Source organism: Centropristis striata, chromosome 23 (genome assembly GCF_030273125.1).
Source record: "Centropristis striata isolate RG_2023a ecotype Rhode Island chromosome 23, C.striata_1.0, whole genome shotgun sequence".
In the NCBI taxonomy this organism is placed as follows: domain Eukaryota; kingdom Metazoa; phylum Chordata; class Actinopteri; order Perciformes; family Serranidae; genus Centropristis; species Centropristis striata.
This window is the reverse complement of record NC_081539.1, coordinates 23,397,863-23,542,041: the sequence shown is the minus strand read 5'-3', so window position 1 is coordinate 23,542,041 and position 144,179 is coordinate 23,397,863. Positions and strand designations below refer to the sequence as shown.

Genomic DNA, 144,179 nt, shown 5'->3' with positions numbered 1-144,179 from the left:
AAATACGGCGTAATTTTAAAAATTGTATATCACCGTAGTAGACACTTTTAATTACTGTAAATAAAATAGCACAAAACTTTTACTTTTTTCTGTCATTAACTGGAAGAAATGCACAGTTCTGCTGTAAAAAAATATAACATGTTCATGCAAAATTAATAGAGAAATACCATGATGTGTGAATGAATGACACAATTACCCTAAAAATAACGGGAATATTCAGTCTAAATTACAGTTTTTGCTGATATTTACATTTAAATTTAGAATAGGAAACCCACTCACTGTAATTTTTAAAGTGAAGTTCTGGCAACCACAGTTGCCGGTATTTTACTGTAAATTAAACAGATTATTTTTTGCAGTGTATTTACATTTCTTTACCCAAATGATTCAAATTAGCACTTATGAAAAAATCAGCCGATATCTGGTCACCATCTTTCAGACACATGTTTTGGAGATGTGAGAATCTATTAGCAGGAAGCAGATGCTATTTGCAGGCTGTCTCCTACCCTCAGGCATTACTGATCCCTAATCATAGGGTGTGAGAAGGTTGGCCTGTCAGTGGCAAGTCAGCATCCTCAGAGCCTCAGAAAACAGACGAGGAGCAGAAAACCATCTGTTATCAATGTACTGTAACTCTTAAAAACCCAACCATGATTCCTCATGACATCTTCAACTCAACAGTTTTGGGGGAGGGGGGATTATAGTAGGACTATATAACAGTGAGCATGTTGACTTTCATTTTTCATTGTTGTTATAAGACATAGAAGTCTCAGACTATGGGTCAATGTCTTTAAGAAACATCATTAGTTCTACAAGTAGCAAAGGTTTTAAATAATGAAATAAGTTAAATCATCTGCAGTACATCACAGGGACAACTTCATTCAAGGGTAAAGGACATAATTACGAGCACAGAGTTAAATTAACAAAGTAATTATTGGAAAGAAATATATTTCAAATGAATCCTGACTACACAGTAAGTTAAAGTCAAACACATGAGCGCCCTGTGACGGAGCCTGATTTCACATTTAAATAGTTCCCATGTCTTTCAGCCTCACTTTGTCAGTCTGCACTGAATGACCCCATTTCATGGTCCAAGCAACAACTAATCATACCGCAACATGTTCTGTGACCAGAAAAAATGTCTGGGCAGGAAATTACTCTGCACAGATAAACCAGTAACTTTACATATTCATCAGTAAAATCTCTATGCTGGCAATCAAAACCAGATGATCTGAATTTATGACTTATTTGCAGAAGCAGAGTTGAAGATGAAATGTATTTAGTCTACCCATGAGCTCACAGATTAGTGCTTTGGGAGGATCTTGTAGTTGAGGCATTTTTTAAGCACCAACCTGCAATCTTCTAAATAATTACAAAAAACAGCACCTTTGTTTATTTTTTTGTTTATTACCTATATTTATTTAAACTAAATGCATTTACAGTAAATACACAAAGGCAGGGGAATGCCAGCAATAATTTAGTTTCTATGATAAAAATAAGATAACTGGATTATTTGAATGAATTTGCCTAAGGGGAGAAGAAGAAGTTGCATGTCCAGAGATTTTTGACTGGAGTGGCCCAAGTGTGGAAATGACTTATGCAAGGTTTGCATGAAATATGTGCATGTATGTGCACATACGAGAATAACATTAATTACATTCCTATGTATATTTTATGTGTATTTTGAGCATATTATGCAATATAATTGACCTAGCAATCAGTGGTACCAAACAAATGTACTAAAAGACTTAAAAAAGCTATTCTTCATCTCATCTTCTTCTTTCAAAAATGTGCAAAATACAAAAGAAAATAATGATTAAAAATTACAGTCACAGTATAAAGCAGTTAGTTCCCGCCTCTAACCAAGCAGACAGTCAGTAATTTAGGATTTAGGATAATGGGGTGGCACCTGGGGTGACCAATGAGGCCACTCACTGGACACGCCCCTGAGAAGAAGCAGATGTACCTGATGCCCTGACTAGGGCTGCACAATTAATCAAATTTTAATTGTGATCACAATTTTGGCTGCCACGATTAAATTAACCGGATCGTCGGCGATATTTCCATTTTAAAATGCGGCTCTCCTGCATATCTAATCCAGCACTTTCTACACTAGTAGTCAACCAACCACCAGGGGGCGAACGCATAGTTCAGGTTTCATGTAGCTGCCTAAGTAAATAACAAGCAATCGCTAAACAGGATGTGATGTAGTACTCGACGCCACAATAACGCGCCATTTGTAAAAGCAGATGAAGCAGTGTTGCCAACTTAGCGACTTTGTTGCTATATTAAGCGACTTTTCAGACCCCCTTAGAGACTATATTTCTAAAAAAGCGACTGGCGACAAATCCAGTGACTTTTTCTGGTGTTATTGGAGACTTTTGGAGACTCGTTCTCACTCTTATTAATGCGGCCACAGGGGCCGGAGGCTCATTAAGAAGAACGAGTCCAGTCGGCACAGTCCTCCTGCAGCAGTTTTTCCCAGCTGCAGAGCCGGAGGGGATGTTTACTTTCCCTTAGCGTCCAGTCTGCAAATTGCTAATAGGCTAACAGTTAGCTCTGTAGCAGTAGCTACAGTCTGTATGTGCTGCTGCTGCAGGAGGTGTTCACTTAGCGATCTCTGTTCACAACAAGCACCAGACACTCTGTGTACACACTAAAAACTGTTCCTATTGTTTGTTTAAAAGTAGTGCAATAAAAATACAGATGTTTTCCTAACATGATGAATAATCGTGATTAATAATCGTGATTACAATATTGATTAAAATAATCATGATTATCATTTTGGCCATAATTGTGCAGCCCTAGCCCTGACATTTGTTTTCTTCTTGCTAAATTAGGTAAGTATAAAACCAACAGACGATCACATCATCAGTCAAACAACATGAAATCACTACAATTATCAATCTGTCAGAGCATGATTGCAGATTGCAATCATGCTCTGACAGATTGATAGCAGATTGTTGTGAGATATCAGCATTTCTGGTGGAGTCATCCTTGCAAAGTAGTGCAAGGATGTAATTCCTTTGTGTTTGATGTGTCTCTCCTGAGGTGTCCATCAGACCAACAACAAACCATTCATCATGCTGTTGCTCCTCTGGGTTCCTGTCAATTTAAATCAAAGGTATCTCAGTCAACATGACAAGACTGAGTCATCTCTGAAATATTTTTGTCATGAAAATCTTGGTAGCCTTGGGCTGTAATCACATAACTGTCCTTGCTGAAGAGCAATGAAGAACTGGTTCACCTACTCAAAAGGCCATGCACAATGATGCAACAACCAAGGTCAAATAGTGATGGTCTGTGTTACAGTGATAACAAACAGGACAAATAGTCTCAGCAAACCACAAGTAGTTGTGTGCATGACAAGAGAATGACCAGATTTCTGCCATAAATCTTGTAGCATAAATCACTCAGTATGTTTACATGACACTTAAAAAAAGTAAGAGTCAGAGTTCTCCAACTCCGATTAGGACACCCAGATAATGTTATTGGAATAGGATTTTTGCCGGCAAGTATGATAAAACAACGCATGTGCACATGCTCCACATGCTCCACCCCCACGCTGGCGTATGACCCCGGAACAAAAACATCCAAAAAAGCCGATCGCAGTAGCCAGTAAAATTATCTGCATTAGCCTACCATTAGCTTTTCACATTAGCCGCTCACATTAGCAGGTCGCATTGGCCGGTCGCATTAGTAGGTGTCGTTAGCCAGTCACATTAGCCGGTCACGTTAGGCGCTCACATTAGCAGGTCGCATTGGCCGGTTGCATTAGCAGGTCATATTAGCCGGTCGCATTAGCCGGTCACATTAGCTGGTCAGTAGCGACAGCACAAAGTGTGGAACTGAGGTCAACAGAAAGGGCACCATATTAACCTGCTGAAACGACGCATTTCACCACCCAGTGTTGAGGAGGACGACACGTTCCCGTCGGTTATTTGATTTTCTCAGTTGCATGTAAACTGGTACAAGAAGTCAAAGACGCCAAAATCGATTTTTAAGCATAGCTCGATTAAACTGTGCATGTAAACGCACTGAGTGTATCAAGGATTTTCAGTTGAGGATCCAAAGTGACAACAATCAACATGAATACTTAATGGGACTGCTGAATGGGAACACACCAGAAACAGCCCATTATGAGCCTCAACTCATAGTAATGACAATACCAATCCGAAATATCATTCATCAGTTAAGTTACACTGAACTCCTGACTACTTAAGTGTATTTCCACAACAGAAACTCTTGAATCAGTGCCCTGAGAACAGACAAGAGTGGAATCCCAGCAAGGGAAGTCCTAACTTTGATTTTAAATACTTTAAGCTCCAGAGCACAAAACTTGCCAAAGCCTTTTGCCTTGCGTTCATTAACTTCACAAAGAGAGGAATCCACTTTGGCATAATAGAAAACTGTCCCTATCACTCTGTTTATACTGCACTGCATTATTCAAAATAAATCTGTCCAAATGACTGCAATATCCCCCAGTCCCGTCAACGTCTAAGCCCATCTAACAACATCATGGGTTTATTTCCTCCTGTAGCCCTGAGCATGCCATTTCCATTTCACAGCTCTGTCTGAATGTTTGAGAGGATATCTAGGTGGGCAGATGTTTGGAAAACCCCCAGAACGGATTTATACATGCCAGTCATCTCAGCAGTGACACATGAAATATTTTTCGATGCATAACGTACATACATTTTCAGTATCACAGGTGAGTAACTGTGGCAATGTGATATCATATTTCAGACACTGAAGGTTCTTTTCAGGAAAAAAAAGCTGTTTGTTTGCAGATGTGTTTGCAGCATATGCAAAACAATGGTAAGTAAATGAAGATCTTCTTATATATCACAGGGAGGAAAGATTATTCAGTTATTTAGCAAAGGAAATGAAAGGGTGCCCTCAGCTTAACGGAATAACAAGAATTTAACATCACAGACATAATAGATACCAGACCTGTAGGGAACGGTTTATGAGGACAATTATGGCAGATCAATACTTGTGGGGTTAGAAAAAGACACACCTCTTTTTTGCACAAGGCTTTTTTAGAGTATCAGTAAGTTAATCAGGTTAAACTGCATCCAGGGAACTGCTGTGTCAACAGCATGAAAAATTAAGCTCATGCTGATAATGAATAATGGATGTTAAAAAGTCCTCAAGCTAAACCCAGTTTAAAGTTAAAACTAGAGTTAAAAACATCTTGGAATTAGATACTTGAATTCATTTACATAGGTTTTTGAGTCGCAACACATTTACATCTTCACTATAAAGGCATTAGGTCAGGTCACTGATACACACACATCACTATTAATATTTTAGTGCTATTATTATGCTAGTATACTAGAAGTCTGTAAAGTAACATACTTATATACTTATATTGACACTCAATTACCAATAGCTGATTAGGTTTAACATCATTCAAGCTCCTCTACTAATACCAGATCAAAATGTAGGTTGAACAGTGTTTGACAAAAGCTTAGTGAGGCTATACAAGACCATGTTTATTTACTTTATCCATTGAAAGACATTGTGTGTGTGTGTGTGTGTGTGTGTGTGTGTGTGTGTTGTGCTCGAGGGTTGAAAGACCCAGAGTGCATTAGTGGGATCAAAAGCCAATGACAGACAAAGCCACAGAGCCACTTTGATGTTGTATATGAATCTTACATGGCACAAGATAGGGCACAATAAAGTCATTCCTATCTTTCCAAACAAATAATAAAACATATAAATCAATTAGCATAGCATAACAATATTATGAGGCAAGACTATTTGCCTGTCCACGCATCTATTAGTTGTTTTTCACGAAAAACATGACCTGTCATAGAAGGGAGGTAGAAGTGTAAAGGTAAAAAACGCAAATATCGGCCCAATATATCGGGCTGATATTTGCGTTTTTTACTTGTATTGGCATCGGCCAACATAAAATATGTGGACTCATCTGAGGCGCCACAACCTCGAGGCCTATAAAACATTACACATTGTTTGCTATCCAACTGTTAATATGTTTTGTTTGTTTTGTTAATAAATGTTTCTTTTTTTTTTTGGTTTAAATTGAGACTTGTGTAACATTTGTTATCATTGTGTCATTTTTATCATGTAAATGGAGGGAGAAAAGGCAATATTGGCTTCAAGAATCGGCCCAAAAATAATCGGCAGCAAATATCGGGGATCGGTTAAGACTGATGTCAAAATGATCGGCATCGGCCTTAAAAAACCCGTATCGGTCGACCAATAACGCACAGGTGTAATTAATTGCCTAAAACCGTTAAGGGTTGCATTCAATTTAGGTGTACTAGTCCCATGGGTTCGTTATTGTGAATGCTGGCTAACTGTCATGACTTATGATGCACATAAATGGAACAGACCCCTCAATAAAGCATCAATGGTATTAATGGTATTTCAGCTTTAGCTTTTGGACTGAGGAAAATTTCAGATTTGTTATTATCTTTTCAGATTTTTAAACCTTTCTCATCTTTAATTTTTAGGTAAAGATAAAAAATAGTGGGGTTTTTTTCATCTACTTTTTTTATATATGTGATGTATCCTTTTTAGGGTGTTACAGTTCTTTGGACAGATAAAGCAACCGCATATATAAGCAATAATGTTTTAAAATAGTCTGTAACTACAACATAACATAAATGCATTCCTGTCAGTGCCATAAACCAAATATCTTTGCTTTATAACAGGAAAGGGTCTTCGTGGAACATCTCCTCCTCCATACATGATGTGCAAATAACCTTACATGAGAAATTAATCAGCTGTTCCCTCTAAAGCTGTTCCCGCTAAAAGACAATTATTCAGAGGTCTTGTTCTTAATTCTTCGACAAACACCCTGAGCTTGTGCTTCAGTAACTGAGCACTTTGTAACTGCAATCATGGCCACAGAAATAAGCTGTTGACAAAACAGTGGATCACACCCAAGAGGGCCCGGCGTGGCCTGCATGTCGAAACACCGCAAACCACATAGTTGGCCTTTGCTACAACTTGCTCACAGTTGGATCCAGCTGAAAGCAGGGATTGTCATCTCCCTGAGACGTGGGGTGAGAAAAACAAGAGGAACAACTGGAAGCACTTCAGAAGGCTACTGTCCTCAAAACAAAAAGCAATTGCGCTTTGAATTGGTCTCATCTAAATAATTGCATTGCACTAATACATATATTTCCCTTGCCAATAAACACTAGCCCCAACTATGTCATCATATGGATCAATACAGATTTTATGGAACAGTTAAGCAAATGTATAAGGATCTCTAAACCACACAGTAGCTGCTGGGTTGATAATGGACACCACTCCACTTCTTTGACTCTGTGGTCAACCAGCCAGTCAAGCATGTCATATGAACCATCAAACATTGTCCTACAGCTCTGAAACAAGAGTCGATTGGAGTTTTTCAAACAGCGAGCTGCTCTGGAGGCAGAAATAATCTCTGTGATTGAGTTAGATGTTGATGTGCAAATAAAAAAAAAAAATAAGTAATAGTAAAAAAATAAATAATAGTAAAAAAATACAGTTTTTTTTCTGTCTTGTAAGCGTTGATTCCCATTTATAGGTAATAGAGCAAGGACTTAAAAATACTGATGATGATCAATGTAATCAAATGCCATAACTGGCCTTCAATAGAAATTTTCTATATGTTTAGCTTTCCGGTCTATAAAGCAGGGTTTCCTTGGCTGCTCTCATTGAAGTTTAAGCGAACCAATTCGATTATTTCTGCCTCCAGAGCAGAGCTGCTTCTGACAAATGACTGGAATCTATAAAAGCTGGGGAAAAGCTCCTCTTCACATAACCACATCTGGGAGCTTCTCTTGAATAAAAAGTGGAGCTACAGCAGGCTATACCATCACTGAATGGAAAAGTAATGCCTGTGTGTATTTTAAGAGCAGAAACAAAGGGGGGGCTCTGTTAAGACGTGCAAAGTGTAGACAGTAGAAGCTGTCAAAACAGCCTTTAATAATGTGTCGGGGAGGTTGGAAGTGCTTTTCCATCTCAGCAGTATTAGCAAACATAATGTTGGCCCTTCCTGCACAAAATACATTTAGTTCAACAGCTTGTCACTTAGTCAAATTTTCCATTTAAAAAAATCTACAAAAACAAATATGGGCTCTTTCGATCCATCCAATGGCAACAGCAGCTGAACAACATGTTAATCTTTTCTTTTATGATGGCATATTGGCACTGCATACACATCAGAATATAGAAAGGGTGGTTTGACAGCACAAGGTGAAGTAGATTTATAATATCTCATCTCTCCACCAGCAGTCCTGCAGCAACTTGCCTGGCAAACGATGGAAAAGCCAAAACGATCTTCTTGAATGCAGCAGAGAAGAAGACAGAGTGAAACAATATAAAGCGGGGTAAAGGGAACAATAACCCCTCTAATGAGCAGCTTCTCTTAAACCATAAGCAGCAGGAGGGTTTTGTATAACAAAAAGATTACCACTTATTCTGCCATGTTATACTGTGTCTCCGTTGGCTGTGGTGAAACTAATTCCTCTAAACGTGGCCGGTCGGCTACCAGCCAGGTCACTAGAATTACATGAAAGGAGCTTAATGCTAACCTTTCCCGAAGCAAACCCATTATCTCCTGGTGACTAACCTGTGATAACAAGCAGAAGTGTTAGAGGTGAATAAGAATGGAGGGAGAGGAGTAAGCAGGAGTAATAACAAAGAGCAATGGGAAACACAACATTAGAGCTGTAACTAGGACATTGTGGCGTAATGGTAGTGTGTTGGACTCCAGATCAGAAGGTTCCATGTTCAAATCATCATTACCGTTAGATGAGTCGTCTCCCCATACAGCTACTGAATACGTTTTGTGGCAGATTCTATCATGGAGTAGCCCAGTGCTGTTTCCACTGGTCAAAACAGTCTTACTAAGTATATAAGTCATACTAACACAGTGTTGAACATTAGTGTAGCATTATAACATTGCTGTGAGCATTAGCCTGGTGGCTGGCATGAACCACTTGTCATAGTAGTACATAGTAGCTGGGTGGATAATAGGGCTGGGCGATATATCGATATAAAAAATATATATATATATCATTCTAAATGTGATATGGAGTTAGACCATATCGCATATATCGATATAGTTCAAATTTGCACTGTGATCCAGGCAAGCTGCTTTATATGTAAATGCTGCCCTTACTAGGGTTTGTCATATTTAGTTATTTTGTAATGTTCGTTATTCTTCTCTCATATTCATATATTTATTTCAGAAAAAAGATTGGCCTATTTTATTTCATAGGCTATTTTTATTCAAGATATTTTTTATTTAAATGTGCACTTTATGGAGCTTTGATTTTTTTTTTAAAAGTACTCCTGTTGTTATACAGTATTTATGTTCACTTAAATAAACAATTTTTTTTTAAAAACTACTTGTGACATGTCATATTTGACTGAACATTTGCTCTCACTTTGCGATAAAAATATCAGGATATATATCGTATATCGATATTCAGCCTAAATATATCAGGATATGACTTTTGGTCCATATCGCCCAGCCCAAGTTGATAATGAAATATTATATCAATAAATAAGGTCTCTACTGGATTACTGTGTTGCAAAATGGCACCAATTAATGAAAATATGCTGTGTGGCATAGTTAGCAACTGTAACTCTTGAAGGGGATATGAAGCCATTGACAGGCAACCAAATGAAATGCACTACCTTTAATAAAATGACAGATTTCTCTGGGCTTGAACATTGTTGGAAATATTTTGGGAAATGCAATGAGAAAACTCAACAAATCATATCATAGGTCTAGCTGTTTTAATTTTTTTATTTATCTATTTATTTTATTGCTGATATGTTACATATTATACCTGGAAAAATTGTATTCATCATGGTCTTCTATTAATAGAAACGTCAAGGCATATCTCACTGCTATCTCTGAGGTCTAACATTCCTGAAGCTATAAAGAGAAGCATTACACCACAAGCACATAACTAAGTTATGCAAAATCAAGTGCAGTGCATTGCTGCTATTGTGTTACTTTTAACGGGTCAGACTAATGATTAACTGGATTATCTGAACCAGTGGGTAAAGATAACAAAGCGGAGTCCCCACCATCACCAGGCAGTGGCTGGGATAAGAAACACAAGCTAGCAGCTATCAAGAGCTCATGTTTGATATGTCAGCGTGGTCAAACCAAGCAATGTCTCAATGGAGCAATGTTTTCTCTGAAAGATAAAAATCATTTAAGAACATGCATAGAAACCAACATAGAAAACATGTCCATTGATGCAAAAAATGTGTGTCTAAAAGCAAGATAAAAACACTAAATCTGAGGGAAATTATCTTGCTGCATGGACAGATAATCCCAGAGTGAGAACCTACAACTATAAGGGGTCCTTAAAATAATGGGGTTGAAGGGCCAGATTAACCTGCAAGTTACCAAGTCCCACACGTTACCCCACACTGTAAAAAAAGGTGTGTCTGAAAACAAGATAAAAACACTAAATCTGAGGGAAATGATATTGCTGCATGGGCAGATAATTTCACTTGACAAGATTCCTTAAATTAAGATTGTTAAATCTAGAAATAAGCATGTTGAACGCTTAAAATAAGAAATTAACTCTTAAAACAAGATAAATTATCTAACACTTCTAAATCTAAAGCTTTTTTTATCTTGGTTGAAAAAAAATAATCTGCAGTGCACTCTGCTCGGGCCAGTTCATCGCTGCTTGCAGCTTTAATTTATCTTTTTCTAAGAGTTAATTTCTTATTTTAAGCATACAACATGCTTATTTCTAGATTGAATAATCTTAATTTAAGAAATCTTGTCAAGTGAAATGATCTGTCCGTGCAGCAAAATCATTTCCCTCTGATTGAATGTTTTATCTTGTTTTTAGACACACCATTTTTGCAGTGTGCACATCTATGAACTCATCGTGTGCTCCACACTGTCCTGCTAAATCTGTAAATGATTTGACAAAAAAAGGAATTTCAGTTATTTATTTCCAACGAGAGTGGAGAAACACAGCAAACCAAAAAGGAAACAGAAATAAAATCAACTACCAAAACCACATCAGCAGTAACAACAGAAAGTGACCCTGAATGCCCCAACACAGGATATATGTAGCCGGAAAACCAGTCACGCAATGGCTTGGCATGACTATGGCATACTCTGACTTTGGCAGTTACCATTATGGCATGTGGCCTATTTGCACTGCTGTGTTTAGCAGCTCCAGCCAGAAACTCTCCCAGCTGCATCTGTGAGACTCAAGCTCAATGCTCTAAATTCAGCATCCAGTAGATGATATTCCACTCTCTGCAGACACAAGTATTTGGATGCATGCTTCACTGTAAAAAAAAAAACAGTAAAAATACAGTAAAAAACCAGCAGCTGTGGTTGCCAGAACTTTACCGTAATAAATACGATGCAACTTTTTTTTATATATTATGTTAAAATGATATTAACACTGTGGATTTCACATTTAGATTCCCTTTTTATTCAATTTTTTACCGTATAGATAAAAAAAAAAGTTGCATCAAAAGAAACGCTGTTTTGCCATATAATTGACAAGAAAATACTTAATAAATGCTGCATAAATTAAAGATTTTACCATTAAATATTACAGTATATTTTTGTTAGAGACATGGTGTTTAGCACATTTATTTTTACAAAAAATAAATGCAAAAATTACAGTGATGGCTTGTATATACATTACAGTATATTTTTGTTACAAACATGGTGCCAGTGTATTTTACAGTGTAGTAATTAATTTTTTTAATAACTGTAAAAAAAAAAAATACTGTTTTGGCTACATTTACGGTGTTTCATTGTTACTGAAACTGAATTAACACATTTATCATTTTACAGACTTTTACTGTCATGGTTTAGCAGTTTTTCACCGTAAAATCTACAGACATTTTTTACAGTGTTGCATGCATGTGAAAACCACATATCAGCACCTGTGTGTACACCTGAGATGCATGCTGGCCAGTGGGGAACCCCGAAAGTCACGCAAGCCTGACCCTGAAAGAGGCACTGTTAGGGAAAGATAAGAGACTGTGATGTCATTGTCCTTGGTGCCATCCATGTGATTAGGAAAGCTCGCCAGACAGTTGTTTAGCCAGTCAGCCAGACAGGTTGTAGAGAAGTGCTCTCAATTTCTCCTCGACACTGACCCACATAAAAAGCCACACAAATGTAGACCAAAGTCTGTAGCACCTTCAGCACAGACCTTGTGTATACAGACACTACAGTAGGAAATGTAGACCTTTTAGCATACAGTGCCCCAAATCTAAATTGGATGGATTATGTAACATACACTTGAAACAAATCATATTGAATATTTGGTTACAAAACCATTACAGTCCGAGACATATCAGAGGTTTCCAACCCACAGATATCAGATATCTCCCCTGCTGATGCTGTCTGGCCTGCACTACAGCCAGCAACACTTCTTGCTAAATTTGGGGTCAAGTGACTGACTGTGAAAGTCAGGAAGATTGCATTATTTGGTCATGAAAAACACCTTGGGTGTTTTTTTTGTATGTTCAGGATCATTGTGTTTCACTATGTACCAGCCCTGCAAAATTAATCCAATATACTTTTTCGAGCTTTGAAGCCTGACTGATACTTAGGCTACATTTACATGATGACGGTCTGAACAGAAGACTCAAAAGTGGCGTCGTGTCTTTAGACAATCGTTTTCAGGAGGAAATCTGCTGCATATGGTGATGCAAAAGTGTGTGAACTGGATTGGGTATGCATACCAGGCGGCTTCACTTAAAGAGATAAGAGCATCTTTGGGCATGTGGAAGTTTTCACGCCACGCATTTTTTACATTACATTACATTACATGTCATTTAGCAGACGCTTTTGTCCAAAGCGACTTACAATAAGTGCATTCAACCTGAAGGTACTAGACATAGACCACAGGAATCAAGTAAGTACATAAGTTTAAGAGCTAACTGTCATTGCTACAGGAGTGCTATATGTTAAAGAAGAAAAGAAGAGAAAAGAATAAGAATTTTTTTTTTTTTTTTTTTTTTTAAATTAAATATATATCTGTTAGGTGACCATGACTTAACCGAGGTATTGTTGGAAGAGATAGGTCTTCAGCCTGCGGCGGAAGATGTACAGGCTGTCTGAGGTCCTGATGTCGGTGGGGAGCTCGTTCCACCATTTGGGAGCCAAGACAGAGAAGAGTCTGGAAGTGGTTTTGAGGCGAGTTGACCCACGCAGGGTGGGAGTCGCCAGCTGTTTGGCTGATGCAGAGCGGAGAGGACGGGCAGGAGTGTAGAGTTTGACAAGGTCTTGGATGTAAGTAGGACCTGAACCGTTAGCAGCAGAGTACGCCAGAGCTAGAGTCTTGAAACGTATCCGCGCAGCCACTGGTAGCCAGTGGAGGGAGCTGAGGAGGGGTGTTGTGTGTGAAAATTTGGGAAGATTGAAGACCAATCGAGCAGCTGCATTCTGGATGAGTTGTAGAGGTCGGATGGCTTTGGCAGGCAGACCTGCCATGAGGGAGTTGCAGTAGTCCAGGCGTGAGATGCATTTTCATCAGCTACTCCTTCCACAAAGTTCTCCACCATCCACTAGATCTCCCAGGTCTCGTCCAAAGCCGCCTGGCTTGCCTCCGACCAATTGGTGCATCCAAAATGTGATAGAGGTAATTACAGATCCTTCTCTGTTCACTAATACTATCTGTACATATCCTGTACATTTGGTGGAAAGACTCCTGTAAGTTTATTAGAGCTGCCAGAGCAGCTTGAAGGTCCGACGCATGGAAATAATCCCACATGTTTGTTTATTTCCCTGTACTGGCACATGTTTGTGAACGTAAACACGTACGTGACGTGAGCAGATCTGAGCAGAGTTTTGTGTCTTGGCAGTGTAGACGGACACGCTACGGTGGAGCGGATTACAGTTTTACACACTGGAGGGTGGTTTCAGATTTTTGCATTTTTAAGCCCCGAAAATGCCATCACCGTCTAAACGAAAGGCCCGCAAGCGTCCTTACAATGGGGCCTTACTCACCATAGTTCAATATTGGCTGGGGTTGGGGGACAAAGACAGGTTCTGTTAGTCACCAGAGTTGATTTCGGCCTATGTGGCCTACTAACTTACTGATGGAAGACAATTATCAAGGAAAAATTACCAAATCAACAAAATTTGCCTGTTTGAAACATTCTTGGTAAGGTAGAAAGCCATGTAGAGGATGGAACAAAATCAGGTCACAACTGTGCCACAGTCCACATCTACACTCCACCAAGCAGACCGGGACAGGTTTGGACCTGTCTTTTAAAAATTCCTCCACTCTTAAAAAAACAAAGGAAAAAAAAGAAACAAAGCATTCAAATACTGATTTGGACTACAAAAGAGTTAACGCTTAAATACATCTTCAAGTTCTAACTTTAACCTCACAGTCACTTTGTCGTTTCACTTCCATATGTGCTTGAGTTGAGCACCAAAATAATTTGAAAAAGACATATCATTGTCCAGCTACTTATACACTGTATTGTATGTTTTTGAACTGCTGAACTATACTTACATTAAAGTAGTTTCAATTTGAAGTAGAACTTTAAGATCTTTTTTTAGACTAGTATTTAACTACAAGTCTGCTCCTCCATTGACTGTCACCACTATACTACCATAAACATGCTGTTACCAGCCTCCATGCAAAATTACAGGCTATTTTGCACCATGTAATCTGTTTTCTGCAAACACTGCTGCATGTTCTATCATTGTTGCACATTGTTACTTTGCATATTCCACCTGAAGTGCTTTACAGATTCATCATGCTAGTTTTCAAAGTAGTAAACCATTGTCTCAAATCTCACTGGACACACAGTGAAGGGGTGCAGAGCAGCAGAGGGGTACTGAACATCTTTTCTGGATGCTTGAGCAAACTGCAACTCGTGATTTTGGAGCTGCGGGTGTGCAATGTTTTAGTCAAAGACTGGCAGGCAACAATTCCCCTGGAAGGAGAAACAAGGACACTGCTCAATCGGCTGGAAGGAGAAGAAGAAAGAAAAGAGATGAAGATACAAGAAGAGAGGAAAAGCCAAGTCAGAGGAGAATACAACAAGAGAGAGGTTATTGAGTCCACAATTCTTTCCCTACTTTGTTCCCTGCTGTGGTGGAGATGAACTCTAAAAAAATCTCTGCTGCTTGACCACAGATGAACCGACCTACTCTTACTCCGTTACCATCAATCACATCGCATCCCATCATCCTTTAGGGCCTATACGGCTCCGCCTTGTACAGTCCACTCACATAATAATAATCCCCCAATTACCTTCCACTACTGCAATATTCCTGCTCACATACAGCAGCTCCTCTCCATTACATAAGCAGTGAACCGCTGAGTGTAGTGAGCTAATGAGCACTGACAACTCTTCCACCACCACTTCCCACTTTCTCTTTGCGTTGTGGTTCAGTGCAGCTGCATTGGCTGTTAGCTCCTTACCTGAGAATAGATCAGGATTGAAAACTATAGTTGGACTTTTAGTGAAGCCGAATGATTCCCAGAGGAGTGTTCACTGCAAAAAAGGTGTGTCTAAAAACAAGATAAAAACACTAAATCTGGGGGAAATGATCTTGCTGCATGGACAGATAATTTCACTTGACAAGATTTCTGAAATTAAGATTATTAAATCTAGAAATAAGCATGTTGAACACTGAAAATAAGAAATTAACTCTTAAAACAAGATCAATTAAGCGATGAACTGGACCGAGCAGAGTGCACTTTGAATTATTTGTTTCTTACTCTAGATTTTTTTTTTAAATTGGATTTAGAAGTGTTAGATGATTTATCTTGTTTTAAGAGTTAATATCTTATTTTAAGCGTTCAACATGCTTATTTCTAGATTAAATAATCTAAATTTAAGAAATCTTGTCAATTGAAATAATCTGTCCATGCAGCAAGATCATTTCCCTCAGATTAAGTGTTTTATCTTGTTTTTAGACACACCTTTTTTGCAGTGTTGCATTTTAGATGGTGAAAACGTTCTACTTTTCATCAGTTTGGTGCTTCAAACCTGACTTGTCTAACTTTACCCTGCAGCAGAAAAGTGTCCATCATTACTTCCAAGACATTCCTAGAGGGATCAGCTTTCCAATACTGTATTTGTTTCTCATCAGGTAGAGCTAAATGTTACTCAACAGTCAACTTGTTTTGAACTGATAAGGAGCCAGGTAGGCTGGCAGCCTGAGGACAGGGGTCAGCACTAGGCAGCCTGCTAGGTGTGAAGTCAGTGTGTTCATAATGTGGTTCCAGGAAGCTGTACAGAAAATTTACAGCTCAGCCTTCAGCCAATATATCTGCCCTGCCACTGTGCATGATGCTGCCATCTGATTCTTTGAAGTGCAATAAACATGCCACTTTATCCAGGACATAAAATAAAATATTCCCTACCCCATTTCTATGTTTTATTGTTTTGCAACCTTGAATAAAAGTAGATGTTTTGCAGTTTTTGACACTTATTGACAGAAAGGATCTTAAAATTAAAGAAACAGAATCAGTTGTCAATGCAGGCCAAGGGTAGACTCAAGTGGTGGAAGTTAAATATAATTTCAAAGTGATCTTTTATTTTTCAGGACTCCAGTCATTTTAAAAGAGATAATTTGACATTTTCCAAATACTCCAATTTACTTTTATTCCCAAGAGTTAGATGAGAAAGTTCATACCATTTCCATGTCCATACGCTAAATATGAAGCTACAGCGAGCAGCCAATTAGCTTATTTTAGCATAAAGACTGGAAACAGAAGTACAGCTAGCCTGGATCCAAATGTATCTCCAGTGTTACCTTGCTTTAGTTGGTGAACACAGTTACATAAAATGCAGATTTAAATAAAAAATATCTTAAATAAAAATATCCTATGAAATTAATTAGGCCAATCTTTTTCTGAAATAAATATATTTATATGAGAAAAGAATAACGAACATTACTAAAGAACTAAATATGACAAACACCAGTAAGGGCAGCAGTTATATACAAGGAAAGAAAAAAATGAAATATATCGATATAAGTGGTATGGTCTAATTCCATATCACATTTAAAAATATATCAATATATATTTTATATCGATATATCGCCCAGCCCTAGCTTAGCTTAGTTAGCTAAACCAGCTTCTTGTGAAAAAATCTGGTTGTAGATGTCCATTTCTCCTTCTCAAGTTGCTAATCTGACTGTAAACAATGATCGGCACATTTAAGAGGAAGTCTTTGCCATGATAAATATTATCCAGATATCTGCTGGCTACACTGGAACCACAGAAATCTTTACCCTAGTCCCCAGAAGCTAAAGTGTTGTCAGACTTATGGGTTCCGAGGTTTGCTTTTGAGTCAACCGCTGGCCTTTTACCATTTTGTGATTGATGTCACATGCATCAGTATGTGCTATAAAGATAGGTTCATCATTACATCATAGACTTGTCTTCAGACATCCTGGAACCACAGGGCACATGCTCATCATATGTTGCTGATAAAGCATACAATGAAAGAAGAGGTATTGTGAAAATATGGGACTTTGTTTCATTAACTGTGTCCCCTGAGGATATTCTGCATTGGTGTATTTCACCAACTTGCAGTAGCATGTCTGCAAGCCTGAATTTGTGGAATTTTGAGAGGAAAAAGGCCAATTATGTGCTTTCAGACCTAAGCTTCCATTTAGGCTGAGTAACTGTGGGAAAGTAGGAGACAAATAGGATCTAGAGATGCAGCACTTCAAAGACTTAGAGCCACAAATTATGCATCCAGTGAATGAATGTTTGAGTATTCTTGAGTTTTATGTCTCTCATGGTGTACCAGATATAAAAGCAGACTGGAAGAGGATGACTAAAGATCTGAACCTCCCAGCCACGTCCATGAGTATGCCAAAAGGAAAGCCCACTAAAACCCATCTTCATATTGCTCTTGCTTACATGATTAAAACAGTCAGTTATTACTTGGCTACCCAAGTGCTGAGAACAACAGCCTTGAGAACAAAAAGACAGGATGAGAAGCTTGAAAAGCCATTTAGCATTAATCCTTCATGACTGTGCATACTGTAGCCCAGATTGACTCTGAAGTTAATGGTGCTTGAGTGGTTGATTGATGCATACTTCCTGGTCCCACTCAGACTGTGACGAAGGCCTCAAGAGTCCCCAGAGTAGATCAGGTACACCGGCACAGCTGGGGACATTGTCTGATTCTCAGCTAATTCACAGAGCAGAATAAGTCTCATTTCACAGATCACTGATATTATAGGTAACAGTAAGAGGCTGCTTAATTAAAAGCATCACAGAATTGCCACAGTAATACACGTGACAGATAACTTTGCAACTCAAGATGGTTCATGCATAATGAAGAGGTAGATAAAGACATTAGAGTCAGGCAGAATGTAGGTGGAGATCAGCTTTAAGTATAGAGGAGGATGGTAGTGAAAAGGCGGATGTGATGTAGTTGTTGAAGAGTTTTCAGCTCAAGCATGAAGTGTGGGGGTACTTCTCATTAGTGGTCGATTGATACGGGTTTTTTCAAGGCAAAGTCGATTTTTTTGGGCCGATTCTTAAAGCCGATATTGCTCTTTCTTCCTCCATTTACATCATAAAAATGACACAATGATAACAAATGTTACACAAGTCTCATTTCAAACAAAAAAAGAAACATTAATTAACAAAATAAACAAAACACATTTACAGTTGGATAGCAAACAATGTGTATGTTGTTCTAGGCCTCGAGGTGGTGGCGCCTCAGATGATCCACATATTTGATGTGTTTTTCTTTTTTCCGGTATCAGCAGCAGCTCACCAGAGAATGCTGGTGTAGACATGAAAAAACATAAGTCTACCAAAACTGCTGTCAGTCCATCTCCTTCTCATTCCCAACCTGTCACATGTGGACGCTTGCTCAGGACCACTTGTCATCACTTTTTAACGCACTGGTTATGTGGATGGATCAAATTTTGATGCTCCATATGTTTAGGCAACAAAATTACTTGGTAAATTTTAGGAAAAACATCCTGGTTTGTATGTTTGTTATGTAGATGAAGTTACATAGCCTATTGAAGTTAAGAAGACAACAAACATAACTCAGTGTTGACTTTTGACTTCACATGCGACACAAACAGTGGTTTCCTGAGTGAAAGCCCTGTGTTTGTTTGGCCCATCCAACCGCCCCAATCTCCCCCCTATGGGGACTTTGTAGTAGTCACCAGTTTCAGAGCACTTGCTCTGAGCGTCTAATAATGCCGCCAATGGGTTTGCTTTCGAGTAAGCTAAAAGCCTGATGTGTCTTATAGAGACACTGAAGGATGCCTTGTGCATCAGTATGGGACATGATGACAAAGTTCAGCTGTTTGATGACCAGGGATTGAGAATGAACCAGACAAGAACTAAAAGACAACAATATCTTTTTTCCCTTGGGCCTATAAAGCAAACTTAAAGTGCACATTATGCTGCACTCAGCACAGCCTTTGGATCTTCATTGAAACGTACCTTATTTTGCATGCCACCCATATCGCACACAAATAAGAACCATCAGAAACACTCCTCAGTTGCAGAATGTGCCAATGCAATCTGAGACTTCTGAAAAATGACGGATGGCTTTTTCTCTCTCTTTTGTTGGAAGCTGGATGACTCGAGCCGACTACTGTCTTGGATGAATTATGTATCATTTGTGCTGTTTTTTATTGCAAAACTAAGCACTCAAATACATATTGCATGCTACAGTATCTGCATACCATTGGATGTAAAAGCAGAGATAAAAAATAACTTTTACAATTTGAGGCTAAGCTTTAAAGAAATACAAAGTTGCTCTCAGCTGCAGGAATATTATACAACTCAAGTGACCTATGTGTGATTACATCTTCCTGTAGTCCAAAGGTCCTGGCTGGCCTGTGTTACAGTAGTTAGTGTTGACCCGGAGCCAAGTGTTCTCCGGAGGGGAAGCCTACACTTCTACATTTACAGTGCAACAGCATGGATCAATGGACCAGTCGCCTCCATTCTGCTGAAGCATGGAAAACCAACAAGCACTGGTAAACAGAGGAGAGTGTTGTGTGTTGGATTGCCAGTGTGTCTGTAAGGAGGAAGTGCTCTTCTCAAGAATGAGTGTTAATGTTGACCTACTTCGTCACTGTTTACCTTGAGTGGTAAACTCTACTACTGCGGCACAGTGAATATTAATATTTTCCAGGAAGTCAAAGGTATTTCATCTGTCACTATGAAAGTGAACGTACAGATGTGAAGTGAAGTATCTTTTAGAGTGTACTGGAGGAAAAGCATTTATTTAGTTGAATCAAACCCACATCTGCTACCACTATACTATTTCTGCAACCTGTTACACAAAGTCCTTCTCCTAAAACAGAGGTTTTCCAAGGCTAAAACACAGAAAAGAAAAAACTTGGCAAATCCAGCATGGATTCACCGAAGCATTCCAAGGCCTTGAAAAGAAGCTGCAGCATTAACGTGACTCCAATGATAATACCACCCACTGGCAAAGAGGAGAGAGTGCTGTCTCTAACCATGGAAACAGTACCAAACTTTAATTCATTCATTAGTCATTTAATGGGCTTTAAAGCGCAGCCACTAGAAACCCACAAAGGGAAAAGCAATCAGTGTCCTAGTCGGGCCTCATTCGAATTTGGCACAGGGGTTTCACACAGCCATGCACTGCTGTCATTTAACAGATGGAACTTGGATGAACTTTAAAAAAAAATTGGTCAGCATGTTATTGCAAAGAGCAATGAGTCCAAAGCAGAGTCCCTCCATTATAAAACAGGGTAGTTATTAGCATGTTTTAACATGAATATACACACAGATTTAAAATGTCTTTAGTGTCTGATAGTGAATCTACTTTATTTAACTCAGGAATAAGTAGTCCTACTGGGGCTGTATAGTAGCCAGTTTACTATGTTTTTATTATGTTTAACATTATTTTATTTTGGCCTGGATTAGGGCTGGGCGATATATCGATATAAAAGATATATCGATATATTTTTAAATGTGATATGGAATAAGACCATATCGCATATATTGATATAGTTCAAATTTGCACTGTGATCCTTGCAGGCAAGCTGCGGCTTTCATTTAAGATTTTTTTATTATTATTAAATGTGCACTTTATGGAGCTTTGGTATTAAAAAAAAGCTCCTTCTGTTGTTGTACAGTATTTATGTTCACTTAAATAAACAGTTTCAATAAAACTACTTGTGACATGTCATATCTGGCTTTGACTGAACATTTGCTTTCACTTAGCGATAAAAATATCTGGATATATATTGTATATTGATATTCAGCCTAAGTATATTGGGATATGACTTTTGGTCTATATCGCCCAGCCCTAGTCTGGATTCATACAACTTTTTTTCAGTGACATTTTAAACTTCAGTACTGGCACACTTAACACACACCCACACAAACAGTGCGGGTTATTTTGTTCCCATGTCATCCTCATTGCTCCATACACACTCATGGATGAACTCTGTGCACTTTTCTGCCAGTACAAGTATTGAATGGGAACAATTCTAGTGTTTCCGGAACTAAATGACAACCCAGAGAGTGGAACAAGAGTCCTGCTTTTTGTAGATCCCTTCTGTAAAAGACTGCCATGATGACAATAATTACTACTCTTACTCATCACATTGAAATAGCAATAAAAAGTTATCCTTCCATCAGGGTCCCCTGGGGGTCACCTACTGGCTCCGGTTCTAGGGGGCAGCCACTGGCTCCCTCTGCCCGCTCTCTCCCTCTCCCCTCCGGCCGTGAGGAGCGCCATGTTGAGGCTCCAGTGTGGATGCAGCGTGCTGCTCCTTTGGGCGCAGCGTTACAAACAGCGGTTACACAGCGGAGCAGGGGGCTTACCTTAGCGATCGCCTTCTTATACCTCATGGCCGCTTGTTCGATCAGGTTGGAGACTTGTATATTCCCATCTCCACACGGAACGACCACCCGGGTCCTCCCGAAACACACCGTCACTTTCATTTCACCTCCGCCGCGTTAATTCCAAAGAGGGAAAGATCCGCGTCAAAACGACAATAACCATCCCCGGTGTGCCAAGGTGAAAAAACAAATAAATCCCAGCTGTTTGGAAGAAGTGAAGTAGTGTTTGTGTCCCGAGGAGAGAAGCCCAGCAGTGATCCAGCGGCGGGGCTGGGTGGCGTCCTCCCTGTGTGCCGTGTTGACTCACTTTACACAAAGTTCCCAACAGAAAGCTCTCCAGTGAGAGCGCACCGCTCACTGACACGGAGCGCGCCCACATGTCACAGCAGGCTCCAAGAATGTTTCCCACAGCGACCAGTGCTGCAGGTTGGAGCTACAGGAAACAACCACAGTCACTTCACATGCCTTTGCTTCCTTATATCATATAACGTTGTTATAACATTTTTTCGTGTAGAGAGTCGCGATCTAAGTAGCTTACGTTATGACATAATGGAAATATTATAAAATAAAGTGCTTTTCAACAGATTGTTGTTGATTTCACATTGTCATGGGCTTTGACTGTAATGATCATGGGCGGATTGTGAGGCAATGAGCCTCTGGGCACAGACTGGGCCCTACCACCTCCTCTACAAACTTTGTAGGGGTTGAAAAGGTGTTGCTAAAGTGCCCTCTAGAGTGGTGAACACGAGAGGAAGTGCCTTATGCCCCCCGGACCCCCTAGATGGTTTGGTTCACTGGTTTTATTGTCAGTAGTACCATATGATTAATTACTTTGATCTGGATCTCCTTTAACTTAACCCTTTGGAGTTTGGGGCTATTTTGTTGGTTTCTGACTCCTTTTCATTCTGCCTGTACAAACGACTTAAAAAGTGTTCACCCTGCCATGTTGGTATTGTTTTCAGCACAACCTCACCTATATGACCTGATTTTTATTTTTTTCATTTTGACTTACTGGATCAACATTTTCAACACACACAAAATATAAAAATATATAAAACCCCACTTAAAACACACTGAAAAAACATACATTTTCTTCACAAAAAACACCCCAAAAAATACAAAAAACATACATAAAACACACATAAAAATTGACAAAAATCACACAAAAAAAACATTAAAGACGAAATATTGCATTAAAAACGTTGAATGCAAACTGCAAAATTTGAAAAACCTATGCAAAAACGTACACATGGTCGAGGTGGGGTTTTTTTAACGTTTGCTGAAAAAGGGTTGATGCACTAAATTGGACATGGAAACTTATGAAAAAGCTGACAGCAGGGCTCCATGCTGCTTCGTTTTTACGTTGCAACGTCATGAAGAAGTCTTGCTCCGGTGCTTTTGTGGACTCCAGAGGCTTAATGGCAATCGTAATCAAGGATGAGGACTATTTCATCATAATTGATGCAATAAAAAACGCTTGTTGCATGCTGGTGGGGTCCCATGTTGTGCAGATTGTGCCCTTTTTTTTCACCCCTGCCCTTCAAACAGTCTGAGTCCGCCACTGCCCCCTTTTGTTGTTTAGTGTCTCTTTGTAGTCATTAAACATATCTCTGTCGATTTGAGTCCCATTGTGGTTGTTTTGTGTCTCTATGTGTTCTTTTTTAGCTCTCGATGGTTATTTGGTGTCTTCTTGTGGTTGTTTTGTGCCTCTTTCTAGTTTTTTTTCTCTTTATAGTTGTTTTGTGTCTCTTTGTGGTTGAGTTGTCTCTTTATGTAGTTATTTTGTCTCTCCTTGCTGTTGCTTTGTGTCTCTTTGTTTAGTCTTTTTGTTTCTTCCTGGACCTGTGCCTGGTAGGCCCGTATAGTAATCCATCAATGGTCATTGGGACATCAGTAATATACTTGGTTTGGTTTTAATCTAAATCCCAGAGTGAGAACCTACAACTATAAGGGGTCCTTAAAATAATGGGGCTGAAGGGCCAGATTAACCTGCAAGTTACCAAGTCTCACACGTTACCCCACACTGTAAAAAAAAGGTGTGTCTGAAAACAAGATAAAAACACTAGATCTGAGGGAAATGATATTGCTGCATGGGCAGATAATTTCACTTGACAAGATTTCTTAAATTAAGATTGTTAAATCTAGAAATAAGCATGTTGAACACTTAAAATAAGAAATAACTCTTAAAACAAGATAAATTATCCTTAACACTTCTAAATCTAAAGTTTTTTTGTCTTGGTAAGAAACAAATAATTTGCAGGTCACTCTGCTCTGGCCAGTTCATCACTGCTTGCAGCTTAAATTTATCTTGTTTTAAGAGTTTTAACAGTATACTCCTACTCTGGAGTGTTGCTTTTCCTCAGGTTAGCTGTATGGCTGTTTGAAATTATTTGTTTAAGCACATTTATGTATTTGCAAAACAGACAACCTAGCGCCCCTGAGGGTCCCCAGTGCAGATGCCCATTCTGCCTAGTTGATAATCCAGTGTTATGGGGCAGGTGTAATGGTTTGAAAAACACTGTCCTCACTAGAGGTTAACACAGTAACAGAACAGTTTTAACTGCACATAAAGCAGTCAAGACAGCTTGTGTCCTGATCAACCAGTTAAACTAACAGTCATATGGGTTTCTCTGGAGTCTCAGCAGATGCAGATCTGTGAGAATGGGAGTCATTAATGTCAGGTAACCCTGGGGGCTCAAGGCTAGTTGCAGATCTATTGCGACAGGCATGTTACCACACTGTGATCTGATGTATGTGTGACTGCCTGGATTACTCAACACATGGAACATAATGTATTAACAGATGTTGCATTCCAATTTAAATACATGAGACGGACTGAATGAATTGAACTTATACATAAATTCTCAGATGGAGCTGCTGAGAGCTGCACTTACCCCTGATGGCAAAGCATATATTAATGTTACGTATATGACTAAATTATTGAACTGCAGTGCAAAAATGAGAGACGGGCCTGAGGCTGGATCTACAATATGACCCAATTTAATGATAAAAGCTGCAACCTTTCTGTGGAGCTTCATTCCCTGTGGCTCTTATTCTTTATGATGGAATGGAGTCCAAGTGAGTGAACATGAACACAAGTGGCAAGATGGACAACCCCCTTTTCCAAACTATACAATACACTTTTTTTCTTAACACTCTCAGTAGGGTTTGTTTCATACTCTTGAGCAAACAACAGTATAACCCAAATGATTCAACTCTTCCTGCCTTAAGATATCATTCAGCATTCAATTCAATGTATATATTTACTGTTTAATGCCATTTTGGATTTGTCCTGACCTTGTGGCGCAATGGTAGAGCGTCTGACTCCAGATCAGAAGGCTGCGTGTTCAAAGCACGTCAGGGTCAAGCTGTTGGCACATACCAATATGCTGACAAATACTGAAAATAAGAAATATTTCTAGTCTGAAGAAAAACTGGGCTGGTTTTGAACTCTTTCAACTGGTTATGCTGTGTGAGGGACTCTACTTTGACAGCTGCACCTCTATTTTGCATAAATAATACTCCCCCTAGTGGCAAAAAAAGAACACTCCTTCAAAGAGCAAACTAAGGAGAGTTGGATGATATTTTTTCCCCTTTGCATTCCTAGTTTAACCCTCTGTTACCAAAAGCTCCAAATCATGACTTCTCCATCACATCCAGACTAGAAAACAAAGCAGCGTGGAGCCCTACTGTAAATATACCTCTAAAGTTCTGGCTGTAAACTCCATGAGACCAGTTTCAGTTTGATGATGATATACCAAGTAAAACTGGAGACAAGGTCAAATGTATTTTGTATAAAATGATAGAACTGGATGGAATTCTCTTATATGTTATATTTGCAACCTTTGTTCACATTTACAACATTTAAAATTGTTTATTGAGCATGATAGCGTTTTGAAAGTAAAAAAAAGATTCAAAATCACATTTTATGTTGGACTAAATGACTAAAAAAGACACAAAATGACCAAAAACACACGAAATTACCAAAAAAAGACACAAAGGGACTAAAAAAAGACACTAAATGACCCCAAAAGACACAAAATGACCAAGAAAGACATAAAATGAGAAGTCAAAATGACCCAAAATGAGAAGACAAAATTACCAAAAAAAAGGACACAAAATGACTAAAAAAGACACAGAATGACCAAAAAAGACACAAAATGACCTACAAAGACAGAAAATTAATAAAAAATACATAAAATGACCAAAATTGTTACGCTAAACATACAAGACATAGAGTCCCACTAGAATAAAAACCAGAGTTGATGACAGGATCACACACAATCACAAGATCACATTTATGTTGGTTTTTCTTTGTTTCTTTTTGGTTCAAAATGTTGATCCAGTGAGTCAAAGAAAAAAACAATTATTATTAGGTCATATAGGTAAGGTTGTGCTGAAAAAACAATACCAACATGGCATTTAAACATGTTTTAAGTGGTGTATACAGGCAGGATGAAAAGGATTCAAAAATGGACAAAATAGCCCAAAACTCCATAGAGTTAACATCTAATTCTCACTTATTTCCATGTTTATGAGCTAAATGTGAATGTTTTTTCATTCATTTTCCATTTTGTCTGTCCACTGAGGTGTTCTTTTAATTTAGCACGGATCAAATAGTCAGACATGAGTATAATTTCTCTATGAATCCAGCTGAGAGTTTGTTACAGAGGACACCAATGAGCTCATCACACTTCTCAGGGAACAATTCTGTAATTTACCCCAATAATCTCCTGCAGTAAGACCAGTCCCGGGCCTGTGTTGTAGTATGTCCACTGCACATCAGGAATGCAGGGAGGAGGAGACAGCGGTGGAATAAAAGACAGAGCAGCCAGCACGACTTCACTGGGGCCCCTGACCTGAGAGGGCCAGTGTTCCCGCTGTCAAGATTGGACCCTGTGTCTCATATACACAGCACTGCAGGATGTCAAAGAATCTAACTGTTGTTTTGATGTTAAAATGTGGCTTTTGTCATTTAAAGGGCGCTGCCTGATGCCTGTGTTTGCATGGTACACAACATTTCAGTAGAAAAGCAATTACATTTTATGTAAAAAGGAAAAACAGCTCTCTACTGGGACCAATGAGGTCTCCTACATGGGTATATGACAACAGTGCCTTGACAAGTGTCCATGACAAACAGTTGATGACTTATGGAAGAGGATGTGGCTTATAAGCCGAAGGGCCGAGCCACACCAACGAGAGAGGAACTCTCTAATAGGGCTGGGCGATATGTACCAAAAGTCATATCATGATATATTTAGGCTGAATATCGATATACGATTTATATCCCGATATTTTTATCACAAAGTGAGAGCAAATGTTCAGTCAAGGTCAAATATGACATGTCACGAGTAATTTTATTGAAACCGTTTATTTAAGTGATCATAAATACTGTATAACAACAGGAGAAGCTTTTTTTAAAAAAAAAAATCAAAGCTCCATAAAGTCACATTTAAATAAAAAAAATATATTAAACTAAAAAAAACCTATGAATTAAATAGGTCAATCTTTTTTCTGAAATAAATGTATTTATATGAGAATATAATAGAATAACAACCATTACAAATGAACTAAATATGACAAACCCTAGTAAGGGCAGCATTTATAAACAAAGAAAAAAATTAACTATATTGATATATGTGATATGGTCTAATTCCATATCACATTTAAAAATATATCCATATATTTTTATATCAATATATCACCCAGCCCAACTCTAATAATAATAATAATAATAATAATAATAATAATAATAATAATAATGATAATACATTTTATTTGTAAAGCACTTCTCAAAGTGCTACAGGAACCAGAAACAAAATAAACAAAAGACTAAGAGAAAAATCAGACAATTTAAAATCAGCAGTGGATAAAAAGACACAGGTAATAAAGTACATTAAAGAAGACAGCTAAGGGAGGAAATTAATAATAAAAACATCTAGGGACAACCAAGCCCTTTTTAAAAAGTGTCCACAGACTGTCTAATGGGTGTAATGGTGACAAACGCTTCATGAGTTTGGCCATTTAGAAGCTATGTGCCTTTTTGTTCTATGCCACTCCCCCCACCACACCCCCTTGTTGTTGTTTGGACAGTAAATCAGCTGTCCTTGGCTCATGACCAACCTTTCCTCAAAATCTTGGTTGCAAATCTGTGCATCCATGTGGAAGTTGTGCACCTATTTGTGCGCCCACTGCCACGTCCCATTTTAGCCAATTGGCATGGAAACATACAGAAGATCCTGTAAGTTAATATAATGAGAAACTTCCTCAAAATAACGAGGAACTTTCACAAAATAATCTCTTACTTTTCTTAAAATAATGACTAAATCTGAAAATAATGACTACTATCTAAACATAATGCAAAACTTTTGCAAAGTAATTACTTACTTGGAATGGACTTCCATATAACAGGACCATTTGTCCAGATCTAAAGAAATTTGACATACAGTATGATTTCTGTACAGTAGTGTAGGGATGGGCGAAATATATATATATTCTTTATATATAAATGCTACCCTAACTAAGGTTTGTCATATTTAGTTCTTTTGTAATGTTCTTTTCTCATATAAATATATTTTATTTCATAGCAAATTTTTATTTAAGATATTTTTTTTATTTAAATGTGCATTTTATGGAGCTTGGTTTCTTGTTTTTGTAGTATTTATGTTCGTTTAGATAAACATTTTCAATAAAACTGCTTGGGACATGTCATATTTGGCTTTGACTTTGACTGAACATTTGCTCTCACTTTGCGATAAAAATATCGGGATATATATCGTATATCGATATTCAGCCTAAATATAACGGGATATGACTTTTGTTCCATATCGCCCAGCCCTACAGTAGCGCCTCTGTTTTCTCCATATGTCATATTACTTATGTATAGTTGATAAACAATTCTACATAGCAAATAAAAATGGATAATCTAAATCTGAGGAATTGTACACAAAAAAAACCCACATAAAAACCCACAAAGGAATTACAAAAAAACACACAAAAAATAGTAAATACAAAAGATTGCATTAAAATATGCTGAATGCACACTGCAAAATTAGAAAAATCTCTGCAAAATAAGTAAAATGATGTTACTACACTTGGTCGAAGTGTTTTTTTTTACCTTACCTGCTGAAAAAGGGTTAATGCACTAAATTGGACATGCAACTTCTGGAAAAGCCAAAACTTTAGAGAAAAGCTGACAGCAGGGCTCCTTGCTGCTTCGTTTCTACGTTGTGACGCCATGAAGAAGTCGTGCTCCGGCGCTTTCGTGGACTACAGAGGGTTAACTGTGAAACAGGACTTTGTTCTCTTTGTTTGAAGAACAAGTGACTTGATAATGTTTTGCAATGATTCAGTAGCATTTCTGATGCCAGATCAGAAGATTGCATCTTCAAATCTCACCAGTGTCAAACCAAAAAAAAAAGAAAAACAAGCCCTGCTTCATATTCAAGCTATAGACCAAACATTTTTTGCGGTTTTGAGAAAAAAATGTTCAATAAATCAGGTTATGAATGAATAACACTCTCATAAAAAATATTCTGAAAATAGATAGAAATGAAGCTGATTTGTGAGTGAGAAAAAAAAACTTGAAAAATATGTACAATCACACACTGCAAAAAAGGTGTGTCTAAAAACAAGATAAAAACACTAAATCTGAGGGAAATTATCTTGTTGCATGGACAGATAATTTCACTTGAAAATCCATCCATTCCATTTTCCTCCACTTATCCGGGGCCGGGTCGCGGGGGCAGCAGGCTAAGCAGGGCATTCCAGACGTCCCTCTCCCCAGCCTCCCCAACGTCCAGCTCCTCCTGGGGGACCCCGAGGCGTTCCCAGGTCAGGAGAGAGATGTTATCCCTCCACCGTGTTCTGGGTCTTCCCCGGGGCCTCCAACCAGTTGGACGTGTCCGGAACACCTCTAACGGGAGGCGCCCGGGAGGCATCCTTACCAGATGCCCTAACCACCTCCGCTGACTCCTTTCGATGCGAAGGAGCAGCGGCTCTACTCCGAGCTCCCTCCGGATGTCTGAGCTCCTCACCCTATCTCTAAGGCTGAGCCCAGCCACCCTATGGAGGAAACTCATTTCAGCCGCTTGTATCCGCGACCTTGCTCTTTCGGTCACTACCCAAAGTTCATGACCATAGGTGAGGGTTGGAATATAGATGGACCGGTAAATCGAGAGCTTTGCCTTCCGGCTCAGCTCCTTCTTCACCACGACGGTCCGGTACAACGCCCGCATCACTGCCAACGCCGCACCAAACCGCCTGTCCATCTCACGCTCCGTTCTACCCTCACTCGTGAACAAGACCCCGAGATACTTGAACTCCTTCGCTTGAGGCAGTACCTCTCTCCCCACCCAGAGGGCGCAGTCCACCGTTTTCCGGCAGAGAACCATGGCCTCAGACTTGGAGGTGCTGACTCTCATCCCAACCGCTTCGCACTCGGCTGCAAACCGATCCAACGAGTGCTGGAGGTCCCGGCTTGATGAAGCCAAAAGAACCACATCATCTGCAAAAAGCAGAGATGCAATTCTCAGGTCACTAAACCGAATCCCTTTCTCCCCCCGGCTGCGCCTTGAGATCCTGTCCATGAAAACCACAAACAGAATCGGAGACAAGGGGCAACCCTGGCGGAGGCCAACACCCTATGGGAACATGTTTGACGTTGTGCAGAGTATGCGGACACAGCTCTCACTTTGGTTATATAGGCACCATATAGCTCGTAGCAATGAGCCTGGTACCCCATACTCCCGCAGTACCCCCCACAAGACTCCCCGAGGGACACGGTCGTAGGCCTTCTCAAAGTCCACAAAACACATGTAGACTGGATGAGCAAACTCCCATGACCCCTCCAGAAGTCTCGCAAGGGTAAAGAGCTGGTCCGTTGTTCCATGGCCAGGACAGAAGCCACATTGTTCCTCCTGAATCTGAGGTTCGACAATCAGCCGGAGCCTCCTTTCCAGCACCCTGGAGTAGACTTTTCCGGGGAGCCTGAGAAGTGTGATTCCACAGTAATTGGAACACACCCTCCGGTCCCCCTTTTTAAAAATGGTCAACCATGACAGCCCAACAGTGTCCAGAGCCTTCAGCATCTCAGGGCGAATCTCATCCAACCCTGGCGCCTTGCCGCCGGGTAGCTTTTTGACTACCTCGGCGACCTCTGCTAGGGATATTGATGAGTCTTCCCCTGAGCCTCCTCCACAGAGGATGTGTTGGCTGGATTAAGGAGTTCCTCAAAGTGCTCTTTCCACTGTCTGATGACATCCATAGGTCGGGTCAGCAGGTCTCCGCCCCCGCTGAGCACAGCTTGGGTCAAGCCCTGCTTTCCCTTTGTGAGTCGCCCAACGGTTTTCCAGAACCTCTTTGAGGCCGACCGAAAGTCCTCCTCCATGGCCTCCCTGAATTCCTCCCATGCCCGAGTTTTTGATTGAGGCTTTGAACATGGCCCATTTGGACTCCATGTCCCCAGCCTCACCCGGGATGTTGGAGAAATTCTTCCGGAGGTGTGAGTTGAAGACCCTGCAGACAGGGGCCTCCGCTAGACGTTCCCAATTCACCCTCACTACACGTTTGGGTTTGCCACGTCTGTCCACCAGCCTCCCCCGCCACCTGATCCAACTCACCACCAGGTGGTGATCAGTTGACAGTTCTGCTCCTCTCTTCACCCGAGTGTCCAGAACATGCGGCCGCAGATCTGATGATACGATAATGAAATCGATCATCGATCTTTGGCCTAGAGTGCTCTGGTACCAGGTACACTTATGAGCAACTCTATGTTCGAACATGGTGTTCGTTATGGACAATCCGTGACTAGCACAGAAGTCCAATAACAAAACACCACTCGGGTTCAGATCGGGCAGGCCGTTCCTCCCAATCACGCCCCTCCAGGTATAATCATCGTTACCCACGTGAGCGTTGAAGTCTCCCAGAAGAACTATAGAGTCTCCAGGCGGTACCCCTTCCAGGACTCCACCCAGAGACTCCAAGAAGGCCAGGTACTCCGAACTGCTGTTCGGAGCATAGGCACAGACAACAGTTTGCAGCCGCAAGGAGGCGACCCCCTCGTTCCTCGGGGAGAACTCCAACACAGCGCCGCTCAGCCGGGGACTTGTGAGTATCCCCACAACCGCCCGGCGCCTCTCACCCTGGGCAACTCCGGAAAAGAAGAGAGTCCAGCCTCTCTCCAGGAGTTTGGTTCCAGCTTGAGCCCAGGCCCAAGCTTGGGCTCCTTCCCCGCCAGCGAGGTGATGTTCCACGTCCCCAGAGCCAGCCGCTGGAGCTGGGGTTCAGCACGCCCAGGTACCCGCCTTCGCCTGCTGCCCGACTCACACTGCACCCGACCCCTATGCCCTACTCTGCGGGGGGTGGAAATTAAAAATTAAGATTGTTTAATCTAGAAATAAGCCCGGGCAGCTTGCAGTGCAAATTATTTGTTTCTTACCAAGATATAAAAAAACTTTTGATTTAGAAGTGTTAGAAAATGAAAGTGAAATTATCTGTCCATGCAGCAAGATCATTTCCCTCAGATTTAGTGTTTTTATCTTGTTTTAGACAACCTTTTTTGCAGTGCAGATAATAGATATTTACTATGAAAATTCCCCACTTGCTAGCTTACATTAAGAGAGAATAAAATGTGATACAAGTTTTTTTTTTTAATGTTATTTGTGAATATGCAAATTAGGATTTATTTTATGTTAACTTTTAGTGAATATAGGAGAAATCTACAGGTGCAAATAGACAAAGTGAAGTCAAATAAACACATTAATGTAAAGTTAAGATTTTTTCTTTCCTCTAGTCTGGAATATGACTGAAAATTTCAAAACTGGCCAGTACACACAAAAAAAGTTTCGTATTTGTCGTGTCTCACCTTAAAGTTGTTGACTCACCTTGCAGATTTTGAGCTTTTAGAAAAGTCTAGCCTCAGTGTTTTGTAACTTGTTTTCTGTGTACTCACCATTATTTCATCATCTCTCTCCAGACGGCTCCAGGTGAGTCTCAACATGAACACACATCATCGTCATTTATTAAATGTTGGCTCAGTTCATGTCAATAGACGCAGAAGAGATATAATCTGATACAGTGCAGTTGTGTGGTTTGAACACATTAAATAATGTCTGACATTGTACTTTAATCAGACTTCTGCCATCATAACCACAGATGCAAGCTAAGGCATGTGCTTTTCCCCAACAGTAGGGTTAATTAAAGTTTCTCTAATGACACCCATTAGCTGCTCTTACTACAGCACCTTGACTTTATAATAAATCATGGGCAGCTCAGGGCAATATGAGAATATCTTTGATTAATGCAGCACAGCAAGAAAATATAAGACTTTAAACTGCTAAAGCTCAAAAAACATAAGGATCTGTTCATGGCTGTCATTGTGTCGTGCTGTAACTAGTGGATCCCAGAGCTAATGATAAACTACTTTTGCTCTGCCTTTTATATACACGTATAATGTATGTGCCCTACAACCTGTAGAGTTAACCCTCTAGAGTCCACAAAAGAGCCGGAGCATGACACCTCATGATGTTGTGACGTAAAAACGAAGCAGCATGGATCCTGCTGTCAGTTTCCATGTCCAATTTAGCCCATCAACTCTTTTTCAGCAAAGGTAAAAACCACCTCAACCTAGTGTAACATGGTATTACTGAAGTTTTTGCAGAGATTTTATTGAATTTTGCAGTGTGCATTCAACATTTTTAATGCAATCTTTTTTGTTTAATGTTTTTTGTTTAATTGTTTGTGTTTTTATGTGTTTTTGTGTTTTTTATGTTTCTATGTGTTTTTAATGTATGTTTTTTTCCTGTGTTTATTTGTATCTTTTGTATGTTTTGTGTATTTTTGTGTTTTTCAGATTTTTTTGTCATTTTTTGTGTTTTTATGTGTTTTTTATGTATGTTTTTTGGCATTATTTTGTGTGTTTTATGTTTTTTTGTGTGTGCTTTTTGTGTTCAAAATGTTGATCCAGTAACTCAAAGTGATAAAATAATAATCAGGTGAGGCTGTGATGAAAAAAAAGACACCAGCATGGAATGATAAACATTTTTCTAAGTAGTTTATACAGGCAGAATGAAAAATAGTCAAAACCCATCAAAATAGCCCCAAACTCCAAAGGGTTACCATGTAAGCCTTGTTTTAATCAGCTCTGCAATAAAAGAGGACGAGCCACAGCAGAGTAAACACCTTCCAGTTCAACATTAAGACCTTAATGAGTTACAGTTTTTCTCAATTGCTAAAACACAATTTCTGAAACCTTGCTACATTTTCTGAAAACATTAAACACAAAGCTCAGCTTCAAGCACTATTCACAAAACCTCTGACTTCTCGTGCAAAATGAAACTTTTGCCTCAAAAGAGTTTTACCTGTGTTCAAAACCAAACACTGCTCTCAAATCATAAACAAAGCGATCAAAATGATATACAGTCAGTAAACAATACTCCAAAAAATACAAAACACGTTCTTCACAACATATAGTTCTCAGGGAGAAGTACATTTTTATTTTCAAAACAAATTACATATTTTTCCATCATTGTCTTTTCATGAAAATAAACATGTTATATCATAGTAGCTCAAAATTGATCCGAAATTATACTCTGCTTTGCTCTTTGCAATTTTTTTGTTCTTCCTCCTTTTGTACCCCTATTTTTTTAGTTCTGTACCCTGAATCTCACAAACGTGTCCTTTGACTCTGTGATACTGTAATTCTTGTTCTTTGTCGACGTGAACCTGCAACCAGTCAGAATCTATTGACCAGACAGTACTGTAAACAAATGGAAAGCACAATGTTCAGGGCCAGACAATTTGTTTTTTGTACAGTATAAAGCCACAATCGTCACATTGTTTCTTCTATCCATTGTTAGACTTTCTCCGTCCCACCTTCAACAACCTGTTGCTCTCGGAACTGGCTCAGATTTGTTGTGTCACATGACTTGAAACAAGTGAAATCAGTTTTGACTGGTTGTGTCAATGACATGTGTTCTCTTTGTATTTGATTGTTGCCACCTGTGTTCACCAGTATTGATGACATGTGCATTAGAGTTCTGCTGAAAAGTCTAAGTGAGATCTGCAGATTATGTTTACTATGTGAAATGGTTTAAGGTATTGACAACAGACTGCACAATTAGCTACATGAGTTCAGGCAACTGCCAACTTTATTCAGTCTATGGTTTTTAGTGTTTTAGCAATTGAGAAAAACTGTAAAATGAGCCTCACTGGTGAGCCACACAGGATTTGTGAAAGCTGAAGGCCTCCATCTGCTGGCTCTTAGAAGTATTACATCATGTCTTCTCTCCAGGAATCTTCTTTGCTTGGATTAAGTTTTGAGCCTGTAATTGCTGTGTTTGTGAGGATTTGGCTCAGTGTACAGGCTGAACATAGAGAACAGTGTTAGCACTCTGCTTTCATGGATTAACGATGCTGCCAGCTGATCGTTTGCATATACTCTCTGTACTTTCTATAATGCATTTAAAATGAACACTTCCTGTTGTGCATATTTACCATGACTATGACCATTTACTCAATGATTTTATTCAAAGCTTTCAACTAACGTTGTCAGTACTGATTTTCATCGTAACTTTTGCTGATGATATGACAGCATAGCTGAATATTATTGTAGCAGACTTATTGATTAGCCACAGGCTTCATTTTTATGACGTATAATGTCTTCACACAGTGGAGTGAAACAGTCCTGAAAAGCTTTGACCCTGACATGATTTGAACATGCAACCTTCTGATCTGGAGTCAGACGCGCTACCGTTGCGCCACAAGGTCCTACACATGACCTTCACCTCTAACCTAAATTGACATGACATTGTTTACGGCAAAATGACCTACTAGCGCCACCTAGAATTGAGCCCCTAAAACAGGTTTGTCGTAGAGACACCATATTTGGTACATACATGCATCATGGCAAGACGCACCAAAAAGTCTCAAGAAGCCATACCCAAAAACAAACAGGAAGTCGGCCATCTTGGATCAAAAATGGCATTTAGAGGTTTTTAGCCATTTCCACTCACAATGAGATTGGAATAGGATTTTCACCAGCATGTATGACAAGACAACGCATGTGTGCATGCTCCACCCCCGCACTGGTGTACGACACCGGAACAAAAACATCCAAGAAAGCCAGTTGCACATTAGCCGGTCGTGCATTAGCCGTAGCTGAATGTTATTGTAGCAGACTAACTGATTAGCCACAGGCTTCATTTTTATGACGTTTGACATATGTCTTCACACAGTAGAGTGAAAAAAGTCCTCAAAATCCTTGACGCTGACGTGATTTGAACACACAACCTTGTGATCTGGAGTCAGACGCACTACCGTTGCGCCACAAGGTCCTACACATGACCTTCACCTCTAACCTGAATTGACATGACATTGTTTACCTTCAAGAAATAGAAGTTTTTGCAGTTCCCTGCCTTTCCTCCTGCTGCTCCTTTAATATTTGTACAGCTCAGGTCGATGCTGTTAAACTGCTATATAAGACCATTAAATTGATTCAGAGTGTAATTTAAAAATGAAAAATAAATGTACTGTGTATTTCATATTTATATTACTTGCCCGTTCCTATGCCTATTCTCAATCAAATCAATGAAATCAAAATTACTTAATGGAACGGAGAGAGAGGAGCCGTCCACTGCCGTTTTTTTGGTCCATAAAGGTTTTGTGTAGAAGATGATCTGGGTATTTCAGGATGGCCTGGAACATGTTGACAGGTCATCTCTCCACCACCTCCTCCAGTGTGTCCAACCTGGCTCCAACCACAGAACCAGCTCTTTAGACCAGTCTGTCCAACCGCCTTCATCTCTGTGTCTGATGCTGCCTCCCCAGCAGACTGCAGCATAAAACAACACACTACCACCACACACTGATAAAACATCTGCAGCATCTTACTACAGATGTCCAGAGATCTGAGCTTCCTGCCCCTTTTTGTAGAGAGCGTCTGTGTTTAGGGAGCAGTCCAACTTATTATCCAGGTATACTCCTAGATACTTATAATTTGGTACTACCTCCATGTCCACCCCACAGGTATTCACTGGCTGAAGAGGCGGCTTGAACCTCCAGAAATCTCTGAACATTTCCTTAGTCTTAGAGGTGTTCAGTAGGAAATAGTTCTTGTGACTCCAGTCACTGAAGGATTTTATCAGATCCCTATATTCAGATTCCTGTCCATTCCTGATACACGCCACAATAGCAGTGTCGTCTGAGTACTTCTGGATGTGGCAGGACTCAGAGTTGTATTTGGAGTCCGCTGTGTACAGTGTGAACAGGAATGGAGCCAGAACAGTACCTTGTGGAGCCCCGGTGCTGCCCATTAATGTTCTGACACAGGTCCCTAACCTGACATAATGTGGCCTTCCTGTCAGGTAATCTGATTTTTTTTATGCTGATTTTTACAGCAATGAACCAGCATCTTTAAAACTTTTATGTGACTATTGTATACATTCATTTTGTACTTGAATTGAATTGTACATTAAATCAACATTGACTGTAAAAAGTGTCATTATTCATTATAAATACATCACTGAAATTATTGTCAACCAATTGATCATACATGGTAAATTCCACATACACTAGCAATTTTACTAGATTTTTATGTGAGTTTTAAAAATACATTAAAAGTCACAACTTAAAAAAAGTGACTGAACTGTCAAACTATAACACACACACACACACACACACAGACATAGACAACGATGGACTACTATGTAAGGATGTGCAGCTTTGTCGTATTGCTGCAATAAACTCTGCTCCTCAACTGGAACATCTGCCTCTGTCTTTTGAGTCAATTTTATACCTTTTGCACCCACATCTGACACTGCAATCCCAGCTATTTTCTTCTTTTCATTATTATCATTATTTCTATTTTTATTTTTTTTTAGTAACATCATCACAGATCTTTTTTCTCTCTTTATCATTATGTTGAGTGCATGTTGGAAATGTTAGCACGATTAAATGTTCTTTCATTAAAGAAAAAAAAGTGTCGTAGTGGATAGTACAATATCTGCCCATGCTGACCTTTGTCTCCTCTGATTTGAATCTTTGTTTAGTTCAGGCTGCTCTCCATTGAGTCCATCATCTCAACAATCTCTGAAAAATATCATGAAGAAAAAATACACCTCAGGTCAGGGTGTATGCATACAGGAGTGGACTGTACTTTACTGTAGCGTCAGCTCCTGCCTAGTAAAGGTCTAATTGATAGGTCAAAGGATGAGACAAGTCCCCATCCCTCTAAGTTTATTACAACAATCAGTACGTTTACATGACACTTGAAAAAAAACAAATTATTGCCTTAATCTGACTATAACTGGACAACTGAAGTGCATTACGTGTTAGTCTGACTAATGTCGGAGTTCTCCAACTCTGATTAGGACACCCAGATAATGTGATTGGAATAGGATTTTTGCCAGCATATATGACAAGACAACACATTTGCCATGCTCCGCATCCTCCACCCCCCACACTGGCGTTTGACCCTGGAACAAAAACATCCAAGAAAGCTGGTGACATTAGCTGGTCGCACGTTAGCCGGTTGCATTAGCCGGTCACGCATTAGCTGGTCGCATTTGCCGGTTGCATTAGCCAGTCACGCTTTAGCCAGTATCACGTTAGCCGGTTGCATTAGCCGGGTGCATATTAGCCGGTCACACATTAGCTGGTCACATTAGCCGGTCGCACATTAGCCGGTTGCATTACCCGGTCGCGCATTAGCAGGTCGCATTAGCCGGTTGTGTTAGCCGGTCGCACATTAGCCGGTTGCGTTAGCCGGTCGCACATTAGCCGGTCACGCAGTAGCCAGTTGGATTAGCCAGTCGCACATTAGCCGGTCGCATTTGTCGGTCGCACATTAGCCGATTGCATTAGCCGGTTGCGCAATAACCAGTCCCACATTAGCCAGTTGCATAAGCTGGTCCCACATTAGCCGGCTGCATTTGCCAGTCGCACATTAGCCAGTCGCACATTAGCCAGTCGTGCATGAGCCGGTTGCATTAGCTGGTTGCATTAGCTGGTCACACATTAGCCAGTCGTGCATTAACCGGTTGCATCAGCTGGTCACACATTAGCTGGTCGCACATGAGCCGGTTGCATTAGCCCGTCGCACATTAGCCCATCGCACATTAGCCGGTCGCGCATTAGCCGGTTGCATTAGCGGGTTGCATTAGCGGGTTACATAGCTGCCCATAGCAAAGCAAAATTGAAGATGAGATCTCTTTTATGTCACATTTACATCTCCTAGACATAAATGAGCACTAATCAAGACCAAACTGGTTTTCTCATTCTTCTCAAATGTCTCTCCTGAGAGATAAGTCTCAAGGTGAGCAATGTGCGAGTTCTCTAAATTCTCTCACAGTTGTCTCTTTTCTTGATCTCACTTAAGAGACAAATGAGACATATTGTGCCACTTTCAAATATGTCTCAATTTGATATCCTTACCTGGAAACACTATCTCAGTAATGTCTCAGTGAGAAATATACATGGTTCTGTCTCTCACTGCTCACTATTTGAGTTCTCTGATTCTCTTACAGCATCTTACAGCAACATTATACCTCAATCATATCTCAGTTTATCTCGTGCCAAAATTTGAGAAAATAAGTAATCAATACAGGCAAATAATTTTTTGAGATATATGGTTTATTTACATTATGTTCAACTTACAACTTACTTATTTCTTACACAAGTCATATAATTCCTTAATTACAATTTCGAGTTCCAAAACTTGACCCATTAACACAAACAGCCATGATGGGCTAAAAAGAGACGTTAACATTGTGCTGTCAATTTAATTAACTTGTTTTCTGACAGCACACTCTCAGAAATAGGGCTACAGTAAGAGTCCTTTTTTGTCCCCCGAGGTACAATCTACACTAATGTAGCCCCTAGGGCCAGTTATTGGACCTTAAGGTACATATTTGTACCTTTTTGAGGGCCCAAAAGGTACAAATATGTACCCAAGTGGTAAAAGGTACATATATGTACCTTTTCTTCTACATGTTGGGGTTGGGGTACACTAGTCTGTGTTAAGCTCTACAAATGGCAGTAGCCTAAATATTAATTATTGTTTAAATAATTATTAAGTATTTTTTCAGCAGTAGCCTAGTTATACTTTTTAAATGTGAAGGTTTCACTGTTTGCTTAAGTCTTCAATAAAGAATTGAACTTCTAACCATTTGAGTAGCCTTGATATAAAATGTTTTTTTGTTAGCAGATTTGCAGGTATGAAAAATTACTAATCATCCAGTCAATATTGTATATTATGATATTCACACACACGGTCAACCATGCACAGTAAAATCAGCTACCTACAGCCTGGCAGACAAAGCGCAGGAAAGACTAAACGTTAATTTCAAATTAGCCCCGTGACTACCTGACAGACCATGCGCAGGTCAAACGCGCACAGTGACAGGGGCCGGCCAGCATTGATGCTGTGGATATATCTACATGGATGTCTCTCCTGAGTTTTTGACAGCTGACAGCTTTACTCTCAGGTAAGTCTGCTTTTACTCCGCTTGTCATTAACATTTTTTTTCTGTTAAATTAATCGGGACAAAGTCAGCTTGTTTAACGTGCTTGTCTCAAATTCAAAGTTAAAACGCATGACGTCAGGCGCGGCGCCAACTCGCAAACGCTAACATGCTAGAGCTCTTTGCCTGTTGCTGGGGTACTTTAGCCAGCTCGGCTTTTGATTGGTGCATTTCAAATGTAGCGCAAACGTGATTGGTTGTTGTACTGACACTTGACAAAACCGACCGTTTCCAGAAATTTCTCCTCTGGTCCCAGCAGGACATTATTCGGCCGACAACCAGGACCTGCTAATGAAGTTAGGTGAGGCAGGTGTAATGGTGACTGAAGTCGAAGCCCAGAGATTCAGAGGTAACAGCAGGTAACGTTTTTCACGTTAGCCGCTAGCTAATTCAAAACGGTTACATAGCCCGCCTGCTAACGCAGCTAATGCTTATACAACTTAGTAACTTAAATAACTATGGTCGAATAATATAAAAGGTACATATATTTATAAAAGGAGGCCTTTCCTCCAAAAATGTTCCTTGTCTCACTCGGGTGAAATCAGCATTATACACAACTGCGGTCCGTTGGTTAAATGTAAAATGGCGCCTTGGGGTAACTTCTTTTCTTAGCTAAAGAAAAACGTTAGCTCACAGGCTAGCCCTACTTTCAAATTCAGTATCAAATGTTATATTCACATATAACAACAACCATAAGTCTGACAGCTTCAGCAGATGAATGAAAGGAGAAATTTTCCTACATTTCTATGTATAAATCATTTATGTAGAGTGGCATTTGTGGCCTCGGGAGCAGTTTACAAATGTATTTTTCAATAGTTTTTTCTCTATTCTCTATATGACTATATTCGTGCTTGTTTAACTACCCTGAGATGTTTTTCATGTATAGGGGGCGATGTTGCCCACGGCTCTCGGGCTTAAGCCAACAAATTAATGAAAATGAATAAAATTAAACGTGTAGTTGTCTTTAAAACACGCTCCAAAACCAACGCATTGTTTGAAATCAGCCTCCCAAAACTTTTAATGTTATCTGCTGCCTCTCTTCCACATTGACATGATTTATTGCTCACCTCAATAGTAAACAATTAACTGAAAGGGGTAATAGTAGTGGTAATGTACTTTACATATGTATTTGGGGTGTGGTTTCTGAAATTGCTGTGCTAAATATATCAACAGGAAATGCTAACTGTTGTAGAATTTTAATTTTGCATGTCTAAGGTATTGTATTGTATTGTATCAAATGTTCTCAATCTGGCTTGAGGGGAATCCCTACTGTCTAAACTCTACCTGGAAGCAAGGCAAGAGGCTCTTACAGAGGGTCTACCAGGTACTGTTTTTAAATAATAAAAATAATGCTGCCTAATCTTAAGGACATTTGAATGTGCCTTGTATTTACTTAAGATAAATCTGGTTAAATAATTGAGCATATTCTAATTGCAGTGGACCAAATGCATAGTTTACAGAGTTACAGCTGACCTGTACCTCTCCTTTTGAATCAGAAAAAATGTTGGAAATAGAATAAATGCTGTTTTTTTTAAGTACCGTAATCAAGTTATCAAGTATGTCCAAATGCAAAGTACCTCATCCAGTTGGCTGGGAAGCCCTCTTTATTTGAAATATTGCTAACGCCGTATAATTTATTGCAGGAACAATGGGAGATTGACATGGTTATGGACATATATTTGAATAATATTAATGATAATTTAACTAAAAATCATATTTTAACTGTCTATGATTTTTTTTTACCTTATATGGTAAAATTCTTATCGACTGCAGGGTTCTTGCTTTTGCAGACGCCAGAAGGTATGCACTTAAAGGAACACTCCACCGTTTTTTCATATTAAAACATGTTATTCGGTCAAGTAAGACGAGTTGATACAGACCTCTTGCGTCTCAATGCGTGCACTCAATCGCCCTGGCGCGCGGCGCCACTTGGCTAGCACTTAGCTTAGCCCAGTTCATTCATTAGGATCCAAACAGATGGACAGTTAGAAGCGACCAAACTCCTCCACGTTTTCCCTATTTAAATACAGCTACACGAGTAGTTAAACGGCCAAGTATGGCGACACAAAATAAAACGTGGCGCTTTTCGAAGCGGATAAAAAGGAGAACTATAATGTATGGCGGAATAGCACTTGGGAGCGTTTAAACGTGGAGGAGTTTGGTCGCTTCTAACTGTCCATCTGTTTGGATCCTAATGAATGAACTGGGCTAAGCTAAGTGCTAGCCAAGTGGCGCCGCGTGCCAGGGCGATTGAGTGCACGCATTGAGACGCAAGAGGTCTGTATCAACTCGTCTTACTTGACCGAATAACATGTTTTAATATGAAAAAACGGTGGAGTGTTCCTTTAATTTTTTGTTGTCTAAACTGTTGTGTAATGAGATGATTATTACTGAATTTTGACATTTGACATTATTCATGTTTTTTGATAATTCAATGTAATATTTGTGTGTGAAGCAGCTGATTATGTGTCTGGCATGTTTGCTAATGTACGGTTTTGTATATTTTTAACAGAGAAACTGTCAAGATGACGTGGAAGTTAGAGACAAGCCATGCTCCAGCCCACAAAAGAGGTAAGATAATGGCTTCATATTAATATTCTTGTTATTAATTTGTATATATTTTATTGTATATGGTATCATGTATGTTATTTTATTCAATTTGTGTGTCTTTTTGTGTGATAATTCTATAAATATTTTCCTAAATGTAAAACTTTTAACCCTCTGGAGTCCGTCTATTTATTGAAAATAAACATGTTTTATTTACAGTAATAACGTAATTTATATATTATATGTAGACAAGCTGAGAAAGCCAGTTGAAAGTTCAATCATAGGAGTTTTCACAGTGTGACATTTATGTTTCTAGACCATTTTTAAAATGTGAATTTTCTTTGTACAATGAAAACTATTACTATTTTTAATTTATATGCAAATAGACTGTTTTGCAGTTTTATTAGGGCCTCTGGGCAATCGCACCGAGCACTACTGTTATACTGTGGATTTTTTCTTCTTCCTCTTCCGGACGCAATTTCGTCCCGCTACTCGTCCTACATCTTGAAGAGTTGCAGGACAAATTATATATCAAAACGTGCGGTTTGATCGGGATCGATATGAATCTGTGAGAAAGAAGTTGTTTTTTTCCCCACTTTTGTCTCGTAAATCTGCAACTTTTTTCGAGCAGATTTGCCACTTTAAATCTCTTAAATCTGCACATTTTTATCTTGTAGATTTGGCACTTTAATCTAGTAAATTTGCAACTCTCCCCCCGGTTTGTATTTTTATTTCATAGTCAAGTTCTCCTCGTACAACTCCATGTGGTTCTACGACCAAACAGAGAGACATGGGGACCCCATTTTGATATCCACTGAAGTTACCAAATATAGTTCTTTGCCCGATAAAGGGTTAAAATGAATTCAACTTGTACTGTTTATATTCTGCTTCCACAGCCTCTAATTTTTTTTTTGTAATTTTGTCTCTTTTTTTGGTCATTTTGTCTTTTTTTTTGTCATTTTGTGTCTTTTTAAAGTAATTTAGGTTTTTTTTTCTGTAATTTTGTGTCTTTTTTAAGTAATTTAGTAAATTATTTTTTTTTGGTCCTTTTGATACTGCATCCAGCGGCCCCCAGGTAATTTTGAGTTTGAAACCCCTGCCCTAAAGCCTGTTTATAGAACAATAATCGAATCTTGATTGGAGATAAAATGGTTAACTGACACTATGGAAAATGCTGGGATCCTATATGTCTTGGATTTATTCAATAACAATAAAAAAACAGCTCTTGAGTTTCAGTTAAGTATACCCTTTCATGTAACCAATACTGGAAGTATGTACAAATGCATAGTACTTCACCCTCTTCATTTGAAATATTGCTAACACCATCATGTAGAGGTACTGCTACCAAAATGTATAATTTATTGCAGGAACAATGGGAGATTGACATGGTAATGGACATATATTTGAATAATATTAACCCTTTATCAGGCAAAGAACTATATTTGGTAACTTCAGGTAATATTTAGAGAAAAAAGTTGCAAATTTACTAGATTAAAGTGGCAAATACAGCTCCTGAGTTTCAGTTTTAAAATTACAAATAGACTGTTTTGCAGTTTTATTAGGGCCACGGGGCAATCGCACCGAGCACTACTGTTATACTGTGGATTTTTCTTCTTCCTCTTCCGGACGCGATCGGTGTGCTATACGGAATACGAATTGTTCGCGATGTAAGTTGCGAAAAACTTCCCAAAATTTTGCATTGAAGTGAATGGGATGGACGAAAAAAAAGAGCCAAAAAGAACTATAATTGGAGATTTTTAAACGTCTACTTCTCCAGCGTAATTTCACCTAGAGACTCCATTTAAACTTTAAACAGTAGACACAAGTCTTGTGTATCGGTGTATTAATCCACGTTTTGATAGGTCATATAGTTTTTTATCAATCCCTGTTCAATGACCATGATCATTTTTGGAGAAATTCTGAGATTATAATGGGTGTGTATTGCACGGAATGTTCGTGTCACAGTGTGATACGAACATTCCGTGTGTAGAGGGAGAGAAAAAATTGTCAAAAAATAAATTTGAAAACTGCGCTCCAGGCCGCAAATTCCACTCTACAGAGATAATTTATACATAGAAACGTAGGAAAATTTGTCTTCTCACTCACAATCCTCTGGTAAAGCTGTCAGAGTTATAGTTTGGGCGTACGACGCACAGATGTGCCACCAACACCACCAACAGCCTCATTGGCTCCCATATTAAAAACGCAGAAAGATTTCTGAAAATTCCTTCCTGCATAGGTAGTTGACAAATTTGAACCAAAAGCTCCTGGACTTCAGAGGTTTAAATGAATTATTATCGTGATTATTGTCTCTCCTAAACATTTCCACAAGGATGTCCACTTCTGAAAGACGTTGAGAGCATTGTGAACGCAGTACACATTTGACTAATTATCTGGATTTCTTTATTACAGTGTCATTATTGAAAAGGAGCCAAAACAACCCACTGTGGTCCCCGACACCAAAAAGTCCTGGTGGCGTAGGTTGTTCTGTCGTAAGAAGGTATGTTTGTCTTGCAACATAATCACTGACCAAACTGGTGCAGTCATTTGTGTCACTCAGCTGTATTTAACTGGTTTTATGTTTTTTTTTAATACAAAACAAGCAGCAGAGTCCTGTGGAAGATGTGAAAGACGACACACAGACTACATCTACTGCCACAGAAATAAGGTATGATATTATTTTACTGTTGTTGTTGCAAGTTTAGTTAATTAGGGCCACGGGGCAATTGTGGATTTTTTCTTCTTCCTCTTCCGGACACAATTTCGTCCCGCTACTAGCCCTACAACTCGAAGAGTTGCAGGACAAATTATATATCAAAACGTGCGGTTTGATCGGATCGGTGTGGTATTACTTTTCTCTAGGGATTACAAATTTTTGATAACTGCCCAAAATTTAGCATTGAAGTGAATGGGACGGCCGAAAAAAAATGAGCAAAAAAGAACAATAATTGGAGATTTCAGATCGCTCTAAAGGCTGATTTCCACCGGGCGCGTTACAGCAGCGTCACGTCAGCGCCACGTTCGCCGTTGCAAATAGGTAACACTCTAATCAGTGAGAGCATTTCCACCGGGCGCGCTGCGTAACGTTACAGCAGCGTCTCTACACGAGCATTAGGTAGGACTTCTATTTCTCCGCGAGACGCTGCCAAACCGCGTAAATCTCAACAGAGCAGATCGCACCAGACAGGAAGTCCGATTCAGAATCAGCGTAAAATTCCGGCCCCTTTCAAAATAAAACACAATACGCAGTTCATGCAGCCTAAAACTACTTAACATCAACATTATGTTATGACCGGAGGCACCAGATCAGCAATCAATCAATCAATCAATCAATCAATCAATCAATCAATCAATCAATCAATCAATCAGTCTCAGAAGAGACTGATTATTGAAGTGGAACATCATACAATCATTTATGACATAACATATTGTTTTTATAAGGATAGATGGTCAGATCAACAGATCTTTCACATCAGAGAAGCAAAGTAAGCCGTTGGTTGTTGTTGTTGTTGTTGTTGTTGTCTACTTGATACACATAGTTTATCCATAGACTGTATAAATAGAGTTTAGAGTTAAGGATTATCGCGGGATCTCGTGTGTATACGACCGGCTCGCTAAGCTGACATGACGCTGCTGTAACGCTGAAATCCCCAGTCACAAAGCTATTTCTTCATTTTTCTTCACAAAAAACATATGTAGATGTTCAGGAAGAACTCAGGACGCTCAAAGTGAAGTCGGATCAATGATAGGTATTATGGTTTTCCCAAAATGCTTTCTGTTCAAGGCCAGAAATTCCGGTCTGTCCACCTTAATTCTGTTGCTTGCTCTGCTGTGATTGCCTTTGATCCTTTGATGTGATTACAGTTACAGATACACACACACACACACACACACTTAACTTTATACGATTTTCATTAAACACACACACACACACACACACACACACACACACACACACTCCTCCAGATACACATGCTTTACAAACACACACACATTTTGAGGTTAAAAATACTTGAAGAGGAATGCTTGTTGTATGTGTGCTCCTTGTATATAATATAGTATCATAACATTACTAGTATTAATTGTTTGAAATCTCTGAAGAATCTCATCATAGTGTACAAACACCGGCAGTAGCCCCCGTGGCCCTTTCAGAATTTCCCCAGAGGAAATTTTCTAGTTCAACATATTATTTTGGTGTGTTTTTTTAATATTGTGTGCCTCCCTTGTGACTATACATTACAATAACCACCTTTATTTCCTTTTAATTAGCACTAACAGCACCACCAAGGAGTCTCAGGGTGAAGTTTGTGTCCAGGAGGTTTCACCTGCCCCGGACACCTTAGTCTCAACTGCAGCTGGAGACAAAGATGTCTCAGAAGACACAGAGTTTCTGTCTTCTATCACAGAAGAGAAGAGTGAAATCACCACAGAGGAATCTGAGGAAGAAGCCCTTGATACTCCAGTCCCCAAGGAAGAGGACACAGACCTGCCACTGTCCACAACACAAAACATGTATGAGAATCTTTTATTGAATTCACGAGAAAAAAGTGACAAATTGACAAGAAAAAAGTGACAAATTTACAACAAAAACTAAGACCAACACTAAAACTAATAAAAACTAAACTAAAACTAAGCATTTTCCAAAAAATAAAAACTAATTAAAACTAGCAAACTCACTCTAAAAACGAATTAAAACTAACTGAATATGAAAACAAAATTGACAACGAAATCAAAACTAAAACTAATTAAAAATCCAAAACTATTATAACCTTGTTTCTTTCATGTTCACCTTCATTGTCCTCATAACTGAGAGTGGACCATTTAGTAGAATAACCATCTTTCTTCCCTTTTATCAGCAGTATCAACACCAGCGAGGAGTCTCAGCATGAAGATGGTGTCCAGGAGGTTTCATCCGCCCCTGAAACTTTAGCCTCAGCTGCAACTGAGGATGAAGAAGAAGACATGGAGTTGTTGTCTTCTTCTATGTGTTTTTTTTCTTTTATCAGCAGCATCAACGCTGACGAGGAGTCCGAGGAAGGAGCTGGTGTTCAGGAGGCTTCACCCACCCCTGGAGATGAAGAAGCAGCTAGTGCTAACCCCAGCATCCAGTCTGAAGATGGTGAAGCTGTGGAGAAGGCTTCATCCAGCCCTGACATTCTGGTCTCAACTGAGGATAAAGACGTATCAGAAAACACAGAGTTGTTGTCTTCTGCCCCAGAAGATAAGTATATGTCCTTTTCTTGTATTAGCAGCACCAACAAGGAGTCTGAGGAAGAAGCTGGTGTTCAGGAGGCTTCACCCACCGCTGAAGATGAAGAAGCAACCAGTGCTAACACCACCATTGAGCCTGATCACGATGAGCCTGTCGAGAAGGCTTCCAGTTGGCTTCGCTGGCTGGTGCCTCGGCGTAAGGTATGTACCACCAAATGTTGCTTACCAAACCGCTGCAATTAACAACAAGACACGACCTGTGACACTAGGATTGGTCAGGGCCAGTGGTGTTGTCTACATCAGTAGTTCACAACCTTTTTGAGTCACGACCCCCAATTTAACATCCATGTTGTCCGCAACCCCCGCTCACTGAACAGAATCTCGCGTGAGTGATATTCTCAATAGCTTTAAATTATTCCTTGACCCAGAAAATGCATATTTTGACACCAAGATTGACCTTTTATGTGGATTGGAAGATATATTGGTTCTCATAGACTTTATATGGGTGCCATCTCCTATCCACAATCTTGATGAAGTGGCTCCTACCAAAAATTTAAACCTATGGTGATAGAGAGCATGTGGAAAATATTTGGTACTTTTGTCCGGCGTGTCCCCTTTCTTCTTAAATCTGGTCCTAAGCCGCCTGACTACTAGCAAAACATAACTGTCAAGTGTATTTCACGCAGTGGCTTCCCACACTTGAAAAGGAAGGACCAGTCAGACCATGGATTTCACTCGTTCTTAGTTTATTTTCCAATGACCAATGAAGAAAGGTGAAAAACCTTTAAACAAACAAGAATAAACAGATGTAAATAAAATACAGCATCAACCAAGGTAAGTACATTCCAATGCAAGTGCATTATACTAAATAAAAAGTATATTTAAACATACATTGACTTAAAGTACTGTATGACTTAGAAATTAAAACACACTTAATCATTTACTTTCAAATTAACCATTTTTTTCCTCATTTTAATACTTTTTTACCTTAAATGAAATCAAACATTTTAAACTGATTTTACTGTAGATTTTAACAACCATTTTAACAGAAATATTCGATTAATAAAATAAATAATCAACTTATCAGTCATCCATACACAACATAGACCAATAACACTCAAACAGTCCAGAGGAGACAAGCTTACCGGTAGCCCTTTTGATTTGAGTCCTTTTCCCAATGCGTTCTGAGTTTTGTGAAGTGAGTTTACTTCTTTTCTTTTTTCTCTTTGTCTCTGCTGCTCTTTGTCTCTGCCGTTCTCCTCCTGCCAACCGACATGTGTGTCTCTGGCGTGTGTGACCCCGGCGTGTGCCGCTGATTGCGGTAATTGTGCCCACCTGGTGAGGTGCGCCGCCGACGCGCGCACACAGAGCGCGCCCGCCGACACGTACAGGCAGCAGCATGCACACAGACGATCTTTACCCAGATCGCCGCAACAATAACCTTAGGAAGTTGTTTATCAGCTGAATATTTCACTTAACCACTCGCAAATTGTTGGTATCATGAGACCACGTATAACTATAAGTTAACCCTTACCGTTACCAATTAGTTTTACTAACTGACCAATCGATCAACAGCCTTAACCATTTTCCCAACACTCCAAACAGAATTGAACAAAACATTTGTCAATCAATCCCATGACTTCCTCCCATCCAGCTTTAAATCCCGCCCGCCGTACACTTTTTATTGTTAACGTTAAGCCACAAGGACCTTGTAAGGCACTGCCCTGAGCCATCATAGCACCGTGGGAAGGGTCTTGTTGTGAACTGCAGTGGGATCCATAATAATGTGATCCTGTAACATATTCATTCTGCATGCTGTGTATTATGTGCTCTTATTTGTTGTATTAAACTTTTCTTTTTGTTCTGACAACCAACAGAAACAGAAGGTGGAGACAGAACCTCCATCTGAGACAGCAGAGATGGACATAGATTGCACTGAGGCCCAGCCATTTGCCATTCACAGCAAAAAACCCAACCCAATAGGTCAGGGTGGGAGTATAGATGTTGAAACTCTCAACGCCGATATATATAGAAAAGTGTTCAGTCGGCAAAATAAACTGTTGCAGGAAAAAACCTCAGCCAGCACAGAAGTCATTCCCAGAGAGGAGCTGGTCTGCCTCGGGTAAGAACAGTACAAAGAGACTCACATACACACTGAATTCTCATATTTTGTTCATATAAAGTTATTTTAGTTTAACCCATAAGAACCCATGGTGACACCTGTGTATCAAACACTAAAAAAAAACTTCTATAATCTCCCATATTCATCTTTATTCTTCACATTAACTCATTAAATCCTTAAGCGACACATACTCAACACCCTGGTTAGTCTAGACGGATTTCAGAATAAAGGCCTTCTATAAGAAGTGAGGAGCATTTATGGGTACAAGTCAGGAACCGGCCTACCTTATATATCTCAAGGGTGCTGAGTCCAAAAAAAATGGCTCCCAAGCAAAATTTGGAGTTTTTGACCTTCTAAATTGTATATCAAATGGCCACCAAATTGCCCATTTTGCACAGTCGTTGGACCATTTCCCCTTAGTTTTTTTGTAAGTAGGCAATCAAGATGAGGAAATTAAGTTTCTAGATCTATATTCTAGGGTCAGAGCAAGAATATAGTGGAGGCTCAGTGTCTTTTTTATGCATATATATATATATATATATATATATATATATATATGCAAAATACCAACTGGAACATTTAAAAGTGATATTGATTTAATATTTATGTAGGCCTTAAAAAATGACACAAATAATGCTTAATTTCACCTTAAAAGTTGGTATTTTGCATATATATATATAAACATACAGAAGAAACTAGAAACTTAATTTCCTCATCTTTGATTGCCTACTTACAAAAAAACTTGTAAGTAGGCAACTGAGCAAGATGGGCAATTTGGCGGCCATTTTGATATGCAAATGAGAAGGTCAAAAACTCAAAATTTCGCTTGGGAACCTTTTTTTTGGATTCAGCACCCTTGAAATAAGTAAAGAAGATCGATTTCTGACTTGTACCCATAAATGCTCCTCACTTTCACTTTTTGGACAATTCCGTCTAGACTAGGTGTGGTGGTCATGTGACTTTGACAAGAAGTGACTTCTTAAGCCAACACTTAGTGTTTTTTGTGAATGTTTCAAGATTAGTCATTGATTTTATTTCAGTTGGTATTGTATTCCAGATTTTACAACCTTTAAGTGAGAGAGCTGACTGTCCAAAAGTGGTTCTACGGAGTTGAATCCTGCAGTTTCCCTCCACTGTGTTTCTTGTTACTAAGAAGATGATGGGTTAAGTTAGGGTTAGGTTATGTTGAGCTCCAGTCTGACTTTGATCTTGTTGTGTTCAAGGTTCCCCAACCTGGCGCAGACCTGCTACATGAACTCCACCCTGCAAGGCCTCCTGACGCTGAGACCTTTTGTTCACGACATCATCAAGCAGAAGAAGGTGTGGATGTCTCACCCCGGATCTAAAGTCCTCAGGTACAGCACCTCCTCACACACTCTCACTCTTTAGTTTGGTTAAAGGTTTGAAAAGTGCTTGGATTTTGGATAAAGTGCTTGAAAATGCTTATTTTGTGTGCTTGCTTGCAAAAGCACACTAACTACTATTCACCGGGCTTATTCTTATTTTTCTTCCGTTTCTTCCGTGTCATTTTTCGGTCGACTACTCCTCCCAGAGTTTTGGTCGCACATACACAAAAAAGGTATCAAACCGATCGGCTCGCCCATGACAAGTGTGCTATGACTTTTCTAAGGGTTTCGACAAACGGTTTTCAAATTATTGGGCAAAAACACGTCAAAAAATCCCCCCAATGTAACCCTATGGAGAGTCTAGAGTGGGGAAGTCATCAAACAGAGTGTAGAGGGAGAGAAAGAATTGTCAAAAAATAAATTTGAAAACTGCGCTCCAGGCCGCAAATTTCACTCTACAGAAATAATTTATACATAGAAACGTAGGAAAATTTGTCCTCTCACTCACAATCCTCTGGTAAAGCTGTCAGAGTTATAGTTTGGGCGCAGGACGCACAGATGCACAAACAAAATGCACCAACTGCCGCATCGGCTCCCATATTAAAAATGAAGGAAGATTTCTCAAAAAAAAAATTTAACAGTTTTTTAAAATCGCTCTAACAAAGCTATTTTTTCATTTTTCTTAAAAAAAAACATATGTAGATGTTCAGGAAGAACTCAGGACGCTCAAAGTGAAGTCGGATCAATGATAGCTATTATGGTTTTGCCGAAAATGCTTTCTGTTCGAGGCCAGAATTTCAAGTTTGTCGACCTCTGTCTGCTCACTTTGATGGAACTGTCTCCATCGTCAGTTAATTTCAGTTGATTGCTCTGCTCTGATTGGTCGACTCCACCTGGCCACGTGGTTGCTTAGCTACCAAAGCCCCCCCCCCCCCCTCCTCCAACACAGACATTCTAACTGATAACTGTCAGTTTACTCTAAGTAAACAGACTTCATAAAACACGAGACCTTATAACTTGACCATACATTGTCCAATCTGCCTCAAACTTGTCATGCATGATGATGGTTCATCACTTTTCAGTTCTACATAACAATAATTCATGAATTCCCGCCCTTTTTATTAGCCACGCCCCCTTTTACTAACTAATGAACCATTTGTCCTAGAAACTTGTATAAGATGTCAGATTACTCAGCATAGAGTCCGTTTAACTGGTGATTGATAACCCCGCCCCTTTTGATAAGCCACGCCCATTTTACTAACTAGTGAACCGTTTGTCCTAGAGACTTGTATGAGGTGTGAGTGTACTCAGCAGAAAGTCCCTGTTTAATCCGTGCCCCTTTTGATAAGCCACGAGAGTCACGGTCCAGAGGCAAGCACACAATCAAAATTTCTTTAGGAATTTTCTAGTTTTGTGTGCTTGCTTGCAAAAGCACACTAACTACTATTCACCGGGCTTATTCTTATTTTTCTTCCGTTTCTTCCGTGTCATTTTTCGGTCGACTACTCCTCCCAGAGTTTTGGTCGCACATACACAAAAAAGGTATCAAACCGACCGGCTCGCCCATGACAAGTGTGCTATGACTTTTCTAAGGGTTTCGACAAACGGTTTTCAAATTATTGGGAAAAAACACGTCAAAAAATCCCCCCAATGTAACCCTATGGAGAGTCTAGAGTGGAGAAGTCATCAAACAGAGTGTAGAGGGAGAGAAAGAATTGTCAAAAAATAAATTTGAAAACTGCGCTCCAGGCCACAAATTTCACTCTACAGAAATAATTTATACATAGAAACGTAGGAAAATTTGTCCTCTCACTCACAATCCTCTGGTAAAGCTGTCAGAGTTATAGTTTGGGCGCAGGACGCACAGATGCTCAAACAAAATGCACCAACTGCCGCATCGGCTCCCATATTAAAAATGAAGGAAGATTTCTCAAAAAAAAAAATTAACAGTTTTTTAAAATCGCTCTAACAAAGCTATTTTTTCATTTTTCTTAAAAAAAAACATATGTAGATGTTCAGGAAGAACTCAGGACGCTCAAAGTGAAGTCGGATCAATGATAGGTATTATGGTTTTGCCGAAAATGCTTTCTGTTCGAGGCCAGAATTTCAAGTTTGTCGACCTCTGTCTGCTCACTTTGATGGAACTGTCTCCATCGTCAGTTAATTTCAGTTGATTGCTCTGCTCTGATTGGTCGACTCCACCTGGCCACGTGGTTGCTTAGCTACCAAAGCCCCCCCCCCCCCCCCAACACAGACATTCTAACTGATAACTGTCAGTTTGCTCTAAGTAAACAGACATGGCTTTCTTCATAAAACACGAGACCTTATAACTTGACCATACATTGTCCAATCTGCCTCAAACTTGTCATGCATGATGATGGTTCATCACTTTTCAGTTTTACATAACAATAATTCATAAATTCCCGCCCTTTTTATTAGCCACGCCCCCTTTTACTAACTAATGAACCGTTTGTCCTAGAAACTTGTATAAGATGTCAGATTACTCAGCATAGAGTCCGTTTAACTGGTGATTGATAACCCCGCCCCTTTTGATAAGCCACGCCCATTTTACTAACTAGTGAACCGTTTGTCCTACAGACTTGTATGAGGTGTGAGTGTACTCAGCAGAAAGTCCCTGTTTAATCCGTGCCCCTTTTGATAAGCCACGAGAGTCACAGTCCAGAGGCAAGCACACAATCAAAATTTCTTTAGGAATTTTCTAGTTCTTACTGTATTTCTCTTGCAATCTGTAGATTTGGCACTTTCATCTAGTAAATTTGCGCGGTTTGTATTTTTATTTTTTATTCATACTTGGCCTTAATATGCCGTCATAGTCAAGTTCTCCTCGTACAAATCCATGTGGTTCTACGACCAAACAGAGACGTGGGGACCCCATTTAGATATCCACTGAAGTTAGCAAATATAGTTCTTCGCCCGATAAAGGGTTAAATATCAGTTTCTCATGTAGTGCATTACTTTGTGATTGTTTGTTATTATGTGTTCTCAGTTTTGTCTGTAAATTGAATCATTCGTTCCAAGTAATATTCACTAAACGAGTTAATTGGCTTAATTAGTTGATATTTCAAAGTAAAATGTAATTGAGGGACATCAGTGAATCTGCGATTAACTTGTGTATTCTCATAAAAATATAAGTTGTTCTATTAAATAAATATTACTTAGAAACAGCCTGAGTAAAGATTTAAGAGATTTAAAGTGGCAAATCTGCTCAAAAAAAGTCGCAGATTTACGAGACAAAAGTGGGAAAAAAACAACTTTTTTCTCGCAGATTCACCACTTTAAACCTCATAAATGTGAACCTTTTTTACTCGTAGATTTGACAACTTAATCTCGTAAACTTTTTTTCTCAAAATATTACCCCCCTCCCCCAGGTCCGTATGTTTTTTTTTTTTACACATTCTGTCTGTATGTAATATCCTCCAATATTCTCTGGGGTTGAAATTTGGGATTTGCAAGTATTTCAATGAGTGCCCTATTAAGGGTTAAAGTAAAAGCACCGAATTCATATTTCTTTGTAGAATTTGTATAGATGAAGAACGAATATTGAGATTAGCAAACTGTACTTTTGGTTGTTAAAAGTGTAAAACCATTGCTGTCGGTATGGTTGAGGGAAATTACCCCTTTTAGCATGTAAGTACTCATCTAAAACATGCAACTTAGAACCGTTGTAAAGTCCTGGAAAAGCTTGAAAATGGACCTTGAAAGTCCTAGCAAAGTGCTTGAATTTGACCACTGAAAAAGTGTATGAACCTTGTTTACGGCACAGCACCACAGTTATCTCTATTGAACGACTTCTACACTTTTAAAATGTCCATCTTCCATCTTTAATTGCTTTCTTTGTTTCTGTGCAGGATGCCCATGAGTTCCTCAGCTCCTTGTTGAATCAGATGAAGTCTCTGAACTTTGACCTGCAGGAATCAGCAGTTAACATGGGCTTCAAATACACCTGCCCTGTTGATGCTCACATCACCTTCCAGATGTTGAGCACCAGGACCTGCAAAGGGTATGAACACACAGCCACACTTATATTCACAGTGCATTTTTTCTTCTTCAAGGAAAGGTTTTGGAAGAAAACCTCTCAACCAAAGTGTATAATCTGTGCTATATTTTCATTTCAATTGTCTCTTTATTCTATAGATGCGGTAAACAATCCATGAGGGAGGAGGACTACATCAACCCGTCCCTAGACCTGGTGCATGGCGGCTCAGTAAACCAGTGTCTAAAGGACTACCTTAAAGTAAGCAAGACACCCATTCAGTGATCAATCCATCATCTGCTCATTTACTCAGATTTAAAGTGACCGATCACTTAAATGTGATCTTGTGATTGTGTGTGATCCTGTCATCCAACTCTGGTTTTTATTCTAGTGGGACTCGATTTTATTTGTGTCTTGTGTGTTTAGCGTGAAAATTTTGGTCATTTTGTGTCTTTTTTTAGTAATGTTGTGACTTCTGTGGGGTTTTTGGGTCATTTTGTGTCTTTTTTTAGTAATGTTGTGACTTCTGTGGGGTTTTTGGGTCACTTTGTGTCTTTTTTTGGTCATTTTGTGTCTTATTTTAGTCATTTTGTGTCTTTTTTTTGGCAATGCTGTGTCTTCTGTGGGTTTTTTTGGTCATTTTGTCTTTTTTAGTCATGTTGTGTCTTTTTTTTAGTAATGTGTCTTCTGTGGGGGTTTTGGGTCATTTTGTGTCTTTTTTTTGTCATTTTGTGTCTTTTTTTAGTCTTTTTTGTGTCTTTTTTTAGTAATGCTGTGTCTTCTGTGGGGTTTTTTGGTCATTTTGTGTCTTTTAGTCATTTTGTGTCACATAAAATGTGATATTGAATTTTTTTTTCCTTTCAAAACACTATCATGCTCAATAAAGAATTCTAAATGTTGCAAATGTGAACAAAGGTTGCAAAAATAACATTTTAAATGTGTTATGTCCCCCTGCAGTTGGACCAGTTGGAGTATCGGTGTGAGTGTGGTGCAGAGCAGTCAACGCAGCGGCCATCCTTCTTGACCCTGCCAAAGTGAGTATTACCGTCCACCATAGACATCTTATATATTATTATATATCATTTTAAAACATCTTCAAATGAATACACAACAGGCAAAGCAGTTTCACTTTCTTTTGTCTTCATCTATCAGTGTGTGATCTGACCCCTTTCCCTCCATCTCTTCCTCTCCCTTTGTCAACAGTGTACTGATCCTGCAGCTGAAGAGATTCAGCTTCACCAAAACCTACGACCTGGTGAAGGTGCAGAGCCCTGTTGTTTTATCAAGAGAGCTGCTGGTGAATCCAGAATCTAGCGTTGCCGAACAGGTAAGACTACTGAGAAGTGTTTTTTAGAAAAAACAGGGAGAAATCATCCTTTAAAATGTACAGTCCCTGTAGTCAAAGTGTCTGCATGTCTGGCTAATTGCTGGTATCTCTTTGTTTTTTTCTAGACAACAACTCGCTACTCTCTGGTGAGCATCGTCAGCCATTTAGGATCCACAGCCAACTCTGGTAAGTGTTTGGTTGCAAACACACATTAGTCTAGACGGAATTGTCCAAAAAGTGAACGTGAGTGGTTCTCAAGCGAAATTTTGAGTTTTTGACCTTCTCATTTGCATATCAAAAGTGCGGCCAAATTGCCCATCTTGCTCAGTCGTTGGACCATTTCCCCTTAGTTTTTTTGTGAGTAGGCAATCAAAGATGAGGAAATTAAGTTTCTGGATCTATAGTCTAGGGTCAGAGCAAGGATATAGTGGAGGCTCAGTGTCTTTATGTATATTTATATATATGCAAAATACCAACTATTAAGGTGAAATAAAACATTATTTGTGTCATTTTTTAAGGCCGACACAAATATTCAATCAATCACTTTTAAATGTTCCAGTTGGTATTTTGCATATATATATATATATACATACATAAAAAAGGCACTGAGCCTCCACTATATTCTTGCTCTGACCCTAGACTATAGATCTAGAAACTTAATTTCCCCATCTTTGATTGCCTACTTACAAAAAAACTAAGGGGAAATGGTCCAATGACTGAGCAAGATGGGCAATTTGGTGGCCATTTGATGACTCAAACTCAAAATTTCGCTTGGGAACCATTTTTTTTTGGACTCAGCACCCTTGAGATCTGTAAGGTAGGCCAGTTCCCGACTTGTAGCCATAAATGCTCCTCACTTCTTATAGAAGGCCTTTATTCTGAAATCCATCTAGACCAGTAGTTTTCAACCTTTTTGAGCCGCGACCCCCAATTTAACATGCATGTTGTCCGTGACCCCCGCTCACTGAACATAATCTCACACACACAGTTCAGATCACCCAAAAAAGAAACAAAATGACCAAAAAAGACAAAAATTGACCACAAAATGATCAAAAAAAGACACAAAATGAGCTATCAAGACACAAAATGACCAAAAAAAGACACAAAATGACCAAAAAAGACACAAAATGACCAAAAAAAGTAACAAAATGACCAAAATAGACACAAATTTACTACAAAATGACCTAAAAAGACACAAAATGACCAAAAAAAGAAGTAAAAAATTACCAAAAAAGACACACAATGACCAAAAAAAGAAGCAAAATGACCAAAAAAGAAGCAAAACGACCAAAAAAGACACACAATGACCAAAAAAAGAAACAAAATGACCAATATAGACACAAATTGACTACAAATTGATCAAAAAAGACACAAAATGATCAAAAAAGACACAAAATGATCAAAAAAGACACACAATGACCAAAAAAAGAAACAAAATGATTAAAAAAAAGACAAAATGATCAAAAAAGACACAAAATGACGAAAATGATTTGGCGATCCCCAGAAATCATCTCGCGACCCCAGTTGGGGTCCCGACTCCAAGGTTGAGAATAGCTGCTCTAGACTACATGTTGAAAATTAGTCAAATTTTATCATTTACAAATCGACTTCCCCTCCAGCTGTATAAGAACGTGTCCCCTCCTCTTCTCTCAGGACATTATATTTGTGACGGAGCCTACAGACCGGGAGATAATAAAGACCGATGGCTAACTTACAACGACAAACACGTCAGTGAGACGACCGGCGCGTCTGTCTGCCACAATCGCCAACAAACAGCCTACCTCCTGTTCTACGTGAAGCAGGTAAGGCAACAGCTCTTCTCTATGGACAGAAATATGTGTCTTTCTGAAGAAGCTGATAGACACACACACTAGGGTTGTCAAAAGTAATCAGTACTCAAAAAAGTATCGATACTAAACGTTGTATCCGGATACGATACTCATTTTCAAAATTATCGATACCGCCCAAACTTTCGTTTCAAACTGACCTGTTACTGATGTTATCGTAGCATTAATGTTAGCCGTGTTATTATTAGCCATTAGCCGCAGCTAGCAATTAAAGGCTGATGTCACGTTAATGATTATAAACAACGTAAATAAATAAATAAATAAATCAGGCACGTAGTATGCCCATATTACGTTAATTGACACAGTGTCAGTATACACAAGCATAGAGTTAATAAGTTTATATTAATGTTGGTGACTGAAAAGTGTTATTTTCTGAATGAAGCAGAGAAAAGTCGACTTACTTGACTAATATTGTGCACAGCATACAACCTCAAAATATTGTTCTAATTGTTATTGTTTATTCTATTTTTTGCACTACCTCAGACCTGAAGCTTGTTATCATAGTTGCAGTTTATATTTGCACAACTGTTTTTATTATAGATATTTAACCTGTTCTGTTCATTGTTCATTCATTCTTTCTTATTAATAATTTTGGTCATTTTGTGTCTTTTTAAAATAATTTTGTGTCTTTTTTTAATAATTTTGTGTCTTTTTAAAATAATTTGTTTCTTTTTTAAAATAATTTGTGACTTTTTTTTAAAATAATTTTGTGTCTTTTTGGTCATTTTGTGTCTATTTTAAGTAATTTAGGGTTTTTTTCTGTAATTTTTTTGGTCATATTGATACTGCATCCAGCGGCCCCCAGGTAATTTGAGTTTGAGACCCCTGCCCTAAAGCCTGTTTATGGAACAATAACCGAATCTTGATTGGAGATAAAATGGTTAACTGGACACTATGGAAAATGCTGGGATCCTATATGTCTTGGATTTATTCAATAACAATAAAAAAACAGTTTCTGAGTTTCAGTAAAGTATCGCTTTTCATGTAATCAAGTCATCAAGTATGTTCAAATGCAAAGTACCTCATCCAGTTGGCTGGGAAGCCCTCTTTATTTGAAATATTGCTAACGCCGTATAATTTATTGCAGGAACAATGGGAGATTGACATGGTTATGGACATAGATTTGAATAATATTAATGATAATTTAACTAAAAATCATATTTTAACTGTCTATGATTTTTTTTACCTTATATGGTAAAATTCTTATTGACTGCAGGGTTCTAATTTATTACTATTCCATCGCCTTGATCTTATTATTCTAGAATGGACAGAATTCTCAAGCCTTTAGGAGTCTCACATCTGTCAGCTCACTTTTAGAAAGACCTTGGATATAACAGCCAGATATAGAAGAGCTTTCCAAATGTTTTCAGTTATTTAGATAATTATCAAGACCTGCAGAGATGTTTTCTTGCTTTTGCAGACGCCAAAAGGTATGAACTTAATTTTCTTTTGTCTAAACTGTTGTGTTATGAGATGATTATTACTGAATTTTGACATTATTCATATTTTTTGATAATTCAATTTAATATTTGTGTGTGAAGCAGCTGATTATGTGTCTGGCATATTTGCTAATGTACGGTTTTGTATATTTTTTAACAGAGAAACTGTCAAGATGACGTGGAAGTTAGAGACGAGCCATGCTTCGGCCCACAAAAGAGGTAAGATAATGGCTTCATATTAATATTCTTGTTGTTAATTTGAATATATTTTATTGTATATGGTATCATGTATGTTATTTTACTCAATTTGTGTGTCTTTTTGTGTGATTATTCTATAAATATTTTCCTAAATGTAAAACTTTTAACCCTCTGGAGTCCATCTATTTTTTGAAAATAAACATGTTTTATTTACAGTGATAACTTTATTTATATATGATATGTAGACAAGCTGAGAAAGTCAGTTGAAAGTTCAATCAAAGGAGCTTTCACAGTGTGACATTTATGTTTCTAGACCATTTTTAAAATGTGAATTTTCTTTCTACAATGAAAACTATTACTATTTTTAATTTATATGCAAATAGACTGTTTTGCAGTTTTATTAGGGCCTCGGGGCAATCGCACCGAGCACTATTGTTATACTGTGGATGTTTTCTTCTTCCTCTTCCGGACGCAATTTCATCCCGCTACTAGTCCTACATCTTGAAGAGTTGCAGGACAAATTATACATCAAAACGTGCAGTTTGATCGGTATGAATCTGTGAGAAAGAAGTAGTTTTTTCCCCACTTTTGTCACGTAAATCTGCGACTTTTTTCGAGCAGATTTGCCACTTTAAATCTCTTAAATCTGCACTTTTTTTTTTGTAGATTTGGCACTTTAATCTAGTAAATTTGCAACTCTCCCCCGGTTTGTATTTTTATTTCATAGTCAAGTTCTCCTCGTACAAATCTATGTGGTTCTAAGTTCCAAATATAGTTCTTCGCCCGATAAAGGGTTAAAATGAATTCAACTTATACTGTTTATATTCTGCTTCCACAGCCTCTAATATTTTTTTGTAATTTTGTCTCTTTTTTTGGTCATTTTGTCTTTTTTTTGGTCATTTTGTCTCTTTTTTAAGTAATTTCGTTTTTTTTTCTGTAACTTGGTGTCTTTTTTTTTGGTCATTTTGATACTGCATCCAGCGGCCCCCAGGTAATTTGAGTTTGAGACCCCTGCCCTAAAGCCTGTTTATGTAACAATAATCGAATCTTGATTGGAGATAAAATGATTAACTGGACACTATGGAAAATGCTGGGATCCTATATGTCTTGGATTTATTCAATAACAATGAAAAAACAGCTCCTGAGTTTCAGTTTTAAAATTACAAATAGACTGTTTTGCAGTTTTATTAGGGTCACGGGGCAATCGCACCAAGCACTACTGTTATACTGTGGATTTCTTCTTCTTCCTCTTCCGGACGCAATTTCGTCCCGCTACTAGTCCTACAACTTGAGGAGTTGCAGGACAAATTATATATCAAAACGTGCGGTTTGATCGGGATCGGTGTGCTATACGGAATACGAATTGTTTGCGATGTAAGTTGCGAAAAACTGCCCAAAATTTTGCATTGAAGTGAATGGGATGGACGAAAAAAATGAGCGAAAAAGAACAATAATTGGAGATTTTTAAACGTCTATTTCTCCAGCATAATTTCACCTAGAGACTCCATTTAAACTTTAAACAGTAGACACAAGTCTTGTGTATCGGTGTATCAATCCACGTTGCGATAGGTCATATAGTTTTTTATCAATCCCTGTTCAATGACCATGATCATTTTCGGAGAAATTCTGAGATTATAATGGGTGTGTATTGCACGGAAAGTTCGTGTCACAGTGTGATACGAACATTCCGTGTGTAGAGGGAGAGAAAAAATTGTCAAAAAATAAATTTGAAAACTGCGCTCCAGGCCGCAAATTCCACTCTACAGAAATAATTTATACATAGAAACTTAGGAAAATTTGTCTTCTCACTCACAATCCTCTGGTAAGGCTGTCAGAGTTATAGTTTGGGCGTACGACGCACAGATGTGCCACCAACACCACCAACAGCCTCATTGGCTCCCATATTAAAAACGCAGGAAGATTTCTGAAAATTCCTTCCTGCATAGGAAGTTGACAAATTTGAACCAAAATCTCCTGGACTTCAGAGGTTTAAATGAATTATTATCGTGATTATTGTCTCTCCTAAACATTTCCACAAGGATGTCCACTTCTGAAAGACGTTGAGAGCATTGTGAACGCAGTTCACATTTGACTAATTATCTGGATTTCTTTATTACAGTGTCATTATTGAAAAGGAGCCAAAACAACCCACTGTGGTCCCCGACACCAAAAAGTCCTGGTGGCGTAGGTTGTTCTGTCGTAAGAAGGTATGTTTGTCTTGCAACATAATCACTGACCAAACTGGTGCAGTCATTTGTGTCACTCAGCTGTATTTAACTGGTTTTATGTTTTTTTTTTTAATACCAAACAAGCAGCAGAGTCCTGTGGAAGATGTGAAAGACGACGCACAGACTACATCTACTGCCACAGAAATAAGGTATGTTATTATTTTACTGTTGTTGTTGCAATTTTAGTTAATTAGGGCCACGGGGCAATTGTGGATCTTTTCTTCTTCCTCTTCCGGACACAATTTCGTCCCGCTACTAGTCCAAATTATACATCAAAACGTCAATTGTTCGGGATCGGTGTGCTATTACTTTTCTCTACAGAATACGAATTTTTGAAAACTGCCCAAAATTTAGCATTGAAGTGAATGGGACGGCCGTAAAAAAATGAGCGAAAAAGAACACTAATTGGATATTTCAGATCGCTCTTACAAAACTGTTTCTTAATTTTTCTTCATAAAAAACAACTAAAACTAACTAAAATTATAGTGGAAATGTCTTTGGTTTTCCTCTTTGTCAACTTTTTTCATACGTAAACCTTTTTGGTTGATACCCCATTACAAAAAACTAAAACTAATAAAAACTAAACTAAAACTAAGCATTTTCCAAAAAATAAAAACTAATTAAAACTAGCAAACTCTCTCTAAAAACGAACTAAAACTAACTGAATTTGAAAACAAAATTGACAACGAAATCAAAACTAAAACTAATGAAAAATCCAAAACTATTATGACCTTGTTTCTTTCATGTTCACCTTCATTGTCCTCATAACTGTGAGTGGACCATGCAGTAGAATAACCATCTTTCTTCTCTTTTATCAGCAGTATCAACACCAGCGAGGAGTCTCAGCATGAAGATGGTGTCCAGGAGGTTTCATCCGCCCCTGAAACTTTAGCCTCAGCTGCAACTGAGGATGAAGAAGAAGACATGGAGTTGTTGTCTTCTTCTATGTGTTTTTTTTCTTTAATCAGCAGCATCAACGCTGACGAGGAGTCCGAGGAAGGAGCTGGTGTTCAGGAGGCTGAAGATGAAGAAGCAGCTAGTGCTAACCCCAGCATCCAGTTTGAAGATGGTGAAGCTGTGGAGAAGGCTTCATCCACCGCTGTGATTCTGGTCTCAACTGAGGATGAAGACGTACCAGAAGACACAGAGTTGTTGTCTTCTGCCCCAGAAGATAAGTATATGTCCTTTTGTTTTATTAGCAGCATCAACAAGGAGTCCGAGGAAGAAGCTGGTGTTCAGGAGGCTTCACCCACCGCTGAAGATGAAGAAGCAACCAGTGCTAACACCACCATTGAGCCTGATCACGATGAGCCTGTCGAGAAGGCTTCCAGTTGGCTTCACTGGCTGGTGCCTCGCCGTAAGGTATGTACCACCAAATGTTGCTTATCAAACTGTTATTATGGATCCCGCTGCAATAAACAACAAGACAAGACCTGTGACACTAGGATTGGTCAGGGCCAGTGGTGTAGTCTACATGATACACAGGTATACACCGTATACCAGACCTGGGCAATGGGCGGCCCGCTGGCCACATCCGGCCCGTTGACTGTCCTTGTCCAGCCCGCGTGAGGTTACCCAGAAATTAGAAATCAATATAAGGCACTGCCCTGACCGTTCATAGCACCGTGGGAAAGGTCTTGTTGTGAACTGCAGTGGGATCTATAATAATGCGATCATGTAACATATTCATTCTGCATGCTGTGTATTATGTGCTCTTATTTGTTGTATTAAACTTTTCTTTTTGTTCTGACAACCAACAGAAACAGAAGGTGGAGACCGAACCTCCATCTGAGACAGCAGAGATGGACACAGATTGCACTGAGGCCCAGCCATTTGCCATTCACAGCAAAAAACCCAACCCAATAGGTCAGGGTGGGAGTATAGATGTTGAAACTCTCAACGCCGATATATATAGAAAAGTGTTCCTTCGGCAAAATAATTTGTTGCAGGAAAAAACCTCAGCCAGCACAGAAGTCATTCCCAGAGAGGAGCTGGTCTGCCTCGGGTAAGAACAGTACAAAGAGACTCACATACACACTGAATTCTCATATTTTGTTCATATAAAGTTATTTTAGTTTAACCCATAAGAACCCATGGTGACACCCGTCTATCAAACACTAAAAAAAACTTCTATAATCTCCCATATTCAGCTTTATGCTTCACATTAACTCATTAAATCCTTAAGTGACACATACTCAACACCCTGGTGTGGTGGTCATGTGACTTTGACAGGAAGTGACTTCTCCAAAATGTGGCTGTGACTGGAAACAGAAATGTAAAAAAAGTAGCTAATTTTAAAGTTTATTTTTGCCCGTCGCCAAATATTGTTAAATTGAAAGAGCTCCAAACTCCCATAAACCATTGCTGTCTTTTTTTTCCTCCCCCGTTTTATTTTATTTTATTTATTTTAGCAGTCCATTCAGCTGTTACTTTTTTTTTTATTATTATTTTTTTCCTATCTTCCTTATTGCACTACTTTCTGCCAATGTATGCCAATAAAAATATATTTTTTTAAAGTTTATTTTTAGTGACTAGGCTAAATTTAAACCCAGCTATACAACAATAAGGAGAAGAGAAAGAAAGAAAAGAGAAAAAAGGATTATACAATTATAATACAAAGGATAAAAAGAAAAACATTGCAACCAAATCCAAAATAACTACTTAGACTATAAGACTTTAAGAATGAATACAGCTCTGGTTTGCTTTAAGCCAACACTAAGTGTTTTTTGTGAATGTTTCAAGATTAGTCATTGATTTTATTTCAGTTGGTAATGTATTCCAGATGTTACAACCTTTAAGTGAGAGAGCTGAATGTCCAAAAGTGGTTCTTTCTTGTTCCTCCAGAAGATGATGGGTTAAGTTAGGGTTAGGTTATGTTGAGCTCCAGTCTGACTTTGATCTTGTTGTGTTAAAGGTTCCCCAACCTGGCGCAGACCTGCTACATGAACTCCACCCTGCAAGGCCTCCTGACGCTGAGACCTTTTGTTCACGACATCATCAAGCAGAAGAAGGTGTGGATGTCTCACCCCGGATCTAAAGTCCTCAGGTACAGCACCTCCTCACACACTCTCACTCTTTAGTTTGGTTTATAGCTTTGCAGGTCATCATTATGTGACAATAACTAATGAAGTATATCTTTTGTCTTTGTTTTTTCAGACGGTTTGTAGATGTGGGACACAGCCACTTTAACAGCAACAAGAGAGAGGCAAAAAGTGTCCTGGCTGCTTTTAAAGATGCTGTCGCTGAGTTTAACTCAGAGTTTAAGGACCATCAGCAGAAAGTAAGTGTAATGACCCCTCTGAAAAGACAGGACACAATTTATACATTTTACATTCTCATGTACTCATTAATACACAACACTACACGAGAATAACCTGACTGAGAATGTACACACAGTATTTCTCTCAGACTTTTAACATGCGCGCACACAGTGGAGCCACAGGTGGCTAGTTAGCTTAGCTACTGCTACTCGACAATGCTACACCAGCGACACACATGAAATCATACTATCACATAAGTACCCCCTTTTTTTTTTTTTTTAAAGAGCACACAGCACCACAATTATCTTTATTGAACGACTTCTACACTTTTAAAATGTCCATCTTCCATCTTTAATAGTTTTCTTTGTTTCTGTGCAGGATGCCCATGAGTTCCTCAGCTCCTTGTTGAATCAGATGAAGTCTCTGAACTTTGACCTGCAGGAATCAGCAGTTAACATGGGCTTCAAATACACCTGCCCTGTTGATGCTCACATCACCTTCCAGATGTTGAGCACCAGGACCTGCAAAGGGTATGAACACACAGCCACACTTATATTCACAGTGCATTTTTTCTTCTTCAAGGAAAGGTTTTGGAAGAAAACCTCTCAACCAAAGTGTATAATCTGTGCTATATTTTCATTTCAATTGTCTCTTTATTCTATAGATGCGGTAAACAATCCATGAGGGAGGAGGACTACATCAACCTGTCCCTAGACCTGGTGCATGGCGGCTCAGTAAACCAGTGTCTAAAGGACTACCTTAAAGTAAGCAAGACACCCATTCAGTGATCCATCCATCATCTGCTCATTTACTCAGATTTAAAGTGACTGATCACTTAAATGTGATCTTGTGATTGTGTGTGATCCTGTCATCCAACTCTGGTTTTTATTCTAGTGGGACTCGATTTTATTTGTGTCTTGTGTGTTTAGCGTGACAATTTTGGTCATTTTGTGTCTTTTTTTTTGGTCATTTTGTGTCTGTTTTTAGTAATTTTGTGTCTTTTTTTAGTAATGCTGTGTCTTCTGTGGGGTTTTTGGGCAATTTTGTGTCTTTTTAGTCATTTTGTGTCTTTTTTTAGTCATTTTGTGTCTTTTTTTTAGTAATGCTGTGTCTTCTGTGGGGTTTTTGGGTCATTTTGTGTCTTTTTTTGTGATTTTATGTCTTTTTTTAGTAATGTTGTGTCTTCTGTGGGGGTTTTAGGTCATTTTGTGTCTTTTCTTAGTCATTTTGTGTCTCTTTTTAGTAATGCTGTGTGCTCTGTGGGGTTTTTTTGGTCATTTTGTGTCTTTTTTTAGTCATTTTGTGTCTTATTTTAGTCATTTTGTGTCTTCTGTGGGGTTTTTTGGTCATTTTGTGTCTTTCTTTAGTCATTTTGTGTCTTATTTTAGTAATTTTGTGTCTTTTTTAGTAATGATGTGTCTTCTGTGGGGTTTTTTAGTCATTTAGTGTCTTTTTTTAGTCATTTAGTGTCTTTTTTTGGTCATTTTGTGTCTTTTATTGTGTCTTTTTTTAGTTATTTTGTGTCTTTTTTTAGTAATTTTGTGTCTTTGTGTCTTTTTTTTGGTCATTTTGTGTCACATAAAATGTGATATTGAATCCTTTTTTTACTTTCAAAACACTATCATGCTCAATAAAGAATTCTAAATGTTGCAAATGTGAACAAAGGTTGCAAAAATAACATTTTAAATGTGTTATGTCCCCCTGCAGTTGGACCAGTTGGAGTATCGGTGTGAGTGTGGTGCAGAGCAGTCAACGCAGCGGCCATCCTTCTTGACCCTGCCAAAGTGAGTATTACCGTCCACCATAGACATCTTATATATTATTATATATCATTTTAAAACATCTTCAAATGAATACACAACAGGCAAAGCAGTTTCACTTTCTTTTGTCTTCATCTATCAGTGTGTGATCTGACCCCTTTCCCTCCATCTCTTCCTCTCCCTTTGTCAACAGTGTACTGATCCTGCAGCTGAAGAGATTCAGCTTCACCAAAACCTACGACCTGGTGAAGGTGCAGAGCCCGGTTGTTTTATCAAGAGAGCTGCTGGTGAATCCAGAATCTAGCGTTGCCGAACAGGTAAGACTACTGAGAAGTTTTTTTTTAGAAAAAACAGGGAGAAATCATCCTTTAAAATGTACAGTCCCTGTAGTCAAAGTGTCTGCATGTGTAGCTAATTGTTGGTATCTCTTTGTTTGTTTTCTAGACAACAACTCGCTACTCTCTGGTGAGCATCGTCAGCCATTTAGGATCCACAGCCAACTCTGGTAAGTGTTTGGTTGCAAACATACATTGGTCTAGATGGAATTGTCCAAAAAGTGAAAGTGAGGAGCATTTATGGGTACAAGTCAGGAACCGGCCTACTTTACTTATTTCAAGGGTGCTGAATAAAAAAAAAAGGTTCCTAAGTGAAATTTAGAGTTTTTGACCTTCTCATTTGCATATCAAGATGGACCATTTTCCCCAAGTTTTTTTGTGAGTAGGAAATCAAAGATGAGGAAATTAAGTTTCTGGATCTATAGTCTACAGTCAAAGCAAGAATATAGTGGAGGCTCAGTGTCTTTTTTATGTATATTTAGATATATATATATATATATTTTTTTTTTGACTCAGCACCCTTGAGATATGTAAGGTAGGCCGGTTCCTGACTTGTACCCATAAATGCTCCTCACTTCTTATAGAAGGCCTTTTTTCTGAAATCCGTCTAGACCAGTAGTTCTCAACCTTTTTGAGTCGCGACCCCCAATTTAACATGCATGTTGTCCGTGACCCCCGCTCACTGAACACAATCTCACACACACAATTGGGGTCCCGACCCCAAGGTTGAGAATAGCTGCTCTAGACTACATGTTCAAAATTAGTCAAATTTTATTTTTACAAATCGACTTCCCCTCCAGCTGTATAAAAACGTGTCCCCTCCTCTTCCCTCAGGACATTATATTTGTGACGGAGCCTACAGACCGGGAGATAATAAAGACCGATGGCTAACTTACAACGACAAACACGTCACCGAGACGACCGGCGCGTCTGTCTGCCACAATCGCCAACAAACAGCCTACCTCCTGTTCTACGTGAAGCAGGTAAGGCAACAGCTCTTCTCTATGGACAGAAATATGTGTCTTTCTGAAGAAGCTGATAGACACACACACTAGGGTTGTCAAAAGTAATCAGTACTCAAAAAAGTATCGATACTAAACGTTGTATCTGGATACGATACTCATTTTCAAAAGCATCGATACCGCCCAAACTTTCGTTTCAAACTGACCTGTTACTGATGTTATCGTAGCATTAATGTTAGCCGTGTTATTTTTAGCCATTAGCCGCAGCTAGCAATTAAAGGCTGATGTCACGTTAATGATTATAAACAACGTAAATAAATAAATAAATAAATCAGGCACGTAGTATGCCCATATTACGTTAATTGACACAGTGTCAGTATACACAAGCATAGAGGTAATAAGTTTATTTTCATGTTGGTGACTGAAAAGTGTTATTTTCTGAATGAAGCAGAGAAAAGTCGACTTATTAAACTTCACTAATATTGTGCACAGCATACAACCTCAAAATATTGTTCTAATTGTTATTGTTTATTCTATTTTTTGCACTATCTCAGACCTGAAGCTTGTTATCATAGTTGCAGTTTATATTTGCACAACTGTTTTTATTATAAATATTTAACCTGTGGTTCTGTTCATTGTTCATTCATTCTTTCTTATTAATAATTTTGGGGTCTTTGTTTTTATCCTGGTGGTATCGGAAATGGTGTCGAGTATCGAATATTTTCCTGAGTATCGGTATCGAGTTGAAAATTTTAGTATTGTGACAACCCTAACACACACACACACACACACACACACACACACACACACACATTCACGACCACAGAGGAGATAAATGAGCAACATGGTATTAATGAAATGTGTGTTTTTTTGTCTTCTCAGCAGTAGAAAAGAATCATCGTTGGAGGACCAAAATTTCTTTCCAAAATTTCTTTTTTTCTTTCTTCTGTTTCTTTCTTTCTTTCTTTCTTTCTTTCTTTCTTTCTTTCTTTCTTTGAGGTTTCTCCTCGTTTTTATCACCTGTCAAAGGGTTTTTTGAGGAGTTTTTCCTGGTCCACGGGTTAAAGGACAGAAGGTGTTGTACTCTGCACAGTCTGGAAAAAAAACTTTCTTTCTTTCTTTCTTTCTTTCTTTCTTTCTGTCTTTCTTTCTTTCTTCTGTTTCTTTTTTTCTTTCTTCTGTTTCTTTCTTTCTTTCTTTGAGGTTTCTCCTCGTTTTTATCACCCGTTAAAGGGTTTTTTGAGGAGTTTGTCCTGGTCCACTGTGACGGTCAAAGGACAGAAGGTGTTGTACTCTGCACAGTCTGGAAAAAAAGTTTCTTTCTTTCTTTCTTTCTTTCTTTTCGTCTCTTTCTTTCTTTCTTTCATTCTTTCTTCTCTTTTTTTTTCTTTCTTTCTTTGAGGTTTCTCCTCTTTTTTACCACCCGTTAAAGGGTTTTTGAGGAGTTTTTCCTGGTCCACTGTGACGGTCAAAGGACAGAAGGTGTTGTACTCTACACAGTCTGGAAAAAAAACTTTCTTTCTTTCTTTCTTTCTTTTTTCTTTTCGTCTCTTTCTTTCTTTCATTCTTTCTTCTCTTTCTTTCTTTCTTTGAGGTTTCTCCTCTTTTTTATCACCCGTTAAAGGGTTTTTTGAGGAGTTTTTCCTGGTCCACTGTGACGGTCAAAGGACAGAAGGTGTTGTACTCTGCACAGTCTGGAAAAAAAGTTTCTTTCTTTCTTTCTTTCTTTCTTTCTTTCTTTCTTTCTTTCTTTCTTTTCGTCTCTTTCTTTCTTTCATTCTTTCTTCTCTTTCTTTCTTTCTTTGAGGTTTCTCCTCTTTTTTACCACCCGTTAAAGGGTTTTTGAGGAGTTTTTCCTGGTCCACTGTGACGGTCAAAGGACAGAAGGTGTTGTACTCTACACAGTCGGGAAAAAAAACTTTCTTTCTTTTTTCTTTTCGTCTCTTTCTTTCTTTCATTCTTTCTTCTCTTTCTTTCTTTCTTTGAGGTTTCTCCTCTTTTTTATCACCCGTTAAAGGGTTTTTTGAGGAGTTTTTCCTGGTCCACTGTGACGGTCAAAGGACAGAAGGTGTTGTACTCTGCACAGTCTGGAAAAAAAGTTTCTTTCTTTCTTTCTTTCTTTCTTTCTGTCTCCTATTCTTTAAAAACGACATCCATTGCACATCTGTCCGTCCTGTGAGGGATCTCTCTTCTAGTGCTCTCCCTGAGGTTTCTCCTCTTTTTCATCACCCGTTAAAGGGTTTTTTGAGGAGTTTTTCCTGGTCCACTGTGAGGGTTAAAGGTCAGAGGGTGTCTGTAAAATACATGTGTTTCCATCAAGCCAATTTCATGCAAATCCTCTAAATTCGCATTGAAAACTGTTCATGGGAACACCACTGTTCTTCTTGTTCTTTTCTTTCTTTCTTTCTTTCTTTCTTTCTTTCTTTCTCTCAAACAACATCCAAAAAAAATTGTGAAAAATAAAACTATGGATAAAAAAACTATGGATTTTAATAATTTAATTAATACAAGTTAGCTAATTTCAAATATTTAGCTAAAAGTAATGGATAAACAGTTGAACTGATTAGCTAAAAGTAGCTGATAAACAGTTGAAATGGTTAGCTAAAACTTTCAGATAAACAGTTGAAATGGTTAGCTAAAACTATCAGATAGCCAGTTGAAATGGTTAGCTAAAACTATCAGATAAACAATTGAAATGGTTAGCTAAAAGTAACTGAAAAACAGTTGAAATGGTTAGCTAAAACTATCAGATAAACAGTTGAAATGGTTGTGGTTCCTAAAGTCCTTAAAACTAGATTGGGAGCCAGAGCCTTCAGTTATCAAGCTCCTCTCTTGTGGAATCATCTCCCAGTCTCAGTACGGGAGGCAGACACCCTCTCTTTATTCAAGAGTAAACTTAAAACTTTCCTCTTTGACAAAGCCTATAGTTAGGGCTGGCCGAGGCCTGCCTTGGACCAGCCCCTAGTTATGCCGCTATAGGCCCAATGTCGGGGGACACGATACACCGGGGCCCTCTTTCTCTCTGTCCCAATAATACATGACACAAGCTTTTATTTTCCCAGAGTACTCGCACTTTTCTCTGCTCTCTCTTCACAGGGTGTGGAGCTGTGGTCCTGCTCCATCACTCCTGCTGGTCTCACTGCTGTGGATCTGGTTTGGCCCCAGATGGGAATGCTCCTCTCCTGGTCCACTCACTATCACTACTGGCCAATGGTGGCGCTTCATCACCTGCTGCTGTGCCCCCCCCCCAGAACTCCTGCTCCTCTCTCTCCCTCTCTCTCTCTATTGCCCCCCCCCCCCCCCCCCCCCCCCCAACCTCTATCTACTCTATTCTACTCTGTTGACCTGCCCTGTACAACGACATCTATTGCACGTCTGTCCGTCCTGGGAGATGGATCCCTCCTCTGTCGCTCTCCCTGAGGTTTCTTCTTCTTTTTCCCCTGCTAAAAGGGTTTTTAAAGGAGTTTTTCCCTGGCCGATGTGAGGGTCTAAGGACAGAGGGTGTCGTACCATGTACAGTCTGTGAAGCCCTTTGAGGCAAATCTGTGATTTGTGATTTTGGGCTATATAAATAAAATTGATTTGATTTGATTTGATTTGATTTGAAATGGTTAGCTAAAACTATCAGATAAACAGTTGAAATGGTTAGCTAAAAGTAACTGATAAACAGTTGAAATGGTTAGCTAAAACTATCAGATAAACAGTTGAAATGGTTTGCTAAAAGTAACTGATAAACAGTTGAAATGGTAAGCTAAAACTATCAGATAAACAGTTGAAATGGTTAGCTAAAAGTAACTGATAAACAGTTGAAATGGTTAGCTAAAACTATCAGGTAAACAATTGAAATGGTTAGTTAAAACTATCAGATAAACAATTGAAATGGTTAGCTAAAACTATCAGATAGCCAGTTGAAATGGTTAGCTAAAACTATCAGATAAACAGTTGAAATGGTTAGCTAAAAGTAACTGATAAACAGTTGAAATGGTTAGCTAAAACTATCAGATAAACAGTTGAAATGGTTAGCTAAAAGTAACTGATAAACAGTTGAAATGGTTAGCTAAAACTATCAGATAAACAGTTGAAATGGTTAGCTAAAAGTAACTGATAAACAGTTGAAATGGTTAGCTAAAACTATCAGGTAAACAATTGAAATGGTTAGCTAAAACTATCAGATAAGCAATTGAAATGGTTAGCTAAAACTATCAGATAAACAATTGAAATGGTTAGCTAAAACTATCAGATAAACAATTGAAATGATTAGCTAAAACTATCAGATAAACAGTTGAAATGGTTAGCTAAAACTATCAGATAAACAATTGAAATGGTTAGCTAAAACTATCAGATAAACAATTGAAATGGTTAGCTAAAACTATCAGATAAACAGTTGAAATGGTTAGCTAAAACTATCAGATAAACAATTGAAATGGTTAGCTAAAACTATCAGATAAACAGTTGAAATGGTTAGCTAAAACTATCAGATAAACAGTTGAAATGGTTAGCTAAAACTATCAGATAAACAACTGAAATGGTTAGCTAAAACTATCAGATAAACAGTTGAAATGGTTAGCTAAAACTATCAGATAATCAGTTGAAATGGTTAGCTAAAACTATCAGATAAACAGTTATGGTTAGCTAAAACTATCAGATTAACAGTTGAAATGGTAAGCTAAAACTACAATTGAAAATGTTAGCTAAAAGTAATGGAAAAACAGCTGAACTGATTCGCTTAAAGTAACGGATAAGTTAAAATGATTAGCTAAAAGTAACAGATAAACGGTTAAAACTGTAGCTTAATGGTTTAAATCTGAAATACGCTTCCTGCTACTTATGTCGTTTGTGAGAAAAATGGGCGGTTTTAGCAATGTTTGAAAGAAACTGATAACTTCATGGTCACACATTAGCCGGTCGTGCATTAGCCGGTTGCATTAGCTGGTAGCGACGGCACAAAGTGTTGAACTGAGGTCAACAGAAAGGGGCCATATTGACCCGTTAAAACGACGCATATCGCCACCCAGTGTTGGGGAGGAGGACACATTCCCGTCGATTATTTGATTTTCTCAGTTGCATGTAAACTGGTACAAGGACAGAAGTCTTATTAGATGCCAATATCGATTTTTAAGCATAGCTTGATTAAACTGTGCATGTAAACGCACTGTGCATGTGCAGTGAAGCAGAAGGAATAAATGAGATAGAGTGATATTATGATAGAGTAACTCTAATGTCACCATACTGACACAACTTCTAAGTACTGGTGGACGCTGATGTCATATGACAACTAATGTAACTCAAGTGTTTAGCCTATATTGCATCAAACATTCACATTCAATAACTACAGATGGGATTTGACAAAATAGGAAAACTAAATATGTGGGTCTCAGCTACTGTTTGACCTGGATGCTGTTACATTTGTGGGTTTGGATTTTCACCTCATCATTGTTCACATAAACACTTCAGTGTCACACAGTCCTGAGTGTTATGCTGTACTCTTGTCACACCTGTGACTTTCCCAGGAGACCGTGATATCAGCATTAGTCTCTGAGACCTTGTGGTGCAACGGTAGCGCGTCTGACTCCAGATCAGAAGGCTGCGTGTTCAAATCACGTCAGGGTCAAAGATTTTCACACTTAATTAATTCATTGTTATATTCAAAAGTATACCTAACATCTCATAATTCATTACTAGTGTTGACAATGATGTTGTGATTCCTTTCAGTTGTCAACTGTTACACATTGTGGATTTATTTTAGCTGAGGCCCTTTCCAAACCAGAAATATTCTTAATTGAACTGTGTCATTCGTCTATATCAGGGATGGGCAACTTGACGCCTGGGGGTCGCATACGGCCCGCAACCTCACTTGAAGTGGCCCTCATTACAACTACATGCATTCAAGCATGAAATCTTAGAAGTGCAGTGTAAAAATGCACAAAATTACTTCTTGTAATTAATGTTGGTCTGCAGTTCTTGCACTAAAAAAAAAGAAATCACAGTAAGTGGTTATTTTGATTTTCTTCAAACCTTTTATATTCCTATTTATACTGTTATACATGCATTTCAGCATTAAATATGTTAAGTTACTGCACTGTAAACATATTAGAAATTGCAGTTTCCAGTGCACGGTCCTATATGTGCCCCCCTCCAGCATTTAAGTTGCCCATTCCTGATGTGTATGGATGAAATCTCTCTTACATCAATTCCAAAGTGAATATGACTTAAGTTAAATTAATTTGCACATGCATGGGGTTGTTTCCTTCATAATATCCTGGGCTGTGAAGCTCCATCACACAAACTGTAAGATATACTTTATGTCATATGTAACCCAACACACATTACAGGCTGAAAAATAACTATCCAGTTAAACTAAATACTCACAGACAATTTTCATTATCCATCTATAAAAGTAAGAAGCGTCTGTGTGTGTGTGTGTGTGTGTGTTGTTGTTGTTGTTGTTGATAAATGCATTGAGGAAACCTTTAAAATTAAATTATCTGACTCCAACACACAATCCTCACCTATTTTTCTGTTCCGATCGTTTCATGGGGAATGATGAGCAGATGTCCGAGTTCTCAGTTTAACTTCATTTTATTACAATATGTCAAGAAATGTGCAGTTACAGAGTCTCTGGGTTCAAACTACATGTCCCTGACATCACATTAGGCTGGTCAGTTCATGAGGTCTGGACCAGTCTACTTTCCCTTGAACCCTTTTTATAACCTAACAGAGAAGTCACCTCCTCGATCCGTTGATTTGTCAGTTTATTGCATACGTGGACACGTCATGTCAGAGAAGACAGTTATCTTTTCTTCTCAACACACCAAATCTGTGACCAGACCTGTTAACAAAACTTTCAAAACATAAACTCCTGCCTTGATAGGACTTGCAAAGATATTATTGGAGACACAGATTTTGCAACAAAACAATAAAACATAAAATATATCTTTTTGTGATTATAGAATCTTACTCTAAGTAGGACAGAGAAAGTTTAAGCAGATGAAATAAATGTGTTTAGAGTAATCATAGTTTTAAAACAATATTAGCACTTGATCATTGTATCAAAATATCTTGCATGATTAATCTATAAATGCACATACACAGTTAGTGAATTACGCATGCATAGATAGTGACCTGCGCCAATCAGATAGTGACCCCCATACAAAGAGACAGACAACAGAGACAGAACTAGAAAATTTCCTCTGGGGAAATTCTGAAAGGGCCACGGGGGCTACTGCCGGTGTGTGTACACTATGATGAGATTCTTCAGAGATTTCAAACTATGCCCTTTAACCTCAAAATGTGTGTGTGTGAGAGTGAGTGTATTTGTGTGTGAGTGTGTGTGTAGCGAAAATCGCATAAAGTTACCTGTGTGTGTGTCTGTATGTGTGTGTGTGTGCATGCGTGTGTGTGTTTGAAGCATGTGTATGCATGTGTGAGGAGTGTGCGTGTTTACGCGCATGTGTGTGTGTGTGTATCTGTAACTGTAATCACATCAAAGATCAAAGGCAATCAGATCAAAGCAATCAACATAATTAACTGACACCTGTTCCAGTGACAGCAGAGGTGGACAGACTGCAATTTCTGTCCTCGAACAGAAAGCATTTTTGGCAAAACCATAATACCTATCATTGATCCAACTTCAATTTGAGCGTCCTGAGTTCTTTCTGAACGTCTACATATGTTTGTTTTTTTTAAGAAAAATGAAAAAATAGCTTTGTTAGAGCGATCTAAAAAAACTGTTAAATGTCAGACAGCTCAGAAATCTTCCTGCGTTTTTAATATGGGAGCCAATGAGGCTGTTGGTGGGTGTTGGTGGTGCAAAACGAAAAATTTGTATTCTGTCAAGAAAAGTAATAGCACACCGATCCCGATCAAACCGCACATTTTGATATATTATTTGTCCTGCAACTCTTCAAGTTGTAGGACTAGTAGCGGGACAGGAAGAGGAAGAGAAAAAAGAAGAGAAAAAATCCACAGTATAACAGTAGTTATCCCTACACTGATCCCATACAGCTATTGCTGTATGGGATCAGTGCTCGGTGCGATTGCCCCAAGGCCCTAATAAGAGATTATTCTAACAGTGTGTGTGTGTGTGTCTAGGGCATATCTCTCTGACTGTTAATCAGACTGACCTCAGATTTCGTAAGTGGCTTGCTCATGGCACGAAGGTGTGCATCCTCGATTTTGAAGATTTGAAGATTTTTCAAAATATCATTATTTACGTAGGACGTGTTGCGGCATTGCACTGTTTCTGATCGGACGCCTTTTAGGGGAGCTCCACCCCATTGTGTGATTGGCCTACACCTGGTCAGTAACACAATTCACTCTGGATTTCCATGCCTGACTCATCTCATCTGGAAGTCTATTTAGCCTACCTATCTTTAGGAGTTTTAAAGTGGCTACAAGGTTCGATTTTCCAATATTATTCTTATAGTTTCCAGTGAATATCAATGTTCAATGTGTATGTGCTGGATGGTGTGGTACCTTATGAAAAGTCAGTGTTTTATGGAGTTGCAGATGTTGTAGTGGTCTGCATGTAATGTGCAAATTCTGTTATTCACATACATCTGTTTGTGCTGCATGTAAACTTATTCCCTCCTATATCTGTCTCTGTATATATATGTCTAACCATGTTGAATGATTAAGTTTCTTTTTCTTAAAATCTGTGTCTCTTTATATCTCAATGTACATCCATGTATTACCCAATATACACTTTGTATATTAACACTACGCAAGACTATTACACCTCATTGTACATCCCACTTTCACACAACCTCATTTGGCCATAATTGAAAAATCTACTTAATCTCCCACTATACAAATACATACTTCCTACGGGCACTGCACTAGCTCAGTGGTTCTCAAATGGGGGTACGTGAAGGCACTCCAGAGGGTACGTGAGATTTTAAAATATACATTTAAAAAGTAGCATCCATACAAAAGTCCTTTAAAAATAATTATCAAATAAATGTTTTAGGAAAATATAAGTATAAATTCATAAAATTAATTTCATATTCAGTAGGCTATTCAATTTCATGATCCTAAAAACCCAGAGTCTCCCCCATACCAGGATGGTTCGACCCAACCTGTCATATGCCACCTGTAAAAAACACGGAGGGACAAGTGGCAAAGAAGGCCAAAATTCCATCTGTATCTTGAAGATTATGTTTTAATTGGATTTACGTGAACAAGTTGCAACCCACCCTAAATTGTTCAAGAGAGACCACTACAAATGAGCAGTGTCACATATTGGAGTTTTAAATGGTTCATTTTATAGTTATAGAATCACTACATTTTAGTGATGAGAGATATTTGCAATAAATTTAGTCATGGATTATTAACATTTAAAATGGTTTTTTTTTTTTTTTTTTTGTCAAATGTTTGAATTTTGTATGTGTTTATCAGTTCCAATGTTTAATAAATCAGACACTGATGGCACAGCGCTCTGTTTTTGACTCTTTTTTTTCAACCAAAAATGCTTTGCCCTGGTTAGGGGGTACTTGGCTGAAAAAATATTTCACAGGGGGTACATCACTGAAAAAAGGTTGAGAACCACTGCTCTAGTAGATATAAAAAGTAGATGAAATGTGTTGCAATGTGGTTTGATGAGACCCTCCACAGTAGATGTTTTCATGTGTTTCTGGACAAGCCATGTATGTAGTCTGTATTTACATTGGGCATCAATGCAGAGGTCGTAATCTTCAGAGTTCTGTCATTAAAAAGGAATGACCCCGACGTGATTTGAACACGCAACCTTCTGATCTGGAGTCAGACGCGCTACCGTTGCGCCACGAGGTCCTCTGCATTTACTTGACCGTAACAAGGCTTTATAAAACTGTGAAAGACTATAATCATAGGCTTTATTTATTTGTCATCGTTGAGATCATTAAGTTACAAATAAAACATGTCGAAATGCGACACATGTAAAACAGCGTTCCTTCCTCCCACGTGAGTCTCGTGGATAACTGAATATACATGTTATGACCGCGACCATAATGTTTATTTTCTTCTTCCTTATCAATGAGATTTTCCCCAGTAATTTCAGCCTGCGTCAGCACCATGGACAGCTGTCAACACAACAGCTGGCTCACACACACACACCGACTGCTGTGGCTGTCGTAAATGCTGCGTACTGAACGCGCATGTGCAGGACGCAGTCGTTTTAAATCGCCATTCACACGCTGGAGATATCTCAGATTTAGATTGTAGATTTAGTTTGGATAGAATGGATCAATTTAATAAAAAAATGTTAAACCTCAATAGAACATGTAAAAAAACATTTTCTTATCATTTAATTACATTTTTTATTATATATAAATGTAATTACATTTCTTGAAAACATCATTTTACTGATATAACACACGCACGCACACACACACACACACACACACACACACACAAATTTACCAATAATAATGAAAAAGATATGAAAATTATATATCAATGTGTTGGTCATGAGTGACCTTAAAAGGTCATATATATATGTTGTATATATACCTGTAAGGGACTTTGTTCCTTATTTAAGGTTTCAACTTAAGTTACTTCCTCTTTATTTATGTTGACACCTGACATGTAAAGAAGATATATTACCATGTATCTGTTTAAATAAAATGTAAAAAAAAATACTGTTCATTTTAATCGCGCAATTGTTAACTGATTGAAAATAAGAAGTATCCTGGTATTGTGCATGCTGGCTATCACTCTCTTTTTGTATAGATGTGAGTCATGTGAATAATGCTGTGTGCTTCCTCTATGATGAGTCAAAGTGTCTGCTGTGTGTCTGGGGCCCATCCCAGCAGGTTCTCATCTGGAACACTTATTCTCTGCTTTCTTATGATTCAAACATTCTCATTTCGATGCTTGGAGTTTCCTGAGCCAACTGCTGTGTTGTGTTGACGTCATGATGAAATGACTTGCGCCCCAGTGTCCAGTAGTCTCATAGCAAATGCACAGCATAGCCATTGTTGTTTGAAGTTTCAATGTGCTCCTTTGTTCCTGTTCTCAGTTTTCACCAAACAGATCCCAGCCTCAGTGGTTTTCCACTCCTACTCTTGTTAGGGCTGCAGGGAAGTCAATTCCTTTCATACATTTGTTTAATCAAAAAATAAATCACTCCTTACTGCTGTGTCACACTTTTGTTATTTTTCTATTGTTCCCATTTTGTTACTGCACCCGGCTGTGACTCACACATCACTTGATCAGTTGTCTAAATTCTACCTCTTCTGGCAGTAGATCAGTCCGGATTACCTTAATTAGAGCATTAACACTGGGAAAGTACCCATTACACAATGACAATAGTTCAGTATCAGAGGACACAATCATTGACAAACAGCAAAATTGTCTGACATATGGATACACTTGACAAACGTTTACATAAAACCTTTCAGTGATTTTTATTTATTTATTTGACAAGCAGCAGGATCATGTTTGTCACCTCATTTTTTCTTTACATTTGAAAGTAGATACAATAGTCAGTATACCAGTTTTATTACAATATTTTTTTCCTAACTTCAGTACATTTAACAAAGAAAGAAAAATAAACACACAACAACTGCAAACGTGAGAAAAGAAAGCATGTTTTTTTAATGTGTAGCCACCAATGTGTCATTGATGTCACAACTAACTCTTTCCCCGGGCTTCTTTTTTTCCTTTATTTTCGGTCGACTAGTATGTTTATCAGCTCTTTCCTCTCCGACAGCGATAGGCAATTCTTTTTGTCGTTTGACGCACAGGTGCGTGGCACTAGTGATGTTGTAAACAGCTTAAAATCAGAAGGTGGGTTGGGAGGCGGGTCTTGTAGGTGGTGGTGTTAGCTGTCTGTCTGACGTGACACGATGACCGTTCTTGTTTTCAAAGAAAGAGGCACCAGTCCTGCTTTTAGTCACCGCATAGAATCACAGCAGACAGCGACAGTCCAAAACCTAAATGGATGAATGAGTCTGTTTTGTTATTTATTTCACGTTTTAAACCTGCGTCTGCCGGTCTGTCACACAGGCCAGTGTTTGCGTGAAAAGCGCTCCCTGGCTGGGCTCTTGAGCCTACGCCACGTAGCTGTACTCGTCTGCAGAGGTCTGGCTTCGCTCAATGTACTGCTTGTCGATGAGCACCTCGATGCACTTCTTGATCATGCTGATACTGGGGTTGAACCTGGCTTTGGACTGATTGATGACCTGCACACAGGGACAGTTAGGAAAACAGGCATTTAACAGTTAGGCTGCATATCTGCAATAGTTTTAATATAGAATAACATTCTTAAAAATAAAAAAATATGCATTGGAGTGATTACTATATTATGATTCATTTGTGTACATCAAAGTTATAATAGTTGTGAGTGAGTTTGCTAGTTTTAATTAGTTTTTATCTTTTGGAAAATGCTTGGTTTTAGTTTAGTTTTAGTGTTTGTTTTAGTTTTTTTGTAAAGGGGTATATGTTGGGTGCCAGATTCAAAAAAATGTCACAATAAATGTTTCCTTTATTTCCTTTGTCTGATCCACCTCAGCCCCAATAAGTTTATTAAGTCATAAAACAAGATAGATGAAATAGATTTCATATCAACCAAAAAGGTGTACGTATGAAAAAAGTTGACAAAGATGAAAACAACATTTTCACTATACTTTTAGTTAGTTTTTCTTAGTTTTGTAACCACAAAATACAGTTTCAGTTAGTTATCGTTTTTTTGTTTGTTTTGTTTTTAAACTCTCGATTTTATTTTTATTTCAGTTAATGAAAATGTTTTTTCAATTCTATTTTTCGTTCACTATAATAACCTTGGTGTAGATACATATAAATACAGACAAATATGGTTGCACATGTAAATGTACAGTTACTATATGTGATATGTTGGGGTACATTAAGGAGCATGAATGTATGTATGCGTAAAAATGTCTACTGTGTTTATTTTGTGAAATATGCTATTCAGGAAGGAAGCTGGCAAAATACAAAATAAATTACAATAATAACTTCCTGAAATCAGATATATCATTACAACTATGATCAAAAATGTTCAAACAGTGCTGAACCCTTAAATAAAATCTTCAGAACACAATATTACAAAGGCAAATCACTCACTTGACAGCTACTTCAGTAGACCTTACTGCCTGATTGAGTGTCATGCATGCACAAGTTATTTCCCAGTTTCCCCTCAAATGCTCTAGAAATCAATGAAAGGTTTCACCTCCTGGATGAGGGCGTTGTGTCGGAGCACCTTGCGGGCCTTCATGATTCTCACTATAGCAGCTTGTAAATACATTTTGCGGTCCTCGTCTACGGCGCTCCTCGTCTGCTCCATCTCCTGATTATCAGATGTGTGACGAGGTACATATACACATGATCAGACATGTGTGACGAGGTACATATACACATCACATATAAAGATGCCAAACAACTGGGTATAAGTATACTGCCCTACAAAGTCTAACTGCAGTAACTACGCAAAAGGTCAAACTGAGAAAAACTGATTTAAAGTTTTTTAACTGGCCAGCTAAATTGGTTATATATGGATATGTGATATGACACTTATTTCTACATGTACTGATGATGTAACTTTTATGCTCAAAAATCATGATGCTTTATTTGACCTTTGACTCCAAAAAAGTAGTTACTGCACTGTAAAAGGTTCTAATAGTAATGCAAAAAAAGGGTGCAGTCACTTCAATGTTGTCTTCTTTCAGCTTTTTTATATATTTTTTTCAGTGAATAAACAGTTTCAAATTGGTGTTAGATTGTTAGAAGTGTATATAAAAGTGTTACTACTCTATTCAAAGATTTGTGTATTTTAGACTTAATATTATGAAGAAATGTTATATTTTAGTCTTAATATAATTTATCTCACTTTTTTACTTCATCACTATCGAGATAATAATTTTCCTTTCAATAAACTTATAATTACATTTTTTTTAATTTTATTTATGTTTAAATTAGTATATATCCAAAGCAGACAGTGGTAAGTGCAATTACTGCTTGGTTTCGAGTTAAATTTTGTGGTTTTTAAATAATTATTTATCTGAAATAAAGCTAAATTGAAATCTAAAACTTTGTCACAAGATAAAACAGACATCAAGGAGTTCATTTTTAGTCATCACTCAATTTTGACCAAAAATGTAGTTACGGCAGTTAGGATTTGTAGGGCAGTATAGCTTGAGGAAATATTCAGAATAATGGATAACCATCTGACTAACCTGTGGTGTGTCTTTCTGCATTGACGTTGTGATCTTGAACTTTGTCCTTTTACTGGTGAAACTCATATTTAATGAAAAAGTGGACTCGGTTTCAATCTCCTCCTGTGAACAGACGGGAAGATATCCTGTATTCAAATAACCATCATTGTTTTCCACATAGACAAGGACCTGACAAGACATCTGGTACAAACTTCCCAAATCAATACCCATTACCAGTGACAAGACACCATGGACAGTTGTTGATGTGCTTCAGACCTTTTGTGAGTCGTGGTTGAGCATCTTGACGTCCAGCAGGGACTTGATGGTCTTCTGTAGCTCCTTCTCGTTCATCTGGGTGCCGTCCTGCAGCTCCTTGTAGGTCACCGTCTGGCTGTTGTTGAAGGCCAGCAGCACTGCCATCTGGTAGGTGGTCACCATGGCAACGTAGGGCTTGGACAGGTAGTTCATCTTCACCTCACCTGTTGAAGATGACACGGATGGATGTACACATGACCGAACCAACTACATTATTATCTACCCTGTTTTGGGGAACATAATTGATAACACTGTATTTAATTATTATAATAATATGTTACACTTTGTTAGAATACTGGTAAACAAGCCGAGCTGTAAACTTTTAACCCTCCTGTACTCCTGGGGTCCTTTTTGACCCAAAATCATTTTCAACATACGATTAATATAGGTTAACTTTCATAGAATTGCTTGAAATTTTCAGCATGTATGCCCCTCTGCATCCTTTATAGATACTATAAATTTAAACTTTCTTCATACGTTTTTACGTGTTTTATATGTTTTTATAATAAAAAAGTAATAAAACCTGAATTAAAAAAAAAATAGTTATAGTGAAATAATCATTTCTTGATGGGAATGCACAGAGTAGGTTATGTCAACTTTTAGCGAAATTTATGTTTTGAAACCATTGTTCATTTTTGGATGTCATCAAAAATTTACACCTGTTGTCAAAAAGGACCCCAGGTTTCATTACTTTTTTCTCTTGAAATGAGGTCTAATTTTATATATTTGACTAAAATTGACCAATAATAATGAAAAAAATATTATCTATCAATTCCTTTTTGACCGCTGAGGACCATGGGTGTATAGTCGACGTGAGGAGTACACAAGGGTTAAACATGCTGTGCATCCCTACTTTACATGTATTTTATATTTGATAGTTTATTTTAGGTGTAATTTGTTTTGTTTTTTTTGTCAGTGGTTGTGTTAAAATTCATTATCATTTACATTTTATTTTAATGCTCCATGTCAATTTGATATTGTCCATTGTGATTGAAATCTACCAGTGCTATCTCTACCACCATAGTTTATTGTACTTAGGAAGATCACACATTATTATTACAACATTATTACCTTAGAAAACATATTATGATGCCATTTAGAGTCAAATAAACAAAAAAAAGCAGAGTATGATTTAGGGCAGGGCTACTTTATGATTGCCAAGTCACTAGCAGGGCAACCTGTCCATCAGCATAGAGGCGTAGGAATGTGTTAACATGGCAATGTGCACATTTAAATAGCTGTAAACTTTTGGGTGTTGCCTGTGTACTTTGCCCCTTTTATAGTGTGTTTTCACTTCATGAAAGTTAATTGTAACATTTTGGTGCAACGTTCAATTGCAGTAAAAGACACTAAGGAGTCAAATGTTGCTGTTTTCTCATTAAATACATTGTCTTATAAGCCTGTTTTTCCCTAGTGCAAATTAGCATCCCAATCAATATTACAATTAATGTGAATTCCAGATGCACCTTGCAAATCAAGCTACCTAGCTAGTGCTAGCGTTAGCTGCAAGGTTATTAAAGTTAACGAAAACTAACAAAATAACAAAAACTAGAATTGAAAAAACATTTTCGTTAACTGAAATAAAAATAAATACGAGTTTTTAAAAAAACGATAACTTGGGGCGTCCCGGTGGCTCACACTGGTAGAGCGCGCACCATTAAGGCCTAGTCCTTCCTGCGGCGGACCCGGGTCGAATCCGGCCTGAGGTCCCTTTGCCGCATGTCCTCCCCTCTGTCTCCCCCTTTCTATCTATCACTTTCAATAAAGTAAAAATGCCCAAAAAATAATCTTTAAAAAAAACAACAAAAAAAACGATAACTAACTGAAACTGTATTACATGGTTACAAAACTAACTAAAATTATAGTGAAAATGTCCTTCGTTTTCGTCTCTGTCAACTTTTTTCATACATCATGATACATAGTAAATGTGTTTACACTCAAACCAAAACTAAAAACACCTGGAACTGTAAGAGTTAATAACCTTATTGGGGCTAAGATGGATAAACCAAAGGAAATAAAGACAAAATTACACAAAAACTAAAACCAACACTAAAACTAGTAAAAACTAAACTAAAACTAGCAAACTCACTCTAAAAACGAATTAAAACTAACTGAATTTGAAAACAAAAATTCACAACGAAATTAAAACTAATGAAAAATCCAAAACTATTATAACCTTGGATAGCTGGTGACTTAGCATCCTGCACAGCTCAACCCTTTTGTCCAAATAGCCAAAATGCCAAACTTGAAGCATCAAAATATAGTCCACAAACCAATGCTTGGCATCATGGTGGCTACGTCCACCTCGTTTATACATCTATGGTTGTGAAACTATATTTGTTTGTTTACAATGGTTATTCTCATGCTGCAGATATTGGCTTCAACAGATGCATTTCTACTTTCAAGTCTTGCATAATCCAGCTTTAAATAGTGTGTGTGTGTGTGTGTGTGTGTGTGTTACCTGTGCAGAGATAGTGCAGCCAGGTCAACTTCCTCCCACTGAAGTGCTGATTATAGAACAACTCAAACTGTAAAGGGAGGTGAAGACAGAATTTAGTTTTTGCAATGCTTTCCTTTAATCTTTATGAACCTATAACTGAAAATTCAGCTCTAAAGGAGTGAACTCACCAACTGCACACTCTTCTCTAGTTCTTGAGGAATGGCGAATGTGGAGGAGGGGACGTGTGTGAGGGGCCAGGCTCCAGCCTGCAGACACAAGGCGTTAACAACAACATTACACATTTGCACTGAAATCCTAAAAACAAAACCCATGGAGGGTAGAATAAAGCCTGTCTGATAAAGCCAAGCCTGATATGATTAGAATATCAGATAATGCTCGTACACTGCCAAAAAGGTGCGTCTACAAACGAGATAAAAACACTAAATCTGAGGGAAATGATCTTGCTGCATGGACAGATAATTTCACTTGACAAGATTTCTTAAATTAAGATTATTAAATCTAGAAATAAGCATGTTGAGCACTTAAAATAAGAAATTAACTCTTAAAACAAGATAAATTAAAGCTGCAAGCAGCGATGAACTGGCCCGAGCAGAGTGCACTGCAAATTATTTGTTTCTTACCAAGATAAAAAAAAACTTTAGATTTAGAAGTGTTACATTATTTATCTCGTTTTAAGAGTTAATATCTTATTTTAAGCGTTCAACATGCTTATTTCTAGATTAAATCATCTTAATTTAAGAAATCTTGTCAAATCTTGTCAAATCTGTCCATGCAGCAAGATCATTTCCCTCAGATTTAGTGTTTTTATCTCATTTGTAGACACACCTTTTTGGCAGTGTAGTATTTTGAGATTTCCGCCACAGTGGAGTCCTCCTCACCTGTAAAACATAGATCTGGAAGCTGATGCCGAGGTCCACCACCGTCTCCTGCGTCTTGATGAAATTGTTGAACTTGTTGTTGAGGTCGGCGCTCACGCTCATGTCTGTGTACATTCTGTGGAGTTTGCTTGTGAACTCGTAGCCACAAGCTTGCTGTAGAAAGAAAGAATAGACACAGGGTATGTGAACAGAGAGATAGAGAATAGAGAAAAAAGTAAGCAAAACTGGCTCAAGTATCAGAAATGTATAATGTTCAGTTTTGCATTTACCTTTAGTTTGTTTATCATGGCTTCTTCTGAGTCCATTGACAATGATAAACCATGTATTAACCGCTTTGCAAGCATTCTGGCATAAAACTGTGGGAAACAAAAATAGACTTGAAAAACGTTTATTCAAAAAGTATTTTGAGACTTTTGATACTAAAAATGGACACACTAATACTTTTTGATCAATTTTAAGCTCAACACCAGCCTCCTAGTTGAGGTTTGTACATCAATATGTCACAAGAAATCTAAGAAAGGGAAAAAGGAAGCGTTTGTGAGGAATTCTGATCACCTTTTGAAAGATGTCCTTGTCGTCTATGTACTTGAACACTGTGATGAAGCTCGTCAGCTTGTCCTCCACTTCGTTCTCCGTCATTCCCTTTGCAGACTTTTTCAGCAGATTGTCACAGTATTTCGCCAGCTGCACAGACACACCAGGAGGGACATGACCTGGTCAAGACACTGTGTAGAATACTTTTGTGTGTGTGTGTGTGTGTGTGTGTGTGTGTGTGCATGTACACTCACCAGTTCAGGGGCTTTACAGATGGACTTGGGCTCCCTGAAGTTCACCACAGACGTCAAAGCCTGAGAAAGAAACATCAAATAAACACATTCAGGCTAGGGCTGGGCGATATGGACCAAAAGTCATATCCGGTATATTTAGGCTAAATATTGATATACGATATATATCCTGATATTTTAACCGCAAAGTGAGAGCAAATGTTCAGTCGAGGTCAAAACTAAATATGACATGTCAGAAGTAGTTTTATTGAAACTGTTTATTTAAGTGAACAGAAATACTGTATAACAGGAGTACCTCTTTTAAAAAAAATCAAAGCTCCATAAAGTGCACATTTAAATAAAAACAATATAGCCTATGAAATAAAGTTGGCCAATCTTTTTCCAAAAGAAATATATTTATATAAGAAAAGAACAATCATCAACAGTACAAAAGAACTAAATATGACAAACCCTAGTAAGGGAAGCATTTCTATGTATATATAAAAAAGTAAAAAATTTAACTATATCGATACGATATGGTCTAATTCCATATCACATTAAAAAATATATCGATATATCTTTTATATATATATATCGCCCAGCCCTAATTCAGGCCCATATTTGCACCTTATTATGCCCAGGGCCTGTGTGTCAACACATAGAACTGTAGTTTTGTGGTTACTAGGAAGAAGGAGCCTGCCAAAACCTCTGTTTTACCTACAACTTCTATCTACTTATGTCGTTTAATGAAGCAGCAGCTGTTAGGGTGTGGGGTTTATTACCTTATCGAGTGCACTCATGAAGTGCTGATCTCCATTTAGGACTGTGTTTATGAGCTGAACAAATTTACTGTGAACCTCCAGCACTGACTCCACAAACAGGGTTGGCATCTGGAGAAGTCAAAGGAGAGACACAAAGTTGGATTAAAAGAAAAAATACTGGCAGTTAAAGTAAAACCACAAAAATGTTTTTTTAATGCAGTCAAGTCACATGATAATATTGTTACTATCAAAAAACACCAACACGCTGAACAAATATATCTCATGCTTTATCATAAAAATATCTAATTAAACTGTCACTTTAAGCTGCCTTCAGTCTTCGGGGGGTCAACAACAATGTTTAAAAGGTATATTCCAATTAAAAGCAGCAGCCTGAAAATCCACTACACTGTGTGTACCAAGGTTATAATAGTTTTGGAATTTTTATTAGTCTTAGTTTTAATTTCGTTGTGAAGTTTTGTTTTCAAATTCAATTAGTTTTTATTAGTTTTTAGAGTGAGTTTGCTAGTTTTTGTTTAGTTTTTGAAAATGCTTAGTTTTTGTTTAGTTTTTATTAGTTTGAGTGTTAGTTTTTATTGTGATGGGCTATGTGTTGGGTGCGAGATTCAAAGAGGTCATAATGAATTTTGCCTCTAATTTTCTTTGGTTTATCCATCTCAGCCCCAATAAGGTTATTAACTCTTACAGTTCCAGGTGTTTTGAATTTTGGTTGGAGTGTAGACATCCCAGTCTCAGTAAATATATTTACCATGTATTCCTGCATGCTCACTAACAGAATCCTCTTTCTAACAGAAGCACTGGATTATGTATGAAAAAAGTTGACAAAGACGAAAACTAAGGACATTTTCACTATAATTGTAGTTACTTTTAGTTAGTTTTGCAACCTCACAATACAGTCTCAGTTATTTTTCTTTTTTTCTTTTTTTTTTCAGTTAAACGAAAAATGTTTTTTCAGTTCTAGTTTTCGTTATTTAGTTAGTTTTCGTCAACTATAATAACCTTGGTGTGTACAAGCATGTATGCATTGACATGGTGCTGCAGTACTGACGTTTTCCTGAGAGAGGTTACTGGTGCCTCGGATGCCCTCGTTGTGGATGTGGACCTGTAGCTCCTGGATCATGTGGGGCAGACCGTTTGACACGGCTCGCAACAGGGTGTACATGTTGGCCATGTCTGGACAAAACAACACACACAGTTTGATACCAATGCCACAATTCAGTGTATGTACTGCATAAGTGTATATGTAATCATTTGCTTCATATAAATAGATCCAATCATCAGGACATAAAGGGCCGTAGTGCACTGACCGTCTCTCTTCTCCTGCCGAATAATGCTCTGGCACTCCCCGTGCAGGAACTGCAGATGATCTGCCACCATTCTCTGCTGGCATTCATGGATGACTTTGGCGTAGGAGCTTGGGTGCAGGTACTTCCGACATCTCATCTCTTCGTCTTTCAACCGGCCCAAAACCTGGAGGACGGAAAAGATGGAGTAGAGAAATGCACCAAGGTTATTATAGTTAACGAAAACTAATGAAATAACGAAAACTAGAATTGAAAAAACATTTTCGTTAACTGAAATAAAAATAAAAATGATAACTAAACGAAACTGTATTTTGCGGTTACAAAACTAACTAAAATTATAGTGAAAATGTCCTTTGTTTTCATCTTTGTCAACTTTTTTCAAACGTAAACCTTTTTGGTTGATATGAAATCTATTTCATCTATCTGGTTTTATGACTTATTGGGGCTGAGATGGATCGGACAAAGGAAATAAAGGAAACATTTATTGTGACCTTATTGAATCTGGCACCCAACAAATACCCCATTACAAAAAAAAACTAAAACTAATAAAAACTAAACTAAAACTAAGCATTTTCCAAAAAATAAAAACTAATTAAAACCAGAAAAAACTCACTCTAAAAACTAACTAAAACTAACAGAATTTGAAAACAAAAAATCACAACGAAATTAAAACCATAACTAATGACAAATCCAAAACTATTTTAACCTTGAAATGCACAAGGGTAAGTTTGTCAATTTCAACAGTCTAATAATACCTTATACAAGTACTTTTTTAAAGCAGCCTGTATATATGTGGGTTTAATTCACTGATCAATGCAAGTGGTGGAACACAAGAAAACAAAAGTACCGCTATTAATCCATGTAGACAAGTTCAACCCAGATACCCAAGAGTTATAAAAACAGAACGCAATGATTTGCAAATACACACTTATTCTCAATTTGATGTATTCTGCTTTTATTTAAGTTTTTCACAGAATCCCAACGTTTTTGAAATCAGGGTTGTAGATGGTAATTTTTTTTCTCCAAAACAGAGAAGAAGAAGAGAAAAAGTGCATTTTGCCAAATCTGATCAGATTTGATATTGCATTCAGTTTTTCCATTCCGTGAAGACTAATAGGTTTTTGCAACATATTGCTATACTTTTACTGACTGTAGATATTTTACTAAATATATTTATTCAGTATTTACTTACATTTGTTAGCAGACAGAGGACATGTGGTACAATTTTATTACTTCATCATAAAATTAAAATTTGGGCAAAAATGTTGAATTACCATTAAAATGTACCATGACAAAGAAATACATTTTCTTACAATTAGTTACACCAAACTTCAGAGCAGCTCAGTCTAATCTAAGTGATATTAACTGACATGTCCTGACAGTGGGTCCCTCCAGCAACCATGTTGAAAAAATACTTTCACTTTTGATATGACTTGTTTCAGATTTACTCTGCAATGATACGTTATAAACAAACACCACGGATATAAATCACATGCAGTGCTTTTCCTAGGTTTGCAGCTATTTTTATAGAAATAATTTTGGTAATCCTAACGGACCTAAAACAGGAAAAGTGATTGTTTGATTTCATGTCAGACAGTCAGAAAAAAAGCATATGTGTCTTTTTATATGGTGTATGTAATATTCTGGTTTCAACTGTATATGGTGACAGGGTAGTTAATGCAGTAATTTTCAGTCTCTATAAAGCTTTGGGCACACACACATTAGAATAAGTAAGGAAGAAAGAGAGAGTGAGAGAGAGAGAGAGAGAGAGATGCCTCCACACAGATATAAAGTGTAACAGATAAGCAACTGTGATTGACCTGTCCAGACATGACAGGACTGTACTGTACTACAGCGTCTGGTGCTGCTCTTTCACACTCGTATCACATACTGCCCTAATGCCTGGTAACGCTTTAATTTTGATCCTGTTTACAGGCTGGGGGATAAATCTACCAGAGAAATCTGATTATTGCCGGAATGAATGAACCAGAGACAGAGAGAGAGAGGGGTCATTGCAGCTGAAGCTACCCAGGGGCCTATGATCTGAGCCTCAGTGAGTTAATAGTAGAGCTAGTACTCAGACTAAAACTCTTATGTCACTGGACTGACATGACCTGACTGTACATTCACCCAGGGCCTGTGTGTCTGCGTGTGTGAGTGTACTCTCAGCTGATGGATGCTGGTGTACACACAGACACACTCATACTCTGCTTGATGCACAGTGCAAATTATCCCCAACACATCTCCAACTACAAGCAAAACAGCCGAGCTACATTTTTGAGTTCATCCATGTGTAACACGAGCAACTATGACAGTGTTGTAGTAGTGCGTGGGCCCACATGGCAGCTTGAACATACACAGCATTCACATACTTTTAGCACATTATCTGTCCATCTGTCCTACCTTCTCCATATACTGTGAGCAGTTGGATTCTTGCAGTAGATTGGAGGCTTCCTGTTTGTAATACTCTCCTGTTTTGGTCAGAAATGGCCCTTCGAAGATTTCCTGATAAAACTGCAACACAAGAAGAAGAAGCAACCCACATAGGATTGAGTATACATTGATATACACAAGGCTATATGAACAGCTACTGTGCATTGTGTGCATAATGCACAAAAATACACACAAATGGGTGATTCTCATGAAGCCAGTCTAAGTTATGTCTGTGAAGATTATAAGGACATACTTTATTAAACAAAATATATTTCACTTTTATATGAATGAACAATATAGCCATAATGAGGCACAATTCATTGTTTTGTGCTAAAATAATATTTTCTATATTTTTGAACATATTTTTGATTCACAAATTCATTACCGTAATGTGTCCAGATAAATGGTTTCATGGTTTCCCCACACTTGCATAGAATACATATTAAATAAACTTTATAAAAATTAATATACATTTGTTTAAAAATGTATTATTTATTTATAAATTCATATTAAACAGTGACTTTAGATTGTACATGTTAAAGGGTCAAAGAAAATATGTATTCAATGCTCTTGGATTTTTGCTATGAGCTGTACCATGTTCATGAGAAGCACCCAAATAAGAGCTTATTGTATTCAAAGCTATAGTGATCAACCACTTATATGGATCAAAAAGCTGTTTGACAAATGCTATTTAAATGATTCATATATAGTAGTGAAGTAGTCTGCTTACAGTGTTCAATTTTTGTTCTTTGCATACACAACAAAATTAAAAAACAAAAACAAAACTACAGTAGGCCATAGTTTTTTCTTTATTTACCTGAGGCTAGACTACATGCACATTAAAAATATTGCGAAAATATATTTTTCTGTATAAAATTTTGATCTCATTGTTTATATTATGTGCATTAAGTGAATAAATATCCTGATATAGAAACACAATACAAAACAATTGTAATCCTCTGGGTCATAATTTGTTATCTCACCTTTAGTGGAAACTTCTTCTTGTACTGTTCAACATGAACAAAGGAGTTGATGACCCCGTGGATTACCTTCTGGTTGGGGTTTTCACCACAACGATCACTGTAAGACATGAGGAGAACATTAATAATATGAAAGGCTGAAAATCTGGTATTGCAATATTGCTAAATACAAACAAAGAAGTCTACAATCAGAATACCAGTAGTGAATAAACAATCTCACTTATCTCTACCATTGCAGAAAACAAGATATACTCAACAAAGGAGAATTTCATCTCGCTCAGCTTGTGTCATAAACATACTTTTTGATTTCATTGAGCAACATCCGGATCAGGACAGTCTGAAGGGGCTCGATCATTAGCTTCCTCCACATATCGAGTGCCAACTGCAACAATAGGAGAAAAGACAGCATATGACAAGAGTGTAAACAAATCTGCAAGGAGGTCATTGTAACTTGGGTGAAATCTTGACCTGGGTACTGGATTTCAAGAAGCTAAATCCCACTAATCTCTCAATCTATGTGTGCATGTGCTCCCCTTAATCTTATCTAACAACCTCAGTGGGTGTGAAAGTGCAGGAAATGTTTGAAATCAGATTGAGAAATCAGTAAATACCTCTCCGATCTCCATGAGAGGCTCATTCATGTCCACTCCCCCGTAGCCGTACTGCAGGTCTGCTTCTGTTAGTTTGTTCTTCTTGATGAACTGAGTGTTGAGATACCTGATCACAGTGGCATATGAGGTCAAGATGTTAAAATAGCAATTGTATCAAAAGCGTTTGAGTACTTGTCATCTAATGTCTAATGTATGTATATCCATATCAGAAGGAACCTGTCACACCAAGCTGCAAAACTATACATGCATGCTATGATTCTTTCTCATTCATCATACTGCATCACATCATGGTCACAGGCTTCCACAACCACTATGGAAACTATAGTCTCCATATACAAGCAAGCAGTAAACATCATGGACCAAAAACCAATGAAATGGCATTACTGCCGCATTTTAAGGAAACACAACCTTCTCACTTTTGAAAATCTTATTAACCTCAGTATTCTAAGATTAATTTTTTTAATGTTTTAAATAACCATGTGTCAACACTGCTTTCTGAAGTGGCCATCAAGCATCAGAGCGACCACAGAGCGACCACACCAGCATCCACTTGTGGTGATTGTCTCATCCCACGATGCAACACTTCTTTCTGCCAGTCTGCTCTCTCTGTAAAGGGCCAAACTTTGGAACTCTCTACCCACTGAGTTAAAATGAGAGACCAATAGTAAAGCTTTTAACAAAGGACTCAAACAGTGGCTAAAATCTAATCAACAGTGCACACATGAAAAGCTCTTAACTGGTTGACTGCTTGCTCATATTGCCTTTGCTCTGTTGCCTTTTAATGTTCCTTATTAAAAATTGCTTGTACTTCTTTTACTTCTTTTTCACATTATTCTGTTGCTGTTCCCCTATCTTTTAAAAAACTGCCTATGGACAAGTGTTGCGAATTAGCACTTGTGCTAAAACACTTAAACAATGCATCTGGTCTGTCCAATGTAATTGCTATGCCCATATCAAATAAACACTGAATAAAAATAAAAATAAAATGTGTACCACAACAAGGCTGCTGCCAGGGGCAAGTTGAGTTCATTCACTGACGGAGGCTATGCGAGACGCTCATTCTTTGGTTACCCTAATGGTCACTCACTTACTCTGTGGCTATTAAGTGTCAGGTTAGCCACAAGACAAAATGTCCAGTATTCCTGAACAATTATTGAACCAGATGCAGCTAAGAAGGCTTTTCATCTTTTGTTTTAATATCATATGAATACCTGTGTTTACAACCATAAACAGGAAACCTGGTTTGGGCATTACTGCCTAAAAATGAAATCTACAGTTTATTTCTCATAACACCTGATTTACAATTTTATTTTACTTAAAAACAAACTTGAAAATAAATAAATAACAATAAACAATCATCAACATAAGCAAAAAAAAAATGAATTTCCTTATTGGGGTTAATAAAGTGCAAATGTAACTTACAAAACTTCCCTTTTGTTAAAATATGTAAAGTAATGAACTAAGGGAGCTCAGGAAAGCAGTGGCATCTCTGTACTGGAACTGGAACATTTTTCAACCACAAATTTTGTAATAAAATAGATTTAATAAAAGGCCAATAGATAATATTCACAAAAATAATTTTCTTCTAATCATGCATTATTCAATATTTTTCAAGTATTTGTGTGATGTGAAAGGGGTTGATTGAAGCACTAAAATCGCTGAGAAGAGTCAGTCTGGCTGCAAGTGTGCAGCTCTACAGAGCATTTTAGCACATTGTTTTGGTTACACAGCCCACACGTGTATAGCTGTGTCTCACTGCTCTGCCTCATTAACCCTCTGTAGGCAGCAGTTTCTGGCAAGAAAGCTTTGATAGTCCCACGGTGCACTACCTGCCCACCACCAAACCACAGACAGACAAAGTCATTTTTTTGGCTGGTTAACACAGTTTACAAGCAAGGCAGTGCAGAGCAAGGTTATAATAATTTTGAATTTTTCATCAGTTTTTTGTAATGGGGTATTTGTTGGGTGCCAGATTAAAAAATGTCACAATAAATGTTGGTTTACGGATGAAAAAAGTCGACAAAGACGAAAACGAAGGACATATTCACTATAATTTAAGTAAATTTTGTAACCACAAAATACAGTTTAAGTTAGTTATCGTTTTTTTAAAAATCTCCCGATTATATTTTTATTTCAGTTAACGAAAATGTTTTTTTTTATTCTAGTTTTCTTTATTTTGTCAGTTTTTGTTAACTATAATAACCTCGATGCAGAGAACATAGTTAATGCATTTTTTTTGAGTGACGGTTAAATTACTTTGACAGAGGGCCGTGTTTCCATCTCACTGGAAATATTTTATATTGTACTAAAACACATGGAGTATCAATATGAGGAAGAATAATTTCATTATGATGTCACTAATTCCTAAAAGTGATACTCTGATGTTGTAATGCATACACTGGAACTGTGTCTCAACACATCTCTGGTGTATTTCAACATTTCTCAAAGGAAGCGAGGACAGCTTACAGACAGCTATCACTATCTTGATGACTTTCATCAGGCTGATCTCCGTTGGCTCTTTCAGTCCACTTTAAATAATGTGGAGTTTTCACAGCTGTGTCGTCTGCATTAATCAGCAGCACAGCAATCCCTCTGATTTCTCTCAAACCATGACCAGCGTAAAGTGTTAAAGGACTGCTAATGTAACAGCAACTGCTGAGTAACAACAACCATGAAACCTGGAGAGCAGAATTGTGACTGACGGTGTTAACGGTCTGTTTAGATTCTGTCTGCACTTCAGTCCAACCTCCACTACTGGATCATTTAAGTTTGACAGGATGTAATTATACACATGTACATTCACAGGCATCAGCACAATAAGTGAGCTTCTTCGATATAAAGAAGTGAACACCACAATTTCACCACTAAAACCAAAAGCTGCACTCTGTCTCGCGCTCATGCTGGCATAATAAATTACAAAGGCATATGTATGCACAGACAGTCTGGTGGGAAGTACACATAAAAATAGATCTGAAAGCTCTCCAAGGGAGTATTGATTTAGAATGTATCAGGACACACCAAATGCATGCTGGCACTTCAAGGTAATATTTTAAGTGGACAAAAACTTAGGGCTGGCTTATGATAAAATGAGTACACTCTGCATCTAAAAACCTTGACACACAGAGCCAACTTTAAAAAACCAGGGCTGACAAAGACAGACACCTGCTTTCGCTCACAACTTCAATTAAAGGTTGTAATTGCCAAGCCCACAGCAGGCTGAATACACGTCCTTTATTTGTACTTGAATAACATGCCAAGGAGACAACAAATAACCCAGCCAAGCATTTTAACATTGTGAATTTAAAGAAACAGTCTGTCATCATCACACTGAAAAAAAGGTGTGTCTAAAAACAAGATAAAAACACTAAATTTGAGGAAAATGATCTTGCTGCATGGACAGACAATTTCACTTGACAAGATTTCTTCTATTAAGACTATTAAATCTAGAAATAAGCATGTTGAACGCTTAAAATAAGAAATTAACTCTTAAAAATAAATAAATTATGTATCACTTCTAAATCTTAAGTTTTTTTTATCTTGGTAAGAAACAAATAATTTGCAGTGCACTCTGCTCTGGCCAGTTCATCGCTGCTTGCAGCTTTAATTTATTTTGTTATTTCTAAATTTAATAATCTTAATTTAAGAAATCTTGTCAAGTGAAATAATTTGTCCTTGCAGCAAGATAATTTTCCTCAGATTTAGAGTTTTTATCTTGTTTTTAGACACACCTTTTTTGCAGTGCAGTTTTGCATTCTTTTCAAATTGTGGTCTGTTTGTGAAAATAAAAGGTGGAGAAAATCAGAAAAATGGTGAATCAGCCAGTCAGCCAAAGACACACTGATATCAAATACCATATCAGTCAAGTACAAACAACATAAAAGGCAGCAATGTTACCTGTACAAGCAGTCCATGTAGTCAGCTCCTTTGCTGTACTCATCCCAGTATCTGTGGTACATCACTAAAACCTTCTCCTCTGATTCCAGGACTTTCTACAACACACACACAAGCATGACATGTCTTATGGAAAGAAGAAGAATGCAGCGATAAAAACAAAATGTGTACTAAAGGTTTGTCTTTGGCAGCTGTTGGAGAGGTTTTGTGATTTCCTACCTTATACAACTGCCGAACATGATTCTCAAGAAACACCTTGGTCTCTGTGTATAATCTCTCACCCAAAGGCTCTGGGTATGCAACGCACAAGGCATAAATGTCACTGGTGTTGGAATTTAGGATAAATAATGAGCACAAACATTATTCCATTATGAAAACATGTGAATTTACAGCTCATAAAGATGTAATATGTATGCAATACTAGATACAGCTTGTGCTGTATTAGTTAGTGACTACAAATATATTAATAGTTAAATGCTTAGCCTCTACATGGACACATTTTACATTGGCATGTAACATGGCAAATAAAATCTATTAAATTTTTTTGCAAAACCGATAGTGCTTATCCCAATTAGCCAAGTCAAATTCATGTGCAAAAACTTAGCAAACATATTGTGTTGTAGTTTAAATGTTCATATGGAGCAAGCATAGGATACGAGAACCGATCATTCCACGTGGCTCTCTCCACATAGTCGAGCATTACAACAGCCTTGATTGTCGTCAGTAGCTTGTTCCATGTCTCGTCGAAATCCACCACCCGCGGCTTTAAGGACATTGTACAGTTTCTCTTTCAGACTGATGGATAAGAGAAAACAGGAATACAGAAGTGAGTAAAGGAATTAAAAAGAACACATGAATCGCTCTTGGATTCACTTTCTTGTCAATCATGTTATCATGTAACCATTCACCTTCCCATGCTGCGGTTTGAACCGTTTAGATCAACCTAATTTCTCCTCAGTGAATGGATTACATTTAAGTAGTAGATAGATAGATTACTTTATTCATCCCTGAAGGAAAATTTGGTTGTCACAGCAGTCTGTTATTTAAGTAAAATGAATACAATAGAATAAAATACTGAGGTAGAATAAATAAAAACAACAATAGAAAAAAAACACAGAATAGAACAAGGACACTTAAGAAGTTAAAAATATGATCAGTTGGTAGGTAAGGTACAGTGGCAAGATGATGGTAATTATAACATAACGTAGTAGAGCAGCAGCAACATGAAGTTGAAATACACAGGTATCCTTTACATGGTGACAGAATTAACATAATGATGAAAAAGATGTATAATATACATTATATATGTCATTTTTATGATGCTCATGACACTAAATATATAGTAATTTCAATGCAACTTAAATCAACATTGTTTTTGTCATTTTTACAATAGCTTTCACTATCATAACAAATTGAAAATAGTGACTACATTACACATATGCCAGGAAGTGAAGCAAAGTGTACATGAAGAGAAATAAGTAATCCTTTTTAGTCTACTTCAAAACAGTTTTTTACATTACTATGGTAGCAACAGATGTGTTAAAATTGTGCTCAAGTTCATGAAGGTAATGCTAACGTTCATTAACAGTGAACACAGTGGGGTAACCACCACATACTAATACTATTGTCGCTGGCGATATAATAATAATGCATATAAGTAAACTTCTAAATCTGTTTCAGAAAAACCACAGATTACCTGCAAGTAGGAAAAACTAGGCCCTGTGTTGTTTCTCGTCATTCATACCAGTTGAATTCACGTCAGTGAAACACTGCAACATCATCATGTAGTTTTCATCGCTATCACTTCACATATGTGGATATCCGTCTTTCGGGGGGAAGCGTTACCGTTACTAAGTAAACAGCCTTCCTGCAGACGTGATAAAGGCAGCCAAGTTAAAGGTTACTAGCTAGCGGAATGCCAATCCCAAAATAGGATGGCTAGCTAAAGGCTAGCCAGCTTCTAGCTAGCATGCTACTTCTTCCTGCTCCAGTCCCAACAGTTTGGAGCTATCGGCTAGCAGCTAGTTGTTAGCCAGCTAGCAGGAAGCTAACGATAGCTCAGCTCAGCTATCGTTAGCAAATGGTCATCTTATTTGCAATTTCCCCACATTTGTACTGACAGCTCGGCAAAACATGGTGCAGTTGTTAAACAAAACATGTTACTGAGGTCAAGCGTAGACTTTGGAATAGTACGTACCTGTGTTGAGTATTTATTTGTTCTAAAAGTCAAGTTTCTCCGCTGTCACAGGCTTGATTTGTCTCAGCTCTTCCCTACCTCTGGGTTATACCATTCTATTACATGGGGGTGTGTTATGAAAAAGCGTAAACTGGCCGTCACGCTTTTTTGCCATTCACCATGGTAAGGTGTCTTTGAGAAAAGTTCAATTTGAAGAAAATATTCTACATGTATACATACTGACGAGTTAAACAATATACACACACGGATCCAAGTCATAGGAACACCCATATATTCATGGTATCGCCTAAAACTACGGAAACCTCTTTGGGATTGAGTATTAAAATAAAACCAGAGACATTGTGAAGGTTGTCATGTACTTTAAAAATATAACCAGAGACATTGTGAAGGTTCTAATGGACTTTATCGCTTTTCTGATAACAGCGGGTGAACATGTTTTCCTCTGATAAGTTATAGATGTTACACCGCCTGAGCATATAACTAACTTACAGTCAGTCACCAAGCAGCTGTTTAAGTTTTACATGATTTTTTAATATTTGTGATCATTTTTTTTATTGGTTTTCCATTTAGTTTAAAACAAACAAACAAGCAGGTGTGGCAAGCATCTATAATAATAATAATAATAATAGCAACAGCAACAAAGAAGATAAAATGGTAGTGTAGGATAACAAACAAAAAATAAATAAATAAATAATAATGACAATGCTATCAACCAAACATATCAAACATATTGAGTGTTGATAAATAAGAAAATGTCATTATTATAATAATGAAAAATAGAAAGACAACCCCCCTCCCGCCCCCCAAATTTCAAGGGGTCCACAGGCTTCGTCTCCATGAAGTACACTGATGAACATACAAACACGCATGTGAACACCTAAAGGGCCCTTGAAAGGGGTCTGGACCACTTAAAATGAGTCAAAGCTAAAAGAAACTCAAACAAAAAGGGGGGATAAATAAGAAAATATAAACTCGGAGTGCCACAATTTCTTTGCAAATAATGGTCTGTGTTGTGTATGCCATTTTATAACCATACGAGCAAAAATATAAGGGTTGCATATGATATTAACGTTACTAAGCAATAATAAAAGAACCAGAAAACAACCAATCACATCGTCGAATACAAACCGTCGAACTTGGGGGTTAGATACTATTTCAAATAACGCTAACGTTAAGTACAGACAATTTTTTTGTGTGCATATTATCAGTTTATTATTAATTAAGGTAGCGTCTTCATTATCGCCAGTCATCTGGTTGCACACAAAAGGTAAGCATACTTTGATATGAGTGTATATCGGTAGAAATAAGTCAACTGTTCATAGACATGTTATGGGACGTTAGTCATGTTAACTAACGGTAGTAAGCTAAAGCTAGCCATTATTAAACATTTAAGGCTAAAGTGAACTTATTAGACAGGTCCCTATAGTTAACGCTAGCTAAAATATTTGTTTACATAGCTTGACCGAAGTTATCCATTGATGTGTTTTTTTAAATATTACTAAGCAATATTTAGATTGGTAAGCAAGTTGCTGACATCTGTTAACGTTAAATAACTAACTTAACTAAATTAAACTACAGATAAACTAGTGTTACTAGTTAGCTACCTAGTAACACTAGTAGTAGTCCACTTTACTTAATTCTATGTCTTGGGCTATTTAGTCCATGTTTGAATCCTTTTCATCCTGCCTGTACACACCACTTAAAATGTTTAAATGCCATGTTGGTATATTTTTTTCACAACCTCACCTATATGACCTGATAATAATAGATTTTTTATTCTGACTTACTGGATCGACATTTAGAACCAAAAAGAAACAAAGAAAAACCAACATAAATGTGATCTTGTGATTGTGTGTGATCCTGTCATCCAACTCTGGTTTTTATTCAAGTGTGACTCTATTTTATTTGTGTCTTGTGTGTTACGCGTAACAATTTTGGTCATTTTGTGTACTTTTTAGTCATTTTGTGTCTTTGTAAGTCATTTTGTGTCTTTTTTTAGTCATTTTGTGTCTTCTGTGTTTTATGGTCATTTTGTGTCCTCATTTGTTTCTTTTTTGGTCATTTTCTGTCTTTTTTTGTCATTTTGTGGGTTTTTTCAGTCATTTTGTGTCTTTTTTGGTCATTTTGCGTCTTTTTTAGTCCATTGGTCCAACATAATTGTGATTTTGAATCTTTTTTTTTTACTTTCAAAAACATTAGCATGCTCAATTTTAAATGTTGCAAATGTGAACAAAGGTTGCAAATATAACATATAAGAGGGTTACATCCAGTTCTATCATTTTATACAAAATATATTTGAGCTTGTCTCGAGTTTTACTTGGTATATCATTATCAAACTGAAACTGGCCTCATGGAGTTTACAGCCAGAACTTTAGAGGTAAATTTACAGTAGGGCTCCACGCTGCTTTGTTTTCTAGTCTGGATGTCATCAAGAAGTCATGCTTTGTCACTTTTGGTGACTTCAGAGGGTTAACTAGCTTAACTCAACTAAACTACAAATAAACTAGTGTTATTAGTTAGCTACTTAACTTAGCCAGCAGAGGGAGCCATCTAAGTGTTTGTAGTCCACTTTACTTGAACAGAAATGACACTTTCAATGTTAACCCACAAAATAAATAGGTTAACAATACACAATTTTGTCAAACTGAGAAATGACATTCATATCAAGCAGCACTACTCTGTCCTACAAAGCTTAACTGTACTAACTACATTTTTGGTCGAAATTGAGTTATAACTAAAAATGAACTCCTTGATGTCTGTTTTATCATGTGAAAGTTTAAGATTTCAATTTTGCTTTATTTCAGAGAAATAATGAAAAAAAATTGCAATAACTACAAAATCCAGAAAAAAGTGAGATAAAATTATATTAAGACTAACATATAACATTACTTTATACTATTAAGTCTAAAATACACAACTATTTGAAAGGAGTTGTTAAACACTTTTAAATACACTTATAACTAAATCAATTTGAAAATGTTTATTCACTGAAAACAAATCTAAAAGCTGAAAGAAGACGACAACATTACAGTTACTCCACTCTGTTTATCATTACTATTGGAACCTTTTACAGCAAAAGTGTGTGAGTGCAGTAACTACATTTTTGGGGTCAAACGTCAAATAAACATGGTAATGATTTTTGAGCAAAAATATTATATCATCAATACATGTAGAAATAAGTGTCATATCACTTATAACCCATTTGGCTGGCCAGTTAAAATGTTAAAAAAACAACAACTTTTGAATATGGGTAATTGTTCAGTGTTTTGTATTTGTCTTTTGTTTTACTTTCCTGTACTGAAAAATGAAAACGATATATAAATAAAGAGTTTAAAAAAAACAACAACAACGACAACTTTAAGGCAGTTTTTCTCAGTTTTACTGCAGTTAGACTTTGTAGGGCAGAATTGGCTGATTGCAAATTGACCTCCTGACACTGGGTAATTCAAGGCAGAGAAGGTAATGATGGGGAATAGAGAAGTCCAGGGACTGGTTGAGTCATCAAGCCTGAGTCATTACATTCATCATTTGACGAGTAAAATAATAAAAGGTTAAAACTTGTGGACATACACATAGAGGATGACTACAAGTGGGTGATTCTCATGAAGCCAGTCTAAGCTATGTCTGTGAAGATTGAACTAAATTTATTTCACTTGTATATGAATGAACAATATATATAATGAGGCACAATTCATTGTTTTGTGTTGAAATAATATTTTCTATATTTTTAAACATATTTTTGATTCACAAATGAATTACTGTCATGCATCCAGATAAAAATGCCATGGTTTCCCACACTTATATACAATAAATATTTAATAAACTTTATAAAAAAAATACACATTTGTTTAAAAATGTATAATTTAACAGAATATAATCAAACATAATGGTTTTTAACAATGTATAAAGACCAAAATCTGAATGAAGATTGATGATGAGAATTGTTTGCATTAAAATGTGTGTATATTTTAATAAAATACATTTTGGTGATACCAGCTACCCTTGAGCATATTTAAGTGCTAGCCAAAATAAACTTTTGTTGTTTTTATTTAAAAATGTGTTACGGTAATTAATTTTTTGCTCACAGTGTCTCTAAAAATGTTAGAAAATAGTTTAATTTTTAAATAGATTATAAATTCATATTAAACAGTAACTTTAGATTGTATATGTTATAAAGGGTCAAAGAAAATATGCATTCAATGCTCTTGGATTTTTGCTATGGGCTGGAACATGTTCATGAGAATCACCCAAGGTGGCGATAGTGGCAGCAGAGGAGCTTTTAATTGTCTTACTGTAACTTATCCTTACATCTCCACTGTTTGTTTGGACACGAAAAGCCTAATTCTGACCCTCTCTAATCCCCAAGAACAAATCAGAGTTTTTCTTCAGTGCCAGTCAGAATGAAGGGAGTGAAAACAGAAGAGCCATATGCACCTGTGCCCTACCACCCAACACCTGTTTACCAGCAGACCAGCCACAACCACTGTAAGCATGCCTGCAAGCACATTTACCAGCACAAGTTAAGCACTAATATTACCACTGCACACTGCGCTACTACAAATAGTGTAGGGCTGCAACTAACGATTATTTTCATTATCGATTAATCTGTCGATTATTTAATCGATTAATCGATTAGTTGTTTGGTCAATAAAATGTTGAAAAATATCAATCAGTGTTTCCCAAACCACAAGATGACGTCCTCAAATCTCTTGTTTTGTCCACAAACCAAAGAGATATTCAGTTTATTGTCATAAAGGAACAAAGAAACCAGAAATATTCACATTGAAGAAGTTGAAATCAGATAATTTGGACTTATTGTCTTTAAAAAAAACTGCTCAGACCAATTATTCCATTATCAAAATAGTTGATGATTAATTTAATAATCGATTATTGAATAATTGTTGCAGCTCTAAAATAGTGATACCGTTACTATCACTGCAACAACTTCTGTCTACTGCTAGGAATATAATGATAATAATAATGATACAAATTATTATTAATAATAATAATAATAATAATAATAATAATACTGATAATAATAAGTCAGGTATAACATGTATATGTCAACTCTATAGAAAGTGACTTTACTTCTAAAATAACTTAAAACAAGCTTACAGATACAGAGTAACTACTAGACTATGGTTGCTCTAGCAACAGTTCACCACCGTATGGAGCTAATTTCCAAAACTTAAACAAACAAACAATACAAGTTTTACAAATGCCCCTGGATACAAATACAAACAAACAAAAACAAACAAAGTGTGGTTAGCAAATACAAAACACCATTCACAAGCTAATGTATTTTTTTTTTGCAAATATAAAACTTGCCCATTAAAGAAATACACAGCATATTACGTATACATCATGCTTCAGAAAGAAGCATGAAATAAGTACAAAATCATAATGATAGGGCAGTTTAATCAGGATATTTGTGAGAAAATCCTCAGCACAACTACAAAAGATAGTGCTAAAAGTCCTGTGATATTTTTCTTTTTTTCTTTTTCATGACTCATTATATTGCTTACCCCCTCCATCTGAAACATCAAACTGTTTAGGCTGAAATATTTCAAAAAGTCGTATCACACTTTAAAAAGTCGAACATGAAAGCTGTTTTATGCAGTGTTTTTTTTTTTTTGTCATTGGTCAAAAATGTCATAATGACTTTTCAGCATCAAGGTTATTATAGTTAACGAAAACTAACGAAATAACGAAAACTAGAAAATAAAAACGAGAGTTTGAAAAAAACACGATAACTAACTGAAACTGTATTTTGTGGTTACAAAACTAACTAAGATTATAGTGAAAACGTCCTTTGTTTACGTCTTTGTCAACTTTTTTCATACGTAAACCTTTTTGATTGATATGAAATCTATTTCATCTATCTGGTTTCATGACTTAATAAACTTATTGGGGCTGAAATGGATCAGACAAAGGAAATAAAGGAAACATTTATTGTGACCTTATTGAATCTCACACCCAGCAAATACCCCATTACAAAAAAACTAAAACTAACACTAAAACCAATAAAAACTAAACTAAAACTAAGCATTTTCCAAAAAATAAAAATTAATTAAAACTAGCAAACTCATTCTAAAAACTCATTAAAACTAACTGAATTGAAAACAAAAAATCACAACAAAACTAAAACTAAAACTAATGAAATATCCAAAACTATTCTAACCTTGTTCAGCATATGATCTTGTACCTTCTCTTGACTCAGCTGTCAGGCTTTAAAAATCTAGTGACTGGAGACTTTGTTCAATCACATGTCATTTCAGAAAGCAGGCATTCCTATTGACTGTTCTTAAAAGCAGATGCCTGATTCAATAGCTGAAAATCCTACAGAAAAAAAGTTTCTATTCCAACATTGGAAACAACTGCTAAAGCAGGCTGAGAAAGAAGACAGACTTATGAAAAAGAGTCTCCCAATAGAGGCAATAAAACATGTGTCAATATCGGCAAAGCATTAAGGAGATGGAGAGAAAATGTTGCAGTGCTCGTGTTTATTTGGCAAGCTCAATCCTTGTATCACAGTATGTCACATCAAAGGCCACACGTCTGCAAAGAAAACCAGTATGCTAATTCTCACAGATTTACCACTGTACTGTATAACAGCATCAGGATGACAGTCATAACCAGGATGATTGAAATTTATGACTAATATTTGTGCTAATACTCATATGCCAGGGAGGGACTTAGGCCAGGGAGGGGAGAGGTGCACGAGAGGGGCTGTTTGTTCAAATTCTGGTGGTTTTCTTTGTCTTTTCCAGAAAGCTGCAAGTCTACCTTTAAGAAAAATGTAGCATACACTGTAAAAAAGAATCTGTTTAATTTACGGTAAAATACCGGCAGCTGTGGTTGCCAGAATTTAAAAATGACAGTCAGTGGGTTTTCTCCTCTAAATTTAAATGTAAATATCAGCAAAGACTGTGATTTAGACTGAATATTCCCGTTATTTTATTGTTATTGTGTCATTCATTCACACATGACATCATGGCATTTCTCCATAAATTTTGCATGAAAATGTTATATTTTTACAACAAAACTGTGCGTTTTGTCCAGTTTATGACAGAAAAAAGTAAAATATTGTGCTATTCTTCGATTTACAGTAATTAAAAGTGTCTACTACAGTGATATACAATTTTTAATTTTACATCCTATTTCTGATGTAATTTGACAGTGTTTTACTGTTATTTCTACAACCGTTTTTTACAGTGTACTGTATCAAAAGAGCTTTCTTGTCGCTTCAACCACAGGCTGTGTAATTAAATTGCCTGATCGTTGATTATTTACTCTGCATTTTTAACGTTTTACCATCCCAGATGGGTTATGTCATGACGCTGCCATTAACTTCCTGCGTGAGAGGACAATGAACGTGTCAGGCATGGCCATGACACCACAGCCTGAGCCTCCATCAAGGACCTGTCAATACTACGGGGAGGCACAGAACTATTGTTTGACCCCACTGCCAGGTAACTCTTGACAACCAGACTTATATGTTTTATAGAACTGTCAGAGAGAATAATGTTTTTATTGCTGCCATAATCCCAACCAGGTTCCACTGTAAAAAAAAAACTGTTGTGGTTGCCAGAACTTTACCGTAATAAATGCGGTAGAACTTTTTTTAATATTACGGTAAAAAGATATTAGCACTGTTCATTTCACGTTTAAGATTGCCATTTTATTCCATTTTTACTGTATAAATAAAAGGTTTATCCATCAAATTAAATGCTGTTTTGGCATATAATTGACAAAAAAATACTTTATAAATGAAAAAAGCATAAATTAAAGATTTTACCATTAAATATTACAGTATATTTTTGTTTGAGATATGGTGTTTAGTACATTTAACAGTGAGAAAAAGTATTGTTACAAAAAATAAATGCAAAAATTACAGGGATGGTTTTTGTATAGCCTATATTACATTAAATACATATTACAGTGTATTTTACAGTGGAGTTATGTATTTTTCAAAAAGCAAAACTGTAAAAAAAAAATACTGTTTTGGCTGATATATACATTTACAGTGTTTCATTGTTACTGAAGCTGAATTAACCCATTTATCATTTTACGGTCTTTTACTGTCATGTTTTAGCAGTTTTTCACCGTAAAATCTACAGACATTTTTTACAGCGTGTGTAAAAAACTCTGATCCATCTTATGTACTTGATAACCTTTTTATCCACCAGTTGGATTTTCTGAGGGATGTCCTGCCATGTTGCCATGTAAGGGGACACAGAACCTGCTCTCTATGGCCATGAGAAGCACAGAAGCACCACAGCTTCCATTAAGAACTCATAGGGACAGAAGGAAGTTGGATGGCCCACAGACAACATTGCCAGGTAACCCCTGACCAGTGCTACTAAATAATTAAGATGGTAGTAGAGAAAAAGAGAACTGTGAAAGTTGCTCAGGGTTTTCTGTAGCAACTCTGTTAATGTCAGAGGATATTATTATGCTGTAATGAAACAAAACGATCTCTCATGGGAGCTAGACCACACAGAAAGTGGAGCATGTTTGATGAGCAAGCCCATTGTTTTTTTAAATAATATTTTTAATTTTGATTTTATATACAGAACAGACAATAACACAGCTCAGGTAAGACATTACAAGGTATGAGTCGATGTATGGGAAATAAAAATGAAAATAAAATAATAAAAAGTAAATAAGGAGTAGCCAGCACATTAAAACAGTCACAATACCTCAGACCCCAAAACCAGTCTGGAAGGTAGATAGCATCTAGGTCCTTAGGGGGAACCCTCGTAGTACGGAGGATGAGAGAACAGGTCCAATATGTTCCAGATAAGGGCCCCATACTTTATAGAAAGCGTCCACAGAAGAGTGCAGCATACAAGAGATGTATTCACTGGGTATGCAGTCCATAATGAGATTGTGCCACGATTTTTTGGATGGGGCAGTGTCCTTGATCCAGAAGAGCAAAATGTTTATTCTGGCAGCAAAAGTCAATATATTGAATAGCCTCCTGTGTTTGACACTCTCAATATGACAGTCTGGAAGTCCAAGTATGAGACACACCGGGTTAAAATCTATTGGAACACCAAAAATAAGAGACAGCTCAGCCACAACACCCCAATATCCCTGCAGTTTCACACAGCTCCACAGACAGTGAACAAGCCCTTTGTTAACACCATCTACAAAACATCAGAATTGATTGATAAGTATGTTGGATTGGAATCGCTGACTCCACTTTTAATTCTATATGAGACATAAGGTAGGTTCACTAAGTTGGCATTTTACGAAATAGGTTTTTTTGTTATGCATGGGAATTTCTTAATGTCATTGTTGCAGGAAAGCAACATACATAAATTAATATAGATATCAGAATCTTGTAAAAGAAGAAACCAAATCCAGACCGAATCACATGAAGAGAGGACCAAGTTAAATGTACACTGGACCAAATTACACTGGACCAAATGTCAAATGTAAATTAGTTTGTCAAAACGGATATGCCTTTGGACTTAAAATATATCAATTATTTTTTATTCAGTGGATTAAATGTAAATTAATATTTTAACTCAACTAGTATGTAAGTATGTGAGGTATGATCTACAGGTAACTGCAGTAAACTACATTTTTAGTCAAAATTGAGTTCTAACTAAAAATGAACTCCTTGATGTCTGTTTTATCTTGTGTCAAAGTTTTAGATTTCAATTTTGTTTTATTTCAGAGAAATAATTATATAAAAACACAAAATCCAACTCAAAACCAAGCAGTAATTGCGCTCACTCTGCTTTGGCTATATATACTAATTTAAACATAAAAATAATAGAAATTATAAGTTTTTATGATAGGGAAATTATTTTTTAGATAGTAATGAAATATAAAACTGAGATAAAATTATATTAAGACTAAAATATAACATTACTTTATAATATTAAGTCTAAAATACACAAATCTTTGAATAGAGTTGTTAAACACTTTTAAATACAAGCAGAGGATGGCGGTCGTCTTCTTTTATGTCAGTCTTCTCAGACAGCTCACAAATGTTTTTAATGTTTTGATCCAGCCTGGGCTTGGATCAGGCCTTTATTGATTCATTGATTCTTAAGTATTTCTGACTGCTATGTTGGTTTTATTTTACATAATTAATTGTGATGGTTATTTACCGTATTTCCTCAATAAATAGTCGGTCTCATATAGCTAATGGCCGGTGGCATTGTTTACATGAACAAATAAAGGCCAGAACAGCACTTTTTAACCAACGTTTTTTTTTTTAAAAAAAGAAAAGAAAAGAAAAGACAAAGAAACCTGGACAAGGATATGATCAGAAAGTCTTCCAATGTTTGTGGGCTGTCTGAGAAGACTGACGTAAATTAAAACGACCGCCATCCTCTGCTTCAGAGAGACACTGGACTGCAGGTCTCTGCTCCGTGTCACGGCAAACCCATGGATCTAACACTTTAACTACTCTATGATCATTTAGAAACAAGAAACAGCATTTTTTAACCTTTTTATTACCAGTGATGAAGCGTAGAGTTGTGGTTGTGAACGTCATGAAACAACCGTTGTTGTTGTTGTTGTTTAGATGATGGCGCCGCTACCAGCTGTCAGCAGTAAACCTAGCTGCACCCCCAGGGGTGCATGCACCACACTTTGGGAATCCCTGCTCTAGACTCTCCATAGGGTTACATTGGGGGGATTTTTTGACATGTTTTTGCCCAATAATTTGAAAACCGTTTGTCGAAACCCTTAGAAAAGTCATAGCACACTTGTCATGGGTGAGCCGGTCGATTTGATACCTTTTTTGTGTATGTGTGACCAAAACTCTGGGAGGAGTTGTTGACTGAAAAAACACCACGGAAGAAACGGAAGAATAAGAACTAGAAAATTTCCTCTGGGGAAATTTTGAAAGGGCCACGGGGGCTACTGCCGGTGTGTGTACACTATGATGAGATTCTTCAGAGATTTCAAACTATGCCCTTTAACTTCAAAATGTGTGTGTGTGTGTGTGTTTGAAGCATGTGTATGCATGTGTGAGGAGTGTGCGTGCTTACACGCATGTGTGTGTGTGTATCTGTAACTGTAATCACATCAAACATCAAAGGCAATCAGATCAAAGCAATCAACAGAATTAAGTGACACCTGCTAATGTCCTGGAACATTGACAGGTAGAATTTCTGGCCTCGAACAGAAAGCATTTTTGGCAAAACAATAATACCTATCATTGATCTGACTTCACTTTGAGCGTCCCGAGTTCTTCCTGAACGTCTACATATGATTTTTTAAAAGAAAAATTAAAAAATAGCTTTGTTAGAGCGATCTAAAAAAAATGTTCCATCTTCCTTTTTTGATCAAAGTGATCAAATTTATATGCCACTTTAAAAGATACTCACAGTCCCTTTACATAGAATATATGAACAAATACAGAATACAGAGAACAAAAACAGAAATAAGAGGTAAGGCAGTGGGAGTCATCTTGCTATTTAAACTTAAATACTTTTTTCTACTTCTTTTTTTCTTGTAACAGTATTTCACAGTATGGAATTGTTGCTTTAGGACCTGAATACTTCACCATCACTATATTTCTTTCTAATCAAACAAAATAGTGGATTTTCCAAACAAAACATAGCGTAGTATGTTTTCATATTTCCTAAACCAAACTTAGGTGCTCTATTTACCTCTGTAATACCTGTAGAGGGAGCCAGCTCCCTTAGCTCTGGGTCTGAAAAAGCAGTAATGTAATACTAACAGTGGCTACATATACATATACATATACATATACATATACAATAAATACATCTAATATGAGTAACCTGATATTATATTAAACTAGGACTGCAACAAACGATTATTTTCATTATCGAATAATCTGTTGATTATTCAAACGATTAATCGACTAGTTGTTTGGTCAATAAAATGTATAAAAATATCAATGATCAATATCAATACAAGATGACGTCCTCAAATCTCTTGTTTTGTCCACAAACCAAAGAGATATTCAGTTTATTGTCAAAAAGGAACAAAGAAACCAGAAATATTCACATTGAAGAAGCTGAAATCAGAGAATTTGGACTTATTGTCTTTAAAAAATTGCTCAAACCAATTATTTGATAATCAAAATAGTTGACGATTCATTTAATAATCGATTATTGTCGGTTAATCGAATAATTGTTGCAGCTCTTTATTAAACCCTTTTCCCCAATGATTCTTATCTTGATATTCCATTGAGGTTAAAGCAAATGTTATTTCTGGCTTACACAATGAACTTATAACTGTAAAAAATGGTTTGAGTGCTTGAATTCTTGAATCATCCATGTCTCTGCTGACTGTCCATCTTCACTGAGCTGCTTCTTTAGTGTTGTGCTCCCGACTCCCTGAAGAAAAATTCCTTCCCGAAGACAAACAGCAGAGCCCCTGACTCATAGCGCTGTGTTGGAGAGAGCAAACTATACTGTTGACATCAGGAGGCCAGTGATGTCATGGTGATGTCAATGCCTCTAATTGTAAATTGCACACACAGCCTCGCTGTTGGCTGTGGTAACATTTCAGTCAGAGGAAGACTCTGAAGGAGACAGTCTCTCTTGGAAAAACCTGGGAGTAGAAACAGTATGGCTGTAACTGGGGAGGAGACAGAAACAGGTATGTTTGTCATTTAATTTACTAACATATCTAAAAAGAAAAAAAGGGAAGGGGGGGGGCAGCTTTTTAACATTGTTGTTCTCTCAAAATAGAATTTTTAAAGTACACTCTCAATGTGGGGAAATTTGCAGTTTGGCTTTTCGGACGTTACGTGTTTGTTTGTTTTTTTTAAACATTTTTTCCAAAACCGCTATTACAAAGCTGAATATGTACTGAATATGTACTGAAATGACATCATGAGTAGCCTCCTCTAAAAAAAGTAACAAAGGACCTTTGAAATATTAGTCTCATTTTATCAGAAGCAACAAGCTTACTTCAATAAGAAACATTTTCACAGGGTTTGCTAGTCTTCTCAGTCATGCTCTCTCCCTGTTTCTCTCTTTCTCTCTCTCCACTGCTCTCTCTATCTTTCTCTCTCTCTCTCTCTCTGAAATGCTTCACGGCTCTGCCCACTCAGAGCACATAGCAGCAGTAGCTGACGTCACTTCTTTTCCTGGAACAGGCCCCCAGCAGCGACATGTAAATGTAAACCAGTGAATAAGATGGTCACTGACGTCAGTCACCAGCTACGCTGTGATTAGATGCAGTTCCTTTTGTGATGACACCATATCACAGAATTAATCATCAATGTAATACGCGATATGAGGGCGAGGGACTTTTACAAGCACTGATCAAACAATGAACAGAAGAATTCTCAGATTTCTCATAGTGAATTTCATTATTTGTCAGTGTTATTTGATGCCATAAAGTAGAGAATGAAATGTGGAATCTATTCACTGACACTATCTCGTTATATCTATTTATTTTCTTTTTAGTAAAGCTTTAAATGTGACTCAGCATTACATGCACTGAATGAGCATGTGATAAATAAAAGTTTTGAAACCTTGAGAATCTGTTTTAGCTACGGCTAATAATTCTCATTATTGTTGGTTGACGTTTGAAAATCTCCAATTATTGTTCTTTTTTGCTCATTTTTTTTCGTCCGTCCCATTCACTTCAATGCAAAATTGTACTGTGTACTACAAGAGTAGTAGCGGGACGAAATTGCCTCCGGAAGAGAAAGAAGAAGAAGAAGAAAAAATCCACAGTATAACAAGAAAAAATCCACAGTATAACAAGAAAAAATCCACAGTATAACAATAGTGGTCCCTACAGCTATTGCTGTATAGGACCAGTGCTTGGTGCTATTGCCCCGTGGCCCTAATAAGTGATCAAATTTATATGGCGCTTTAAAAGATAATCAAAGTCGCTTTACATAGAATGTATGAACAAATACAGAATACAGAGAACAAAAACAGAAATAAGAGGTAAGGCAGTGGGAGTCATCTTCCTATTTAAACTTAAATACTTTTTTCTACTTCTTTTTTTCTTGTAACAGAGTATTTCACAGTATGGAATTGTTGCTTTTACATAAGCAAAGCACCTGAATACTTCACCATCACTATATTTCTTTCTAATCAAACAAAATAGTGGATTTTCCAAACAAAACATAGCGTAGTATGTTTTCATATTTCCTAAACCAAACTTAGGTGCTCTATTTACCTCTGTAATACCTGTAGAGGGAGCCAGCTCCCTTAGCTCTGGGTCTGAAAAAGCAGTCCAGAGGTAATGTAATACTAACAGTGGCTACATATACATATACAATAAATACATATAATATAAGTAACCTGATATTATATTAATAGGGCTGCAACTAACGATTATTTTTATTATCGAATAATCTGTTGATTATTTAAACGATTAATCGATTAGTTGTTGCACTCTGATCTGATAATTTATTTTATTTTCTGATAAAGTCTAATGGAATCTCTGATAACTAGAGGTTTATAACAAAAGTCATGTGACAAGGTAAGGAGTTACAGGATTATTAAGGCCACATGTTATAATTTTATCTGCCACTCAAAAAAAAAAAAAAAAATAGACACACTGTTACGCCGCTGTCGCATTTTTGAAAATTCAAACACAACGTATAGATTAGTTTTTCCTAATTACACCAAGCAGCATCCTCTGGGTCTGAAAAGTGAAACCAATGTGGAAATGCCTTAAATCTGTATTCTTTCTAATGGCCAGCAGGGGGCAACTCCGCTCAGCTGCAAAAAGAAGTCAGGTTGTTGATGGTCTATGAGACAATTTCCCTACTTCTCACTTGATTTATTACCTCAGTAAACATTTCCCTAATGAGTTAATGGTCTCAATTGATAATTTCAGGTCTTCTTCAATACATTGTGATGTTCTTCTTATAAATGATGTTCTTATGGTATGCTTTTGGCGTGGTTATTTAGTTTACATTTTTTGATTGATAGGTCATTACCATGGTGTGCTTTGTGCTTTCATCCTAGGACATTTAACTTTTCACAGTGGGTTTTCAGTTCATGAAAGTTGATTGTAATTGTAGTCAATTAAGATATTTTAAAATGCTACAAATTATATCCAGCTACAAAAAAAGCCTGAAAAGCCAGTAATATTAACAGAAGTAGAGAGCTGTTACTATCGAAACAATACATTGTGTCATGCAGTCGCATTGGTGTAAATTAACAGGTTTTCAGAATGTTTCAGACTAGCACATTATTGGTTGTTTGAACTTCAGAAGGATTTTCCACACAAGCTTCATACCAGATTTACAAATAACTGATGCAACCCAATCCCATTGACTGACATGTTTCGTGTCTCCCCAGGCACCTCAGGTGACTTGACTGCCTGCCAGCTCAGTAAAACCAGCTCGAGCCTCCCACAAGGGGTCGCAGGGGACAGCAAATCCACAAACACCTTACAAAAGAGGGAGCTCCGCTTGATGAAGAACAGGTAGAGAGGACCATTTACACTCATCAGCTTAGACATGAGGTCCTGGACGATAAATCGGCTGTTACATTAGGTATATTACAAAAAGGCTAATATTAGGTATATTACAAAAAGGCCTCCAACCCAGGACTAAATATGTTGTTGATTCTAACTTCAAATGTGACCCAGAAGTGTTGTTGTTTTTTTTTCTACCTACCTAAAACTAATGGTTGCCATTTTAGAGTCATGGGTAATGTTGGTTAGCTTTAGGCACCAAAACTACTTGGTTAGCTATAAGAAAGCATCATGGTTTGGGTTTTAAAAAGTATGTTTGTATAGGGCTGTTTCCACTACCAGGTAATAGCCGGACAATACCCGGAATTAGACGGGTCTCACTCGGCGAACACCCCTAATTTGAATATGAGCAGTCCGGAGCCGGCTTTTGTCGGGACTTTTTTCGTCCCTGTAGAAGAGCAGGGACTTTTTTCTCCCCTGAAAACAGCCTGGTTACTGATTGGATAGATCGCTAAGCGGGATGTGATGTAGTACTCTACACAACAACAACACACACCATTTGTTAAAGCCGGCAAAGCAGTGTTCCCAACTTAGTGACTTTTCAGACCCCCTTAGCGACTATTTTTCAAGAAAGCGACTGGAGACAAATCCAGCAACTCCTTCTTACTCTTCATAACGAGCCAGCAGTTAGCTACAGTTAGCTCTGTAGCAGTACAGTGTGTATGTGCTGCTGCTACAGGAGGTGTTCACTTAGCGATCTCTGTTTGTTTACAACAAGCACCGGACACTCTGTGCACAGTTAGCGATGCCGTTAATTCACAATCACTTTGTGTATGATCAGTGCATAATTAGCCATGCTGCTTTCAGCTGCTGATGTTGTGCACAGTTAGTGACGGTGAAAACCATACGTCACCTCTGGAGTCTCTAAATCCCTCTGGGGGCTAACTTGTAGTGGAGACACACAGAGCGAGCGGACTTTTGAGAGGGTGTGGCCTGAGACTTTCCCGGAGGCCACTTTTTTTTGTTTTTAGATTGCAATAAGCTGCTTCTATAAATGACCTATATGGGGAGGACAGTCTCCTACATTAAACATAATAGTATCAGTAAACATGTTGCCTTGTTATGAACATGAAATAGTAGTATAGAATGCCAAAAATAGGTTAAAGGTATTTTAAAGAAATAGTAAAACATTTTGGGAAATTATCTTATTTACTTTCTTGTAGAAAGTTAGGTGGGAAAATTGATACCACAAGCTGCAGCCAGTAGCCACTCAGCTTAGTTTAGCATAAATACTATAATTTATCTTGGTAAATTGTCTCAACCTTAGCGATAACATTCCATTGTTATTAAATGAATATCCACCATTATATATTTTTATCAGTGGTGGAATTAAAGTAAGTACTTTTACTTAAGTACTGTACTTACAATATGGAGGTACTTGTACTTAATTTGGGTATTTCCATTTTACATAACTTAATACTTCTACTCCACTACATTTTAAGGCAGATATTGTATTTTTTTTACTCCACTACATTTAGCTGACAGCTTTAATTACTTTTCAGATTGAGATTGAACATATAAACATGATCAATTTAAAATGATTGGACTTTTTTTTTTTTTTTATTCAACCTCATAGCAGTATATTACGTAGTTAAAATTAGCCCCATATTTACACAATGAAAATGATTCTTACATAAATGCATCAGTACAAATAATCAAATAATATATTTTGAATATATTTAACAATCTGAGCGGGTCTATTCTGCATAACGAGTACTTTTACTTTTGATACTTTAAGTACATTTTGATGGTGATACTTTTGTACTTCTACTTAAGTAAGTTTGGAATGCAGGACTTCTACTTGTAGTGGAGTCATTTCACAGTGTGGTATTAGTATTTTTACTTAAGTAAGGGATCTGAATACTTTTTTCCACCACTGATTGCTATTTGAACTTTCAGATGTTGATAATGGTTCTGCCCTAAACACATCAGTCTTCCTTCTACTCCAATCCAATGCCCTTTCTGCTCTGCCTACTGTGTAATACACAGAAGCAAATACCAAATGACAATGTTTGCCAATAACTGCATGTAATAATAAGAATCACAAGCCTGACATCATTCCACCACATGATTCTCCTCTATCCAGAGTGTTTAGCTGATAATTCTTAGGTTGTTTGACTCCCCATTATCTTCTCTGTAATGAATGTTTGGAGAGAAGAGTGAGCTGGCTAACCAACTTTTAGAACTCATGTTTATGAGTAGGTCAGTTGTATGTGGAGAGGTCTGGTTTGCTGGTGAGCAAAATGAGTTACAACCCTGATTACAAAGAGTTGGGATGCTAGAAAAACATCATCATCATATTCAAAATTCAGAGGGGTAACCAACCAGTTTCATTTGTTTTAAGCAACATTTTTAAAATACTTTTTTGGAATGGGGGTTGTACTTTAGATTAGATTAGATTCAACTTTATTAATCCCACAGCGGGGACATTTCTTTGTTACAGCCGACCACAAAAATTGCACACAAAATTATTTCCCTTTTAGATAAAGATCAAAAATAAACAATCTAATAGAAAAAGACATTTAACAATATACAATAAACTATATACAACCTAGTGCAAATTAAGTGAAGAATTGCCTATTGGTTTGAACGTGCTTTTTCTCTGCTGTCTGTAAACTGCAAAAAAGGTGTGTCTAAAAACAAGATAAAAACACTAAATCTGAGGGAAATGATCTTGCTGCATTGACAGATAATTTCACTTGACAATATTTCTTAAATTAAGATTGTTCAATCTAGAAATAAGCATGTTGAACGCTGAAAATAAGAAATAACTCTTAAAACAAGATCAATTATCTGACATTTCTAAATGTAAAGGTTTTTTTTTTATCTTGGTAAGAAACAAATAATTTGCAGTGCACTCTGCTCGGGCCAGTTCATCACTGTTTTCAGCTTTGATTTACCTTGTTTTAAGAGTTAATTTCTTATTTTAAGTGTTCAACATGCTTATTTCTAGATTTAACCATCTTAATTTAAGAAATCTTGTCAAGTGAAATTATCTGTCCATGCAGCAAGATCATTTCCCTCAGATGTAGTGTTTTTATCTTGTTTTTAGACACACCTTATTTGCAGTGTAGAACTTACTGTGTTTTCTGTAAACAGCTTTGTGTCACCACCAGCACTGACTCACACTCGTCGAGTTTGCATGTTCCCTGTCCTCCCACATGATGATTTTACTACCATCACTCATAAGTATATCTTCTTGGATGCTTTTTCCCCTGTTGTTGTTTTTGTCCTCCTCTGTCGGTTGACTCTATTATGTGAAGTCCTATTCCAAAGGTATCTGATGTCACAAACACGTCCATAATCACCCTCATCTCAACATTGTGTGCCCACGTGAGAAAACCTTGTCGCCACTCCTGTAATGCAAGCTTTGTTTTTCCCTTGGTGTAAACTGATTCATGGTTAGAATGAGCTCTCTGTTGCAACTGGGAGAAAAGCCAAGATGTCAAGGCCTGTTTTTTCACGGTAACTGTTGTTGATTCCAGGGAAGCGGCCCGGGAGTGTCGACGAAAGAAGAAGGAATATGTCAAATGCCTCGAAAATCGTGTGGCTGTGCTTGAAAATCAAAACAAGACTCTCATTGAGGAGCTCAGAGCCTTAAAAGACATCTACCGACACAAAGTGGAGTGACCCCTCGGTTTGTTTGGACTGTGTCTGTCTGCTTCTGTTGGGGTGTCTTGAGGACTCTGGTTTTGCTTATACAGACACAAAATCACACACACACACACATAAATACACACTTGCACAAAACACTCCTTGTCCTTGCTGTAAAATGTGTTTACACAATGATGTCAATGTTTCTGGCTCTGAATTATCCAATGCGCCACCACCAGTAATAAGAAAAACCTTATTTCAGGTCAGGGTTATTATCAGTAAATTTTACAAGGAGGATATATCCCTTTGAACAGGGATTCTGCCAGAAAAGGAGCAAGAGAAAGAAGGAATATTTCCATAAACTGAAGACTTGCAATGCCTTTCAGGTAATGGAGAATAAAATGCTGAAGGCCGAGCTGCAGCACTTGAAGACACCGAGGCCTTTTAGTCCTTAACTGCATTGCATTTTACATTCCTTCATATCATTTTTATTCTTTGGCTCTATTAAAATGTATACATTTATAGTCTTTGTGATGATCTGTTTTCTATGGAAGTTTGTTCAGGAAAATCTACAAAAACCAAATGTTCAAAGGGAATCGGGTCATCAGGGCTTTTCGTAGTAATGTTTGTGTTTTCTGTTATCCCACTTAAATAAATAAATCCTAATGCAAGCATAATATCAGGAATTAACACCCACTGCATTTACCACTCATCTTCCTTTGTATCTAATATAGAGAGCTACCACAATCTGTTGTGCATTTGAATAAGGTCTTATCTGCTTCTAACTTGTGGCATTCATATTTATTTGGGCAGGTCTACCCCGTAGTTTTGAAAGTTTTGAAAACCATTTGTACTTTTAAAAATAAGCCAAAAAAAAAAGGGTGTATCTTGATGTAACTGTACGGAAGCCGTGAGAGGGAAAACAAATCGGGTTATCCATTTTTCTCAGTTTGATTTTGATGTTTTTTCTATGTTTCTTACTTTTTTCATATCTGAAACTGATTTTAAAAAAAAATAGAATTTTGCCAGATGAAAGAAGGTTTTGTCAAAGCATTTTTTTTCTTACATGTTTGTCAGTAGTGGAAACAGGTCTTTTTGTATTTTTTTGTCAGGATAATTTTTCTACTGTTTTGTTACTGTAGTACTCATTTTGGCCACAAAACGCAGAGTGTACCAGTGACCCATGTTATAAATAGGACTAAAAGCATTCATGTTTTCTTCCTGGTGAGTTTTAATTTCATGCACTCAAAACACAATTTATGCAAGTTATTTAACTTTACTGTTACTTATGTGGAAGAAAAAAACAAATGCTTTACGTTCTATTTAGAACATATTTTGTTGTGCACTTCAGCCTTGTGGCTGCGATGGGTATTACAACAACAAACATTTCTCTGCCAAATCAGTTTTCATAGATGAAAAAGTTACTTTAAAAAATGAGCCTGACAAAAGAAGGAGTTTTCACTTGCCAAAAATGAATAACTTTAAAAGGTAAAATTAACCTGGAAAAACTTTTTCTTTCTTTTTTTTTACTTGGCAAGAATACTTTTTCAATCTGTTTCCCTGATAAAAAAAAAGAAAAAGAAAAAAAAGAAAATGTCCCTGGCCTCTCAGGGCTTCTGTAGAATTCTGTGTATATTTAGTTATGCGTATGTGGAATTGTGTTAACTTCACTGTATTCACTTAACTTTTCTGTTTCTTGCCTCATTTCAGTGTACATGGTTGGATTTAGAAGGTATTTATGTTACTGTCATTTTGAATGCAGTTTATTTGAAATTTGATGCAGAAATCGAGCTTTTAAAACTTCTCAGTTGATGCTTTATTTCACCTCTGTAACAATTAGTGACTGTTATGATCACTATCTGAAGGTCTTATAGGTATACTGTTTTAATGTATTTGCTTCAATAAAGTTCTTGCTCAGTCTCCCTGTGGTTTTCTTCCAGTAAATATACAAGATACCTGTAGGATATAATTACATATAGTTCCATTATGTTTGCTGATGCTTTTATCACCAGAATGTGCTGATGTGCCGTCCCTTTATTTTTATTTCATTTATCCTTTATTTATTTTCTCAAGGAATCATTGAGGGCAACCCGTCATTTACAATGATGTTGACAGTATAGAGAAAACACAAAACAGTACAGAGAAAACACAAAACAGAGTACAGAGAAAACACAAAACACAAAACAGAGTGCAGAGAAAATTCAAAACAGATTACAGAGAAAAACACAAAACAGATTACAGAGAAAAAATGTCAGTCAAAAAAAATTTAAAACAGTTGCAGTGAAAGGCAGATTTATTAGTTATCATAATTTTAAACTGGCCCAGAGTTATAATTGTGTTGAGTTTGAGTGAATGTTGTAAGATGCTCCAGGTAGATGCAGCAGAAAAACTGAAAGCAGTTTTTCCAAATTCAGTATTTGTCCGGGGAACATTGAGCACTAATCACTAGAGCGTGTTGGATAATTACTATGTGACCAGTCCACGCCGCATACTTTAACAAACTCCTACAGATTTTACCCAATCAACCTCAAATCTTTACTGACAGTCACACTATGTGGGCGTGGCATGGCGGCAAAATATGGCATCTCGCCATAAAACACAAGATCGTTATAACTTTTCCATTCTTTGTCCCATCTGCTCCAAACTTCTCATTCTTCATCAGAGTACAGCCCTTGACACTTCTACATTACAATTTTTTCATAAAGCCCCGCCCCTTATGCTTTATCCACGCCCCCTTTCATAAAATGATCACGTTGCATACTTTACATAACTTTTCCAACAGATTTAATCCCATTGACTTCAAACTTGGTCGGTACCATCACAGGGCTTTGGGGAACACAACTTAACAACACCTTTACAAGTGTGACTGTCAGTAAAGATTTGAATAACTTTTGATCCCAAAGGCCTTGTGATGGTACTGACCAAGTTTGAAGTCAATCAGGTTAAATCTGTAGGAGGAGTTCATTAAAATATGAAATGTGATCATTTAATGAAAGTGGGCGTGGATATAGCATAATGGGCGGGGCTTTATGAATTATTATGATTTAGAAGTGTTAAGGGCTGGACTCTGATGAAGCATGAGAAGTTTGGAGCAGATCGGACAAAGAATGGAGAAGTTATAACGATCTCGTGTTTTATGGCGAGATGCCATATTTTGGCGAAATGCCACGCCCACATAGTGTGACTGTCGGTAAAGATTTGAATAAATTTTGACCCTAATTAGGGTTAGGGTTAGGGTTACGACTAACCCTAACCCTAACCCTAACTAGGGTTAGGGCTAGGGTTAGTTTACTTCAAACTTGGTCAGTACCATCACAAGGCCATTGGGATCAAAAGTTCAAATCTTTACCAACTGTCACACTATGTGGGCGTGGCATGGCGACAAAATATGGTGTCTTGCCATAAAACACGAGATCGTTATAACTTCTCCATTCTTTGTCCGATCTGCTCCAAATTTCTCATGCTTCATCAGAGTCCAGCCCTTAACACTTCTAAATCATAATATTTCATAAAGCCCCGCCCCTTATGCTATATCCACGCCCACTTTCATTAAATGACCACATTTCATATTTTAATGAACTCCTCCTACAGATTTAACCTGATTGACTTCAAACTTGGTCAGTACCATCACAAGGCTTTTGGGATCAAAAGTTCATGGATAAAGCATAAGGGGCGGGGCTTTATGAAATTTTGTTATTTAGAAGTGTTAAGGGCTGGACTCTGATGAAGCATGAGAAGTTTGGAGCAGATGGGACAAAGAATGGGAAAGTTATATGGATCTCGTGTTTTATGGCGAGACCATAGACTGTATATAAATAATGGACGTAGTCACCGTGACGTCACCCATTGTTTTGTGGACTGCCCGTTGGAAGCATCGAGTTCAACGTTATACTCGTCGCCATCTTGCGTCGCCATCTTGTGTCCGATACGCGGAGCAGACCATAATTGGACTGTGGCGGAGCGTGAGGGATCTGACGACACTGACTACAGCCTCTCTACACCGGAAATCTGACTGAGAGAAGCCGCTGCTAATTCATGTTAGCATTAATTGGAGCATTAACTGGGATGTTAGTTTTGGCTAGCAAACAAACAAAAACAAAATGTATCTTTCTTACCTCAGAAAACTGAGCAGTGACTCCTTGGAGTGTCTGTTAGTCCAACCAAACACTGAACAAGACATTTTTACTGAACAAAACGTTCAAAGAAACTGTCATTAAGTGAAAATACAGAGTGAAAGCGTCAAAGTTATGAGACCAAAACGGTAAACGTCTTCTTTTCTATCTATATAACGTCATATATAACTTTGTTGACACGTTGCCGTGGATACGCATTGCTCTGCTTCTCTCCTGGTGCCGGCTCGCCTTGTCAGTGACCTGTAGTCACGCCCCAAATCATACGATTCTTTACATTCTATTTTTTTCATTTATAGGCATTCAGTGGGAGTTATTCCTCTCTCCATCCATTCTTGGGCTTGGGTGTGGAGTTGGTGCCATTCAACCCTCCAGATGTTGGTCCGTGCCGTTTCCTTGGTGGACTGGAGAGGAGGTACTGTATGTAGGAAACTGGCCCTGGATTTCAGTCTGGATGGGGGTGCTGTGTGTCCGTATAGGGGGTGCCTCATGTCGGACTCCTGTGCTCTCCGCTCATCTTGGGCGACGATGGAACGTCTGATGTGAGGGGGGGCAATGCCGGCAAGTGCATAGAGGCACGGGACTGGCGTTGTCTTTATACAGCCCGTGATGATGCGGCAGGTGTCGTTGAGGGCTGTGTCTACCAGTTTGGTGTGGTGGAAGCGGCTCCAGCTTGAGCAGGCATACTCAGCTGTGGAGAATCACAGGGCTAGGGCTGTTGTACGGATGGTTGGTGGATCAGCGCCCCATTTTGAGTTGACCAGTTTGCGCAGGATGTTATTGCGGGTGTTGAGCTTGGCTTTGGTGTTCTGAAGGTGGGTTTTGAAAGAGAGTGTCCTGTCGAGTGTGACTCCAAGGTACACAGGGTGAGGATGGTTCAGGAGTTTGTGACCATCCCATGAGACGCTCAGTTCTTTTCCTGCATCTTGGTTTTTCAGGTGGAAACTGCATAGCTGGGTTTTGGATGGGTTGGGTTTCAGGTGGTTGTTATTGTAGTAGGTGGACATTTCTTGGAGGGCATTTTCCAGGACGGATTCAATTTTGTGAAAACTCTCTTGTTGGGTGGTGATGCAGAGGTCATCAGCAAGTTCATTTATCATTTAGTTGGACGAAGAAGCGCCTGTTGTTAAGGAGACTTTTTATGACTTGGCAGAGGTCGGGGTCGCCAGTCATGTCCAAAAGTTTCCTGATCATGGCACGGTGCTGGACAGTGTCATAGGCAGCGGTGAGGTCTATGAAGGCTGCTCCGGTGATGGGTTTCCGCTCAAAACCATCCTCAATGTGTTGGGTGAGGTTCAGTAGCTGCCCAGCACAGGAGCGGCCAGGGCGGAAACCAGCTTGATCTTTGGTGAGCTTGGAGTCTATAAGTGGTGTTAGGCGTTGGAGTAACAGCCTCTCGTAGAGCTTGTAGGTTATGCAGAGGAGGGAAATCGGTCTGTAGCTCTTTGGTGATGATGGGTCCTTTCCGGGTTTGGGGATTGCAACAGTCTTGGCTTTTCTCCATACAGGTGGGATGGTTTTCTTTGCCATGCATGAGTTCAGCATGTCTAGGAGCCAGATCTTTGCTTTTGGTCCCAGATGCTGTATCATTTCTGCCAGTACATCATCGATTCCTGCTGCTTTCCCGGGTTTCAGCGAGCACAGTGCTGCTTCAAGTTCTTCTGGGTCGAAGGGCTTGGTAAGGGCACTTGCTGGTTGTGGGTGGTCTGGTACCGCTGTCCGGCGGTATTCTCCTGTGGGTCTGCGGCGAGTTTGGCTGCGCCCGTTCAACACCAGCTGTGCTGCAACTGAGTTTGCTGTGACTGTTGTAAGTGTGGGAGGTGTGGTATGGTCTGCACCAAGGCGACGAATCGTGGCCCACGCCTTCCTGCTGTTGTTCGTCATGTTGGTGTTTTCTATCAGCTCCTTCCAGGCTTGCCTGCGGTCTTCCCCGACGTTGTTTAATAGGATTTCTCCTAGTTCTGTGGTGGTGGAGGAGAAAGGGTCCGCGTGGTATGCCGTGTGGTAGGCTTGGAGTAGGTCACTGGATGTTTCTGACAGCCCAGGGATGTACTCAGTCTGGCATCCTCTTGGGATGTGTCATCTGGCTGCCCTTTTCAGCAGGTCTGTAAATGTGGTATAGCTGTTGGGATGTGGAGGGATGCTGGGGAGTGACTCTTAGATCTCCTGTTGGTATGACAGCCAGTCAGCTTTCCTCAGGTTGAACCTTCTACGGAAGGGGACGGTTGTTGTTTGGAGAACGGATCGGATGGTTATGGTGATGGGTCGGTGTTGTGAGTGAGGGATGGGGTCCAGGACCTCTTTCACAGCTCTGGATGCTAGTTTGCTGCTCACACAGACAAGATCTGGGTTATATCCTTGTTTCCATCTGGCGCTGTGGAAGGATTTTGGTAGTTTGGCGTCATGGATCAGGGTCAGGCGTTTCGACTCAAGCCAGGCTGGCTTGAGTCGAAACGCCTGACCCTGATCCATGACGGCTTCGACTGCATCTCCATCTTGATTGTTGTCTTTGTATCCCCACGATGTGCTGTGGGCATTGAAGTCCCCTATGCTGATCTGGAAATTCCTTTTGCATCTTTCTGGCAGTTCGGTATAGAAGAATGGACTTTGAGGGGGTTTATACACTGTTTATACACTGGTCTTGCATCTGGAGAAGCCTTCAATGTTGATTGAGGCGATTGACAGCGCGGGCCCCAAGGGGCGAAAGTGTCTCTGCGGCATCTTTGGTGTCGTCATCCAATAGATTGCTCAGGTAAGTATACAGATATTGGCCTACTGGTGATAGTAATCAGATAATAAATCAAGTGAGAAGTTTTCAAATTTTGCACTGAAATGAATGGGCAGATTTTTTGGTTGGCCTCCATGCTCAGGCACGGAGATTGCCGCCTGGGCGAGACGCCATATTTTGCCGCCATGCCACGCCCACATAGTGTGACATGCGGGAAAGCTTTCAATAACTTTTGATCCCAAAGGCATTGTGATGGTACTGACAAAGTTTGAAGTCAATCGGGTGAAATCTATAGGAGTAGGAGGAGTTCGTTAAAGTATGTGACGTGGAAATGGCAAAAAACAGCAGGAAATGCCATTTTTGATCCAAGATGGCCGACTTCCTGTACGTTTTAGGGTATGGGTTCTTGAGACATTTTGGTGCATCTTCCTATGATATATGTATGTACCAAATTTCGTGTCTGTATGACACTCCTGTGCGGGGGGCTTAATTTTCTTGACTCTCAAGGGGGCGCTGTTGAGTCATTTTGCCACGCCCATTTCCGGGACCACTAGCATACGTAAATTTCAGCGGATATTCCAAAAATGAGGAGTTTTTGAATATGATAAAGCCCCCAAAAAGGCGATTACTTTTTCTGAAGATAAATAATATTAATAGACGGACCAATTACAATAGGGTCCTCGCACCATTAGTGCTCGGTCCCTAATTATCTAACACTTCTAAATCTAAATTTTTTTTTCTCTTGGTAGGAAACAAATAAGTTGCAGTGCACTCTGCTCGGGCCAGTTCATCGCTGCTTACAGCTTTAATTTATCTTGTTTTAATAGTTAATTTATTATATTAAGTGTACAACATGCTTATTTCTAGATTTAACAATCTTAATTTAAGAAATATTGTCAATTGAAATTATCTGTCCATGCAGCAAGATCATTTCCCTCAGATTTAGTGTTTTTATCTTGTTTTTGGACACACCTTTTTTGCAGTATATGTCATATTTTTTTGTGCTACATCTTCACTGCTTTGTGTTTACTTGCAGTGATTCCTGCTCTGTCACTCCCCATGTGCAGTATGTTGGGGAAACAAAACAACTGGGGTTAGAATCCAACACCATTGGGACTTGTGCTGCACCTGGATCTATTGTGAAATAACAAAACAGTCAACTTCTATCCTGATAGAGACAAAACTACACTGCAGAATGCAAAAAGGAAATACTGTTCAGTTGACTACAACCACCATTTAAATACTACTGCATCAATGAAAGCAGATGGAATGTTGGATTTTTGCTATACACAACAACAGTTAAAACACATCATTGTCTCTGGTGAAGTCATTGATCATTACACAGATTGGTATGTAATATGTAAAATGCACTCATTCAGCTACAGTATTTCGTTGTACTGTACTTGTACTCTGTGCAATGACAATAAAGGTTCATTCATTCATTCATTCATTCATTCATTCATTCATACAGTGCAGTGTGTTATCTCTGTTTACAGAATATTAAAAACAGCAATGTGTATCCTCTAAAATGTTGAGATGAAACTGACTCTATGGAGTCTGGGGCTATTTTGTCCATTTTTGAATCCTTTCCATCCTGCCTGTATACAACACTTAAAAATGTTTAAAAGCCATGTTGGTATTTTTTTTCAGCACAACTTCACTATGACCTAATAATAATTATTTTTTTATTCTGACTTTCTAACCAAAAAGAAACAAAGAAAAACCAACATAAATGTGATCTTGTGATTGTGTGTGATCCTGTCATCCAACTCTGGTTTTTATTCTAGTGTGACTCTATTTTATTTGTGTCTTGTTTGTTTAGCACATCAATTTTGGTCATGTCTTTGTAAGTCATTTTGTGTCTTTTTGTATCTTTTTTGGTCATTTTGTGTCTTTTTTAGCCATTTTGTGTCTTTTTTGGTCATTTTGTGTCTTTTGTTTTGTCTTTTTTAGTTATTTTGTGTCTTTTTGTTTTGGTCATTTTGTGTGATTCGTATCTTCTTTTGGTCATTTTGTGTCTTTTTTTAGTCATTTTGTGTCTTTTGTTGGTCATTTTAGTTTTACTTGGTATATCATCATCAAACTGAAACTGGCCTCATGGAGTTTACAGCCAGAACTTTAGAGGTAAATTTACAGTAGGGCTCCACGCTGCTTTGTTTTCTAGTCTGGATGTCATGAAGAAGTCATGCTTTGGCGCTTTTGGTGACTCCAGAGGGCTAAAGGATTCAAAGTCTCTGATCAAAAAAAGAGAAAAAATGTCGGAATGGAGCCACTAACCTTATTTTGAGCCTCACAATGACAACATACTAAGTCTAAATTAGCCTATCAACATTACTAATAGGCCGTAATGAGCATTTATTAATATGATTTTTAAGATATATTAAGGAGATTTGGAAACATAAGCTCGTCTAGCTAGAGAAACTCAAAACTAGACTTGAAGTTGACCAAATTTAGAGGTTAAGGCACCGGACTGTAGACTTCTGTAAGTTTCAAAAGCTCTGGTGCACATTTTAGTTGACTTTTTAATGCCATATATTAGCTGCACATTTTTACAATTGAATACAAATTCCAATGGGCTGATGGCAATGATGAATAAAAATAAAAATGTAAAGAAAACAGTAATTCATCTGGTATAATTATTTTGTCACAGCCACAGGGAGCCACTGCAGATGGTCTGAAGAGCCACATGTGGCTCTGGAGCCTCAGGTTGCCTACCCCTGTGCTATGACCACAAAACAGATTTTCTGAAAGACCTCCATTAAATGCAATGCAGCTGCATACCAGCAGGCTGCACTACAGCACTATGCCTGATCATACCTGCCAACATTATCATGCAAAAAGCCTGCCAATTCTCATATATTTTTCAGTCTCCAGCATCATCAATGCTAATCTGAGACATACATTGTCATGGAGAACATCTCAAGCAATTAGGCTGTTCCTTAGGACTTCACTCTGTTTACATTGACCTCCTTTAATCTCATTTAATCCTGCAAGGAGGTTTAGTATGAGCAACCACTTCACTCTGTCACAGGCAAGCAAGGCCCTCATGGATTTGTCAGTCATGAGTCAAAATCAAATAATTAACTGGCTCTCACAACTATAGTCTAAGTAAGAGAGAAATGACAGATGTCCATGTTTGGTGTTCATAACGTGTCATAGCCCATGGATGTACAGTAGAAGCGCTCACCCGCCTGATAAAACAAGAACAAATTACTGATGAGTTTCAGGACCCCACTTGGGTTTTCATGAAGCCAGTCTAAGTTATGTCTGTGAAGATTATAAGGATTTATGAATGAACAATGTAGCCATAATGAGGCACAATTAATTGTTTTGTGTTAAAATATATTTTTTTATATTTTTAAACATATTTTTGATTGACAAATTAATTACTGTATTGCATCCAAATAAAAATGTCATGGTTTCCCCTCACTTATATAAAATTAATTTTAATAAACTTTATAAAAATTTAAAAAAATATATAATTTAACAGAATATAATCATACATAATGGTTTTTAACAATGTATAAAGAACAAAATCTGACTGAAAATGTATGAGAAAAAATGGTTAAATGTTACGGTAATGATAGAATTGTTTGCATTAAAAAATTTGTAAATTTTAATAAAATACATTTTGGTGATGCCAGCTACCTTTGAGCACATTTAAGAGCTTGCCAAAGGAAAAAAAACCTTTCATTGTTTTTTTTATTTAAAAATGTGTTACGGTAATGAATTTTGCTCACAGTGTGTCTAAAAATGTCAGAAAATACCTTAAAAACTTTAAATAGATTATAATCCATATTAAACAGTGACTTTAGATTGTATATGTTATAAAGGGTCAAAGAAAATATGTATTCAATGCTTTTGGATTTTTATGAGCTGTACCATCTTCATGAGAATCACCCACTTACACCACGATACCTAACCATATTCTATTCTATTCTCTTTTTATTTATTTATTTATATTTACTCTATTGTATCCCCAAGAGAGTGTCATAATTGTCCATTTATTACATGGTTGTAACCACCCACTTGAACCGGAACCTTTATCATCACAGCCACAGCGCTGTACGTTTTTAAAGATACATTTAAGTGCTGCCGGAAATATTGTAATTTCTACAGCAGACACGTACGACCTTTCTCCTACGATTTGGTAAAGGGAATACAAATAAACGAAAAGCAGTCGTGTTGAGTAACTGAAGTTTCGAAGGTGAGCATTGCTACAGTACGTTTTTCTTTGTTGTCAAAGTTGAATAAGCCACACAAATACTGTCATAAAATCCAGAAGAAGTACCTTAAAAGTTGTTTTAGATTACCTAGTTAATTTGTATTGTTATTATTTTTGCTTTATGGGCTTTCGTGGATTAAAAACCTCGAAACTAAACGATTTTTAAAAAATGCGAGGCCACTTCTTAAACCTTATTGTCGAATATTCGACTTTACGAGTAGCACTTGAACGCCACACGGCAGCGGATGTAGCAGCAGCAGTCTACAGTAAATCGGCAACCATGTAGCGTTGAGAGCAGAAATACCTTCTCGCGACGTGCTAAAGAAAAATGTCGCCATATTCATTCATGTCGTCATAAAGTTATAGTGTATCAAAATGTGTTTGTGGAGATAACTGGACGCTCGGACGGAAATTAAGAGGCGAGGGGGTCGAGTGTGAAAGCGAAGCCTGTTCCAGAGGCACTATCTATCTGCCTGCCTGGACGTGTGGAAGGAGACGTCGGGCTACTCTTCATGTGTTAACTACCTTGGCGTTTATCAGCCGTCTAAATGTCTGCACTTGTCCGGTTCAGCGGACTGTAGACTCGGGGGAAGGGCGTGTAACGCTAACGGATACCGGGGTTTGTAGTTTCATCAGGTCTGGCTCTCCGCGTTACCGCCCCGTTTTTTCCTCTCTTGTAGTAAGGCTCCAGCACGGTCAGGAGAAGGGACCGTTTTTGGCTTTGGACTTTAACCAAAACCTACTGACATCATGGGGAATACCACCTCCTGCTGCGTGTCCTCCAGCCCCAAACAAAGGAGGAACAACCACTCCAGGCTGGAGCCCTACCGGCCGGAGCCGGAGCTGAGCCGGGAGGACACGGGCTGCAACCTCCAGCACATCAGCGACAGAGAGAATCTAGACGGTAAGATGCAGACGCACTTAAAACCTTTTCACTGACGTGTCTGAACAACATAAAAATCCCCAGCACACACCACATATTATTATTCAGTGTTGTAAAGTAGCTGGGGACAGTGATTTGTTACTCTGCTAATACCACAGACTGTATTAACAGATAATGAGAGCTTGCAACATCTGTGCAAAGGACCCACCCACCCGTTACACCAATAACTACTGGACACTTCCTTTTATTGGACTCCCTGCATGGTGGAAATCAGCCATATGGCATTGGCTTCCAAACCGGGGGGCGTGGCAAGGCTAAATTTAAATTATTTCATTGTTCTCCAATGCAGGTAAAAAAGGTAAATCACATCATGACTCTACTCCAAATATTACAAATACAAAAAACAAAGATGAAAAAATATAACAAGACCATTCTTGCTTGTTGTGTGGAAGCCGCCGGGCTTGAAAGTATTTTTTAGATAGAAAAGGGGGGCCCAGTAAAAAAACTTCAGGAACCACTGTATTAACAGATAATGAGAGCTTGCAACATCTGTGCAAAGGACCCACTCACCCATTACACCAATAACTACACTACTGACCACTGCATGGTGGAAATCAGCCATATGGCAGTGGTTCCGCTGGGATGCAAGATTACCACTCTACTTACAAGGGAATTATTTTCCCCATTAGTTTCAATACTATCTGCCAGTCTTATTATACACTGACCTAGGGCTGGGCCAAAAGTCATGTCCTGATATATTTAGGCTGAATATCGATATACGATATATATATATATCCTATATTTTTATCAGCAAATGTTCAGTCAAAGTCAAAGCCAAAGCCAAATATGACATGTCACAAGTACTTTTACTGAAACAGTTTATTTAAGTGAACATAAATACTGTATAACAACAGGAGTACCTTTTTTTCAAATCAAAGCTCCATCAAGTGCACATTTAAATAAAAAAAATATCTTAAATAAAAATAGCCTATGAAATAAAATAGGCCAATCTTTTTCTAAATATATTTAAATGAGAAAAGAATAACGAACATTACAAAATAACTAAATATGACAAACCCTAGTAAGGGCAGCATATATATATATATATATATATATATATACATACATATGTGATATGGTCTAATTCCATGTCACATTAAAAAATATATCTATGTATATCTATGTATTTTATATCGATATATCGCCCAGCCCTACACTGACCTAAAACTGTGGTTCTGGTCTGGTTATATGGTGATCTTAGCCCTGACCCTGAGCTTGCGTCATCTCCACCATGTGTCCATGTGTGTGAAAGGGTGTGTAAGGCTGGGATAGTGTGTGGAAGTGTGAATTTGTGTTCCAGTGGGAGGTGATGTGATTATGATGGACAGTGTTTATGGCGGGGTGTCCATTCACTTCCTACAGGGAGCTGAAAAGGAAATGATGCAGCCACACATTTCAATGCTTATCAACACCAACACAGTCACACTCTACTGTACATTTGAGATGTATTCTGGATTTTTGAGACAGATACCAATACTTACATTTTTTTTTCAGAATTTTACCATTGTTATGTATTATTAGCCAGTGTATATACAATGTAATACATTGTCAAGTACATCATTGCCTTTAAGCCATTTGTAGGTGATTGAAGAAAGAATATTTGGTGTGGGCTGTAAATCTAGATTTATCAAGATTTATTACTAAAGGTGGGGGAAAAATTGATACATCATAGTATCGTGATTTTTTGCGTGGCAATATTGTATCGATTCATGGCCACCAAGTATCGATATTTAGCATATTTTCAGCTATTTTCATAGCACTTTTTCTTTTTTTTTGGGAGGCCATAGTTGGCTCACTTTTAGGAATATACTGGAGATACTGGTATCATATGAAACTAGAAGACCTAAGGAATTTGTAGGCAAACATGTACTTCAGGATATTGAAAGTTGTCAAAATAACACTCCAAAGTTTGTTTTTTTTTTGAATGAAACATAAAAAAAAGCCTGAGCAGTTAAGCTTAAAGTTGAGGAAAGTTTGATAAAATGCTGCAGATGTTGTCGTCCATACATGTTTGCTATCAGTGAAGTTCAGTTTGACTGAATACTTTGTTGGTCAGTCTGTGGCTTTGACTCTCATTGTGGAGGAATAAAAGGCTGGAGTGAGATGAATAGACTGAGAATTTTCTCTTATTTGACGAAACAATTCTTGCTTTCAATAATTTTGTCGACACAAAATGCAGTTAAACAGTTAAATCGAAGTAAATTAAATCACAATACTCACCATATCGCAAAATGCTTAAAATCGCAATAATACCGTATCGTGACTCACGTATCCGGATAAAATCGTATCGTGGGGCCTCTGCTGATTCCCACCTCTATTTATTACACAGTTCTGAGATGTTTTTCTTGAAACACATTTTTTTCTTATTGTGTGCCATTGACAGAAACAAAAAAGCAGGTCAAAATGCCACTTGGCATTATCCCAGTTTCTCTGGCATGGCAGGTTTCTTCCCAAAGCTATATTGCTCAGTCTAAATGATGTGCTGTACGCAAGGCCAGTCAACCTCACTGTACCGTGAGTAGTGGGCACTCTGCAGTGAGTAATCAGGGAAGCCTCAATTTCTGTACTGTGCCCCCCTCAGCAACTTTGTAACTGTTGGTGCAGACATGGACTTGGTCAAAAGTCATTATCAGTATGTTTTATAGGGCTGCATGATTATGGCCAAAACGATAATCACGATTATTTTGATCAATATTGTAATCACAATTATTAATGACGATTATTCATCATGTTAGGGAAAACATCTGTATTTTAATTGCACTACTTTTAAACAAAAAATAGGAACAGTTTTTAGTGTCTGCACAGAGTGTGTAAGAGTGTAAGAGTGCAAACTCATTCTTACTCTTCTTAACGAGCCGCCGACCCCAGCAGCTCATTAAGAAGAGCCTCAGGCCCCCGCGGCTCGTTAAGAAGTCTCTAAATCCCTCTGGGGCTAACTTGTCCCCCCCATAGACTGCCGTGGAAAACCCTCTCCCCCGTTTGTTTCTTCTTCTACAGCTTGGCATCTAGCCGCCACACTGTGTCATCAAATGTTACGCTGCCCCCGTGTGGAAGGCACCAGTAATACAATTTTTTCTTCTTCCAGATATGATATAACTATTCGATTTTTTTATGATTGAATGCCTATTCGAATATTCGAAAATCGATGCCCTCCCTAGTTGTCTGTATGTTGTACTGTAACAAAACCAAAAAACACTTTATTTATGGTTGCAGTTCTTTTGTTAGTTTGTCCTGTAGATTGTTGCTATTTATTTTAAGTTCAATATTTTATTAACTACCTCAGACATTATGATTTCCTGTATTTGTTAAAGAAAAATACTGCTGTGTTATTGTTTTTCAATTAAATAAGATTCAAACATTGAAGGTGTATGCTGTGAGTTATAAAAAATCGGTATCGGCCAAAATCGGAATCGGCAGGTCAGGCTTTTTAAAAATCGGTGCACCCCTACTTGCTCGTTATTTATTTAGGCAGCTACATGAAACCTTAACTATGCGTTCGCCCCCTGGTGGTTGGTGGACTACTGGTGCAGAAAGTGCTTGATTAGATATGCAGGAGAGCCGCATTTTAAAATGGAAATATCGCCGACGATCAGGTTAATTTCATTGTGGCGGCCAAAAGCGCGATCACAATTAAAATTAAATTAATTGTGCAGCCCTAATGTTTTATGAAGCTCAATTTATAACATGCTCTTGGACTATAGCTGCATAAATTTATATTTTACACAGAAAGTCCATCCATCCATCCATCTATCCATCATTGTGGATGGATGGATCCTGGTCCCAGGTTGCTGTAGTCGTGGGCAAGGTAGCCCAGACATTCTCCCTAGTTACTTCCCCCTGGGTGATCCCAAGACATTCCCAGGCCTTATGAGATATAGAATCCCTCCCAGCATGTTCTAGGTCTACCCAGGGGTGTCCTCTTAGTTGGCCGTGCCTGGATTATCTCCACAGAGAGGCATCTAAGGGGCATCCTAATCAGATGTCTGAACCTCCTTAACCAGCATCTTTCCATGTGAAGAAGCGGCAGTTCTGTCCCTAGCCTGTTTGGGTGAGCCCGGACACATTAAAAAGGTGGTGCTTGTATCTACAGTCTCTTCTTTCAACCATAATCCAAAATTGGGACAGGGCCAGTATTATTTATGTATTTTGATCCCGTTCATACCAGAAAAAGTCCCAGAATTTGTATGGTAAAGCTGGTATTTAGACCACCATGAGTCACGACACGGGAAATATATCATCTTGACCTGTTCATAAAAGATGTTAGAATGGTTCAGCTCTGCATCGATTAAAAGAGGAGCTGCAGATTTATAATAATAACGATACATTTTATTTGTAAAGCACTTTTCATAAAGTAATCTCAAAGTGCTACAGAAACCAGAAACAAAATAAACAAAAGACTAACAGAAAAATCAGACACGTTAAAATCAGCAGTAGATAAAAAAGACGCAGGTAATAAAGTAGATTAAAGAAAACAGCTAAAGGAGGAGATTTAGGTGCAGAGACAATAATAAAAACCTCTTGGGACCTAGATTTATTTTTCGATTGATCAACTAACTTTTGCAGCAATAATTTGACTTTGGCCTATGGAAACCTGCAAAAAGTTTCCTCTATTTTTTTTTTTTACCTTTAATAGCTCAAATGATTAATCAATAAATAAATCATCTGAATGAATGATTCAATGATGAATGAAAATAATTATTTGTTACCCGAGACTGGCAAAAAGCTCCTTATGCCAGGGTGAGGATCTGTTGTGGTATAAACGGCCATTTTGACCTCATGCCCAATGACTAACAAATCCAAACACAAAGCTTGGAATTGTGCCTGTAAGAGTAAATGTGATAATGGAAGGAAGGGGAATGCAAGAACTGTTTTCAAGCTGTTTTTATTGTTTGTTTTAAGCTGTTTACACAAGTCTTTAGGTGATGACCTTTTGACCCTGTCACTGGACCTCTAATGGCATTCCAGAGGATACTCCTGTACCTATCCTGCTTCATTCAAGCTAATGAACACATGGGAACGTTACATATACTGTAGGTCATGCCAAAACCTGGTTATGAATAAAGAGCTGGTATAATCTTTTTTTTAATACTGTATTGCAAGGCTTCTTACTTTCACAAAGATAATCAGTCATTTTGTTTTCTTTACAATATTGTACCTTGCATTTTTTTCCTTTTTTTTCAAGGTATATATTCACAAAGTAAATAACAAAACATAAGGTAAACAGACAAACATATATACAAGGCAAACTGGTATTTCCCAAACGAGGATCTCCAAGAAAAGGAATAAACAACAAACTAACAACAACAGCAAAAATAAATAAATAAATAAATCACTAAATAAATGAAAAAAAACAACAAAAAAAAAACTAAGATATACTAAAATAAACTAATGAGAAAATAAGGGGTGATGCATGTATGCGTGTTCATGAATCTGTGAGTGTGTAAGAGCTGGTATAACCTTGAGGGCTTTGTAAACAGTAAATATGGAAATGTGCAGGCAGAGATTTGATATCGGGCTCATGAAAGAGTGAGGAAGTAGTGTTTCTCTGGCTTGATCTTCTCTCATAAATCACCGTTTGATGTGGTTGAACCTAAACAAATAGCATGATTTTGTTTGCTTGTCGTTCATCCCTTCATCTGCTTGTGTTGTGTTTGTGACCCCAGCCCTGTTGAGCATGTGATTTACAAAATAATCAGCCATGAGAACTGCTGACAGTGGTGACGACACGCGTGCACACTCTTGCGTGTGCACGAACAAAACACACACAGTGCTGCTCATTGAACTTCCAAGTATGAGAGGGTCTTTCTGGTGGCCCCTTTCACAATTACGCAGTGTAATCTGAATTTGCCTGAGCAATTACTCGCTCTCTATAGTGACCCTGTATGTTCTCACCGTAGCTTATACACCAGTCAGAGATAAAGAGGCTGGAGATTCATGCTTCACCTGACAGCATATTTATCTCCTTTTATGTCTATTTGTGTTCAGTCTGTAATGCTCTACAGGTTGTACGACTTCATACACATATATCTGCTTCTTAGATGCTGTGCCACACCAATACCATGGCACAGCTCTCTCAAGGTCAAGCCCATTGCTTGTCTTTAACTATGATAAAGTCATGTCCGCTACCTAGGGCTGGGCGATATGGACCAAAAGTCATATCCCGATATATTTAGGCTGAATATCGATATACAATATATATCCTGATATTTTTATCGCAAAGTGAGAGCAAATGTTCAGTCAAAGACAAATATGACATGTCACAGCTAGTTTTATTGAAACTGATTATTTAAGTGAACATAAATACTGTATAACAACAGGAGAACCTTTTTAAAAAAATCAAAGCTCCATAAAGTGCACATTTAAATAAAAAACATCTTAAATAAAAATAGCCTATGAAATAAAATAGGCCAATCTTTGTCTGAATTAAATATATTTATATGAGAAAAGATTAACGAACATTACAAAATAACTAATTATGACAAACCCTAGTAAGGGCAGCATTATTAAAAACCTATTTCTTCTCCTTGGCGTTCAGTCCCAGCCTTTGCTTTTTTACTTTTATTCTTTTATTTCCTCTTTAACTCTAACTCTATTTTTAGATTGAGTTTTTATGCTGTTTTATTGTTTTGTTTTTTAGTATTTTATTGGTATTGTTTCATTGTTTTCATTTATTACTATATTTGTGTATGATTTTTGTTGTATTTTAATGACTGTACAGCACTTTGGTCAACTGAGGTTGCTTTTTTAATGAGCTCTATAAATAAACTGACTTGATTTATATATAAAGAGAAAAAAAAAGAACTATATCGATATATGCGATATGGTCTAATTCCATATCACATTTAAAAATATGTCAATATATTTTTTATATTTGTATATCGCCCAGCCCTACCGCTACCAGGGATATAAAGACCTAATGGGTTGGTAATGGTAATGGAGTTAAGTTTTATGGTTGCTATCAACACAAAGGTTAAGTTATTGATTCAGTCACTTGTGAAATAGTGTTGTTTGACTGGTGGCTTGTGTGGTCACCGAGCAGATTCCACAGTCAAGATGCTTTCCAGTGTAAATGCATTTAAGATGAAAAATGCATAGGCAGTTACATAAAGATGTCTTCACTAAAGTCTATAAATGGCCTGTTGGAAATCGGGTGTTGTTGGCTGGCAGCAGTGATGTGGGTATAAAGACTTTATAAGCATGGCTTCACACAGCATGAAAGATATTCTAACACTTTTGTCTGGACCTTTTAAAACAATATAAGAAAAGATAATATAAGCTTATGAGAAAATATTAACTGAAATCAAATAACTTGTCCAACCTTTCTACCAATTGACAGATATCATTGGTGGATATTGGCCTATCAAAGGTATATTGGAATGCTTTGATATGAAAACTTCTTTTAATCTTGGAGTTATTAAAATTGGCATATTTTTTGTCAGCAATTGACTGATACTAAATATACAGTACTGATCATGTCTAGCATTGTTTGAAAATGTAATACATTTTATATACAATAGAAGTGTGAATCTGCACCTCATTATGATTGTATCCAGATACTTGAGTCACGATACAATATCATTGCTATTTTTAAGCATTTTGCGATATGATGAGTATTGCAATACAATATATTGCCATTAAACCGTTAAACTGCATTTTGTGTCCACAAAATTAGGAGAAATTTCTCAGTCTATTCATCTCACTTAAGTCTTTTTATTTCTCCACAATGACAGTCAAACCCACAGACTGATCACAAAACTGCAAAAAAGGTGTGTCTAAAAACAAGATAAAAACACTAAATTTGAGGGAAATTATCTTGCTGCATGGACAGATAATTTCACTTGACAAGATTTCTTAAATTAGATTTTTAAATCTAGAAATAAACATGTTGAACACTTAAAATAAGAAATTAACTCTTAAAATGAGATAAATTATCTAACACTTCTTAATCAAAGTTCTTTCTATCTTGGTAAGAAACAAATCATTTGCAGTGAAAGTACTCAAACTGAACTTAACTAATAGCATTTTAGCAATCTTTCCTCAACTTTAAGCTTCACTTCTTTAAGCTTCAGAGTTTTTTAATGCAACATAAAATAAGACACACATGAATTCCTTAGATCTTCTAGTTTCATATGATACTAGTATTTCCACCTCTAATGTACATAATAACGTATAATAATGTTGAATATTCTTATTTGTTGAAGAAAGAAGTCTTCTGAGCACATCTGAGTAGTGAAATTGGTTCAAAATTAGTGGATAATCTGCATGAAAAAAAGGTCAATATCCAATCCTCTTAAATTGGTATTGGTCTCAAAAATCCCAAATCTGGAAGAGAGATTGAGATTAAAGATTGTCATCTATATTATGTACTGTTAGTCAACATGACTAGGTTCACCATCACTGCAGCACTCAAAAGAGAGAGGGATATTCTTTGCAATTTCCAGACACTCCAAACCAACAGCTGAGCTATTTTTAGCCTAATTTGATCAGAGAACACTGTAATGCTGTATCTCTACACAGCAGCTCTAAGTAAAGGTAAGCTGAGGCCACTTATGATGTCTCAGAAATAAGAGAGAAAGGGAAGCAGGATGGAAGATGAAACAGATGGATCTCTCACCCTGTTTGGGTTTTACTTAACATAGACATCTGTAAATGAGCGATGGCTCCAGGCCCAGCATTCGTCTCTGTCTCATCAGTGTTAAAGTTAGTTATTTCTGGTGCACACACACACACAGACACACATATTGATGAGTCTTGCTTGCAGGCTAATTGAAATCTGGACATGGATTATTCATGCCTGGTTGATGAGCCTGGGGAGTCTCCTAACTATGAATTCCAGACGAGTTGACCTAGATGTACAGTGTATGATACCATTTTGTTTTGATTGTTGCTGAGGTGAAAAATGCCCCTTTTTCTGTTTGTGTTTTCTATATTACATGTAAAGATTCACACATTTAGATTAACATTCAGCTGACAATCTTCCCTTCACATGACTCATAGCCAGTGTAATATGCATAACATTTTAAACATTTAAATAAAATGTTTACGTTGAAACAGCTTAGCAAAATAAAGGGGACACTCCAGAGAAAAGCACCAACTTTTTTCCACATACTCTCTATCACCATAGGTTTCAATTTTTGGTAGGAGCCACTTCATCAAGATTGTGGATCGGAGATGGCAGCCATATAAAGTCTATGTGAAACAATAAATCTTCCAAGCCACTTAGAAGGTCAATCTTGGTGTCAAAATGTACATTTTCTGGGTCAAGGAATCATTTTAAACTATTGAGAATATCACTAGATGATTATTTGATCAAATAGATATGTTCATTTTCACCCAGACTGGTAGGTCTTCAAGTGCTGCAGCAGGGAATCCTGAGTTAAAAATGTTTGGAATCTATGTTGACGGGAGAGTGAGTATTAGCTGAAATGTACTACTGCTCAAAAAAATCAATGGAAAGCTTTAATCTCATGTCAGATCTTGTATATACATTTTCTCTACAGAAAATGTATATTTTGACACCAAGATTGAACTCCTAAGTGGCTTGGAAGATATATTGGTTCTCATAGATTTTATATAGCTGCCATCTCCGATCCACAATCTTGATGAAGTGGCTCCTACAAAAAATTGAAACCTATGGTGATAGAGACCATGTGGAAAAAATGTGGTGCTTTTGTCCGACGTGTCCCCTTTATTCTTAAATCTGGTTCCAAGCCGCCTGACTAATGTGAGAGCCAGCTAATAACAAATTTTTGACCAAATAAATGATCCGTATATAAATCTTCGTTAAAAGTTTGATTACTGAAGAAAAGAAATGAAGTATGAATTAATTCCCTTCATTTAAATTATTTCGGCTCTTTTTTCCTGTTTATTTGACCAGGTTTCAGCTGCAATGTAGGCAAGGGCAACTAATGATTATTTTCTTAATTAACTGAACAGATGTCAAATTATCTTGTATTCAGGATTATCATAAATATGTAAGGCATGAAGGAATACATTTGGCTAAACAGTAGAACTGATGGTGGCATATTCTCCATCCCCAGGTTTTAAATGTAAAAGCATTTGTCTGATTAAAGAACCAAATAAAAAATACAGCAGTCTTTTTTTTTTTAATGAGAACCAATTCTTTTCTATGGAGTTAGATTTGTGATAAAAATTTCAAACAACACTTCTTTAAATTCAAACTAAAAATACGAAAAAAAAAAAAAAAAAAAAAGTCAAAGACAAAATTCAATACTTGCAATCAAATTATTTGTGTAATTCCAAAAGAAATCTGTCTTAAAGTCTTTGAATAACTTTTTTTGTTTTTTTTGTTTGTTTGCTGCTGGTTTTGCATTTGCGATTCTGGTTTTGCTTTTGCGATTGTGTCTTCATGTTTGCGATGCCAGCCTTTTTGCTTGTGGTTCTGGCACAAATTTCACATGTGGGCGGGTTCCTCTGGGTGCATTCCTATTGGCTAATGCGTTTTGACTGACAGCTGAGCTGAGCCGCAACTGCCCTGGAAGTTAAAACAAACTGCTCTCTGCTTGTTTGGGAGCAGACTGTGGAGAATTTCTGGTGGTGAAGGGAGCGGTAACTTGAAGATCCAAATTTGGAGATTTGTCTTTGACTTTATTTTTTTTTGTTTAAATTTTGTATTTGATATTTTGATTTAATTTGTTTGAATTTGAAGAAGTGTTGTTTGAACATATTGGCACAAATTTAACTCCGTACTTTTCAGAATGCCCCTCACTGCAGTTCATTGAGCGTCGTGAAAACAGGGCAGCAAATGTCACATTTTGGAGCCTCTCAGAGCCAAAGTCTGACAGATTCTTTGTCTAAACACAGTTTCACACACATTCAATCATCACTCTGGGACCAATCAGTCATAAAAGAGGCAGCAATAACTGTTTGGGTTTTGATTAAATTAATTAGCTTAACTTAAATGGAGTGTGATAGTCACTTATCTTGTTTAACTTGTTCTTCTCAGCACAGTTTCAGCAGTGCTGCTGCTATCATGATCCATTGCCCTCTCCACTCGTACTGAAAACAGCAGCTTGTGTATGCTTTCAATTGCTTGGTTCAAGGCATTTTGGGAAATAAAGGACATAAAAACATTTACTGCACTATGAGATATATATATTAAAAAAAAATTAGAGATAGTAGCAATAGTCTGCAAAAAAAAAAGATAATTGACCATTTTAAAGCAAAAATGCCAAACATTTGACAGTTGCAGCTTTTCAAATTGCTACTTTTTTCTGTCATACAGTGATTCAGTGATTCAGCTATTGGTTGGAAACAGGTATTCCAAATATGCCATCTTTGGTTCTAGGAAATGTCACTTCATTTAAATATTTTAAATTATGTTTTTAACAATTTTCTTAAATTTTGAAGACTATTAAATAATAATCAAATTTTGATTAATCAAAAGCTATAATAGGTAATAAAAGGAGAGTAACTGCATCCCTATGTATAACAATCTAGAAGAGCTAGAATTTTTCCTTTGTGTTATATTATACATGTATGTTTCTAAATTATGCACAGGAAACACTGTACCATTGGAGTCAAGGTGAAGGCAGTATTCTGTATTTACTGTTACCGGGAACTACAGTCATTGATGTTTTTTTTTAAAGTACCGTATTTATCCAACCATACTGACTGATGATTATGTATATTAATCATCAGTTTGCACTATTAGTCCTAGTTCAAACGTTATTGCGCTGATAGTTTTTTAGAGCCGCAGCGAACAATTACATTTATTATTGATTAATCTGACAATTATTTTCCTTGATAAATGAGTTTGTCAATAATCATAATCTCTGTTAGTAATATGTCCATCTCCATCTTTACTCCAAATGAGTGGCACCGTCTTTTTCCACCACTGACTTTGCAACAGTCATTGCACTTATTTTGCATTCATTGGGTTAAACCTATCAACACATGAATGAAATGTTGCCAGTCCTGGGGCAGTGGGTCAAACACAAATGGCTAGCCTTGCTTCACATTCAGGAAGTTCAGACCAAGGTAGTTTGGGATTTTTAATTAGTTTTACTTTAATTTCCTTGTGAATTTTTGTTTTCAAATTTGTTTTTTGGAGTAAGTTTGCTAGTTTTCATTATTTTTTTATTTTTTGGAAAATGCTTAGTTTTAGTTAAGTTTTTATTAGTTAGGGTTAGGGTTAGGGTTAGAGATTGAATAAGATCACAATAAATGTTTCCTTTATTTCCTTTGTCTGATCCATCTCAGCCCCAATAAGTTTATTAAATCATAAAACCAGATAGATGAAATAGATTTCATATCAACCAAAAAGGTTTACGAATGAAAAAAGTTGACAAAGACGAAAAACGAAGGACATTTTCACTATAATTTTAGTTAGTTTTGTAACCACACAATACAGTTTCAGTCAGTTATTGTTTTTAAAAAAAACAATAACTGTTAAACTGTTTTTAAAAAAAACAATAACTGAAAAAAAAATTATTTCAGTTAACAAAATGTTTTTCCAATTCTAGTTTTCGTTATTTCGTTAGTTTTCGTTAACTATAATAACCTTGGTTCAGACACATGTTGACATCGTGCTGTCACCTCAAATTTTAACGATAGTACTGCTGAGTTAAGTTCTTTGCAGATGCAGGTTAGGAAAGCGAATTCTATTGAATACACTGTAATAGTCTGTTTGATAAGATATTGTGTTGGATTTGATACTTTTCTAAACTGACAAGACAGCCACAGCGTCTAAAATAGACAAACTTAAAGCATGCTCTTGGCTGCCAACCTACATGCACTCTGCATTGTATCTCCATTAAAACCAAGTAGTAGAAATGTTGTTGAGATTCTAAATTATGTCTGCATAAGCCACTCAAAATCATTGCCTCATAAAAAACAATTCATCTACTTGACTTCTTTTTATTTTTCCTCATGAAAGGCAGCAATTTCCCAATAGGAATAACCAATCATTTCACAGGGAACAGTTTTCATTTCAAAAGCAAATTAACTGATTCACAGAGTGTTAATGAAAACGCAATTGCCTGTGACAATCTCATTCTGGTGTGGTGTTTGGCTTGGCTGGGCCTACGTGTGGGAAGATGCATCCACTGCCCACAAATTACCTGCTCATGTGTTCACTCATAGTGCTGCTGTCTCCTGAGAAATTCACATTGTAATGGTCTTCTGTCTGTTCTGATAAAGAGAAAGGAGACATCCTCTGGGTCACTGATCAGGAATAACAGAAATTGTCTCTGTGAGACAAGAAATTCAGCCATCTTTAATGCTATTAAATTGTCACACCTATCGCAATTCTTTCCACTATTCATGGTGTAGTATAGTCATGTGAGATATGGAGTTGGTGATCTATGTAGAGGCAGTAAATTGAGGTGTTGTTGGTACTTGATATTGCAGAATAATTCTTATTGATAGACGATTACATTTTTTGGGATAGATTTGTGTTTATAGTGTGTGTGTGTTTTT

At 37.6% G+C, this 144,179-nt stretch overlaps 5 protein-coding genes, 1 long non-coding RNA gene and 4 other non-coding genes across 17 annotated transcripts in view; 6 read left to right on the top strand and 4 right to left on the bottom strand.

Moving 5' to 3' along the window:
• Positions 1 to 22,102, bottom strand: part of LOC131962165 (partitioning defective 3 homolog) — a 572,304-nt gene extending 550,202 nt beyond the window's left edge. Inside the window, exon 1 of the mRNA XM_059327127.1 lies at positions 21,795 to 22,102. Within this exon, the coding sequence (XP_059183110.1) occupies positions 21,795 to 21,914 (120 nt within the window). The 5' untranslated portion in view covers positions 21,915 to 22,102. The remainder of the gene's footprint in view (positions 1 to 21,794) is intronic.
• Positions 22,103 to 25,106: 3,004 nt separating this feature from the next.
• trnaw-cca (transfer RNA tryptophan (anticodon CCA)) lies at positions 25,107 to 25,178 on the top strand. Its single transcript has one exon. It is a non-coding gene; the product is annotated as a tRNA-Trp (tRNA).
• Positions 25,179 to 35,507: 10,329 nt separating this feature from the next.
• Positions 35,508 to 35,579, bottom strand: trnaw-cca (transfer RNA tryptophan (anticodon CCA)). Its single transcript has one exon. It is a non-coding gene; the product is annotated as a tRNA-Trp (tRNA).
• A 4,644-nt stretch (positions 35,580 to 40,223) lies between these two features.
• On the top strand, positions 40,224 to 45,330 carry LOC131962046 (uncharacterized). Its single transcript, XR_009389907.1, has 4 exons — positions 40,224 to 40,294; positions 40,590 to 40,679; positions 42,843 to 42,901; positions 45,290 to 45,330. It is a non-coding gene; the product is annotated as an uncharacterized LOC131962046 (long non-coding RNA).
• Positions 45,331 to 51,455: 6,125 nt separating this feature from the next.
• On the top strand, positions 51,456 to 70,839 carry LOC131962045 (ubiquitin carboxyl-terminal hydrolase 37-like). Of its 3 annotated transcripts, none has more exons than XR_009389906.1 (21): positions 51,456 to 51,565; positions 55,426 to 55,577; positions 55,712 to 55,811; positions 56,508 to 56,584; positions 56,754 to 56,877; positions 57,003 to 57,063; positions 58,531 to 58,679; positions 60,324 to 60,382; positions 62,481 to 62,568; positions 62,674 to 62,738; positions 63,408 to 63,951; positions 64,350 to 64,594; positions 65,504 to 65,635; positions 65,746 to 65,869; positions 66,228 to 66,379; positions 66,514 to 66,613; positions 67,557 to 67,633; positions 67,803 to 67,926; positions 68,054 to 68,114; positions 68,779 to 69,263; positions 69,358 to 69,710. XR_009389906.1 is itself a non-coding variant. In XM_059326998.1 (21 exons), exons 2-21 carry the CDS (start codon positions 55,462 to 55,464, stop codon positions 69,792 to 69,794), a joined length of 2,553 nt encoding a protein of 850 aa, XP_059182981.1. In that variant the 5' UTR covers positions 51,456 to 51,565; positions 55,426 to 55,461; the 3' UTR covers positions 69,795 to 70,839. The 3 variants fall into 3 exon arrangements, 2 of the variants coding, with proteins under 2 accessions (XP_059182981.1, XP_059182980.1); XM_059326998.1 differs by lacking the exon at positions 69,358 to 69,710 and adding an exon at positions 69,789 to 70,839 and having other exon boundaries at positions 68,779 to 68,927; XM_059326997.1 differs by having other exon boundaries at positions 68,779 to 69,710.
• A 3,606-nt stretch (positions 70,840 to 74,445) lies between these two features.
• trnaw-cca (transfer RNA tryptophan (anticodon CCA)) lies at positions 74,446 to 74,517 on the top strand. The gene has a single exon. It is a non-coding gene; the product is annotated as a tRNA-Trp (tRNA).
• Positions 74,518 to 78,623: 4,106 nt separating this feature from the next.
• On the bottom strand, positions 78,624 to 78,695 carry trnaw-cca (transfer RNA tryptophan (anticodon CCA)). Its single transcript has one exon. It is a non-coding gene; the product is annotated as a tRNA-Trp (tRNA).
• Positions 78,696 to 80,284: 1,589 nt separating this feature from the next.
• Positions 80,285 to 99,907, bottom strand: cul2 (cullin 2). The gene is made up of 21 exons (XM_059327293.1): positions 99,667 to 99,907; positions 98,126 to 98,264; positions 97,689 to 97,791; positions 97,473 to 97,567; positions 93,579 to 93,684; positions 93,267 to 93,349; positions 92,971 to 93,067; positions 91,958 to 92,068; positions 89,558 to 89,720; positions 89,299 to 89,423; positions 88,254 to 88,361; positions 87,496 to 87,555; positions 87,263 to 87,391; positions 86,977 to 87,063; positions 86,708 to 86,860; positions 85,997 to 86,074; positions 85,830 to 85,896; positions 83,330 to 83,532; positions 83,075 to 83,176; positions 82,072 to 82,188; positions 80,285 to 81,067 (listed from the first exon to the last, which is right to left on the bottom strand). The coding sequence occupies exons 2-21, from the start codon at positions 98,242 to 98,244 to the stop codon at positions 80,936 to 80,938; spliced, it is 2,238 nt and encodes a 745-aa protein (XP_059183276.1). The 5' UTR covers positions 98,245 to 98,264; positions 99,667 to 99,907; the 3' UTR covers positions 80,285 to 80,935.
• A 768-nt stretch (positions 99,908 to 100,675) lies between these two features.
• Positions 100,676 to 120,633, top strand: LOC131962313 (cyclic AMP-dependent transcription factor ATF-1-like). 3 transcript variants are annotated; one of them, XM_059327299.1, is made up of 6 exons: positions 100,676 to 100,933; positions 106,989 to 107,138; positions 107,856 to 108,008; positions 114,942 to 115,068; positions 118,605 to 118,756; positions 119,100 to 120,633. In XM_059327299.1, exons 1-5 carry the CDS (start codon positions 100,726 to 100,728, stop codon positions 118,747 to 118,749), a joined length of 783 nt encoding a protein of 260 aa, XP_059183282.1. In that variant the 5' UTR covers positions 100,676 to 100,725; the 3' UTR covers positions 118,750 to 118,756; positions 119,100 to 120,633. The 3 variants fall into 3 exon arrangements, with proteins under 3 accessions (XP_059183282.1, XP_059183283.1, XP_059183281.1); XM_059327300.1 differs by adding an exon at positions 104,033 to 104,151 and having other exon boundaries at positions 100,696 to 100,933; positions 118,605 to 120,633; XM_059327298.1 differs by having other exon boundaries at positions 100,704 to 100,933; positions 118,605 to 120,633.
• Positions 120,634 to 130,036: 9,403 nt separating this feature from the next.
• The window catches only part of ccny (cyclin Y), a 66,150-nt gene continuing 52,007 nt past the window's right edge, over positions 130,037 to 144,179 (top strand). For all 4 annotated transcript variants that reach the window (XM_059327297.1, XM_059327295.1, XM_059327296.1 and 1 more), the window contains exon 1: positions 130,037 to 130,700. In XM_059327297.1, the coding sequence (XP_059183280.1) occupies positions 130,547 to 130,700 (154 nt within the window). In that variant the 5' untranslated portion in view covers positions 130,037 to 130,546. The remainder of the gene's footprint in view (positions 130,701 to 144,179) is intronic.

What these genes read in the sequence shown, in the direction of transcription:
- LOC131962313 (XM_059327299.1), top strand. Translation starts at nt 100,726, where the DNA reads ATGATATTAACGTTACTAAGCAATAATAAAAGAACCAGAAAACAACCA. An exon ending in CCCACAGACAACATTGCCAG is followed by an intron (nt 108,009 to 114,941) that starts GTAACCCCTGAC and finishes GTGTCTCCCCAG; the next exon opens with GCACCTCAGGTGACTTGACT. An exon ending in CTCCGCTTGATGAAGAACAG is followed by an intron (nt 115,069 to 118,604) that starts GTAGAGAGGACC and finishes TGTTGATTCCAG; the next exon opens with GGAAGCGGCCCGGGAGTGTC.
- cul2 (XM_059327293.1), bottom strand. Translation starts at nt 98,244, where the DNA reads ATGTCCTTAAAGCCGCGGGTGGTGGATTTCGACGAGACATGGAACAAG. An exon ending in TACATGGACTGCTTGTACAG is followed by an intron (nt 93,685 to 97,472) that starts GTAACATTGCTG and finishes CACTGTGATCAG; the next exon opens with GTATCTCAACACTCAGTTCA. An exon ending in GTAACCTCTCTCAGGAAAAC is followed by an intron (nt 88,362 to 89,298) that starts GTCAGTACTGCA and finishes TGACTTCTCCAG; the next exon opens with ATGCCAACCCTGTTTGTGGA.
- LOC131962045 (XM_059326997.1), top strand. Translation starts at nt 55,462, where the DNA reads ATGAAGTCTCTGAACTTTGACCTGCAGGAATCAGCAGTTAACATGGGC. An exon ending in TCCTGTTCTACGTGAAGCAG is followed by an intron (nt 58,680 to 60,323) that starts GTAAGGCAACAG and finishes ATTTTTTAACAG; the next exon opens with AGAAACTGTCAAGATGACGT. An exon ending in TCTACTGCCACAGAAATAAG is followed by an intron (nt 62,739 to 63,407) that starts GTATGTTATTAT and finishes CTCTTTTATCAG; the next exon opens with CAGTATCAACACCAGCGAGG.